Source organism: Brassica napus, chromosome A5, assembly GCF_020379485.1.
Source record: "Brassica napus cultivar Da-Ae chromosome A5, Da-Ae, whole genome shotgun sequence".
Taxonomy (NCBI): Eukaryota; Viridiplantae; Streptophyta; class Magnoliopsida; order Brassicales; family Brassicaceae; genus Brassica; species Brassica napus.
This window is the reverse complement of record NC_063438.1, coordinates 9030541-9156938: the sequence shown is the minus strand read 5'-3', so window position 1 is coordinate 9156938 and position 126398 is coordinate 9030541. Positions and strand designations below refer to the sequence as shown.

Here is a 126398-nt window from a genome sequence, read left to right as displayed (position 1 = left end):
GCTTGGTAGAGACTTCTCCCACTGACGTGCCTTATCCCCCAAAGAGAAAGGGAATATCTTGAGCTTTAAGGCATCTTCGGACACACCATTGGTTTTTGACAGCCCACAGTAGCTGTCGAACCTGTCCAAGTGATCAAATGGATCCTCTAGAGCCAAGCCATGATACTTGTTGTTCTCTATCACGTTGAGGAGTCCTGACTTGATCTCAAAGTTGTTGGCTGCCACAGCGGGTGCTCGGATTCCCAATCGATGACCATGAATGTTGGGACGGTCGTAAGTGCCAATGGGTCGAGCTGCTCGCTGTTGGTTAGGTGGACCATTGTTGTTAGCGCCATTGACGCCTGCATCTTCTTGATGAATGTCTCCCATGTCAGTGTTCAGTCTCTGCAATTGAGCCTGATGTTCTTCTTCTCTTCTCTTTCTAGCACACTCTCTCTCTAAAGCTCTGATGTCTGCTGCTCTTGGAACTAGGTTTGATGGACCCCTGCTCCGCAAGTTCATACACCTGTAGATTAAAGGGAGGTGAAGAAGAGTCAGTAACAAAAGAAAATAAAAATGACTTAGTCTCAAGCAATTGACTAAATCTCAATGTTTAAATCTACTCAGAATTTGGCAACGGCGCCAATTTGATGTTAGGAGTTTTCAAGGCTCCTAAGACAAATGCTGTAGTATAAATGATTGTCGAACCAGTTCTGAGAGATATCAAAGCACCGAGAATGCAAGTAATCACTTAATCTAAGTGCAACCAATGATTTAGATGGGTTTTTAAACTATGACTAATTAAAAGAAATAACTAAATGATACTTTCTTAACTATTGGAAAAGAGAACTCATGGATATAGGGATTAGACCTCGGGTGATCAAGTTTCGAACTAAAGATGGCAAACGATCAATCAATCTATTAACCTTAAGCTTGGACACAATCCTAAACAAACTCTATGTCTAGATGAATGTTCATTTACTTAACACAATTCAAACATCAAATGTCTTTGGTTGAATAATATGAAAGCAATCATAACTAGCAAGTCCAATGGCTATCTTAGCACCTCTAACAACAAATGTCTTTGGCAAAGTATGCTAAAAGCTAAGAAGAGTTGTCTCGGGCATTTCCTCGAACACCTTTCGGGGGGAAATGCCTAAAGTTCAACTACTGAGTGACCAACTCAGAAGATGCATTATGCTCACTCAACTAGCAAGGAAATATGAATGATCTACACTAAAACATCCTAGTTCTAACCTAATCACCCTCAATCTCCCTAACCCATGAATTCAAAAGGTGATTACTCACTAATCTCCATGATTCCTCTTAAACCCATGTTGGATTTCAGATTAATCATGTAGAGAAACACAGGAAATAGATAAGAACACAGAATTCTCAATAATAAACTGATCAATTGATTCAAAGAGATGACTTTCCAAAGGTTTTTGGTGGTTTTTCTCAGAACAAAGATGATCCCCCTCTTGGTGGCTCCTAGAGTATTAAAACATAGGTTTAGAAAATAAAAACGTGCATAATGAAATGACCAAAAGGCCCTTGAGAAATCACAAGTTCGAGTAGAAATAAAACGCGCAGCGACCTCAGCCCGTCGCTCCGACAAGTCGCTCCAGGCCTCGGGAGCGACCTCGCTGTGTCGCTGCGAGAGGTCGCTCCGGGTTCGTTCTCGCGTCTCCGGGTGATGAAACCGCGAGCGACTTCTCTCTGTCGCTCTCATAACGTCTCTCCCAGCTGGAGCGACCTCGCTGTGTCGCTCCGAGAGGTCGCTCCGGGCTCACTCTCGCGTCTCCGAGTGATGAAACCGCGAGCGACTTCTCCCTGTCGCTCTGGTTAGGTCGCTCCAGTAGGGTGATCAGAGCGACTTGGTGGTGTCGCTCCGGACTGGTCGCTCCCATGCCTTGCTCGCCCAATGACCACTCTAAACACTCCTTTTTGAGCTCCAAATGCCTCCAAGTGTCTCCAAAAACTCCATGTGGTACTCCAATACCTGATAAGGACTCATGTATGCAAAATGCAACCTAAACACGGCTAAATCCTAATCTATATGATCAAAATGCACATGGATGAATGGATAAAACAATGGAAATATGCAAGATATCAATAGTAAAGTTTAAACTTGTAGTTGTTATACAGTTGTTGATGAGATCAAAGATGTAGTTTTTAATAAGTTAATAGATGAACATGTTTAAATTTCAGCCTCTAGTTAGTGTTTGTAAACTATAAAGTACATTCATTTGGCACATGTGCATCTTATTTTGATCCATCTTAGGGGGTGGTGACGCCTCCAAATCTCAGGTGATCTATCTCAAATTCGCTTGTTGATGTGATTTAATGGTTTAATTCGTTTTACTCCTTCATCATCTTCATGTGTAGGTGGGAATGTTTGTTGCATTAGCCATCTTTTTGCGTTGTAAACCTGAGGCGTTGACTAGTGTATTACCGACTTTGAGAGAGGATCCTAAGTATCAAGGTCACGACAAGCTTCCCCTTACTGTTTGGATGATTGCTCAGGTACGTGGTGGACTAGGACCAAGATTGTCCAATTCTGTATGTGTATTTGTGAAAAGGTTATTTGAACTGTTAAGAATGTTTTGGACAGGCCGCCAAAGGTGATCTATGTCTTGGCTTGTATTCATGGGCACATAAACTTTTATGAACTTTATAAATGTTTTATAAACCTTTATAAATTATTTACATACCTTTATAAATCTTATAAATTATTTTACAAACCTTATAAATTTTCTTATAATTTATAAGCCGTTCTAAATGGTTATAGACTCTTATAAATGATTTAAAGACCTTCTAACTGATTTCTTTTTTAAACATTTTATAAACGGTTTATAGACTTTTTAAACTTCTTTATAAGACTTTATAAATGGTTTATATACTCTTACAAATAATTTATAAACATTTATAAATGATTTACAAATTTTATAAATGAATTACAAACTTTATAAACTGTTTTTTATAAACTTTACAAAAGATTTATAAACTCTTATTGATTATTTACATATTCTTGTAAACCCTTATAAATTATTTTACAAACTCTTATAAATTGTTTTATAAACCTTTCTAAATGGTTATAGATTCTTATGAATGATTTAGGGACTTTAGGGCTTTTATAGAAGCATGAAGAAACAAATTGTTTACATTGTGGAGCTTAAAAAAGCTTATGAGGATAAGCATTATGTGCATTTGGTCATGGGGTTTTCCACAGGTGGAGAGTTGTTCAATAGGATATTGCTACATGAAGTTACTCGGAGAGAGCAGCTGTTTTTTTGTTGAGAAACATTGTTCAGATTGTGCTTACTTGTCATGACATGGGGCTATTCACAGGGACAGGGATTTGAAGCCTGAGAACTTTCTGTTGCTGAACGAAGATGAGAACTCTCCTCTCAGAACCATTGACTTTGGTCTCTCCGATTTCTACAAGCCAGGAGATGTGTTCAAGGATATAGTGGGTGATCGATGCTTATTACATAGCACTAGAGGCTTTGAAAAGGAATTCAGAAGCTGTTATTTGAAGTATTGGTGTCATATTGTATATCATCTTATGTGGTGCCTCACCCTTCTGGACTGGTAAAAATATTAATTTCGTTATATCTAGAGATTATTTTTAATATAAAAATGTATTCATGTGTTGATTACCTGATAATCATATGATGATCATAGAATAGGAGAATGGAATATTCAACGCCATATTAAAGGACTTGTTAGATTTTTTAAGTGATCATGTTGTAATCAATCCTTCATGGTGCAATAATTGGTTACATCATATATCATGTATTTATATTTAAGCTTTTATAAATATTTATAACTGATTTTCATACTCTTAAATTGATCTATGAAACTTTATAAAATGATTTTTAACTCTCTATGATTTATAAACTCTTATAAATTCGTTGTAAAAATTGTTATAAACTCTTACTATTACGTATATAAATAAAAGTATTATTTATTTTTAACCAATTTATAAAGACTTATAAATAATTATAAACTCTTATTGATGGGTACATTTTTATAAGAGTTTATGAATGATACACAATACCTTTTAAAATTTTTACAAAGGAAATTCTAGTTTATATACATTTATAACATTTTATAAATTGATTTATAAGAGTTTATAAACTGATTTATTATTTTATAAACAGATTTAGGGTTTATAAGGTAATTTTCGGGGGTTTAAGTTGAATTATTATTATTTATAAACTAATTTTAGTTTTAAAAGTGTTATAAACTGATTCATAAACCATTTAAAAACCCTTAAAAACCCCTCATAAATTGGTGTATAAGCTTTATAAATTGTTTTTATAAAATTTATGATTTTTTTATAAACCCTTATAAATTATTTATAAATGGTGTATAGAATTTATAAATTGTTTTTATAAACTTTATGAATGTTTTATAAACCCTTATAAATTATTTATATATCCTTAAAACCCCTTATAAAATATGCTACAAACCCTTATAAATTCTTTTATTAGACTTTCTAAATGGTTATAAACTTTTTAAATGATTTAGAGTTCTTCTAACTGATTTATTTTACCTTTATAACCCTTTATAAATTGTCTAAGTGAAGATATTATTTTATGTTTTATAAACATTTTTATATATGTGTGTGTGTTATTCAAATACTACTTTATAAAAGCTTATAAATTGTCTAAGTGAAGATATTCTTTTATGTTTTATAAACATTTATATATATATATATATATATATATATATATATATATATATATATGTTATTCAAATACTACTTTATAAAAGCTTATAAATTTTTTTAATGTATTAGCACAATATCATAAAACCCAGATTTATAAGAATATTAGAGCATCTTTGTATAAACCCTTATAAATTGTCTAAGTGAAGATATTCTTTTATGTTTTATAAACCTTTATATATATGTTATTCAAATACTACTTTATAAAAGCTTATAAATTATTTTAGTGTATTAGCACAATATCATAAAACCCAGATTTATAAAAATCTGAGAGCATCTTTCTCAATAATTCATGTTTTATTGTAGTTCTCCTAGGAACTAACACCATCACCACTCTCTTTTTCCCTTGCTTCTTGAATCTAAAAACACACTGTATTAACAAATCAAATTAGTTTCATAACAGACGAACAATATAAAATCACACAATAAAAAGTGATCTATTGATTATACTCTAAATCAAATCAACTGTCTAGAGAATCAAACCTTGACAGACCAAGCTAGAACATATACTAATCAAATCAAAAGCATCATAGATCAACATAAATCAGAAAAATGTATAAACTTTCATTCAAAATCATGAATCTGGCAGACAAAACTAGCTCAAACTTATCCAACATGCAAAAATTAACTAGAAAATCAAAGAAAATATACACATTTGATTGGATTAACGAACACATCAATTAAATATCCAAACTTTAAGGAATCTATATATGATTAGATAATACTAAACAAATAAGAAGTGTCGTCTAAATGTGTGTTTGTGTGATTGAAAGACTGAAACTCATCATCAATTCAAACGTGTGTATGATTGAAAATCTGATAGTTTAACATGATAGTCATGAAAAAGTGGCTCTGGATATTCTCTATCACATGCTTGATCACATAGCAATCCATTAAGAAACCAGAAACAACACACTAAAGCTTGATGAAGATGACGACAGCGGAACTCGATGAATACGACAGCGGCAAGGCTCGATGAAGCCGACGGCGGCAAAGCTTGATGAAGATGACGACGGAAAGGTTTGATGAAGACGACGACGGAGAGGTTCGATGAAGACGACGACGAAACTTGATGAAATCTCGACGGCGAAGTTTGATGGAGACGATGGATCTCGGCGAGCGAGAAAGAAGAAGATATGTTGAGGATAAGGTAAGGGTTAGTCTAGTCTTTTACACATTAATGAATGTGGTATTTATGAAAATATCCTTTGATTGGTGGTAAAATTGAATAATGGTACCAAACAAAGTGTAAAAGTAAAATTTCCCCCTTCTTTTTCTCATATGATCATTAACCAAACTTACAAAATAGAAATTTCTCTTTCCAGCATTTTTTTTTTTTTCTGATTATCATTAGTAACTAGTGTAACAGAGTCGTATGCAAAATATGTAGATATTCCAACTATTCTGAGACTGAGTTGCATATATGTAAGCACGGTTCACTCTTTGAAAATACAAAAACATTCCAGTCCTCTTTCTCTATAACCTATGAGATTTTTTTAATGTTTTGAATATTCTTCGTAATACTTTTGGGTTTTACAATAATGTATTATTATCCTTAGTGAACAAGTTCATAGCGACTTGGTTCACAAGCTATTAGTTTTAGTAGTAAGTCTACATTTTCTAGAAGCTTCTTTGACACGGCAATATTTTTACCCTTATAGCAACTAAGGCTTAAACTAAATTAACTACGTTCTTGAATGGTAACTGCAGTATCAACGAAAGCTGAAGGTATTTGTATACTTCATTGGGTTGTACTTGTCACAAATCAACAAGAAATATATCAGAAATATATTTAGTAAAAAAAGAAACATTTTTTTTAATAAAAAAACCAAGAAACATTAATTTTGGTATTTGTTTAGAATTCTTTATAATATTATTTAACAAATTAATTTTTTATCGCGCTCACATTCATTTTTATAATGTCTAAATAGGTTGATATTATTAATTAATTAAAATTAATATGTAATTGTCATATCAATTTTTCTATTTTAGTTTTAATTAATAACTTATATTGTATTTTCTAAAACTATTTGCAAAGTTTTTATAAAACATGTTTCCGCTGATTTTTTAAAAGTAAGTAAATTAATTTTAATGTAATCATTTATATTCGTGTATGAACACGGAAAAGTCATTTAGCAAATAGTTATTTGGTAAAACTAGTTTTCTTATAATTTAAGAAATCATCTAAAAAAGAATCTTGATTAGTAAATGTAACAATTATTTTAAAGAAAAAGAAACTACACTACATGAGTTCATAAAAAAATCCAAACACTACATAAAATAAAACCACAAACAATCTAACACCAATAATCTATAGTCGACATAATCATAATCATGATGTGTGCTAGGATCGGTACAAACTATAAACACTAAGAGCAGGGGACTCATTAGGTCCAATTAAAACCTTAATGGGCCTTTAGATCCAACAAAAACCCAAAACAAAATGAAGGCAAAAGGAAAACCCTAGGTTTATATAAAGAAGTTTTCTTCACCTATTTCGTTCACGACGCCGAAACCGCAAGTGCTTAACTGCAATGGTGATCTACAATTCTCTCTTTCTCTCTCTAGTTGTGTATTTGTATGTTGGTATCAACAGCTTATTTGATTTTTTTTGAGGATTGCAGACGAAGGGAACGGGAAGTTTCGGAAAGAGAAGGAACAAGAGTCACACACTCTGTGTGAGATGTGGCCGTCGCAGTTTCCACATCCAGAAGAGCCGTTGCTCCGCCTGTGCCTACCCCGCCGCTCGCAAGAGGACGTGTATGCATCTCTCTCTCTCTCTCTCAGCTTTCGTTTTATCGTGTTTGATTGAGAAATGGATCTTTCTTTGTTTTAGAATCGTATTGGTAATCTGTTTAGTATAACCACGTGAATCTTTTTTTTTGATAAAGTTTGTATTTTTCTAATTAGTGTTAATCCAATTAAGTTTGGTTAGGCATATAAATTATTTGTGCCAATTAGAGATTCCAGTACAAAACAACCGCGTTAGTCTCATTTTTGAATTTGAAATTATGTAATGATTAGTTTGTTGGTTCTGATTGTTGTGTGTTCAATGTTGTCAGATAACTGGAGTGTGAAGGCAATCCGTAGAAAGACTACAGGAACTGGAAGGATGAGGTATCTTCGCAATGTGCCTCGCAGGTTCAAGACCGGTTTCAGAGAAGGTACAACCTCCTTTCTTCACTAACTTTTTATCATTCACCATTTTGAATCTGTAAGTTAATATGTTCGTAATCCAACTATTGCACATTTTTCTTACTGTAGGTACCGAAGCCAAGCCAAGGAACAAGGCAGCTGCTTCATCAGCTTAAACCCGTGTATTGAGTGAGTGTTCGCAGGAAGAGTTTAAACTTAGTTTTTGGGCTTCTGAGTTTGTTCGCAAGATTACTTTTTCTTTATTGAGCATCTGATTACTACTTTCCTTTGCTATCTTTGTTTCTCCCTTTTTTATATAAAATTTTGGACTTTGATTAGATTCATGTTGCATCTGCAAGTCTTTGATTCCATTATGTATTTTGTGTTAAACTATTCGTTACGTTTCTCTCTAACTTTATCTACTGTGGTTATCGTATACCCCCATGCTGTTAGTTTGGTTGTATCCTTGTGTGAAAAAATCAGTAAGGAGTTTCGTTTTAAAACTGAAGTACTTGTTATTTATTTAGGTGGTCAGTAATATGGGTTCTCCAATTTTATTTTGTCTTTTGCAACACTTAATCTGATTTATTTAAATTGTCATTTTGCTTTTATAGTTAATGTGTTGTCTGGAAAATAAAATGCGAGTGCATAGTAAAGTGAGCTTTACAAAACTCATACGATGGTATTGGAACCGTTAAACTGATAAGAACTGTAGATAATTATTTTTCAGTGAAAAAAGTTACACCATGTTAATACAATACTATTATAACTCGTAAACAAAAACGTGATTTGTATCTTTGATTTTTTTTTAAACGTGATTGTTTTTAGACCTTGTTCTAAAACGCGATTTGAAGCAATTCCTCAGCGATTATGCACTCCACGCCAATAAACCGTGGCGAATCAGTCTGATTCGGATAAAAAAATCGGGAAACAATTAAAGTAACTACAATGCCGCAGTAGTCGAATTCTCGGTGATTCTTTTTGATTGTTTGCGATGGCTTCAAAAACATAAGTTTTTTTTTGAACTGGTGAAAAACGTAAGGTTGTCACCTTATTCTATAGGTAGACGTAGGTTTTAGGTTTATGGCAAAAGTCTATATATCCGAAATTTAGAGAAATATTCTATTCAAAACCATATAAGGAAGACTTTACTCTTATGTAATAGAGCTGATGCAACTAATTAAGGGAGGTTCGGATTGTTGAATATTTAGTGCCTTGTAATTAATTAAAAAGAAGTTAATTTTAAAAGTTACTATTCCTCCGTTTCGATTTAATTGTTGTTATGGAAAAAAAATTTCATCTTAAAATAACTATTCTATTTTATAGAATCAGCACAGTATGTTATTTTATCTTCCTCTTTTCTCTGCATTCCTCTTCTCTCTTTTGTTCTTTTGCATCATCCTATGTTTTCCATTCTCCTCATTCGTTCTCCTCTTCTTCCCCTTCCCTCTCTGTCCTCTTACCTTCTGCTCTCTTGTCCTCTCATGCTCATCATTCTCCTTCTTTTTTCCTTCATTTTCCTTTTTATACGCAAGTCTTTCTCCTCTCTTCTTTTTCCTTTTCTGGTCTTTTGCCTTCTTCTTCTCCTTTTTCTTTTTCTTCTATAAATTGATTGATCGATCTACAATTTCATAAAAATAAATCTACAAAAATTTAGAACTAATGAATACATATTAAAACATAATTCAAAGTATTTCATATACTATACTTTATTTTTGAGTTAAACATAAAAGGATTCATGTTAATAGTAATAGTTGAATACTACTAATATAAATTGACTAGTTTAGAATTTTGTGAAACCAAGATTACAAGATTCTAGATCTAATGCAAAAATAAATTTTCGCATATTTTTTTCCTCCTAAACCAATACATATTCATCTGTAATATCTCGCAAATATTATGATATAATGATTCTATTATAAAATCAGAATAGTACGTTACTTTCTCTTCCTCCTTCTTCACTTCTTTTTTTATTTTTCATTTCTCCTTTGTTTTCCATCCTCCTTCTCTGCTCTCTAGAGGCGGCCTTGGACAGAAGCGGGAGAAGCGGATGCTTCTGGCCACCAAATTGATATTAACTTTAGCGGCCACAATTTTGCATATATTATTCAGTAGCTCTAGTGGTAAACAATGAGGTTTTAGATAGGGGAAGTTGAGGGTTCAATATACCTCAATGATATCAATAAAAATAGGCCACTTTTTATATATGCTTCCCGCCCAATATATATACGGACCGGTTCTGCTGCTCTCCTCTCTCGCCCTTCCTCTTCTTCTTCTTTTTCTTCTTTTTCTTGCTTTTCCTCTTTCTCCTCTGCCCTCTTGCCTCCTCTCTTTTTTTTTTTATTGATCGATTTACAAATTCATGAAGATAAATCCACAAAAATTTAGATCTAATGGAAACACAATCTTCATATTTTTGTAATAATCAATGTGTATTTATTAATACTATAATTTAAAAATTATCAATATTATTCTATTTTATGGATATATAATAGAATTTATCCTCCTCTTTTATTTCTATGAATTGATTGGTTGTATTTTTATTTGATATACTATTTTATTTTGTAGCTTTTTATGTAGAATATTTATGTTACATTTTCTTAGAAGTGCCAATTTTATCACAAGATGTTAATTTCACGCCCACTCGCGAATAAGGTTAAAGATGCCATTTTTTAAATACCTGTCACATCCCACCGTGTGATCCTTACATGGCTATTTCTTTAATTTATTGTCTTAGTATGTACGTTTTACAAATTAACCCACAATTATTTCATGGCTATTCATGCCAATTTTCCTAAAAATAATCGGAGCCACTATACGGATTAGAATGTTTTCTTTTCATATGATTATACGTTTCTAAATATCCCCTATATATTAATAGAAAAACATCAAAAAAGTTATAACCTGTAGTTTGTACTAATTAAAAAAGTGTCCTGCTGAGTTGTCACGTAATTGGAATGCTAATTTTGCTTACGTGGCGGTTTGATAATCAATTGAGAATTTATTAGGCAAAAATTAAATCGTTAGGAAATGTTATATTATAAAGTATGTCCATTATAGACCATTCATTTATCAAACTGACATTATTATATATTCTTTCCTTCAATAAAATCTACGGAATTTCCTAATGTGATTAAAATATATATGACAAATAATGATTTTAAATAATAAAGATTTGTTAACAATTTGTATACTTTTTATCATTTTTGTTTAATTATTTATTATTAAAATAAATTACAAAATTATATTAATCATATAATAAAAATTTTGATTTTTTTTTGTATATGTTCTATTTTGAATTTTTCAAAACGAGTATAAATTACTAAAACTGTCAAAAGACTCACATAAAATTTTGTGATCAAGGTTTAATTTTTTTTCTATAATAAGATACAATAATTATAAAATCATATGAATAAATAATTTTATCTTAATAGGTGTTTATGTTAATATATATATATACATATATATATATATATCATATTGTTTAAATTAAACTATACATCATATGAAATACATACTTATATTTTGATATATGCGTTGAACATATATTGAAAAGTTAATATTTTAATTTTGAAATCTTCTTTGTTTTTTTTTTTAAATGATTATAAAGTATTGAAACCATTAAACATTCCACATTAAAAAAATCGTTGGTGTAAAATTTTGTTACACAATTATGCAAATAATCATAAGATTATATGAGTAGAAACCTCATTTAATAAATATCCATATTAAAAGTATACTATATATCTATGTTAATATCATTTAAATTTAATTATATATCATATACGATAGATAAAATTGATTGTTTTGATTTATTTACCCTAAAATGATTGCGAATAAACAAGAGCGATCGTTTGATTTATATGTGCACACCAATTTATTACATAATAGTAACTGATTTCTTAGTTATTTAATTTATAACTAGAGCTTGACCCGTGCAACCGCACAAATTTTTATGTAACGATGTATATCATATATTTTGTTATTGTTACTGTTTCGTGCTATGTATATATTTATTAAATGTGTGTTGGGGCGGTTATGTAACTATACAAAAAGATTGGATGTATATATATATATATATATATTAATATACTATGTTGGATCAAAATTATATTGACATTTCTGTCATATTTAATTGTATAATTGAAATGTATTATTAGTATATTATGCGTTTGGGTCAAACTGAAAATGAGCTACAACTATTCTAAAAACCCAATTGGACGGGATATAAATTGATCCGCCTATTTTAACTAAATCATGAGAATAAAGTTAATATTATATTCAAAATATGAAGTTGATATTGCTGGAATATTCCTTTTTTATTAAAAACAAATTGATGATAATATTCTGAAAAGTTTATAATAAGGAAGGTTAAAACATAAGTGAATCACGTCTAATATATATGAAAAATATTTTATTGGTAAGTTATAGTCATAAACATTAATTTTGCTTATATATGGTAATGTATACGTATTATAAGACTAAAAATGTGGAAGCTAACTTTTAAATTTGTTTTTATAGTTTAGGTTGTTTCAATCGTTTGTTAATATTTGTTTCAATAGTTTGTTAATATAGGTATATTTTAAAACTGATTTAATTACATTTAACTCAAATTTATTTAAGGAAACCACATTAAGCTAACTGAAAAAGACAAGCATTAAAATAGAGAATTCAATTTAATTCACAATGGCATGAAAATGTAATTAAATTTAAAAACTAAGGAGGTATTTTTAATGGGTACTTCTCTTTTAATAATATAGATTATTATTTTATTATTTCATAATATGCAGAAAAAACATAAAATAAGTAATAAATATGAAATATTTATTCTGCACAAGGCGTGGATCTTAACTTAAGTATGTATATCTTTAATTATTTTAAATCTTAAACATTTTCTAAATCCCATGCCAAAAACATAACGAAATGACAATAAACTCAAAAATAAATATTTATATTGGGCAATAACCAAAATTAAATAAGCAACACAAAAATGAAAAAAATATTGAAGACATATAGGATTGACACGTGAACGTAAACTTCTCATAACCATAGTTAAATTTTAAATTGCAAAATAATGATATAAAACCGAGCTGACATAGTTTCATTGTAACCAAATAGTAAACCTGAAATTCTTCGGCCTAAACGTTCGGTTCTTATGCGATAAGTGATTTTTTGACATAAAATATATATGTTTTAAATAAAATCAGCTCATCAGTAAAAAAAATATGTAATTAACAAAAATGTTTTTAAAAAATTGTTTAAAAACTAAAAATATTAATTCATTCAAGAATATAAATTTTATTTTTCAATACGATATTTTTTAAATAATTTTAATAAAAATTCACGCAGCGCAAGGCGATCGTTATACCCTAGTTAATAAATTTTAGTATTGACGAGTGATCGAAGTTGGGACATATATGGAAATGAATTAAAATAGTGTCGTTTCCTTCCTTGCTGTTATAATATGCGAAAGCGAAAATACCTTTTCCTCTTTCTCTCTGTTATATTAGAGAGAAACAAGAGGGAGACGCTTTCTTCGCCGGTAACAAAAAAAAATAATATCATAAAAGCTCATCATCATCATCCATTCCGTCTTTAATGTCTTCTCGCAGGAGAGTTCTTCTTAAGGTTATCATCCTCGGCGATAGCGGGTAACTTTCTCTTTTCGTCGATTTCGTTTTCTTCGTTATTAGAGAAACGATTTGATGTGATTTTGACTTTTTTGCATTGATAAAAGAGATTCTGAAGGCTTTGATTTTTGTTGTTGTTGTTCAGGGTTGGGAAGACATCGTTGATGAATCAGTACGTTTCTAAAACGAAACAAACACACAGATCTATAACTTTTGATATATAAATCCTGTTTTTAATATGAAATTCGATTTTGGTTGGTTACTAGGTTTGTGAATCGCAAGTTTAGTAATCAGTACAAAGCTACGATTGGAGCTGATTTCTTGACTAAAGAGGTTCAAATTGATGACCGCATCTTCACTTTACAGGTATAAATCTATTGCTCTTTTTATTTTTTCTTTTAAATATGAATCGTCAACATTTATTGCTTATTATTATTATTATATAGTTTTAAATTTACGATTCTCCTTAAATGTGATTTCTTCAAGTTTTCTTTTATAAAGTAGAAACAAGTTCAATTCTTCGTAACAATTTGATTCACCTACTACTGTGTGTTTCTTATGAAAATACAGTATCGATTTGTGTTGATTATAAATTTCAAATCTTGTAACAATTTGTTAATACAGTAACGATTTGAATGAAGTTCAAATCTTTGTAACAATTTTTTCATGTGTTTTTTTTGTAAAAATAGAAATGTTTCATGTATTTAAATCTAAATATTGAATCCATATAGATTTGGGATACTGCGGGGCAAGAAAGGTTCCAAAGCTTGGGAGTTGCGTTCTACAGAGGAGCTGACTGTTGTGTTCTTGTGTACGATGTCAATGTTATGAAATCTTTCGAGAATCTTAATAACTGGAGGGAAGAGTTCTTGATTCAGGTTACATAATATCCTTCTACAGTTTGTTTGCTTCCAAAATGTTTTCATCGTCTTCATTCATGGTGTCCATTGTATAGGCTGCTCCATCAGATCCTGACAACTTCCCGTTTGTCGTCTTGGGGAACAAGACCGATGTTGATGGTGGCAAAAGCCGAGTGGTTAGTGCGTTTCTTTCTCCTTTTGTTCTAGAAAGTTTTGTCATGTGCTTAAAGTAATCCCCTTATTGTTAGGTTTCTGAGAAGAAAGCAAAAGCTTGGTGTGCATCTAAAGGAAACATTCCTTACTTTGAGACATCTGCCAAAGAAGGATTCAACGTAGACGCCGCTTTTGAGTGCATCACCAAAAATGCCTTCAAGAATGAACCTGAAGAAGAACCGTAAGTATATATATAACTGTTGTTTGTCAAGATTTGCGTTACTTCATGTTGATTCTAACTCTCAGTCTCCTTATTTTCCTCTAGGTACCTACCCGACACCATTGATGTTGCTGGAGGTCAGCAACACAGATCAACAGGGTGTGAGTGCTAATCAAGCAGACAGTTTCTTTCAGTTCATTTGAATTATTACATATTCTAACGAATTATTGTTAGACCATTTTCTTTTGGGTTCCATACAATATTTTCAATCATGTAGTGTCACAATATTATCATATGTGAATGTTTCTTATTGTCTACATTTCCTCAAACTTGACTACAATTCCTTTTTTTAACAGAGACATCCTTCGGTTTTAACTTTTTGGTACTCAATTTTAGTTGATAGCTAACTGCAAAACAAAACGGGTACGATAAAGAATTGTTAGCATTACATAGAAAGCTTACCAATTCTACCTTCAAAATTATCTAACCATGACCAACGGAAGCAGATTGCTACATGCATAATTGATCATTTTCCTATATCTACATGCTATGGAGTATGCATAGCATGTGACAAATGACCCTTGACTTGATTGTCCAAGGAAACTCAGTCACATTCCCTTTCACGAATGTTATTCATCGCTCCTCCAATAGCCACCATGGTTCCTACCAGCTTTGTCTTGCTGTGACGCCTTTTAATATTCAGTGTTTTTCAAGAAAGGACTAGAAACCGAGTTACTAAAATTCATTAATACAGTAGTGTATACGTTGGCAGTCAATATACAATACTAAAAGACAAATATAAGCCATGGAAAAGGTAAGATGTCCACGTAGGATAAGGAAAATCAACCAATGCGAATGAAAGAATCGAACCCGGGTTAGTATGACATAAATATAAGACAGTTATCACTAAGCCATTGAAACTTTCTTAGACACATATACAAGAATCACTAAGTATGTAATCACAAACTCTTATGTACAATTACAAAAATATGAATTCAACTTTCAAGACTCCGATATTTTGTTTTGTTAAAAAAATAAGTAAGTGACTAAGCTAATATATTCTTTGAAAGTTTGAGAACATTGACTAATAAGAAAAAGCATAGATTTTATACAATTTTGACAAAACAACTCAAAACATAGTTCGCTAATGTCTTAATAAGATATTATTTAAGGGTGCAATAATTAAATATATCAATCAATAAATTTTGTAATTTATAGACAAAACAATAACACAACAAATTTTGAAACATTTGTTTAAGCTATCGATTTCTTTTAATGAGAATCCAACTAAACAAGATAAAAAAACAATTATATTTACAAATATTTATTTACCATTTTATTTAATTTTGATTAATTTCAAATTGAAATAATGTATCTTTTTGAAGTTACAAAAAATAATGTTCTTTCTTTATTACACTAGCATTATATATAGATTCTATATACACAAATTAATATAATATAACAACATAAGCTTGCTTTTCCGTTTCATATGAAAACTATTTAAGTTATCCACCAAAGCAAATTAATTAAATCAATCAAATTGTTAGAATACAACAAATTAATATATAATTTTATTTTAAATTAAATTATTTAAAAAGTGTATTTTCATTAAAAACAAAATAACAAATAAGTAAAACTGATTTGATGGTAATTTTTATGACATATATATATATCAATTATGTGAAAGAAAAAAGAAGCTTAATATGGAAAAAAAATCATAAATACAAAAAACTCTAAAAATTAACAAAAAAAACTAATAAAATTAAACTATGATACCACTTGAAAGCTTCTTGGACAATATTAATAAAATATTTAAGCGATAATTAGACAAATTTGATTTTTTTTTGCCAGCCAAAAGTTTATTATTAATTAGCATCAGTTATTTCAAGATGTTTAAGAAATGATGGACAAAAAAATAGGATGGACATAAATGATATATGAACTATGAATAGTACTTTGTAAAGCTGACTTAGATAACAAATCTGCACATCCATTTTCAGTCCTTTTTGATGCCTAAATTCAATTTCTTCAGAGCAATTATTCCGCAAAGAGATCGTACGAGATATTTTTTTGATATTCATATTTGTTTCTTGACTGTTAAGAAGATTGATAACTGTAAAAATGTCTCCTTTCAATATGATATGTCTATAACCGAGTCCCCAAGTTTGTTTAAAAAGTAAATAATTTTATTTTATTTTATATTATATAATAAATATATCTTATTTACTGATAACAAAAATATAGTTATTCATCTATCAAAAATATCTATGCAAATATGTGAATCAAGTCAATAATCAAATATCATAATGATTTCTACAAAGAAAATTTAAAAAATATATTAATGTTATGTAGTCTTATTTTATATTCTTTAAATAATGTAATACAATATTATACATTATTTTTTTAGAATTGAGAAATACATATATCAGTTAGACAAATTAAGCGATAATTAGATAAATTTGATTTTTTTTGCAAGCCAAAAGTTTATTATTAATTAGCATCAGTTATTTCAAGATGTTTAAAAAAGGATGGACAAAAAATAGGATGATCATAAATAATATATGAACTATGAATAGTACTTTGTAAAGCTGACTTAAATAACACATCTGCACATCCATTTCCAGTCTGTTTTGATGCATAAATTCAATTTCTTCAGAGCAGTTATTCCACAAAGAGATCGTTTGAGATATTGTTTTGATATTCAGATTTGTCTCTTGATTGTTAAGAAGATTGATAACTGTAAAAATGTATCCTTCGAATATGAAATGTCTATAACCGAATCCCCAACATGAGACAAGTTTGCTTAAAAAGTAAATAATTTCATTTTTCTTATATTATATAATAAAGATATATTATTTACTGATAATAAAAATATAGTTATTCATCTATCACAAATATCTATGCAAATATGTGAATCAAGTATAACAATCAAACAACATAACGATTTTCACAAAGAAATTTTTTAAAATATATTTATGTTATGTAGTCTTATTTTATATTCTTTAAATAATATAATACAATATTATACATTATTTTTTTAGAATTGGGAAATACATATAATATCTTATCCGCGCGTAGTGCGGCTAAAAAATCTAGTAGTATTGATAAAAGAGAGAGAGAGAGAGAGTTACTTTTCAAGCAGCCAACAGTATGGCCAGATCCCAGATTTAACCGGCTATTAATATTTTACATTAATTTTAATAAAATAATTAAAAATTTAAAAGTTATGCAACATATCCTTTATATACTAAATATATGTCATTTGACCAATCCTATTATAACACATGGAAATTTTTTTGCAAAATTCAAAAATCAAAATTATACCACGTTTCTTTGATTGTAAATATCTGTCAATTATTCAAATTCCTATTTTTCTCGCAATTATTATCAAACCTTGAGCTCAAGATCGAAACTTAGATACAGAGTGATGAAACTGAGGGAGATTGAAGAAGATGAATCATGAAATATTTGTTATTCAGCTCAAAGAACTCAAATGTACATAACATTCTTTATATATCAACATAATTCATGTGCTCTTCCCAAAGCGTCACAAGCTCAGTATAATAAGTTGAGACATCCATCGAACCTGCTCAATCTTACTCAATCTCTGCTCTATATCAAAGACTCGAGGTGCATCATCTTTTTTAAATCTAGCTAAGAGATTGTTCTATATACCTTCAGCAGTATTGATAAAGAGAAAGCTCTGACCTATCTTTTTAGAAACAGAGTTCATCAACCAAGTGGCCACCATACCATTGCAACGGGACCAAGCACCATAATCACGATGCGTAGAAGAAGGTTTAGAAACCATACCATCAATAAAGCCGAGTTTGTTGCGAACATTTAATGCCATATGAATCGATCGTCGCCAAGATTAAAAATCCGAAGCATTGCTCAATCGGTCCGTGATAAGAATGAGTCCAGCAAGATCATTATTGTGAAGATAGAACAAATTATCATACTGGTCAATCGATAATTGGTTAAGTTTCCTTTTGGTTAATCGGTTAGATATGTAAAGAACGTTATGTACAGTTGAGTTCTTTGAGCTGAATTACAAACTTTTCATGATTCATCTTCTTCAATCTCTCTCGATTTCATCATTCTACATCTAATCTTCGATCTTGAGCTCAATGTTTAATATGGTATCAGAGAACACACACGAATCTTCCGCTTCGATATGAGCTTTCCGGTATCTCTATTCTCGCAATTCTTGAATCTCTTTGGTATCGCTATTCTTGAATCTCTTGTGTATCTCGATTAGGGATTTCATTTTCCAGCTCGTCTTCTGTTACTCGATTCTTCTTTTCTTGCAGTTTGGATTCTGAGGCTTGTTTTCTAAAGATCGATTAGCTCGTTGAACTTTTGTTTTCTTCGAATCTTGGCTATGGCATCTTCTGTTCCTTCTTGGCAATCACACGTTTCAACAATGAATTATAATTTCCCAATCATGTTTCAACAGTTTGTCTATATTTTCGGTGTCTTACTCTTTGTCGATTTTATTTTGTCTTTGAGTGTTGCAAAGCGACAAAAGTTTCTGATTATTTAATTCAAAATCATTTTCTCTGTTCCTAAAAAGGTATTCTATGATTCTTTCTTCATAATTTAAATTAATGATATTATGAGAATATATTTATGTTTTGTAGCTTAACTTTTGCAGAAAGGCGAAACGAGAACTCAATTGTCACAAATTTGGTATTACTATCAGAAACCAGAAGTTATTGTCAACGTGAAAAGATTTTCTCTAGATAGGGAGTGGATGGCAATGTGTGGTGGGATCAAATTTTGGGTGTTTCTTCACACATTTCTAAAGGGACATTCATCTAGTTTTCAATTGGAGACACTTAAGTTCCTAATCTTCAAAGGCGCTTCTACTCCTTAAAAAATGGAGCCCTAAGCCAATGTTCTATTATTTATCCTTCTATGAAGATCTGTGAAAAAAACTTGAATAGCTTATCAAAAATCTTTTTGTTGGCTCTTAATAGTTTTGTTTGAATCTAGGTCTGTAAATAGACCTAAGATGGGGAAATTTCATTTATATGTGATTTATGTGTTTGCCCTTGTGTCCTCAATAAGATTGTAATATACATGATCTTCATACATTTTTCTTTACTGAATTGAAAACAGAATCATGACCACCAACAATATAGTCATTAATAAACATAATTAGCATAATTTGTGGACAACGACCCATCAACTACTCTTCATATATATAAACTATACGAAGCCTACTAAATATAGATATACGAAAGGCTCAGGCTAACAAGATTATACTATATATCCATTTCGTTAATTGATTGAGAGATTAAAAATAATAAGTACAAATAAGGGTATGTGACATGTCCTCCTTGATGATATAAGATTTATTTTAAACTATGTTTGAAAATTTTGGTTTTCTAATATCTTGCACCCCATATTCCACCAAACTTATAAGTTATAAATAGTAAACATTCCAAGAATAAGTAATTTATTTTCCCTAAAGAATCTGACCATGTTCACTTGTTTACGGTTATGGACAACGGATAATTATAGTTACTAAAATAAATCAGATTTTAAGAAAAGAAATCAAAACCATTAACAGAAGTCAAACAATTGTGTTCTGTAATTGCTAAGTTTAAAAATCAAACGCCGTTTTTGGTTAATTAAGTTTGTTGTTTTTCTTCAAAATCTCCTAAAACTCCTCTTTATTACAGGATTAAGAAACATAGAGATTAAAAAGAAACTTCAATACACAGGAATCTTCTATTTTTTATTATTAATTTGATTAGAATTGTAAAAGCAATGGAGCAAGAACAAGAGAGTTACAAATCAAGATTGTTTCATTTCAAGAACATGAGTGAACATTCAGCTTCAAGACATGTTAAAAGCTGGAGCTCAGATTGCGCCATGAAAATAGATGGTTCAGACAGTTTTGATGATGATGATAATGACCTGATGTTCAGAAGTCAACCCGGAAATTTTGGCAGCGTTGAACGGCCACCTTTGCCTTCAAGCGGTGATGCAACGCCCAACCGCAGTGACAAGATTGGTACTCCGAGGATGGTTTCTTCTGAATCCATGGAAGCACAATTACAAGCAGGTACAAAAATCTAATGGATTGATTCATATATTCTAGGTTTCTTGGCTCTCAAGTTAGGACGAAACTCTAGGGTTGCAAGTTAGGGCAGATAAATCTAAACTTCTGCTTATGTTATTACAGCCATGGAGCAAATGAAAGAAAGATTTTCAAAACTGCTTCTTGGAGAAGATATGTCTGGAGGAGGAAAAGGCGTTTCTTCGGCTTTGGCTTTATCTAATGCCATTACCAATCTAGCAGCATCTGCCTTTGGAGAACAGAGGCGTTTGGAGCCAATGCCGGCTGATAGAAAAGCGCGCTGGAGAAGAGAACTTGGATGGCTTATCTCTGTGGCTGATCATATAGTTGAATTCGCTCCAACGCAACAAACAAACAAAGATGGATCTTCAATGGAAGTCATGACAACAAGACAGAGAACAGATCTACTCTGCAACGTTCCTGCACTTAAGAAACTCGATGCAATGCTCCTTGTAAGAACTAAGAACAAAAATTACTATATTAATCTCTCATTTTATTATAATTCTCCTAAAATTTTGACTTTTTTTTTTGTTTATTTGCAGGATTGTCTTGACAAATTCAAGGACCAAAATGAGTTTTATTATGTCAAAAAAGATTCTCCTGATTCTTCAGAGACAAGAAATGATGAGAAATGGTGGTTACCAGCGGTTAAAGTCCCACCTAATGGCCTCTCCGAGATGTCAAGAAGGTTTCTTCAGAGCCAAAAGGAATGTGTTAATCAAGTCCTTAAAGCTGCAATGGCAATAAACGCTCAAGTTCTCTCTGAAATGGAGATTCCTGAAAGCTACCTGGAATCACTTCCTAAGGTTATTTAGTCAAGACAGAAACATTCATCAAGAATCTGTTTTAATGTATCTATTCCTTACCGATGTTTTTTTCTTTCTTTTATTGAGAACAGAACGGGAGAGCTAGCTTGGGAGATGTGATATACAAAATGATAACAGTAGAGATGTTTGATGCAGATCAGTTCCTGATTGAAATGGATTTATCATCCGAGCACAAGATTCTTGATCTAAAGAACAAAATCGAAGCATCTATTGTGATATGGAAGAGAAAGATGGTGCAGAAGGACACAAAATCTCCTTGGGGCTCAGGAGTGAGTACTGAGAAAAGAGAACAGTTTGAAGAAAGAGCTGAAACAATCTTGCTTCTTTTGAAACAAGGGTTTCCTGGAATCTCACAATCCTCGCTTGACATCAGCAAGATTCAATGCAACAGAGTAAAAAGACTATAATTCAAGAAATTAAGCTGATTCCTTGGCTGCGAGGATTATACACTTCTTATTCTTGAGTTTTTGGCTGTGTGCAGGATGTAGGACTTGCTATATTGGAGGGCTACTCGAGAGTGCTTGAGAGTTTGGCTCACACGGTGATGTCGAAAATAGAAGACGTGCTTTATGCTGATCAGCTTACTCAAGAACCAACAAATGCACCTTCTAAGAATAGATATCTTGTGAAAGAGACAATGAAGGAGGAAAGACTTAGTTTTTCTGAGGACACGGCTACAGGGACATCACTATCTGATGTTATGCAATGGGGTAACAAGAACAATGAAGTGAAGAAAGAAAGCTATTATGGAGATCGAGAGAAACCATTGCTGTCCAAAGTCACAGGTCTTATGACAACCAACAAGAAGAGTTCTTATCTTGAAACTATTGGAGTTATGAGAAGTCCAACGGCTAGATACTCCTGAAAGAATCGGTTTCTTTTTTTCTTCTTGTAAAATTAGGTTTGCTTGTTGCATTTTCTATAATTCAAATGGAAAAGCACCATTGTGTTGTAGCAGACTTTTATATGCAATTTAATTTATTCATCATATTTGGTTCTCATATCATGAAAGCAACTAACACAACACAAATATACATAAATCATTAAAAAGGGTTTTCAGAATTGAGAAAGCCAATATAAAGCTTGCAACGAGGACCTAGCTTAGGCTGAAGCACTTACATAAGTAAGCAAAGAGCCTCCTCCAAGAATAAAAAACTTGAGAAACAGCAAACATCACAAAAAACTTGCTCTGCAAGCAAACGGAACACAATCGTATTCAAACGTCTTGGAGCTTGGAGAAGGATATGGATTTATATACTTTGAGATTTAAAAAAAAAAAACTAAAGTGGGTTATAAGGAGAAGGAGCATCAGATCCATACAGATCCCATTGTCCTGTTTGTTGAATCTGGATTCGGTAGGTACTATGAGTATACAGGAACTTGATGTTGGGTTATTTGAAAAAAGTTCTATTGATCAGTCAGACGATGAGTTACAAAAAGATTTTGATTAAGGAACCTTAGTTCTACAGAAGGCAAAAATGGCGCCCTTGGATTTGGGGTGCCTATCAAATAGGTCCTCTTTCACAAATTCTCTTATTACCCATCGATCAGCTGCTGGAGAATCATTCACTTACACCTGGTTCAAATATTACTTTCATCTCTGAGCTCCACTTAGTCAATCATCATATCTCTCCTCCTAACTGCTTCAACTTTTGTTTCTCATTAAGAATATGTTTTATTATTGGTGTATTTCACTTTCTGATGTAAACACTTTCAAAATAGCAAATGCACAAAAAAATATCTAGACGCATGCATGCAAATGATCCATTTCAAACAATAGAATCATGGATTTTAATCTACTAATTTTCCAAATTTTTTTTTTTTACTTTGGTTATCTGACTTAGTCAAAACCGGGAAGGCGGGAATTAGTATGAACTATATATAGTCCGAAATCTACTGGTTGGAAACAATGTGAATACAATGTTGAAAATTCTTACCCTAGAATCTTGATCATTTAAAAATTTATTCAAAGGCTACAAAAAACAATATGTCCTAAAAAAATCTGTAATCTAAAATATAAGATTTGATCCATGTTTACAAAAGCTGTTTTCTTATGAAGTGACATGGATTCAATAATTATGCTCCAATAATCTAAAATAAGCTTTTGCTTTTGTCTTTATAATCTTTGTATAAGCTTGCACGTTTTAGCACCTCTCTACCTTTCTTCCTTTATAAGTCCCTCACATATCCTCTCCTTAGCTCATAAGTAATCAAACCTCAAAAAAACAATATTTCATATCTCTGTTTCTCTCTCTAAGAAAACTCTAAACGTATAATGGATCAAAACGAACCAATAAGCAAGGAGCTATGGAACATCGTACGTTTCCTCTTGTACATGATCCGCAAAGGCGTCTCAAAACACAAACTCATTGCCGACTTCAACGCCACTCTCAAACGCGGCAAGAATCTCATGTTCCACCACCGTCGCCGCGTCCCCGCCGCCTCCACCTCCTCCGACGCTGTTTCATCCGCAGCCGCAGCTGCACCACGACAAGAATACGAGTTTAGCTGTAGCAACACTCCAAACTACACTTTCCCTTTTACAAATATTTCTTTCATGAAGAAAAAGAGTCACAATAGTCTCTTTGCGTGTGGTCAAACGCCTCAGACGCTCGATGATGACGCGGCTGCTGCTAGAGCAGTTCTTGAGCTTCTTCATGGTGACAAAGGAAACGTTACGCCGGCGTATTTGACGGCGGCTTTGTCTCCTTACTTTCCAGGGTTTGGTCGGACTCCTTTGGTTAGGCCATTAAGAGTAACGGACTCACCGTTTCCGTTAACACCGGAAAATGGTGACGTGAATAAAGCACACGTGGACCAAGCCGCTGATGATTTTATAAAGAAGTTTTATAAGAACTTGAATCAGCAGAAAAAGATGATTGAGTTCAGCTAAAAATCAATCTGATCAGTGTGTTCCTTCATATTTTCTCTTCTTGCTTAAATATTTCTTTTACTCTTTTCTCCGTTTTGCTGATTCAATGCCAAAGATGTAATGATATTTTGGGGGGATTTTTATTTTCGAGTATCTTGAAAAATTGGATATTATGAATAAAAAATAAATCATGGGTTTTACTAGTTTGAATCTCTAACTCTAACTGATATGTGGAAAAGTTGTATAGTGGCTAATAAAATTGATTCCAGGGAAATTAATCAATCTTGGAATCCACAAGCTTCCACAACGACAACATAATGTGTGTTGCAATTAAACTAGTTATTCCTTTCTAGTGAATGCTCTGTCTTTCCTCTAAGCTAAGAATACTTCGACAACAGATCTCTTTAGCTTTTCATTTTTAACCCAAAAGTAGTAGTAAGCCTAAACAAGTTAACACTGTAAAATACATATTGTAAGCAAAACTTGTTATTAACTGTGACGAGTAAAATAGTTTTACTTACTATATTATTTATAAAGACTAGTATTTCATAAAACAGATGAATCCAATTTTTTTTTTTGAAAAATAATGCAGTGACATACTATAATGTTTATAGTTTGTTTTGGTCAAGTGACAATCATCATTATCATCTGGAAAAATAGAACTATTATTATTATTATTATATAAAATTCACTTTTGTATCTGTTTTCTTGTCTCAAATAAAGACATATGGGCAATATTCTCCGTATCATCGTTTGATTAGTATCAACCAGTTCGTACGGTTTGAATCTTATCAGCGATTCAATTGTATGCATGCCATGATCCCAAAATAGACCCAAGATGTTCATAGTTTGCATTTATTGTTTTATTACATCTCGAAGTTGCAACTTCATTCCTTGTTACTCACCCAAGAGTTAAAGTCATTTTATGAAACTTAAAGTGGACATTGCAAGTTGTTTGGCTCATTCCCTAAAGCAAAAGAGAGAAAACTACTTTCTTTTCCAACACTTTTCTTTAATTTTATTTTACCTATTTAAGTTTTCTTTATAATATATTCACAAATCACAAGTTTGAATTCATAGTCATAGCAATCAGCCAATTAGGTATCAAAACAACAACTCCACCACTATCCCGAGAAAGCTTATATATGACAGAGGCAATAAAAAACTTCTTTCGTAAGTCACTGTTTTCATCTTTTTAGATTCTACAAATCAAGAATGAAGATTGCCGTTCTAAACTATTCTTTCCTTAGTTGGGTTATCAAAGTGATTAAGACAATTATGCATATGTGTGATACAAATACATACATACGTCAGCATATACATATGACATATCTATATACTAAAATCATACTGCGTATAGTCAGACGAAGATATGTTTCCATATTCTCAAGCTTTAATGACTGTAAAATCAGATCGGTCATAATATATATATATACAACTTTCAATTTTTATATATATGTGTCTTGTTTTTATTTCTGATTAACCATGTCCGGCAGGACAAGACCCAACCGACCAATTTTCTGGAAGCTACTAGAACCGGCCCTTGTTAGAAGCCAATGAAGCATAAGGCTTCCGGCCGAGTCAATTGCTCCAAAACTCCTTGGTGAAAAAAAAAGTTCTCCAATACTCTTCCCTTTTTTCCTTTTAATTTAATGTTTATTTAAATCACAAAAGTTATTAAAAAGCCTACAAACCCGACGAAATCTGGTTATTTACAAATTTACTAGGCATACTATCCAAACCCAAACTATACCCACTCGTTAAACTCGGATCCAGACATAAAAGTCTAGATATCAACTAAGTATTTTTAAGTTTTACTCATTTTTTCTATTTCTTCACTGAAACAAATCAATCTTATTTTTTTCATTTTTTTATCACATGGGAAAGGATAATCTTCAAACAAAAGACGAATCAAACTTTTCTCTAGAAAAAATTAAGGAAATAACAAATCACGAATTATCCATCGAAACAGAAGAAAAAACGAACCAAGAATGGTATAACTTAGTAAAACTTGATATAACTATAAAACTTTGTACAATTTAGTAAAACTTTAAATAGTTTAGATTGTAGAACTCAGTAATACTTTGTGAATTTTGTGATGATGACTTAATTTGATAGTTACAGTTTTCAATGAAGTGCTGCTTTCAAAGAACAAAAATGAAACTATCTGACTTTTAATGGTGGGGACATGGAACAAAGTGAGCAGGATAGTGGTTTAGGTAGTGGAGATATGAAAAAAGTGTGGATAAGGGTGTAGGAAAGAAAGACAGTATAACTAATAAGGAAAAAATTATCATGGAGATGAGCAAAGCGAGAAAGAAGCAATGAAGAACAAATCAACCATTGGCAACTAATACAAATGGCAAAGAAAAAAAATCAGTCATTGTCAACCAATACAAGTTTTTGTAACTTGGTAACTCGGTTAAAATTTGATTAGTTATACATCCAAATTTATAACTACTAGAAATAAGAAAACATAGAACTATCACTATTTTCCTCGCACTATAGGGTTTCTCAATCTTCATAGTTGCCTTGAGAAGTAGAACTTCTTCTTCTAACACACTAACTTTGTTGTTTGTGTTTGTGTTTATGTTACTTGGTTTGTTATTTATGTTCGTAGAAAAGGGTGTAATTTATATATAGGATAACTTTTGTTAAGTATCTCATTTTTGTTTGTCAAACTTCATAAAATTCAGTATTACTTTTTTTTCATGTTTGTGTAATTAGGTAAAAATTTGCCAAAGTTTTTGATTCATATGTCAAACTTTGTATAATTTAGTATATTTTGTATTTCTGTTTGTATAATTCGGTAAACTTCCTCAATTATTTTTTTGTTTTTCATTTCTCAAATTTTGAATACTTAAAAAAGCTTGTCACTTAATTAATTTGATAGAAGTTATGATTAAATGTACAACCGAAATCTCAGAAAGACCATGACAGTAGGAATAGGACAATATACAACTATCAATACTTTTCTTCCATTATTAGGTCTTTCAATCCGCATGGTCATTTGAGAAACCACACGAAAACATCAACAGTATTGGCGATAAGGAATTGAATCAGATTTGGAGAACTTCTCGATGATATCCTCACCGCTGCATCATCACTTAATAGGTAGCCTCAGAGTTTTGACTCTTGATTGACCAGTGTTCTGGAGAAAAAAAACTTTAAAATTTGCCCATTAGGTGAAGAAAGATGTAAAAGGGGCAAGGGATGAGAGAAAATGGGTTGAGAGAATTGAGAAGATAGTACAAATGAGAAAACCCTAAAAATTAAGGCAATTATAGTTACCAACTTCGTTTTTGGGGTCTGGAAAAGTATAAAATTTTGGGAGGGAAAATTCTAAAATTTGGGCGGAAAATTTTTTTACAGCATTTTTGGGCTCAAAGTTTACCAAATTTTTAGTTTTACAAAAACTCCAAAGTTTTACTTTTCTATTTTTGGCATTTTTTTGGTTAAACTGTACTCAAAAGACTTATATTATAGTTATACCACTTATGTTTAGTTTCTTACAACTATGTTCCATCAAATCATGTTGTAATATAATTAATTTTGTGGCATATATAAGTTTTGTAATTTCATAAGGTCAATACTAAGAAAAAAGGCATAAAAGAACAAGATATTTCCGCTATTATAAATAGTACAAAGCCATGTGATGAAATTTTTGACTATAATTATTTTGGATTTAAATAAAAAAAATACTAACAAATAATAAGCATAATACTTGTAAACAATCAAACAAGTTTAGAATTTTGTATCTTCAATGTTTTGTATTTTATCAGTTTTACTTAGTTTTTCTATTGTCTTGAAGAATAGATGCAATTAATTACGGTGTGCATTTCCCTATGGTTCAGGAATTTAATTTTTTTCAAGAGCAAGTATGCACTTTTAAGTCTTTTATTTATGCTTTATCGAAATAAATCAGAATTCTTAATATTCAGAACTCACATATACCCACAGTTCAAAATAATAATTTCAAAACAGTTATGGTGTGATGCTCAATCAACTAAATCTTTCACATACTCTCCACGTTATCCAAACCAATATCTACATTGTCTCTGTCTCGAATAACAACATCTTCCACTGACTCAGTCACCTTAAGATGTCGTTATGCTTCTTCAATTGCCTCTAGGTTTTATGATCAATGAAATATAACTCAAATTCAGCCTCTTTATACATGGACTTATGGTCATCTATCTGCATATCCTATCCACTAGCATACATGCTACATTCGTTTGGAATCCATTCATAACCACCTCCGGCTTTATAATAGTATCTTTCATAATCAAAGTGTATGTTTTTGAAAGAAGTCATCGTCTCCTGTAAAAATCAAAATGAGTAACAATCAAGTTAGATGAAGTTGCACGGTTTAACTATAAAATTTTATAAAATGTATACAATTTTACCAATATAGTTATACCAAGTTATACAATATAGTTTGACTAAGTTATACAATGTTTTCTAGTTCTTTAAATCAAAGTACTAATATGTTAATATTTTTTATGATTATACTAGTACTTTTGATTATCCAAATAGATCGAGACCTATTGTTTCCAATGTTCAATCAGTTAATTGTGAACACGAATTTGAAGTTAACGTTTATAATTCTTCACGAATGAATTAATGGAGAAGATGAATACTAAATTGAATGGAGCTTCCATAAATCTGAGTTGTAAATCTACCAGTTGAGAGAGAGAGAAAGGAAGAAGACAAAGTAGGAGAGATAATGATTTTGATTGGTTTAGCTCAAAAAGGTAATTTGGATATTGACCATGTTTTTGAAGATGATGAAATAAATGAAGAGCATGTGAGAATTAGTAAAAGTATGATAGACATTTGGTCTCATTAAGAGCATCTGAGCATTTCACCTCTTCCGACCTTCATATTATTAAGTACTAGGATCGGCCCGCCCTACGGGCGGGATATGGATTATAAAATAATTTAAACAGATAAAGTATATGTATAATAAACATTGGTTGTTTTTATGTTTCATATTTTTACATTTGTTAGAGAGAGGCATGTATTTGAGTTTGATATATTTTTCAAGATTTTTTTTTATTTGATAAGTATTTGGTAAATACACGAAATTCGAAATTACGCAATTCTGAACATATAATAACTGCCTCACGTCTCGAAAAAAAAAAAAAGAAAAGCAAATAATAATATAATTTGCTATCTTTTTTTTTGTAACATTATAATTTGCTATCTATAAACAATATAATCCACAAACATCTGAACTCTTAGAAAGTAGTACATTTCTTGCACAGATGTTTCTTTTTGTGGAGATCGCAGCTTCTTGGGGGTTTGAACATGTCCATGTTGGTTAGATACATGCCATCCAGAGTAATTCTGTAATCACTGAATACTTTTTTGATCTTTCTCCGGTAGCTGTTGAATGTAGTTAACGTTTGTTCCCATTTTAGGGTGTCTAAAATCTTTTTCCCCTGATTCAAGTTTCCATTGCACAGCAGTAATAAACCATAAAGGTACGTACCCTTATCATGTTTTCCTTAGCTGACTGTCGTAGATAATCTAGTGCTTTGCTTGGGTTGTTATGGAAGAAATATTGATTTATACCTTCAATATAGAGTGCTTCACTGTTTGTACGAGATTCAGCTGATTAGAAAGATGAACTTCAAGATGGGGTGACTAAAGACGTTTTTATTAGAATCAGACAAGAGATTACAAGATTTGTCGGGAAAATAAGGAGACAAGATTAGAGGTCTAAACAACAAGATCAGAGTGATCAATGGGAAACCCTAAATCTAGCCGCTTAGTGTGTAGGTCGTCCAAAAGTCCCCTTGTCGTTGTATTCTTCTCCCCTCTTATAGTGCTCTTGCCGGTGATGCCCTAATCGCCTTGTCTTTTGGGCCTCGTCGCCAAAGACCGAGTATGCAGGCCTTGGCACTGTTCCCTCCAAGCCGAGTATCATCGATCGGCTTAACTGATCGGCTAAAAGTACTCTGGAGCCGAGTCAACACCTCCAGCCGCTGAGCCGACTAAACTAGCTAAGTTTATTGGGCTAGGGCCTGTTATTTGGCGGGCCTTGTGGAGGGATGTAATCCATCTCCTACAATAACTCCCCCCCCAGTTCACTTGTGAGCGGTGCAGCGGTCTCAGTGAATTTGTGGGTCAGGTTCGTTCGGATAACAGGTCCTAACATGTTTAGTCGGGTGCCGTTTGATCGACGTTTCTAGTCGCTTAGAGTAGCGCTTCTTCATGATCTGTTTTACTCGTCGTGGTTTTTTGTCATGGAGATACGTTTTACTCGGCCAGAGAGTTGTCTCGGTGTAAGAATTCAAGTTGATCTCACCGGTTTGCGTTAGAAAACCGGTTTGTACCGAAACCGGGGATTGATTTTGGTCGAGCGCCTTGATTAGAGACCGGTTCGAGCGAGAAACTGAACCGTCACGAGTAAGCCTTTGGGTATTTAGGCGGCCTTTGAGGCCCATTTAGGCTTCTGTAGACCTAATGATTACGCTTCGGAGGGCGTGCCCTAGTTTTTGCTATAAATAGGTTCTTCCCCCTTGCTTCCGTCATTCTTCTCTGCAAGCTCAGGTATTCCACTTTCTCTCCCTTCTCTCTAGATTTACTTTCTCTCTCTAGATACGTCTCTAGGACAGTGCGGTTTATTTTAATTTCCGATCTAGTCGTCCCCGAGTCGATAGTCATGGCTTCAAAGAGTCGATTGTCTCGCGAAGAAAAAGGGAAAGATATCGCCGATTCTTCAAGTCCGGCCAAAGACGTAGATGGTGGCGCTTTAGACGAGTTCGAGCTGATTCATCGGGACGCTCTCAGAGATACAGAGAATATGAGTCTCTCTCAACGTCTCTTAGTCGCTGACGCCCACCGACAGTTTCACGAAGAGGAAGAGCGGCAAGTTGAAGACGAGGAAGACGTCGAAAGCGGAGGACGTCTTGAAGACGACATCGGTAGTGGTTCTGAAGCGCCCAGAGCGGTCGTGAGGCCCCGTAGGCGAGCTCGTCGAGGAGTTGGTTCTGACCGATCGGAACATCCCCTTGCGGTTCGGAGTATTCCCTATGACCGGATCGACTGCCGTCCTGTCATTTACCATCCGGGCGGGATCTTCGAAGAGCTCCCCCGTCTTCCTTCGGAGGTGCTGCGTGACCCGCGGGTTCAATCGTGGGAGAACATGTTTAGCTCCTGCTCCTCCGACAAGACTGTGCAGGATTTGTTGAGGCAATGTGGCGGCGCCGGCGTTACCTACCTGATTCCTTATACCGAACAGCGTCCTTGGCCGCCTCCAATGGGATACCAATGCGTGTACGAGTCATACTTCAAAGACCAGACCAAGCTCTGGTTCCCAATCCCTCGGTTGATCACATCGTACGCGTTCCGTAGAGATATTGCGATCTCACAGTTGTTGAATGGATCGCTACGCATAGCCGTGATGTTGATGGTCATGGCGGCGGAGATGGATATCTCGATGACCGTGAGAGTATTTGAAGAACTAACCTCGACGAAGGCGGAGCCGAATGGAATTTTCTCGGTGAAGATGCGTGCGAGCTACAACGTCCTGACTGGTCACCCAAACAAGACGCCGGACTGGCAGCGCGCATACTTCTACGTTAAATCTGATGAACATGCTTTTGAGGAGCCGCCTGGGGACGACTACCGCGTTTTATGGAATAAAGAACTTGGTAGAGATCTCGTAGTTTATCTGTTCTTTACTCGACAAAACTAACTGTCTCTGTTGCTTCCTTTTTGTGCAGTTCGTCATCCGAATACGATTGCCTACCCAGAGAAGTTTTTTGAGAGTGCCCAAGCAATCGCAGCTCACAGTCACCTTCATTGGCCGGACCTTAGTCGCGAGTGGATCCGTCGTCAACAAGCTAGAATCGCTAGAGGTAGACTTTGTTGTTTCTTTTCTTGAAATTCTTCTGACTTGTCGAGGCTGAACTCTGCGATTCTCTAACTTTAAGCTTTTATCCTTTGCAGTTGATTGGGAGTCGAGACTTCCGTGTGTAGTCGGTCCCCCCAAGTCTCGTCTTTCTATGTTTACTCGCAAGCAGCAGAAACTTCTTAACAAAGCAAGGGAGATGGAAGGAGTCCCGGATCTGAGTGCCTTGTTGAAGGGAAGACTACAGCTATTGTCAAAAAAATCGGCTCCGGTTAACCCTTCTGGGGCGACTGGCTCTGGAGATGCCGAAACCTCTGGAGATCGTGGAGGTTCAAAAGAGGGAGCTTCCAATTCGCACGATGAGGGCGTTAGTGTCGAACCTCCAGCTCCGAGTCCAAAAAAGAAGAAAAAGGATAAGAAGACGACAGAGAAGCCGTCGGATGAGATTTCTCCGCTTTTGTCTGCTTCTCTCGCCACGTCATCTGAGGGTCAAAGGATAAAGAAGAAGAAAAAGAGAACCCGCGACGAGGCGACTTCCCGGGACGAGGAGACCGCTGAGGGTGACGCGATACTCGCAGAGCGTCCTAAAAAGAAGACGAAGAAAAAGACTGCTGGAACTGAGCCTGGTTCTTCGGTCGCCGTGCCAACCCAAATTGATGCCGTTAGGGAGGATGAGACGACCCCTGACGTGCCTTTAGAGAAGAAGAGGAAGGCCTTGACACAAAGGAGCGATTCTGAGTCGGAGCCTGCTGGTGGCGAGAAATCTGTCCCCGGTTCTTCTACGAGTAGGGGTCCTCGTTTAGAAGGATCTCTCCCAAAAAAGGGGAGGGTCGAATATCCCGACCGTGTGGAGTTTCTCTACGACGAGAAGACCCCCCTGATCCTTAACCCGTTGCGATGTGCGGAGTTGACGCGTCAAATTCGCGGTGGGACGAGAGAGTTACCGCAATTGGAGGATCTCTTCTTTAGGAATGAGTACATCGATGCCGCCGCCTTGAGAGCTCGGGTAACCTTGCTCCTCCTTTGCAGTGTGTTTTGTATTTCCTTGTGAAACTGTTGAGCTTAGCCGTTTTGACTGATTAATTTCTTTACCGCTTTGCAGAGTGATGGAAGTATGAACTTCCTTGTCGAGAGGTATGATACTGCCTTGAAGTAGACGATGGCCCAATTAGGAGCTGCAGACAAGCTGGCTGCGACTAGGCTGAAGGTCATCGAAAAGGTGAGAGCTGAACTCAAGCAGAGTAATGAGAAGGCAGCGAAGGAGAAAGAAGTTCTTCGGGTTAAGTTCGAAGAACTTGAGAACAAACTGAAGGCTGACAGAGCGGCAAAGAAAGAATTGGTACGCGAGAAGGTTCACCTGGAAGGAATCGCTGCGGGCCTTGAAAGGGAGAAGGCTGAACTACTCGCTGAGAGAGACGCCGCAGTCGACAAGTTAGTCAGGGAGAGGCAACGTCTGAAGGACTCCCGGGGTCTAGAAGTCACCCGAGAAAGAGAAAGGGTTGAAGATGCTATGATCGAGAAGGCGAGTCGCTCTTTTACTCGCGTGCGAGATCACTTTGCTCGTTTAGACGCCCTTGGGAAGGCGAAAAACCTGTACGGGCAAGCTTCTGGGACAAAGAAATGTCTTGAGATGATAAAGGAGAGCGGAGTGGAAATCCCGCAAGACATGATCGACATGTTCGCAGAGCAGGAAAAGCTTTATGAAGCCGAAGTCACCAAGCTGCGAGTAAGTCCGCTGGCTGACAGGGACTTCTCCCTTTCCCCGCTTGTTCTCCCCTCTCGTTTTGTGGAAGAGAGGTTTAGGAGGACGTTCGACCCCTACGGATCGAATGTGGACCTGATCAGGCCGGAGACAGCCTCCCAGCTGATCACCTCGCGCGAAGTGACCGAGGAGCCGCCTGAGGAGCCATTGGGTGACGTCACATCGCCCCCGACAGAACAGGCCGTGGTTCCCGAGGAGAGCGCCCATAAGGAATCACCCGAGAAGAAGGACCTAGAGGAGATTCCCGAGAAAAGTTCTCCAACCACCGATGAAGGGATTGAGAAAACGGGTGTTGAAGATCCTGTTGTCGTCTCGGATTCTTCGTCGGGGGATCAAGGCGAGGAGGGTGATGGTGATGCTGGAGAGATATCGCAACCACGCCCAAGTGAGGAAGGGAAGACCGACGATGTCGTCGAGGGAGACGCTGCGAGCTCTCCTCCTGGTGTGGAACCTCTTGCCTCGACTCGACCGGAGGAGAGTGTGACTCCCATTGCTGAGAACCCGGCCGCACCCTTTGTTGCTCAACCACTGAACGGGGATGATGAAGATCAAGCGATCTGATCTCTTTAGAATTTGTATTTTATATATTTCTGTGTTTGTGGTCTTGGTAGACCCTTTTGTTGTACCTTTAGACATGTGTCTTTATTTTATTTTAGTCGGCGAGTTGCTGTGCTAAGCATACTCTTTATGTTTTCTTTGTGTTTTCTATCTGTACTTGCAGTTTTTTTTTTTTTTATCTAAGTGATGTTTCAGCTAGCTTTATAGTTTCGCGATATACTCGGCTAGAAACTTTAGATTCCTGAACCTTAGCTTTTGCAAGTAGATAAAGAAACAAAGAAAAACGCTAGGAAGGTTCGTTCAGGTCTCCTTGTAATTTCAATTTGAGATCTCGATCAAGCGAGTGTTCAAATCTCGAAAACAAGGGACTGATTCCAAGAGTGGAAGGTTCTTTGGTCCGTTTTCCTAGTGACGATCGAGTAGCCGGGTAGCTAATCCGTTACGCGTTAGTCGGGAAAAGGAAAAGATTCACTCTGTTTGGCCGGTCAATGCTCTTTGGCATAGGTGATTCGCGACCGTTTGGTCCTTAAGCTAAGTGTCTGAACCGTTAGGTATAAAAAATCATTGTTTACTCGACTGAGGTCTAAACAAGGTTTTAACTTTGGTTTTGTATAGCTGGACCCGTTAAGGCTGCCTACGTACCTCGGTTGAGGATCAAACCATTCGTAGTTCGTGTTTTCCCGAGTAAAAGTGGCCGTTGTTAGCGCATTTACTCGGTTGAGTAGAAGTGACCTCAGGGGTGCATCTACTCGAGGTTTTTTTTTTTTTTTTGGCGCCAGAGTACCCCTACGGGTAGAAGCGTCGTAAGTGCATTGAGTTCCATGATCGTGGGACTTCTTCGCTGCGCGACGTTTGGAGTCGGTATACGCCAGGCTTGATGACTTTGATGATTTTGTAAGGTCCCTCCCATCTTGCGCCGAGTTTACCGGCGTTGAGTTCCTTGGTGTTCTCAAACACTTTGCGCATGACGAGGTCACCGAGTTCCAGAGGTCGTGCGCGGAACTTTTTGTTATAGTAACTCTCTATCTGATGTTGGTAGTTCTGGATGCGCAGCAGGGCTTGATCTCTTCGTTCTTCTATCTCATCGAGGGCATCAAGTAGCATTTCCTTATTCAGCTCGACGTATTGAGGCATTTTGGAACGTCGGAGGCTTGACACGTTAACTTCAGCAGGAGCCATGGCTTCGACGCCGTAGGCGAGAGAGAAAGTGTCGATTTAGTCGATCCTCGTGGAGTCGTGCGATGGCTCCATAGGACTCCATCAAGTTCATCAGCCCAGTGACTCTTTTTCAGGTCCAGACGCTTTTTAATGCCATCGATGATAAGTTTGTTGGAGGATTCGGCTTGGCCATTACCTTGCGGGTAACGAGGAGTGGAGGGGCTTAGTCGAATGTTCCACTTGCCACAGAATTCCTTAAAGTTGCCTGACATGAACTGCGACCCGTTGTCAGTTACGATCTCATAGGGCAGACCGTGGCGGCAAATAATGTTTTTCCAGAAGAAACCGCGGACTTCTTTGTCTGTGACTTGAGCGTATGCTTCGGCTTCGATCCATTTGGTGAAGTAGTCGGTGAGGACGAGGATGAAGCGTCTTTGGCGGGAAGAGGGAAGTGGTTCTATGATGTCCATCGCCCATCGCATGAATGGGTAGGGAGCGGTGGTTGTTCGCAACATTTCGGTTGGACAATGGATGCTGGGTGCGTGCCGTTGGCACTTGTCGCAGCTTCTCGCGTAAGACTCGCAATCCGCGTTCATTGTTGGCCAGAAGAACCCCAAGCTCCTTACTTTTATTGCTAACGCACGTCCGCCCGAATGATTTCCGCCAGCGCCTTCGTGCGTTTCTGCTATAACCCTTGCTGTCTCGTCGCGATCGATGCATTTTAAGAGCACCTTACTCGCAGTCCATCTATGCAGTTCATTGTCGAGAACGACGTAATGGGCGCTACGGGTTTTTAGCCGGCGAGCTGCCCATTTTTCTGCTGGGAGTTCCCCCTTCGAGAGGTAGTCGATGAATTCAGTTCTCCAATCTGAGCCAAACCCATCGTCGTCTGGAGTAGCGGGTTCAACGACTTGGGCAACGAGGGTTTGATCGGTTAGGACATCGATGCTTGGTTTCTCGATACGATGTATCGGGATGGTTCGTTTCACTTGATCACGAAGCTTGCTGCCAAGGGCGGCGAGGGCGTCGGCGCAGACGTTCTCGCCTCTCGGAACTTTGATGAGTTCGAAGAATTCGAACTCTGCTGCCAGGCTTTGCACTATTTTGAGATAGGCGTCCATTCGATCGTTGCGGGCGTCGTAGTCGCCGCTGAACTGACTGGCGACTAACTGGGAGTCGCAATAAGCGCTTAGTCGTTTAGCTTTTACGGCTTTTGCTAAGCGGAGTCCTGCGATCAGAGATTCGTATTCTGCTTCGTTGTTTGACGCGGGAAAGCCAAAGCTGAAAGACTGTCTGATTAGCTCACCGGTTGGGGACTGTAATTGGACTCCGGCACCTGCTCCCTTGTTGGTCGACGATCCATCGACGTGCAGTGTCCAGTTTGAGCTTGGGAGTGTGAGATCTTGCTCCAATTCTGGGGCCAGTTCGACCAAGAAGTCGGCAAGAACCTGGGATTTCGCTGCCGTGCGGTTCTTGTAGGTGATATCGAGCTCGCCGAGTTCAATGGCCCACTTTGTTAGTCTGCCGGATCTGTTGGTGTTCTGGAGTATCGTTCGGAGAGGCTGATCAGTCAGTACTTCCACGGAATGCGACTGGAAATACGGTCGTAGTTTTCTTGCTGCTTCAACGACTGCTAAAGCTATCTTTTCTAGAGTTGGGTATCGCGTCTCTGGTCCGGTCATGCGTCGGCTCGTATAGAAGATGGGCTTTTGCTCGCCGCGGTCTTCTTTTATCAGAACGCTGCTGACTGCAGCCTGTGATACTGCGACGTAGAGAGATAGAACATCGCCGACGTCCGGCTTAGCGAGTACTGGAGGTGTAGTCAGGTACTGCTTGAGTTGAGTGAATGCTTCCTCGCACTTTTCATCCCAAATGAACTTTTTGTTTCCTCGCAGGAGATCGTAGAATGGCAGGCACTTGTCGGTGGATCTGGAGATGAATCGATTTAGAGCGGCTATCCTGCCCGTGAGCCGCTGCACTTCTCTACTGTTCTTCGGACTCGGGAGGTTCAGAACCGTGGATATTTGCTTTGGGTTCGCCTCGATTCCTCGCTGCGTGACAATGTAACCGAGGAACTCGCCAGAAGAAACCCCGAACGTGCACTTTGCTGGGTTTAGCTTCATGCCGTACTTGTTGAGAGTTTCGAAACATTCTTGTAGATGGTGGAGGTGATCAGTGGCATGGAGCGACTTAACCAGCATGTCGTCGATGTACACTTCCATGGTGATACCCAGCTTATCTGCGAACATCTTGTTCACAAGCCTTTGGTAGGTTGCTCCGGCATTCTTCAAACCAAAGGGCATGACCTTATAGCAATAGGTTCCCCTATCTGTGATGAAGGCCGTCTTCTCGCGATCATCCGGGTGCATCATTATCTGGTTGTATCCGGAAAAAGGCGTCCATGAAGGTTAGCATCTCGTTTCCAGCCGTGGACTCGACTAAACGGTCGATGTTGGGAAGAGGGTAGCTATCCTTTGGGCAGGCTTTATTCAGGTCGGTGAAGTCGACGCAGACGCGCCACTTGCCATTTTTCTTTTTGACGACTACTGGATTTGCCAACCATTCAGGGTAGCGGACCTCAGCAATCGAGCCTGCACCGAGTAGCCTGTCGACTTCTTCGTTTACGGCCTTAGACCTATCAGGGCCGAGCTTACGTCTCTTATGTCGGATAGGTTTGAACGTTGGGTCAACGTTTAGTTCGTGAGTTGTTATAGTCGGGTCGATGCCTTTCATGTCTGCCATAGACCAAGCGAACGTGGACACGTTCTTTCTGAGGAAATCCAGAACTGACTGCTGCATTTCGTCAGAGAGGTATGCGCCAACCCTCACGGTGCGACTCTGGTCGGCGTCATCAATAGGTAACTCGAGAACCTCATTTTCCTGAGAGTAGACTTTTGAGGTTGGAGGGGACACTGAGTTAACGGGTAGTGACGTCCGTTGGAGTTTGACTGTGGCGACTAGGAGATCCCTAGCGGCCCTTTGGTCCCCGCGCAATGTTTTTATCTTCCCGTCCGTGCCAGGGAACTTGACGCACTGATGGTAGGTGGAAGGGACAGCTTGCATTGAGTGTAACCAAGGGGTACCGAGTATAGCGTGATACGGAGCTTTTGTGCTAACGACGGCAAATTTGACCGTTCGAGTAACGCCGCAGGCACGCACCGGGAGGCGGATCGTTCCCCAGATAGTTTCGGAAGACCCATTGAATCCGGTTAGCGTTCTGGAGGACGCTTTTATGTCGTCGAGGTCGACTCCCATCTTCTGCACAGTTCCTCGGAAGATGAGGTCGACGGAACTTCCGGTGTCAATAAGGATCTTGGTGACATCATACTCTCCAATTCCAAGGACGACGAGGAGGGGATAATTATGGGGCGTGTGAACACCTTCAGCGTCATCTGGTGAGAAGGTTATCGGAGGATGACTTGTCGGTTTAGTCGGCCACTTCTGGGACGTCGCGACTTGTCGACGATAATCTTTCACGGAACGGACTGAGTCGCCGCTAGGGGGGGAGCCTCCCATGATGACGTTCAACGACTGTCCCGTTTGTACTCGCTTAGAGTCCAGTAAGGCGCGGAGGTCTTTGGATATGCTGGTATCAGGAGGTGGAAGTTGAGGCTGACCTTTAACTCGCTCCAACTGTCGTCGTAAGTCTGTTGGTTTTGAACGGTTGAGCTTCACGCGAAGATCGCATGCTCCGGCATTGAGTTTATCTCGGAGGTCGCTAATTGGCCTTTCGTTGTTGTTACCGTCGCTTGTCGAGATGCGCCGAGACTTCCGTGCATCCAGCATCGTCCGGAGATCTCTGTGCTTTGGATCGCCTTCATTTTCCGATTCGAACTTCCGTTTAAGGATGTCTCTCAGATCTCCGGGTACAGGCGAATCGTCGTTATCTTCGTCGGCCGACAAGGATTGCTGAGAGAGTATAACCTCGATGCGTCTGCGATTAGCCGGGTGCTCTTCGTCGGCTGAGGAGTCTCCCTCGCCGTTGTCCTTCGGGGTTTCTTCCTCGTCGTCTCGTTGCGGAGCGTCGTTTTGTCGACCTTTGCCGGTGGCTTTGCGCTGGGCTCTTCTTTCCTTATTCTTGCTCCAGCTCTTACCGTTCTTTGGTTTAGCTTTCAAGGGCTCGAACTTAAACTCGCCGCTTGCAAGGAACGAGAGATAATGTGCGTAGAGAGATTTGCATTCCGAGGTATCGTGTCCTTTGACGTCGTGATACTTGCAATGCTTGGTGAGATCGACGGTCCGGGAAGGCCCTGCTGCTGATCCGACTCCCGCCGTAGGTTGGGTGGTGCAAACAGTATCGACTTGTTTGTCGGGCGACTCGAGTTCTCTTGCCCACTTGTTCCACCCCTCCCCGCGAACTACGAGAGTAGAGATCGGTACGTTGCTCTCGTTAACGACATACATGTAACCGTCTTTGCGACCGTCTTTGTCGTTTGGAGCGTGCTGGCGCGGTTCTTGTCGCGTATTTGCATTCTTAGCCGCTGGAGCCTTGGGCGCGCTCATCTTGCTGAGAATTGCGTTGGTGTCTTCTTCCATTCGGATGAAGTTATCGGAGCGCGCGATAGCGTCTTGGAGCGACTTGGTTGGGTTCTGGTACAGGTCTTCTCGGAACTTTGAGTGGACCCACAAGGTATTGCGCAAGGCGTCGATAGCGATCCTGTCTGGGATCTCAATCTTTGACACTACGGCTTTGTATTTCTCCATGTACTCGCGCAGGCTCTGGTCCTTCTTCTGATTGAGGTTCCATAAGCTGGATGCGGTGGCGCTGCGCTTTGTGAACATGATGTATGTCTTGAGAAAAGCTGCTGATAGGTCGCGGAAACATCCGATTGAGTTCTCCTCCAACTGGGAGAACCAAGTCAGGGCTTGCTCGTGAAGAGTCTCAACGAAAAGCTGGCAGTAACCTGCATCCCTTTCGTCGTCAGGGAGTCGAGCTCGTGCCATCGCGATGTTAAAAGCTGTCATATGTTCCACCGGGTCTCCGCCGGGCTTATACTCAGGTAGGCGCAGCTTCTCTATCTTTCCGAGTTGCACGCTAGTTAGCGCGCGAGTAAAAGGAGTCCGCGAGGTTGCGGCGAGTACACTCTCGATTTGCGGAGCTGTGCTGGTTACTTGGTGTATCTTCTCGCCCATCTGTTGAAGGCTGAGTTTGAGGTCGGCGAGCTCGCGTATTGTTGTGAGATCTGAACCTGCTGGGAGAGCATCCGCGAGAAGGGCTTCGTTAGGCTCCGAGTCGTCAGAGATATGGTCGACTCCGGTTGCCGTAGGGTTTGTGTTGAAGAGGCGGCGGCGGATCTGCTGGGGGCGGCTCGTTTGTCCATCAGGAGCTGTGAGCGCCGTGACCAACGCAGCGAGTTGGTCGTTGGTTGTCTTTTGGACTTCGTCTTGGCGAGCGAGTCGAGCCATGACGGAGCTCATGCAATCTGAGGTGATGGGTGGCGCGGCCGCAGGCGTAGGTGTCGGTTCCTCACCTGGAGCGCCGAAGGCGGCATCGTCTTGAGCCATGTAGATCTAGAACGTTGCTTTAGTCAGCCCCACGGTGGGCGTCAATTGTTTGTACGAGATTCAGCTGATTAGAAAGATGAACTTCAAGATGGGGTGACTAAAGACGTTTTTATTAGAATCAGACAAGAGATTACAAGATTTGTCGGGAAAATAAGGAGACAAGATTAGAGGTCTAAACAACAAGATCAGAGTGATCAATGGGAAACCCTAAATCTAGCCGCTTAGTGTGTAGGTCGTCCAAAAGTCCCCTTGTCGTTGTATTCTTCTCCCCTCTTATAGTGCTCTTGCCGGTGATGCCCTAATCGCCTTGTCTTTTGGGCCTCGTCGCCAAAGGCCGAGTATGCAGGCCTTGGCACTGTTCCCTCCAAGCCGAGTATCATCGATCGGCTTAACTGATCGGCTAAAAGTACTCTGGAGCCGAGTCAACACCTCCAGCCGCTGAGCCGACTAAACTAGCTAAGTTTATTGGGCTAGGGCCTGTTATTTGGCGGGCCTTGTGGAGGGATGTAATCCATCTCCTACATTCAGGGTTATGGTGTTCCAAGCACAGCTCCATTAAGTCTTTGTGTTCAATCGCCATCCTCAGTGGTTCGGATGCAAAGTATTATATTCTAGGTTAAAGGTTTTTGAAATAGGATGCTAGTGATATACTGATATGCCAGATGTGTCTTCATCTGAGCTGTTCTCGCTTTGGTTTACCTCTGTCTCAGAGTCCATAGCATTGGTGACGTCGTTTGAATCCTGATGAGATGAGGCGGCTGGGAGATCGGGAGAGAGATTCATTTCTTTGTGTTTCTTTTGTTTTTTTTGTTTTTTTTTGTGGTTGATTGTGTGATATACGTGTGCAGTAGGTATTAGGTGTAACTTTATACCGCAATGAGTTTTTGAGTTGCATCATTGCAATCAGCATTAATTGCGTAGCTTCTGTTTGCATATTTATCGGTTGAATGCTTGATATTAGGGATAGTTGATATTGCTCTTTGATATGATTTTTTTGGAATACATATATAAGATTCTGAAACTATATTGTATAAATTAATTGTATATATATATATATATAATTTTCTATCAGAAGTAGCGGGGTTTTTTTACCACCTAGCAATATTATGGATGTAGTAATTAGTTACTTTGTGTTCTGTATTAATATTATTACTATTATTTTTATTTGTTATGTTACGTACCAGTTATGGGGGGGAAATTTGAAACTGATCCACAGGAGTTGATGAATAAATAGTTAAATACATAGGCATCGTAATTTATTAATATGTTAAATTTTATTTTAATTTTAATTTAAAATGGAAATAAGGATCATAATTGTTTTACAACAATTTTATCTATGTACTTTATTCTTCATTTTATAAATTATAAAATTTTCTAATTTTTATAAAATTTTAAAAATATAATTATTTACTTTCTTTTGATGTTATTTTTGTTTAAATACACCAGTAAGTCACATAGGTTTTTAAAATTTAGAATTAGAGTTAGTAGAGCAAAGATACTTTCTCTTAGTTAATTTTTTTTTTCATGTATTAAGTTGTTTTCCATATTTTCTTTTAAACTAATAATTTATGTGATATTAAAAAACAACTTATTCATTTTAACTAAATCTATTTTATTGTTGAATAAAATTTCATTTAAAACATATATATTTTTATTGTTGTATCAATAAGGTAGTATGGTTAATTCCACCGATATATTAAAGTATTTGAAGCACGTAGAATATGTGATTTGGGCTATGTGTATGTAAACGTTTAGTAGACTTTGGGTTTGTGTCTTTATGATGGTTTCATCAAACCGGGAGTTGGTTTACTTTATTAGCCGACAGAGTCGTTGGTCTACGAAATGTAAATTGCAAAACAGAGGAAAGCGTCTATAAACAGAGTAAAATTTGTAAACCATGTTTTAAATGTAAATTGCAAAACAGAGGAAAGCGTCTATAAACAGAGTAAAATTTGTAAACCATGTTTTCAGTAAGTGTAAGAAACGTCAATAACTCAATGGCTGTATGTCTTGAGACTATTTTCACACCAAGTATTTCACCTATGACGTCCACATAAAGTATGAGATATATATCACTTTCTTACAAATATAAACAGACCATACTCTTTACACACAGAAGTCCAACAATATAAGAGGTACGTGTCAACTGGGAGCAATGTACCTGGAAATTGAGTGTTTGTTTTGGCTAAACCAATCATCTCAGACTGGTTACGAAACCGAAATGCTTCCTCGGGCAAGGGGGATACATGATCAGTTATCTCCTCAAAAGTGGTGTTCTCGTTGAACCTGATCAACAGAGAAGACTCCGTGAGCCGGAAGCTCTGTGCACATCTAGAGACATCAAAACCGGACACGAAAAACATTGTTCCGACAATGAGTCTCTCCCGGTATTGTGGGAGACGGCTTGAACTGATCGTCACTTGCATCATGGTTGCCTGAAACATAGTTAGGAATCTAACAGTGTGAATCAACGGTGTAAATTTTAACAGATTATCAGTACCGACTCTACATAACAGGAAACCAAAATCTTTACCAAACAACCGGATCAATACTAAACCGAAATCTATTTATATATTAACAATCACGTTACAGTCCGCACAGAGTAATAGATCAGACCAGCAAGATTTTATTTTTCTAGCAACAAAAAAAACTAAGGAAATTTTTAAAAGTAGGACACGGTCAGGTTCACCGAACAATATCAACCACATAGACAGCCTAGTGTCCACAGAGGAATAATAACGGCACTGTTAGTATTAACCCAGAACGATTGATACAAAGAAGAGAACAGGAAAAATCACTCACCTTAACATCCACCATGAGCAAATCCATCCACTTAATCTCCCCACCACACTTAACATTCCTAGCCTCCCAGAATCGAAGCAGTCTGGCCTCTACAACGGATGAGCACTGCCCAGATTTCAGATCGGAAAAAGCACGCGAGTTAGCCATTAACAGAGATGAGCACATAGATATGAATATGACTGAGATGTGTAGAAGAGAGATGTGGATATCGCGATTAGCATAAGAGAGAATTTATACACGATTTCGCCGACGCAATCGAAAGGTCTCGTAGTGGGCTTGTGAATTAAGAGGATTTAAGACGGAAAATCACAACATATAGCGTTACAGAAATCCGAATCGTCCCTTTCAACCCGCAAGCAAAGAACACAAAGATGCGCTCCAACCCGGATTAGGGTTCCTACCAAATTCGTTGGTCTCTGGGCCTTAAATTCAAAATGTATTACAAAGCCCAAACGGAGGCCCGGAGAAAAACGAATTACAAAAGTATGCGTTTCATTAAAGCGTGACACGTGTCAGACACTCGTGAATCGAATTTGTGTGCTGGACGCTGACGTGGATAGGTTGGGAGGGAAGCAAAGCCTTCTTTATATATAAATATACTATTGGCCACAAAATTCTACCAAAGTGATTTTAGTCCAGTGGTCAAATGTATATATCTTCTATTAGAGGTGAAATGTTCAAACCTAACCAGCCACTTTATTATTTTTGGTTTGTAGCCTAAAAAAAACAAGGACCAGGTCTGAAGGCCTACCCACCGATGACATGCAAGTCCGGTTGCTCTATGTGGAAGTTAGAGATCTGCGCTACCTACCCAAACTAGCAATTTTGTTTTATAGAGAATTGATTTTTAACCTGGACCAACATGACAACTTCTTGTCCATTAAAAACAACCAGAACACCACAATGTGACTAATATGTTGTTATGTAAAATCGATTTGCGTAACATAGCTATAAAATTAACTTCCAAGAAGTGATGATATATATGGAGTAAGTATATACCAGTGTAAGATCTGTCATAAGTTATATTGACCAAAATTAACATAAAATTGTGAAGCTATAAGATTAAACGAGTATATAAACAAATAAAAGAATTACTATCCAATGATTTAAGATAGAGCTGCATATCACATAGAGGACCAAGATGAAGCTTAATTAAATTATTTGGATCACATCAAATAAAGAAAAAGAAAAGATACTGGAGCAGCTTTTGTGCTGGTTGATTGATCATGTGTGAGAGATTCAGAGACACATTTCCAAATAATCTGCGAGATTCTCATTGGACAAGGATATCTTCTTTATATTATTGTGTGTGTTTATCATCTTCAGTTGTGTTACTCTTTTTAGATATTGATTAATGATTGTTATGTGAGACTTAGAGAATCTCCTATACATTAACAAAGAAACATTACAACATTTGAGGTAGCCATGTGTCATCACCACAATGTTTCTCAGAATCTCTAGAGAAATATGTTGGTCAATCTAAATATGTAATAAATTTTTTATTAAACTAACCATAAACTAATTATTAATGTTCTTCATTCTTTCCATCAATAAAAATTACGGAATTGCCTAATATGGTTAAAATATATATGAAAATTAATGATTTTGAATAATAAAGATTTGATAAAAATTATTGTATTGCCAATCATTTTTCAGTTTTAACTTATTAAAATAAAATAAACAACCACATTAACCATATAATAAAATTTAGTTTTTTCCGTATATGTGATATAGTCATTTTTAAAAATTACTATAAATTACAAAAAAATTAATGTGAAACTTTTAACAGTTTTCGTAATTTATAGTCATTATATAAATACATATATATATATATATATATAATTTTAGATTTTTCCGTATATGTGATATTTTGAATTTTTTAAAATGACGATAAATTACGAAAAACTGTTAAAAGTTTCACATTAAATTTTTGTGGACATATATATATATATATATATATATATATATATATATATATATATATACATATATAATTTTAGATTTTTCCGTATATGTGATATTTTGAATATTTTAAAATGACTATAAATTACGAAAACTGTTAAAATTTCGCATTAAAATTTTTGTGAACCATGGTTTAAATTTTTTTATGACAAGGTACAAATGATTACAAAATCATATAAATGTGAAGACTCATTTAATAAATATTACGATTAAATATATATATGTATATGTTAATTTCATTGTTTGAACAATTTTTTTGATAAAAGCTTTGAACAAATATTGACAACTTAATAGTTAGATTTTAAATTTTACATTGATTTTTTTTTAAAAAAAATTATAAATTGCAAAAACTATTAAACATCACACAATGAAAAAAATTGTTATCAGTAATTCAAAATTTTGTTATAAGAAGATACAAATGATCAAAAAAATATGAGTAGAAAAACTATTTAATAAATATCAATATTAAAAATATATTATATATCTATGTAAATATCATTTAATTTTAAATATAGACCATATAAAATTAAAAAAATGTCTGTTTGGATTAATAAAATTTATTTATGTGATTGCATGAATTTGACAATATACGTAATAGCCACTGATTTTTTTAATATCTAATATATGTTTATTATTTCATAATGTGTAAAAAATATATAATACGTAAAAATAATTTATATATAATGTTTATCCCACACAATGTGTGGGTCTTAATCTAGTGTGTTATATAATATCTCCATAATATGAGTAGGAAAAAAGTTTTGCTCCAATATCTTGCAAGATCAAACACCAAAACCAGAAAATGAGCATTAGAAAACTAAACCATGGGCTGTCTCAGCCCACTATATTCACCTACCCAACATGTTGAACCCACTTATATAGTAGTCATGAAGTTAAGCAATCCACATATTCATACCAACAATTAATATTAAAAAGTTTGTTTGATCTTAGTCCTTAGATGCCTTAAAATTCTATATGTTTTTCATGTAGTTGTCAAATTTCATCATAAAGACAATCTAAGATGTTAGATTCTTTATGTACGGATTAATAGTTTCAGATTTATTAAAGAATGCATCATATTTGACGTGCGGCTCCGACTGGTGTCATGTAGTATTAGAGTTGAATTATAGTATGATTTGTAGTTCGATGTAACTTGCAGTAAAAAGTATGTGGTAAAACTGTAAGTTTATGTGGTAAATTTTGCAGTAAAAATAAAAGTTATCATTTTATTAAAACTTATGACTGGTAACATTTTTGATGTATAAGTTGCAATATGAGTTCTGAATAAAAGAATTGAATATATAAACTGATAAATGTAATTTTTATTAATCTCTTTTAAAATAAATAAAAAGGAAAAAAAATATTTAAAAAAAGCATAAAAAGTTTGAAAAAAAATTCAGTATATATTATTTTCTAAGTATTATATGGAAGATTTGGAAAAATTATTAGAATAATGTTGACTATCATGAAAGATATATTCACTAAAAATAAATATTACTTTATTCTAATTAAAAATAAATATTAAAATAGGATTTTAATCATCAATATTAATTCTTGCCCCACTCGATTCCCCCTCCCCCTCCCCCTCCCCATCACCAACGCCCATCACCAATATTCCTAAATCTACGTTGTATATTTTGTTAAAGATTTGTTCACCATTATCATTTTTTTAAACAAAAAAAAAATCAATCAAATTTATAACTCAACTTCTAAAAATGGATTTTGGTTGATGTAGGTTTATGTTTTGAGTTAGCTAATTTATAAATGGCCTAAGTCAAAATTATAACTTAAGTACAACACATCTTAAATCAAACCTAAAATCAAAAAGCTAAATTTAGAGCATGATTAGTAACATTTTTGAGTTACAAGGCTAATTCAAACTGAATCAATGATAACTCATGTCACCAATCAAACATGTTATTTAAAAATAAATATTGCGTTTTTCATGTTTTAGAAAATGTACACGTCATTTTAATAACAAAAGGCTAATTATCAAGAAAGCTCGTTTAAAATTTTGATAGTATTATAGATGGAAGAGTTTTGTTATTAACACATTTTTATATGATAGAATATTTTTTCCTTAAGAATTTAATTGAAGTGTTTGAAATTGATCAATAAATCATTCGTAACTCTTAAGTTAGATATAACTATATGGTTTAAAATAGATGGGCCGATAAAAAACAGATGAAGAAGAAGTTATATATATAGATTAAAAATGTGATATATATATAAATTTAGAGTTTATATATATCACATTTTAAGTTAATATCACATTTTTTAAAGTTACAGGCGACGAAGAAGAAAACACACAACACAACACACTTTTACCAAAAAAAAAAAAGAAGAAAACACACCACGATGAAGAATTTCAAAATATACCTGGAGGAGAGAGACTGGTTAAAAGAGCCATGTAGATTTTGACTTTATCTCCTCTTCTTCATCTTTTAATTTTATTTTATTATTGAGCTGGTTAGAGATGAAAACCATGAAAATCCGTAAAATATTTTAATAAATGGGGCACGTTAGCTAAGTTTGGCATCCCTACTCGAGCATGCAAAAGGAATCTCTTCTGAAGGTCCATTAGGTACGAGCATCTTTGTTCATATATAATTCTTCATCATTTTCTTTTTGGGTTAACGAGATCAATATACAAATTATAACAAGAAACTGTGGAAATGTGCATTATTATAATTAATTGGCAAACATGGAGATTTGTTAAATTCGAGTTTATTATGGGTTTCCAATTTAAAACCAATTGTTAATTAGTGGATTGACCCTAACTCTTTATATATTATTTAATATCCCATTGATTTTCCAATGTGGGATACATATCCCTTAATACCACTCCTCGAGATGATGGTTCTTATCGGCCAGAAATCTCGGAAACTTTTTAAGACAGTTATATTCTGTCGAGCAAGTAAATTACGACCTATATACCCGGTCGGGTAGGGTTAATATTAATTAGGTGTTTAACTTATTAGGATCTGGGCTCTGATACCATGTTAAATTCGGGTTTATTATGGGTTTCCAACTCAAAACCAATTGGTAATTAGTGGATTGACCCTAACCATTTATATATTACTTAATGTCCCATTGATTTTCCAATGTGGGATACATATCTCTTAATAAGATTCAACATAGCGTATTAACATTTCTGTCCTCGGCAGCAATCTGATGGACCTAGTAACTCGACTTGGAACCGGCAATGGTTAAGTTATGAATTGTCTTATTGGTCGATAGATGAAAGGTTAAAAAGGACGTGAGAAAATTGGAAAAGAAAATAACTTAGTATATATGTGTTCTCTACTCTCCCACATATGAAACTTGTTACGTAAATAATAATTTTAAAAGGAATCGATCGACGAAACCACCATATCCTCAATTAGCCGTGCTCTCCAAATCGTTCTCAACATTCCAAGCCACCGCTCCTCCTTCTCTGCCACGTCCTTGCTCGCCAATTCCATCGCAGGTTTCTTCTTCCGCCATCAACTGAAATGAAGTTCCAATGGTGATTTCCCAGACTTTTGCAAAACAGGTTCCTCAACTTCTGGTTCTTTACAAAGAGACCCAGGCGTGCAGCATGTGCAGAAATATCCTATTAATTCATCCCCAGACATTTCATTCTTACAATTTAGCCCAAGAAAATATTCTGAATTTACAGTGTTGGTGTCTGAACTTTCGATAACTTCGTTTCTGACCACGGACTTCCTTAATGTGCTTTTTAATCCTTGCTTTTCCCCATAAACTTTGTTTTCAGTATCTGTCTTCAATTAGTATTATCTATCAGAAAAAGATGAACTAACATAAATGTTTGCCTTGTCAATTGTAAGATGAGTGGAAATCTATATCAGGTTACCCGAAATATTAACCGGCTTCACTTGAAAATATATATACATGCGAACTAGTAAGTAAATAATTTTAGATTATGTGTTCTTTTTAGATTTAACCACTTAAATTAGGGAGTACTAAAGTTATATAGTAGCACAACTCAATTTGGCCATGTGTAGTCTCTCGTAGTTTCTTTTGAAAATATTGAAAATAAGACATTGAAGTTAAACAAAGTTGTTACATCAAAAAAACATAATGGTTACTGGATGTTGTATCCGGTATTTTAAAATTATAATCGGTTATATGCAGTTAATTAAATTATTTAAACTAAATTGCAAGTGAAAAAAAATTATAATTTATTCAGATCGATAAAAGGTAATCCGGTGAAATTGATAAAATCCAGCAATGATTTTTTTTTATAGTCGTTATTTTAATATATTGGTAGGTTAATATTACCATATGTACGATAAGCAATACGGTTAAATCTATATAAGATGAGTTTGTGATGTTCATGTAAATTTATGTATTTATTCGTGTGACATGATACATTTTCAAATTTTTAGTATTCAAAATATATGGTGGTTTCGTCGATCAATTTTAAATTATTATTTACGTAACCAACCAAGAACACAAATCGACAATCACCAGAAGGAACACATCAAAAAATTAAAGGGAATTACAAATGAAAAGTGAGCAAGAAAATAATTATAAATAACGAATTTAAAAGAAAATAAATAAGAGAGATTTAGATACGTAAGATCATAGTGTCAGATGTAGGTAGTCCATATACAAATACATATACGGGCATAGTTGGGTTATTAAAAAAAGAAGATATACAGATAAGGGCATAGTTGGGTTATTAAAAAAATTACAGTGCTTTGTCAATCTACTTAATTTTTTTTTCATCATTATATAATGCAAATTCCCTTCTTTTTTCGATTTTTATTACATAATATAGCAAATATCGCAGATTGATAAAGCTGACATGATATATTTCTATCATTAGATTCAAATCGTTTCTCAATGGCACAAAAGTTGGAAGCCAATGGCGGAAATGGAGGCATAGAATGGGACGATGGATTCGATCATGGAGCTTAAATGTTATAGAACTTTCTTTTTAACTAAACTATGATAAAAAAACTTACTGGCTCGGAAAATCAAACCGGTAGAGTAGAATCAACATAAACACAGTTGAAGGAGAACTCCGAGCACCTCGTGCAAGCTTGTCTGCCACTAGATTAGTTGCTCTTGGTATATATTGAATCTTGAAGGAAGGGAAGAACCACTTATTGCGTCGAAACTCCTCCATGTGTGTAACAAAAGCTGGCCATTCGTCTGGTGAGGACATCATCTTCACCAATTGAGAACAGTCTGTTGCAAAAACTATGTCTGAAAAATCAAGGATATTCATGCACTCCATAGCCCATATCAAAGCTTCACATTCGGCATGTAGAGCTGATAAGCTTCTTCGGAGATTCATCGCTCCCATCATCTTATCTTCTGATCGGACTTCTATTCAGAGCCATCCCTGCCCCGAGAATTTTTCATTCTCCTTCCACACACCATCTATAAAACAGACATTTGACTGTCCCGATGCTTGCCAATCAAAGGTTTGTGGACCCGAAACTTGTCTTTCTGGAATTGTAGTCTGAGCTTCCGCCCATACCTCGCTCTCTACTTCTGCATATCTAAGTATTTCCTGAGGATTTCTATCCCTGTTATTGAAAACTTTATTATTTCTATTTTTCCAAATGTACCACATAATCCATGAAAAATTACTAAATCATGCTCTTTTGGCAATCTCTAGAAGAGATAATCTATATAGGTAAATACAGGAGCTGATTTTTTTTTGATAAAGCCCAAGTTTGCAGAGTTGGAGAACATTCAAATAAAGCATGATTAACTGACTCTTCCTCTGTGCCACAAATACACTACATCGGGTATCACAGTTAATCCCCCGTGACCTTAAATGTTTTGCAACCGATATAGTACATGAGAGAACTTGCCAAACAAAATGTCTCAGTTTCGAGGAACATTTAAGTTTCCAGCAAAAAGCCAAAAGTGGTTTGATATTCGGACCATAAGGAAGTAATTCATGTGCCTTATCTGAAAATAATGATTAAACTCTATATCCAAACTTAACCCGTATATTTTCCTGACTCTGTGAAGGACCACCCATAAGAATTCTTCCTATCATTCCGACATATAGCCAGACCTCTAATAATTTTAACATCATTCGGATGTATGTATGCATTGAGCAAATCCATATTCCAAAACTTAGTCAACGGATCGATGAGATGATCCACCTTCAAAGAAAAATTTAAAAATTGGGGTAGCGTTTTTGGTTTAGCTGACCTCGGGTGAGGAGCAGGAATCCAGGGATCATTCCATACGGAGATAGTTTGTCATGTTTTCACTCTTTTGATTAGCCTTTTATTAACTAGAGATCTAACTGAGCAGATACTTCTCCAACCATAGGAAGGTGAATAAGATCTGTGAGGATCCAATGGATCCGAATTCCGAAAATGTTATACAACTATGAAATGAAATTAATGGAATAAAAATAAATGAAATAAAATGATTAAATTGGTTAAAATGGAATATATGCATTCTGTCTATTCCAAATCAGAATTGTATATGGATGTTTTCTTTGCAAATTTTTTGGAATGGTTATGAAATTAATAGAATGAATATTCTATTCTATTCCATAAAAGTTAAATGTAAAATAATAAATATAATTAATGGAATAATCCATTGCAAATTATTCCATTCCAAAAGTTAAGGCTTCGAATGTTACGAACCGTTCCGCCCCGCACCGCAGTTAACAATAACAAAAATCTCTACATATATCATATATCTGTACGTTTTTATAACTGTTAAAACCACACCGCAGTTAAACCGCTTGTCCCGCACTGCTCAAACCGCAATTACCATTCGAAACCTAATAATCCAATTGCAACCCATTTGTTTTGCTCCACAAATATACAACTTTGAGCTAGTATCTCTATACACACAGGAAGTCTAGTTACTCTCTGAAGAATAACGACACAGATTTCTTATGAAGCTTCTTCGTGGAACTAGACTTCCTAAGCGCTTCGGCGTATTTAACCAGCTCTTTCTTCTTCTGTTGATCTGATTTCAAATTACACTCTTCTTCTCCATAGTTGGATGACTTTGCTGCTTCACTCTTACCTCGTAACATCCTGATGTGATCCTTAAACTCTTCCTCCTCGTCTTTGCCACACAGCAACATCTGGAAGTCCATAGAACGAGATGGTCGAAGCCTAGTAAGAGTGGTACGAACACCTGTCCTTGAACTGCTCGGTTCTGATGAACCAGCTCTCTTGTTACGCTCTTGAGTACTATCTTTACCGTGTAAGATCTTCATCAACGTATGCATAAGCTTCTTCTTCCCTGACTTTCTCGTTTTCTTAGCAAACAAAGTGTCAACATAAGAATCATCTAAGAAGATAGAGTCAGTGATCATCGATGATGCTTCCTCCTGAGAAGATGACCATTGATCATCATAATATGTATGATCTTCCTCGTGTGCGTATTCAAGAATCAGTTGCTTAGCTTTCTCTTCTGAGTTAGGACTTAGAGTAGTGCTAAGATCCCTAGCGATAGTTTTACCCGCGGGTGGCTTGTAAGTCCTTAGCTCATATCTTAAGCAAGCATTTATCCATTTGAGATAAACAAGCTGCTCCAGGTCACTGCATCGGTCTCCTTGAAGCTGCTCTATCTCCTTCTTCAACTCTTCGTTTTCACTCCTCAATCTGTTACCATCTTTTCGTAATGTCTCCATCTGAAACAAAAACAAAAAAAAGTAAAGAAAATCAAGATTCAGTTCTTGTTTTTAAAGAAAGTTTGACAAGTACCTCCTCTGGATCCTCCAGCTTAGAACTTGCTATGATTTGAACAGACTCCAGCTTCTCAGCAAGTTCATAATTCTCAAAATGTAATCTCATGTTGCAATCTCTAAGCTCGTTGATCTCTCCTTCCAATTCCGTTAGCCTATGCATCATCTTATCTGCATCATGATCAGGTAAAGTAGCCTTAATCTCATCTTCTTGAAGTTCGCCACTCGTTGTCTAAGTGACAATAGCTGCTCTACGTGTTGTTGGGTTTTAATGTTGAGTTTCTTCTTAAGCACCTCAACATGAGAGTTAGCCATGTCCAGCTCCAAGACTGCTTTAGAATGGTCAGAACATTGAGCTTTGAGTTTCTCGTTTTCGGCTTGCAACGACTTGATCTTGAGATTGAAAACTTTAGTCTCCATTTGGTTTAGTTTCAGTCTACTTCGAAGCTCCATTGCAATATTTTGCTGCTCCTTGAGACTATAGTACTCTAACAACTTATCCTCAAGACACCTCTCTCTCTCACGTAACGCTCTCACCGTGTTTCTTAACCGCTTAATCTCATTCTCATGACCAGCTTCCTCTGTGGTAGGAAACGCTAAAGGAGCAGATAAATCTGACTTCGGGGTTTCACATTCGTCATCATAGACCAACAAATCTAACTTGTTAACTTCATCTTCAAACTCCGGTAAAAGAAACACATCTTTTTCATCAACATCACATTCACTTCTTGGCGAAAAACCAATTGAAGTCTCTTCTTCACTAGTCTTAGGCGTTTCTGAATCTCCTCTCTGCACAAGAGAAACAAAAAAAAAAGCAAAACAAACTTTACAGTAAATGAGTTTCATCACCATTTGTCTAACTCGAAGAAACAATGTTATAATCATTTTTACAATCATTTGTATTCTTAGAAACAAGTAAGATCTGCTGGAATTAATTAAGTTCGGTAGTATATTATTTATTCTGCTGTCCAGAATTAATTACAACGACTCATTTCTCTTTTTATCTCATTATTATGGATGATTTTCTTTTTTACCCATCTTTATCATTTGCCCATCTTTTTTAAACATATAGTTTATCAGTGTATAAATATAGAAATCTTTATATTCTTTATTCTTACTTCCTCTATATTTCCTTATCAGTTTCTAGTACAATCAGAAGCAAATCAATCTACAGACTAAATAAGTCAAACCATAAATAGCAAGTTGTAGCATAAACTGCTCATGAGATTAAGAAACTTTTTACTTACATCAACGGATTTGTTAGAGCTTCCTCTGTATCCGTGATCTGAAAATTTTCAAAACCCCTCCAAGGAATTGGTAAATAGAATAAAGTCACATAATAAAAAAAGCAATAAGACATAAATGCAAACCAGGAGATTGAGGTCGAAGAGTAGGCAAAGTGGGCCCGATTCTTTTCGTTTGCTTTTTAAATCGAGAAAAGAGCAATCCGGCGAATGAAATGGCTAAGGCAGCTCCTAGTTGAAGCACGAACACGTTTACATCTCTTTTATGTCTGGTAATAATCATGATTGAGCCCCAAGTTTTCAAGTTCTGATCAAGAAACCGAAGTTCTTTGATTACATCTACAAGTTCAGATTCTTTAATCAGAAGGCAAAACTTTGATGATCATCAAAACGAACCAAAACTCTGATATTTATTTACTTTCCTTAAACAGACTACATGAAAAAGAAAAAAAATTATCTTATTCAAGTAAATAACACAAATAAGTTAAGGCCATTCAGGAAAGACTCACCAAAAACGCCATAAAATTAGTTAGCACGAAACGCTATATAAAAATTTCTCACCATTTGGGGTTTTGATATATATATTTTAACTTTCTTGAGAAAAAAATATATAAGAAGTTGGATGCAAAGACGATACTGATTCTCTTTACGTTGGTGTATATCTGGTGTATATCGCTGTCAGATGATCAAATGCGTAACATGTGAAGATTGAGAAGAAAGATTTGATTTGATGGCAAAGAATTTCGATGTGGAGAAATATTGAACATAGGATGATTATAATGGATGAGAAGTCGATCACGAGACTGTTTCTTGGAATGGAACGAACATAGCCAGATGCGTTTCAGTAACATATTCTAAACAAATCATTATAAGGCTTCGAATGGTGACCATCCTCCCGTTCCGTCCCTCAGTTAACAGTAACAAAAATCTTTACATATACTATATATCTAAATATTTTTATAACTGTTAAAACCGGACCGCAGTTGAACCGCTTGTCTCGTACCGCTCAAACCGCAGTCACCATTCGGAGCTAATATTTTAATTAATTAGGCTCCGAATGGTAACTGCGGTTTGAGCGGTGCGGGACAAGCGGTTTAACTGCACTATGGTTATAACAGTTATAAAAGCCTTAGTATTCAAGGATTGGCTCTTTAATATGACTCAGTTCTGTTTTTGTAGGCTGGATTGCTGTGACTTATTAAATTTAATGTTTTATAATAAAAAGATCCATGTCACTGAGTCTGATATGCTTCGAAGTCAACAATTTTTTTTAATGAAAACTGGAAAGAGATAGCCAATTATATATAGAAAGAATTTGGTCCAACAAAGATCACGTTGAAGGGTTTGATTTTTGACTCATTTTTGTTTTGGATTTTGGTTTTAGTGGTCTTTTTGGATGGTCGATCTTTAAGGTCTATTATTGAGTCCGGTAGTCTGATGACTGAAGCTGATTGGTTGATTGAGTTTTTGAAGATTTAGTTTTTGCACGCAGATTCTGAAACCCAATCTTGCGTCATAGCGGTTTCCGTGATGATTGTGCATATATGTGTTCTCTTGGCTTCAGTAGATTGGGTGCATTATTTGAGGTATGCGTATCTCCAATCATTTGTTTATTAATGCGAGGACTATAGTTTCTCTTCAGAGATGAAATCGATTGTTAGTTCTAAATCTAGTTATAAGTCTATTGGAGGGAGGAAGAAGATGAATAAAACAAGTTTACGTCTATATATCTCCCGTATTTCTTAATTGCTGTAAATTTTGTAAACATTGTGTCTTTGTTAATTTTTATTTAACAAAAATTAGTGTACAAATTTCACCTAGTAGTATTAAATTTAGAAGCCCATTAAAGAAGATACGACGTTAAATAATTGATAAGCAACTAACAGAACCGGCTTTAATGGTTATTGACTTTAATCTTAAGAACATGTCCAAAAGTCAAACCGGATTGAAAATCTAAAAGTTCAACTTGAGGTATTCAATGTATGAGTTTTTTTAAATATGACTTAAAATTTCAAGTAAAATACAAAAATAACTCATGTTTTTTTTGAAACTTTATTTTTCTTATTCAGCCTAAAAGTTTGAATTATTTACGAAAATGTCATTACATTTTTTTCTCTTTTTTTGAAAATGATTATTTTACCTTATCATCCTCATTTTCACCAAATATTTATAATATTGTCATTGCCATCAATATACTAACTACCATGAACAACCAATTTGTAACTTTTAATGCACCAAATTTTGATTTTTACTCTTCATATCTCATTAATTATGCACAAAAATCACATATCTTTCACTCTCTCTCTTCAAATTCATCCAAAAAACTAAGATTTTGATTCCAAATTTTGTAAGGTTCATAGAGACATTAAACCTCATGATTCGTGGTGATTAACGACTAGGTAGCTTTTGTAGTGAAGTTTTGGGTGTTTGGAGAAGCAAAGCAACTAATCTCACAGGCTCAAAGTATGAAACCATTTTATTTTTCTCAGATTTGTTCGCGAAGACTTTTGGAAGACTAGAGTTTCAGAAGACTTTTCTAGATGTGTTCTCCATCAAGAAGACTTCCCTAGAAGTCTTCTAACTTTTTTTTATTAAGAAAAAAAACCGAAAATCCCAGAAATTTTGTAATTGATCAAAGTTTGTCAGAAATTTGACTTTTTATAGAAGACTTCTCGGAAAAAAAATTTATAAAAATCTTCTGAAAGTTTTTCCGAAGTCTTTTCATTGTTGCGTGGGTTACTTTTGCAATTGAAAAATAATAGTGAAACATTTAATATTAATGAGAAGCCTTCTCAAATTTTATTCCGGGTTTTGGTCAAACCTTTGGTTACAAGAGAAGACTTCGGTAGAAGTCTTCCGACAGAATAGTTCTACAAAAGTCTTCTCTGAAAAAGTCAAATATAGTCAATTGCAAAAGTATTTTAGGTAGAATTTTTGCGACATTGAGAAGACTTTCATAAAACTTCTATAGATGTCTTTTTCGAGAAGACTTCCCCATAAATCTTCAATAAAAAGTCAAATTTTTTGACACCCTTTAGTCAATTGCAAAACTAACATGTTTATCCGAGAAGACTTCTCGAGAAGTCTTCTCTGGAATTTTCGAGAATTTTTCAAATTCAAAATTAAGCCAATATTTAAAAAGGAAGACTTCTCAAGATGTCTTGTGTATAGTAGAAGTCTTCCTTCCTAGATATCATTTCTCAACATAGATAAGCTTATGGCTGGGTTTTGGATTGCCATATCTTGGTATTAGTTTCAGACGTATTTTTACAAGCCAAAACAATGGCGGCATAATTAGCCAGTTACAGCTGAGGAAAACATCGAAAAATGATATGTCTGTACTTAATAGTCCCTACATAACTTAATAGCCCCTACATAATTATTGATTTTTAAAATACGAAAGTCGCGAATTAAATTACTCTTTCTTGCTGAGATTAAATTACTCACGGCATCCGAATTTTATCTCACGCATAATAATGGTCTCGATTTTTAATGCCAGCTCTCTTTTTCAAACGCAATTGTTAAAATTCCTGCCAAAAATACGAAACGTCGTGAAGTCAATTCCGGCTGAGTTATTATAATAAACGGCTGGTTTATTGAATGAAATACATTACGTCTGGGTTATGGAATAACTTCCCGCCCAAAATAAGAAACGTCGCGGTATGAAAACCGTTTTACTGCCGATAAATAAGGCACTTCTCGGACAATTACATGTTCAACTCTCTATTTTTTTACACAATTGCTCTCTCTCTCTCTAAATCAACTTCACCCCTCTGAGAGTAAATGAAATATTTCTCTCTTTTCGAATTGTCTGATGAAATTCAGGCATTGGTGGTTGAACGTGTGGCCCGTAACTCCTTCCAAGATCTCTATGGCCTCAAAGCATCGTCCAAGTCGATGAAGGTGTTAGCAGAGCGGCATAGGGTATACCATTTTACGATGTGTTATCCGTTCCCTGGGGACTCAATATGCCTTCTGAGTTGTTGAAAACTTACTACGCTGAGAGAAATTCAAGCACACTTTATATAAAGGGTGTACAGATTTTCTTCTCATTCAGCCTTAAAGAAGAAGGGCTTTCTCTAATGAAGCGTGCAGCAGATGCAGCAAATGAGTGTATTGTGTATATACACGCAATTACTCGAGCAACCTTTTGGTGTGATGGGCAGTATTTTGCTGGTATTCCAAGAGAATCAGTTGACAGGATCGAGAAACTAGGCGATCTGTTAAATGGGGATGGGGTTTGTGGATTCTGACGAGTTCCGCCAACATAGGGCCATGTTCATTTCAGCTTATCTTCTGTTGTTTTATAGTTGCCAATGTGCAAATCTTGTGGAGCGACAATGTCGCTGCTTGTGGCACATTGATGTGGCTAAGGATGACAACATGTGTGACCACTGTTTCTGGATCAAAGAGATGGGCATGTTCTTACGTGATTTTGAACCGATAAGCTTGTTTAGGGACACAAAGAAGTGGTGAAGATGTAATGTATCAGAATCTTATCTTTTCGTAAGTTCTTTGCTATGTCATTATGTATGTCGAACAACAAATTAATGTAATGAAGGCTGAGTTATTGTTTCTTTTGGCTGATTTATAGTTTAATTATGGCTGAGTTATTGTTTAATGACGGCTGAGTTAGATCTGACTTAATAAACGTTACGGTCTGAGTTAAACCAACCTAAACGTTAAGACTGAGATTATTAAAATGATACGGCTGAGTTATTGTTACGAAGTACATTAAGTGCTTCTTTCGTGATTTTGAACCGATAAGCCAGTTTAGCGACACAAGGAATTGGTGAAGATGTAATGTGAATCTTTTGGTTTAATTACGGCTGAGTTTTCGTCACTTATGGCTGGGTTATGTTTAATTATGGCTGAATTATCATTAGTATGACGGCTGAGTTATTTAATACGTTAAGTCTGAGTTACATAAAACATAGGCTGACTTATGATTACAAAACATGACTAAACAAAGAAGTAGTAGTAGCAAAGTAACGCTATTCCAACCCCACAAACAATCACATTCCTCAAACACCGACCTTGACTCATACATTCTTCTCCTTTTTTCTCAGATTCCGTCTTTATTCCTTCAATCTCTTTCTCCAACCGAGCAACGTTAAGTCTAAATTCCGAGATGTCTTTGTTCATGCCACTTATCAGTGACTTAATATCCCCAACCTCTTCCACCAAACATTCATCCGCCCATTTGAATAAATGTCTCTGTTTTCACCAATATAATCAGATCTAAGTATAACGTTACAGAACATGCAAAATACGAACCAAAATGAACCTTATTATATCCTTTTGTGCAGCAATATCCACTCTTCCTAGATTTGTGGCGCTCCAGATGTAAAAAATTTAGAGGGTTCACCACACCAACATTGTTTCCGCGTTCCTATTTCCGCGTTCAAACGTCGTCTGTAAGAATTTTCTTCTGAAACGCAGGATGAGGAAGACATTTTTATTCTCAAAAAAATTTCATAAACATTAGTGCGACTTTAGGGTGAGTAAGAAGACAACATCATAAAACGGCAACGTTTATTTTTTTCCTTTTTAAGTATTAAGTATATAAAATTTCAATGTCTCGATATTGTAAATCACTCGACACATGTGTGACAATTGTATATTTCAAACTCATAATAATTAGTCTCGATATTCTCATATCGTTGGTGGAGTTATTCCTCACGCGCCATAATTAATCGACAACTCAGTCCAATTAAGCAAGTGGAAACTTCCCATTAATAATGAAATGGGTGAGTGATAATCTACGCTCTGGTATAAACCTTCACAGAAACATTCAAGACTGAGTTAGCGTAATATTGTGGCTGATTTATATTAACATTCACAGCTGAGTTACCTTATACGTTTTGGCTGAGTTAACTTAAAGTTGTGGCTGAGTTATATTAACATTCACAGCTGAGTTACCTTATACGTTTTGGCTGAGTTAACATAAAGTTGTGGCTGAGTTATATTAACATTCACTGTTGAGTTATGTAAACGTTGTGGCTGAGTTATGTTAACAGATATGGCTGAATTATATTTACATTGTGGCTGAGTTATAATACATAATATAAAAGAAATATGAATTCGACATGTCGAATTACATTCAGAAACATAAATTATCATGTTCAAAATACAGACAAGGCATCACTTCGGAAACAAAAATTGTAAGAACCAAACTCTTCAAACATGTGGACGAGATCACGCCAAACTCTAGTTAGCATCCACGGAGGCTTGTCGCCTCCGTTTGCCCAAGTGCTCTTCAAATGGCGCATCTGACAACGAAATAGCGTTCTGGCCACAAGATTAAAATGTGTCCAAACTGTCGAATTATGCTTTCGATCCCACGTGTTTTTGCGCTACAACAAAAAAATTACATAACTGTTGGTAAGAACACACGTGTTCTCAATGTAGACAGAGTGTACAAACTGTTGATATATCTAATATGGACACATATCCCGTCCTTACAGCGAGTTGAAGAAACCAGCGTTCCTTAAAATGATCGGGAATGACGCGGTATCTCGGCCAATCATGAACCCATCCTTCTGCAAGAATCGACGGGATGACGAGGGAGAGATCACTAAAAAATTTGAACCAGGTAGTGCTGGTTGTGTCAAGCAAGTCACCCGGACCAGGGTATAGAAGAGGGAGGGTTTCACGATTTGCAGAGCTTAGTATTGCATTGACTTTGTTCTCTAACTTCGTTGAATAACCATGAACAATCGGCATAACTTTTGATAGGGATAGAGAGATATTGTTTAGGTTTTTTTCTAGAGAGAGAAAGGCGTAAGCAAAGGTGTAAGAGAGGGGACAATATATAGAGAAGTATAGAACGTCAAACGTCGTGAGTTAAAATTTTCCAAGATTCAGTTATCTTTTTCCCGCCAAACGTCAAGATTAAGTTATACTTCACGGCTGAGTTGCTTTAACATTTACGGCTGACTTAATAATTGGGGTTTAGGGTTTAAAGTTGCTTATTTAGGGTTTAGGTTTGTTTTTTTGGGGATTTAGGTTTCGGATTTGGATTTATGGTGTAAGAAATATAATAAATAACACAAATTCATAATAAATAACACAATAATAGTTTACGAGTTTTGAATTATGCTCACACCTTATATCTAAATGTAAGGTTTTAAGTAATCATAAGACAACATATACCTGAAGATCATAGATGGATTCTAAATTCGAATATTCAATAAAGAAGACACATTCAGTTGATTATATATTCACTTCAAATTGATAATTGGAGTTTCAATATAACATTTTAAAGTATAAACATTTCATTTTTTTTTAAATTCTAGGGTATATTTGAGGTATGGCTGAGTTATAATAGCATAATGGCTGATTTATACTAATCGATACGACTAAGTTATATAAACATTTTTCGATTTTAGGGTATGGTGGATATATGGCTGATTTATTTAAATGGATACGTCTGAGTTACATATAACATTTCGGCTGAGTTATATGAACATTTTCGATTTTAAGGTATGTTTGGGGTATGCCTGAGTTACACATATACGACATGGCTGAGTTATAAAAACTATAAGACTGAGATATATTAGCTAAAGTCAAATACTTAATAAAATTAAACAACTTAAGTCAAGTACAAAATAACAAACACAGATTCAATTGGACAGCAAATTTTTCATCCCAATATTTCCTCCTTCATCGAGGATCTCTGCTGCCATCTTCATTCGTAAACCTTGAATATTGTTATCGTTTATCCCATCAAAAGTTACACCAAGCGCTAGACACTCCACAAACTTTAATGAATACACCCCACAATCGCTAATCTGGGTGTTTTATGGAGTGTATTTTTTGCTCCTCCTTCCGAATGTGAACTTCTTCTTACTAGGGGCTCGGAGATTGACAGGAATAAATTCACTCAACATCGCGGGAAGCATAAGCGTTAGCGGTTTAAATGAATCTAGTATTCTCTGCTCACTTTCGGGTGTTACATGTCCAAAGATTGGATTGTAGCAATCAATCTTCTCCTTCTTCAGATTCACGTGAAACGCCACCCAGTGATTTCTGCCGGTTTGAAGACATCCGTACAAGTGATCTACATCTTCATACCACTTCAATTTTGTTGGAAAATTCAAGGTGAAGCTTACCGTTTATTAGATCTTCATAACCACTGCCTTAAGACCCAAACGTCAAGGAAGGCAATCCGCTTGGACAAGAATGGGCTGAGATTTCACATGGACCTTTTAATGAGGACGTTAATATACGCAGCGACATGCTAAACAAAGAATATTAACAAGTCAGCCGTAATCAAATATATAAGTTAGCGGCAATATAATAAAAGAATATATAACTCAGCCGTAATAAAGACTTACATTATCAAACACCCATCTATATTCCTTTTCCGGCCACGGTATTTCATGCATGAGTATACTGTAGAAGTCACTCTCATGATCAGCTGAGAGGAGTAGTGGTTTATCTGCTGGTTTTGGTGGTTTGGGTGAAATTACCTTAATGTGTTGCATAAGTTTTTCGAATAGCGCCGGATCAACAGGTTCTAGAGGGTTATATATTGCTGATGAAGGCTTAACCTTCTTCCTCATGCATGTCGTTCCATTGTCTCCAATATACGGAAAAACTGGTGGTGAAGAAACTGCCGTCAATGCAACCCCTTTTGGAGAAAATTGAACACTTTTCTCCCGATATTCGCTTACTACCGTAGATCTAACAACTTCCTGATTCTCGACATCAGACTCCGGCGCCAATTCGTTCTCTTCCGCAAGAACTTCGTCGTTCACCACAGCAAAGTCACTGTCCTCTCCAGATTTTTTCAACCATGCATCTAATTACATTGACACGCGGTGGAGTCACATTTTTGTTCTTTAACTCAGCCTCTTTTTGCTTCTTTATCCAGCCTGTTTTTTCTTCTTTAACTCGGTCTCTTTTATCTTAGCCTTGGCTTCTTGATTCTCTAACTCAGTCTGTTTTTGCTTCTTTAACTCAACCTCTTTTCTCTTACCATCAGCCTTCTCCTTCCTCTTCAACGCAGCCTCTTCATACACTGTTTTTTTCTTATCAGCGGCATCCTCATCCTTTACAGTACGCCTGCCCCTGCAGCCACGTCCATAGGCTGGAACCATAGCATCCTTATCATCCGTAGTAGCCTTTGAAGGAGAAACATATACGAAATCAAGATCAGTAGCTTTAGCGACACTACCAAAATCTTCACCCAAAGTCCTTTTCATCCATGTATCCTTATCAAGCTCCTTGGCCAAATTCTTTTTCGGTCCCCTAACCTTACCAGGAGTCTCGCCTAACGCTGGACTATTGACAGACTTCTGCTGCATATTCTGCTGCGGTGATGCCAACGATAAAAAATTTCTTTGCCGGCGTTTGAGAGGTTATCATTGATTTCGGGAATTTTCCCTAGAACTTTCAGACGCTCCTCCACTAAAGCTTTCACCATGTCATCAATGGTCTTCTAGTCCATCAATAGTCTGTTCTTATAGATGACTTACAAACTCTTATGATAATTTAAAATATACAATAAGCCAAGATAAATAATTTGATAAATGTTTTTATAGATGATTTATAAAGCATATAATATGAACTTTAGAAGATGTTAATAGTTATTATGATAATTTATATAAAATATAATGCTTTTAAATAAGAATATAAAATCATTATATTGATTTATATCAAAATAAATTGTCCTTTATTAATTTATGTATTTTTAAAAATATACAAAATTTATCTATATAAAATAATATCGACCAATCAATTTATAACAATTTTTTAGGATTTCATATATGATCGACACATAAGAAAAAGTCTCTTAAGTCACTTCTCAATTAATATATAGTAGGAGAGTAGAATAAGATTTTAAAATAAATTTTATAAATTAATTTATAAGCTCTCATAGATGACATACAAACTCTTATAATAATTTAAAATATACAATAAGCCAAGATAAATAATTTGATAAATGTTTTTATAAATGATTTATAAAGCATGTAATATGAACTTTAGAAGATGTTAATAGTTATTATGATAATTTACACAAAATATAATGCTTTTAAATAAGAATATAAAATCACTATAATAATTTATATAAACAGTTTGTCATTTATTATTTTATGTAGTTTATAAATATAAGAAATGATCAATTTATTTCTCTTTCTATAATTTTAACAATTATTTAACATAAATCATTATTTGTAATACTATGTAAATTATTTGGCAAGTAATATTAATTGGTTATAGACTTACCTTTTTTTTAGATCTAAATAAAATAAATAAAAATTAAAAATCATCAACCAATCAAATTATAACAATTTTGTAAGAGTTTACCTATGATCGATACGTAAGCAAAAATCATTAAAGTGACTTCTCAATTAATATATAGTAGGATTTCTTTTGCTTCAGTTCTTTTGATCATTGTTTTCGTATGGACAAGGTATTTGACACTACAAGAAAACAGCGGTATTCTGACGGACGTTCCGACGGAAAATGAAATCCTCGGAAAATCCCGAGGAAATTTCGAGGAAATTCCGAGGAAACACAAAATTTGGTTTCCTCGGAATTTCCTCGGAATATACCGACGGAATTTCGAGGAAATATCATTCCGTCGGAATATTCTTATGGAATTCCGAGGAAAATTGTATTCCTCGGAAAAAAACCGATGAATTCCGAGGAAATATTATAGACGTTAGAGAGCCGTTGGAGAGCTGTTGGGGGATTTTAAAAATTCCGAGGAAATTCCGACGAACTAGCCGTTGGCATCGGAAATCCGTCGGAATTTCCTCGGTCTGTCGGAAGGATTTCAACTATAAATACAAGCACCCCTCTTCCTCTTCATTCACTCCATATCTTCATCCTCCCTCTCACTCTCTTTTCACACGAATTTGATTCATAAAAAACATGTCTTCTTCAAATTATTTTCGTTCTTGGATCGATCGACCTCATTTGGATCCGAACACGAGATTGCTTACGGAAGAATACCAACGAGGTATAACCGAATTCATGGGGTTAGTTCACCGACAACCGGAAGCAAAAACAGGTATGTTAAGATGTCCTTGCTCTAATTGTAAAAATAAAAAGGTTATTAAAGAGTGGGATGTTTGGACTCATCTATATTTGAGTGGGTTTACACGAAGTTACAAAATTTGGTATCATCATGGGGAAACTGATTATGAACATGGTAGTACTAGCGAACCTCAGCCAGCGGTTAGATTAGAAGAACCAATTAGAACAGATGTAGATTATGGTGTAGGTACTGAGCATATGGTAAATGATCATTTTAGAGGGGAAGATTTACCCAATGCCGAAGCTATGGGATTTTATGATATGTTGGATGCTGGAAAGCAACCATTGTACGAAGGTTGCAGAGATGGTCATTCAGCTTTATCATCTGCTACAAGATTGATGGGCACTAAGACGGATTATAATTTGGCGGAAGACTGTGTGGATGCGATTGCTGATTATGTAAAAGGTATTCTACCCGAAGATAATGTAGCTCCTGGCTCATACTACGAGGTTCAGAAACTCGTAGCTGGTCTTGGTTTCTCGTATCAGGTAATAGATGTATGCAGAGACAACTGCATGATTTATTGGAGGGCGGATGAACAGCGGGTTTCATGCAAATTTTGTGGGAAGCCTCGTTATAAAGATACGAGTGGAAGAGTTCCAGTGCCATATAAAAGGATGTGGTATTTGCCTTTGACGGAAAGGTTGCAGAGGTTGTATATGTCTGAACGCACAGCGCAACCAATGAGATGGCATGCGGAGCACTCAACAGATGGTGAGATCAGACATCCTTCAGATGCAAAAGCGTGGAAGCATTTCCAATCAAAGTATCCCGACTTTGCGTATGAGAGAAGAAATGTCTACCTTGGATTATGTACTGATGGTTTCAGCCCGTTTGGCAAGAGTGGAAGACAGTATTCTCTATGGCCAGTCATTCTTACACCATACAACCTACCCCCAAACTTGTGCTTGCGACGAGAGTTTTTGTTTCTCTCGATTCTCGTTCCCGGACCAGAGCATCCTAAGAGATCACTTGATGTGTTTCTTCAGCCACTAATATATGAGTTGCAACAACTATGGGCTCAAGGTTCTGAAACATACAATGTGTCGTATAAAGAAAACTTTCAAATGCGGGCAGTACTAATGTGGACAATAAGTGATTTTCCAGCATATGGTATGTTATCTGGATGGACAACGCATGGAAGGCTATCATGTCCATATTGTCAAGATAACACTGATGCTTTCCAACTAAAACACGGAAGGAAAACGTGTTGGTTTGACTGTCATAGGAGATTTCTACCACTAGATCATCCATATCGTAGAAGTAGGAATTTGTTTACGAAGAACAAGAGGGTGTTTGACAGTCCACCTCCGGAAATTTGTGGGAAAGATTTGAAGACACAACTTAGAGATTTTGGTGCAGAAAGGACGCCAGACGTCGGTGGACATGAGCGTTTTCCGGTAGATGGTGTTGGAGACCTACATAACTGGCACAAAAAAAATATTTTCTGGGATCTGCCATACTGGGAGGATCATCTACTAAGGCATAATTTAGATGTCATGCATATTGAGAAGAACTTTTTTGACAATCTCATGAACACGATCCTTAATGTTCAAGGTAAAACAAAGGATAATTTGAAGTCAAGACTGGATATAGTCGATATATGTGCTCGTTCAGAACTTCATGTTGATGAGAATGGTAGGGCTCCTTTTCCCATATACCGACTTGATGCAGCGGGAAAGGATGCGTTCTTTGATTGGATTTCAAACGATGTGGAATTTCCAGACGGTTACGCATCTAATTTGCGTAACTGTATCGACAGAAAAGGAAGGAAAGTTTACTGGCTTGAAAAGCCACGATTGCCATGTAATGATGCAGCGCCTCCTTCTGTTTGCCTTCAAGGAACTATTACCACGAAATGTTCATGAAACAATTGCAGGGATAAGTGGTTTTGTGGTTATAAAAATCGAATTTGTAATTATATATATATATATATATATATATATATTCAAAACGTTTTTTGTATATAAAATCTATTTTTTGCATTTTAAAATCATTTATATATTTATTAATGATTTTTAAAATCTATAAAACTTTTTTTGTGATTAAAAATCATATATATAATATTTAAAATCATTTTTTGTGTGGTAATAAAACGTTTTATGTATTTTATATATAAAATATAAATTTCTACATTTATTAAACATTTTTAATATTATTAAAACTATTTTTTGTAATTATTAAACATTTTAAATATTTTTAAAACTATTTTTTGTAATTATTAAACTGTTTTTGGGATTTATTAAAACTATTTTTTAATTTTTAAACTATTTTATATTTATTAAAACTTTTTTTGTTAATTATTAAACTATTTATATTTTTGTGATTAAAAACTAATTTTTTAACTATTTTTTATTTAAACTGTTTTTTTTATTAAAATTATTAGAACTAATTTTTAAATATGTTTTTTTTAATTTACAGGTCTAATGATGATCAGATCCGGCCTCGCCAGCGTCGTAGCCGGGGTGGTATGGGGAGCCAGTCTCGGGGTTCGTCCAGCCATGTTCAGAATTCCGTTTCGCTCCACAGCTCCTACCATACATCTCCCTCTCCATTACCCGCTCCTGCTGCTCCCGCTCCCGCTGCTGCACCCGCTCCTGCTCCTCCGGGTCCTCCGGGAGTGATGAGTGTTGCGGAGTTGGTTCGACAGCCCGGTCGTGACCATCTTCCCTATCTCACTGAGTATCCACATGGACATGGTCAAACATGGTAATTAAACTTTTATTTTTTAAACTATTTTTTATTTAAACTGTTTTTTTTATTAATAATTTGTTTTTTTTATTAGGTTCAACCGATCCGGGAACGGGATCAGCGCATGGATCAACCGTATGATGTACTCGGCCCTCGACAAGGGACATCCGACTTTCACTGACTTCCCTCCCGAGAAGCAGCATCTGTGGTTTCGTCAGTTTGCGGTAAGTATTCAAATTTTTAGTTATATTTTTTATTTATTAAAACTATTTTTTGTAATTATTAAACTATTTTCTATATTTATTAAACATTTTAAATATTATTAAAACTATTTTTTTAATTATTAAACTATTTTTTATTTATTAAAACTTTTTTTTTGTAATTATTAAACTATTTTCTATATTTATTAAACTATTTTTTATTTATTAAAACTTTTTTTTGTAATTATTAAACTATTTATATTTTTGTGCTTAAAAACTATTTTTAAACTATTTCAGCAAGAATTCAACTGGAATTCCGATGATACGCACTCTATCTATCACCATTTTGTCCATAAAGTTATGGACAACTATGGAAAGCAGATGTACGAGTGGAAGAAGAAGTGAGAAGTAAACAAGGTAGTTTTTAATTTATTAACAATTTTTAATTTATTAAACTATTTTTTAAATTATTAAACTTTTTTTTTTAAATTAAAAGGTCCCAAAGTCGATGAACGACACGGTCTGGAAGGAGTTGTGTGCGCATTGGGATAAGGAAGAGACGAAAGAAACTTCTTCCACCAACTCCAACAACCGCAGGAGCGACCGTAAAGGGAAGGGCATCTACAAGCATAACTTGGGTGCTCAATCTATTGCCACTCTGGCGGATCGCATGGTAAGTTCAACCGCTTTTTCTTCAATTATTTAAGTTTCGGAATTTATTTTTTATGAATTTTTTCAAATTTCTAATGTTTGTTTAATTTATTTTTTTTCAAGGCGGAAGAAAATGAGGGCGACCCGGTTGATGATTTCGCCCTAATGAAAAGGGCGTATACCAACAAGAAGACCGGCCAGATTGATGATGGTCTTGTGAGGGACGTGGTCGACCTGGTCCAAACTCAGGTGTATGACGAAGTGTCTCAGCTTCAAACCGATGATGACGATTCGACGGCTTCGACCAACTTGTCCCGGGTTCGAATCAACGAAATCGTTGAATCGGTAAGTTTTTTTTTAAAAGTTCAATTTAATTATTTTTTGATTTTTATTTTATCATCAATTTATATTATCTAAATTTGGTTATTTATATTTCAGTCGGTTCCAAAGAAAAAGGGACGTTTGGTCGGTTTGGGTCGTCGCTCCCGGTCGGCTGCTCCTTCTTCTGCACCACCGGCATATGTTGATCCAGAAGTTCTTACGGCTCAGCTGAAGGACAAGGATAATCGGATATCTGCGTTGGAGACCCAGATGGCAGCTTAACAGGCGGGCTATGAGACCCAGAAGAGGCTGAACGAGCAGATGATGGAGATGATGAAGAGGATGTACCCGAACGAGGTGTTCCCGAACATTCCAGACCAGTAGTTTTTTTTTTTTTTTACCAAAAACTCGGAATGTTTTATTTAACTTTGAATATTATCTACTATGTTTTAATGTTTTATGTTTTATTCAATTTTAATTTTAATTTTAAATTTTTGAATTTAAATTTTAAAAATTTTAATTTTTTTTAAAAAAATAAATTTTTTAAAAAAATAAATTTTTTAAAAAAATTAATTTTTTCAAAATTCCGAGGGAAAGCAGTTCCTCGGAAATTTCTGAGGAACTTATTTCCCTCGGAATTTTCCGAGGGACTGAAACTCCTCGGAATTTTCCGAGGGAAGAAAGTTCCTCGGAATTTTCTGAGGGACAGAAGTTCCTCGGAATTTCCCGATAAACATTCCGAGGAATATTTCGTCGAAACTTCCGAGGATTGAACCATCGGAATTCCATCGAAATATTCCGAGGAAGGCGTCCCTCGGTATATTCCGAGGAACCTTCCGACGAACTTTGTGTCCTCGGAGTTTCCTCGGAATTCCGTCGGAAATTTCCGACGGAATTCCGAGGAAATATGAATTTCCGAGGAGATATTTCCGAGGACTTTTTTCGTCGGTATGTCCTCGGAATAGCGTTATTCCGACGACATACCGACGATTTTTTCCCTCAGTATGCCGATGTTTTCTTGTAGTGTTGAGTACTGTGACTACTTTATTATTTTCCAATTTTTTTATAAAAACTGATGAGTTGATAGCAGTATCATGTTTTAACATTGTTACGACCTATGAGTTATTACAATTTTGCTTTCTATTGTGTTCACCAATCATAATGATAGTCGATTATTCATAGAATATCAGCAAATTTTAAGGATGTTTTATTGCTAGTTGGTCACTGAATCACGTTTTCTTTTGTACTTTTGTTTGTCGAGCCTAAGAGAAGAAGCCACCATCAAGAATAAACAAAAACAAACCCTGTGGAATTAAGAAAAGTCAACCATCGGGAGCAGGAAACAGAGCTAGGAAGAAGAAACAAGAAGCATACATGTACTCAATAAACGGTTACTCAATAAACGGTTCTATGTTTTTTTTTTTGATAAGTAAAAGGTTCTATGTTCAAGTATGTGAAAAAAGTTAGTACTGAATTTGGGAGTTCACGCTGCTCAAGGAGAAGAAGAAAAAGACGATTACAAAGAAAACGGAGATAAAGATGTCGATGATAATGGTCATAATAGTGAACTTGAGAATTCAGATGATGTAAAGAGGATCATCAAGATGAAACTGAAAATCAAGATGATTATGAGAATCAAGATGAAGAGAAGGAACAACAAAAGAAAGATATGTCTGATCCAGGAAACTGGAACATGTTGATATATGATAAGACTATCAAGTCAGTATCAGTTCCCGAAAGACAATATTGGTAGGCATTTTTCGCATGCATTCTACACGAGAGATATGGTTAATGGAGAAAAAAAAGATAAGCAGTGGTTGATATATTCAAAAGCTTTGGATAAAGCTTTTTTTTCTGCTGCAAGTTGTTCAGACATGAAAGCAGTGGTGGAAACTTGGTAACCGCATGATTTAATAATTGGAGAAACTTTGCAAAAAGTCTGAAAGAACACGGAATTTCTCATGATCTTGTATATGCATGACACACTGGAAGGAGTTGGAGTTGAGATTACAAAAAAAAAATCAAACAATTGATAAGCATGTTCAGAAGAATTAAATAGGGAGAAAAGCCATTGGAGAGAAGTATTGTTAAGAATATTTGCAATGGTGAAAACTCTAGCTCAAAGGAATCTGGCATTTCGTGGAGAATATGAAAAACTTGGTGAAGCAAACAATGAAATTTTTTTGGGTCTTATTTAGATGATTGCGGAGTTTGATGCATTGATGAGAGAGCATGTTAGGTGAATTGAGAAAAAAAGGAATATATGTGCATTATCTTGGTCACAAGATTCAGAATGAGATGATTGAAATGCTTGCTAAGGAGATCAAAGTTATGATCATAAAGAAGATCCATGATTCAAAGTATTTCTCCATAATTCTTGATTGTACTCCAGATATTAGTCACAAAGAGCAAATGACTTTGGTTATCAGATGTGTGGATGTTTCTAGTTTCTACGATGTCAACGAAGGTTGAGAAATTCTTTTTGAGATTTTTGATTGTCAAAGATAAATCAGGAGAAGGGTTTTTTACTTTCCTCCAAGATGCATTGGTTGAGCTAGAGTTAGACACTGGTGATGTGAGAAGGTAAGGATATGACAATGGATCTAATATAAGGGAAAGAATAAAGGATTTCAGAAAAGGTTGTTGGATATTAATCCAAGGGCATTCTTCACCCCATGTAGTTGTTATAGTCTCAATCTTGTGTTATGTGATATAGCATCTTCTTCCCCAAAAGCTGTGTCCTTTTTTGGAATCGTTCAACGAATATATATATATATATATATATATTTCTTATTTGCTTCCTCGACAAACAGATGGGACATACTGACAAATATGGTTAAAGGATTAACCCTTAAATCTTTGTCTCAGACACGTTGGGAAATTCATGTTGAAAGTGTCAAGCAATACGGTTTCAGGCCTTAGAAATCATAGAAGTGTTACTTTGTTTGGCTGAAAGTACTTACAATCCAGCAACACGAAGCAGCACTGAATCTCTTGCTTTAAGTGAAACACATGGGATTGGAGGTTTTGAGTTTTTGTTTGGTATGGTTGTTTGATATGACCTTATTTTTGTTCTCAACACTGTAAGCAAGAGCTTGCAATCAGAAAATATTGATATTAATGCTGCAATTCAGCAACTGAAAGGTCTTGTGTCATATTTTCAAAAATATCGGGAGACTGGGTTTGAGGAAGCAAAAGCTAAGGCTAGAAAAATTGCAGCAGATATGGAAGCTGAATTTCCTATGAAACAAAAGCGTATTATTAAGAGAAAAAGCACTATGATGAAGACATAGAGATAGTTGATGACAATGTGCTACTATCACTAGAAGAGGGTTCCAGGATTGAGTACTACAACACACTCATGGACCAAGCTCTAGTTTCTCTTCAGTCAAGATTTGAACAATTCCAAAGGTATGAACAAACTTTTGGATTTTTGTTTGATTTTAAAAAAACTAACAGCCGCAAGTGAGGAGACTTTGAGTGCATATCATGTTTGAATCTATAAGCTTTTTTGAAGAATGGTATGCATTCAGACATTGTTGGTGAAGATTTGTTTATGGAACTGAAGATTCTCCGAGAAACAATACCATTGGAAGTTCGAAAGCCTATAGAGGTTCTTGATTTTTTGAAGAAAATGGAGGATTGCTATCAGAACATATAAGTTGCTTATCGTATATTATTGACTATTCTGGTATCGGTTACAACAGCTGAAAGAAGTTTATCGAAGTTGAAACTGATAAAAAATTATTTGCAGTCTGCATGTCACAAGAGAGATTAAATGGATTAGCTATGTTATCAATTGAGACGGATATGATTGAAAGACTTGACTACACGAGTTTAATGGATGATTTTGCAGGAAAGAATACAAGAAGATCAATATTTCAGCAATAAGTATTTTTAATTCTGTTACTTTCGTTTTTCTTTATAAACATTTTGCGAATTTCGATTGTTTTATGGAAGTTTGATTTTTAGTTACTCTTGCTATATGATTTTGAATTACATATGTAAGCGCATAGTTTTTTGAACTGGCTTAGGGTGTTATAGAGTTTGGACCGGCACTGCCAGCACATCTAAATAATTTAAGAGCCCTAACTGTAATGCATTATTTTTACAGTATTTAGCCATGTTCGGAATCGCGCTAGGCGTGAGTCGGGCGGTTGGTCTAGGCCTAGCGAGTTATAAGAAAATCGGAGATTAATCAGGGATTACTTTTGAGTATTTTTTCGATTTTTTTGATAGTTTGTGTATAATAAAGAATGATTTACAAAGAAAGTAAGGAAAGTTGACGTGGTGTAGTGGTTTTGTTGCTTCTTTAACATTCAGGAGATCCGGAGTTTGATATCCCTGGTGCGTTTTATTTTTATTTTTGTTTTTAACTCATTAATGGCATAATCGTAAACATCTCTTCATCTTCTTTGTTGTATCTTCCCTAAATTGCAGCCGTTTTCTCATCTTCTCCAACACAAATCAACTTTTTTAAACGATTTCCTATGATTTAACGACACTTCTTTGTTCCTAGCACTGTATTATGATGGATTCGTGAAGAAATTATCATTTTTGAACTTGAAAATGGCATAATATGAGGTGTATTTTTTTAGGCGAGTTTTTGGCCGAACAGAGCTGAATCGCGGCGGAGCTCCGATGCCGAGCGCTGCACCGCCGTGTAATCGGCCACTCCGGCCATGTTTTAGAACCTGTGTATTTAGAGTTAACTTAGAGCTGGGTTAAAAAAATTAAGGGTTTTGATAGGGTTTGGACCCTACTAGATTAAAAAAATTGATTGTTCGGCAAACAACAGTGATTGGTACAATATTAAAACTTCAAAAATGAATTTTCTTTACAAAACGGTGAATCGTAAAAATAAAATTTCGTCGAAATAAAAAAAAAGTTTTTCTGCCAAATCGAATTTTTCTACCAAAAGGAGTTTTTTCCACCGAATCTGAAAAGTGAGTTTTTCTGTTAAAACCAAAAACCAAGTTTTCTCGCCAAAATCATAAAATTGATTTTTTCCACTAAAACCATATAATCAAGTTTTTTTCCCCAAAACTGTAAAATTGATTCTCCCCGCCAAATCCGTAAAATTGGATTTTTTTGCCAAAACGAGTTTTCTCGTCAAAATTGTAAAAATAAGTTTTCCGCCAAAATGAGTTTCCCCGCCAAAAATGTAAAAATAAGATTATTCGCCATAGCCGCAAAAATTATATTATCTTATATATTAAGATAAATCAAAGAAAATTGGTTTTTGATTAAAATATTTCTTGTTTTCAATCTAAATTTTTGTGATAAAGGCAAAACAACTTATTTTGTGATTTTGGTAAAAATAATCAATTTTAATGGGAAAACTCTATATTGTGGTTTTCGCAAGAAAACTCATTTTTTTTGTTTTGGCGGAAAATATCGTTTTTACAGTTTTGGTAGAAAAACTCAATTTGCGGATTTGACGGAAAAAATCATTTGTGAAATTTTGGCTGAAAAACTCAATTTTAGAGTTTTGACATAAATTTTTTTTATGGTTTTGCGGAAAATTCAATTTTTTTTTGGCGAGAAGTCTGGTTTTCCGGTTTTGGTGGGAAATCTCGTTTTGACGTGAAATCTCGTTTTTGCGGTTTTGCGGGGAAAACTTGTTTTGATGATTAAATGTATTCGCATTTCAAAAAATAAATGGTTTAAAATGGTTGAAAAGGATTCTTATATATTAACATAAATAAAAAAAATTGGTTTTCAACCATTTAAACCCTTTATTTTTTGAAATGTGAATACATTTAATATAATCTCTTATAAAATAATCCAACTTAAGTTAAATTTAATATAAAATCCTTTTCAACCGTTTCAACCATTTTGAAATGTGAATACATTTAATATAATCTATTATAAAATAATCCAACTTAACCATGCATGAAAAAAAAATCCAAGTAACCATGCATGAAACGAAAAAAATCCAATAATCCAACTTAATAATGCTCTCCACGTGGTGTAACAATTTAGGGCCGAGCATAAATTACATAAGGTTGGGCTGGGCTAAGAACACCCGTAATGGGAGTCGTTAAGGAAGAATCTTTAGAAAAAAAATAATTAAATAATCCATAGATCTTACCAAAAGTTATAGATTTAATCCTTAAAATTTCTAAATAATGATTCTTTCTTAATAAATCCTTACACTATTTGCGGGTCTCCACAACACGTGGCGACACGTGATTAGTTGATATATTTTTTCTTATCCAAAAAGAAAAGAAAATAATACTTAAAAAATTAAAATATACCTTTTTTTAAAAAAATTCTTTGGATAGGTGCTCTAACATCCCTACATGTGTCTGTCAGAGGACATCACGTCCATGTGTACCTCATGCGAATTGGATCTAGACTGTGCATGACACGTGAACTGAAAACAATAGAAACAATACCCAGCCTTTTCAAGTTACGGAAAATCAAAGACGGTCATCATTTTCTAGCTCTCTTCTGTGCCATTTTGCATACGTGCTGGATAAGCGTCCATCTTATTCCAAATTTCGTATTAGCTGTCAAGGACATGTGAACTGGTTGTGGTCCAACAATTAACAAGTATGATCCTTGATTCCTTGTCATTTTTCTGTTGCTTTGTTTGGTGACACAAATCCATAGTTACTTGGATTTTTTCATCTCATGCATGGCTGCTTGGATTTTTTCGTTTCATGCACGGTTACTTGGATTATTATTAAGTTGTTACACCACGTGGAGAGCATTTTCTTTTTTGAAAATAATGATATGTATTTGCCGCGGTTCGAGTTATCCCATACATATAACAAACTGGGCATTTCACTAACGTTTATATATATAGGGAGTAGCACTGCCCCATGTCAAATACTATCATTCTCACTCACAGCTGCCTTCCAACATTATAAGGTCTCTTTCTATCTCTCTCTCGTACACACATTAATTTTAGCTTTCTTGATTTTTCTGTATATCCCGATTAAAACGAGGTCGGGTTTGGATATAAGAGCATGATTAACCCGGTTTTTAGGGTGGAGTTCTTAACTCATGATTTGATATTTTTTGTACTTTTTTTTAATACTTTTCAGCTAAGAGCTGGCTTTTATATCTCTTATTTAAGAGACGATTCTTAGTTTTTCTTAGTTAAAAGCTAAGAATCCCATCCTAAGAACCTGGGTTAATCATGGTCTAAGACTATCCACGAAAATACAGAAATCTTTGAAAATACACATTTAAAAGATAAAGAAAGAAGAACCCTATCCTAAGAACCTGGATTAATCATGGTCTAAGACTATGCACGAAAATACAGAGATCTTTGAAAATACACATTTAAAAGACAAAGAAAGGAGTACTAAATTGAAATTCTTTTTTTTTAAAGACTAGCAACAAACAAAAAAGAGTATTTAAAAAGGAATTCCAAGAATTTATGAACAAATCATTTTGTGGCTATGTTGGTGTCAAACTATTGTCCCAAAAAAAATATTATATTTTTTAATTTTTTTAACAAATATTTGTGGTCTATATTTTTTGTTCCTTTATTTCATCTTTTTCTCCTCGGTATATTATAATTTTTTTTTCTTTTTCTGATGCCTATCAATTTTTAGAAATCGTACGTCTTCATCCATATATATATATTGTAGTTTTTCATCAGTTTCTTAAAGAAACAAACATATGGTTTTGGTTTCACACGATAATGAATTGTCATCGAACGGATGAAAAGTTGAATTTTAACCATCGAAAGTAAATATAATATGTGTACTATTTATTGATCTGAGTTAGTTTGATCCTGAGAAGTTAAGACTACGTAGTTGCATTGGCGGAGCTACGTTAGTGGAGAGGGGGGCAGCTGCCCCCAGCAAGTTTAAATATTTATGAATTTTGTTAAATAATTAGCCAAATATTCATTGGATCAGTTGGTGCTGCCCCCATAAAAATTTCATCTCTGCCCCCAACACTTCTTGGTTCGAGTGTCGCCTCTCACCATTTCAGTTTTGTTTTCATTAAAATATCATTTTTATTAGTTATAACAAACTACTTATTTCCAATTTCCTTCCTATATTAGTGCTTCACGTATCTATAACAGAGAATTTAAGACATTTTTTGTTTCCATATTTTTTATTTACAGAGATTGTTCAATAATATTTTATATACTTTTCAGTTGGTTAATTATTTTTAGAGTATAATTAGTTTTTTAATAATTTCTCTATTTGTGTGTTTACCTTATTTTGGTTGGTCTTAACAAAAAAATATACTTTATATAGAAAATAGTAAAGTTATATGTTAAATCATATAAATAATAAACATATTTCATGTTAAAGATGCTAACAATATAAAATTTGTAATAACAATTTAATATTTATATATATATATAATTATTTAAATATTATTATAATAAATATTTTAATTAAATTATTTTCCCAGTAAAAAAAAAATTCTAGTTCCGCCACTGTTTAGTTGTGTTTTTTTTACTATATCTTCCAGTGTATAAACTTCTTTTTGGATATATATAATCTTTAATACAATTCTCGTCAACAGATATCTGACGGATCTTTAAGGCCAAAATGTCTTGGGATGACGGAACGCACGCGAAGGTGAACAGAGTCCAGCTTACGTTTGATGACGTCATCAGATCTATCGAGGTTGAATACGAGGGCACCAACGTTCAGCCCCAGCGTCGTGGCACCGTTGGCACCAACTCTGACGAAGTTAGTAAACAGTGTTAATATTTTTGTATTATGATTATTCTGAACTCTGAGAAGTATAAAAGATTATTAAACATTATTTTTTATATCTATGAAAGATTATTAGAGCATGTTTATTGCAGTAGTTAAGTTTAACTAGGTTGCTTAGGATATTTTATAATTAAAAGAAAAGAAAAAAGGAAAAGAAGAGAAGGGGTGTTAGAGCATGTTTATCGGCGTCGCTTAGGAGGGTTGTTTAGCTAAATTGGCAATTAAAATAAAAGGAAAATAGACAATTAAACAAAGGACGTCGCCTAATTTGGGTCTCGAAGGCACGTTGCTTAGCGGGTACGTGGCACAATCAGGTTGGCTGGAGGAGCAGTGTCGTCTTTCGTCTTTTTTCTTTTTCTTCTCTCGGTGGCGAAACAGGGAGTCCTCGACACCTCGACGACTCCTCGACGCCATGAAGCCGCTCTGCATCTCGAGATTGGAGACCATGGTTGGTTGTTTCTCCCCTCTCCGATGCTCCAATCATCAATCCCCAACGTCTCAGCTCTCCTCCACTGCACAGTCCCTGAATCATCGGCGTCGTCAGCTCTCCTCCACCTCAGTTTCGACATCGTCAGTTCATCTCTGTCGTGCTGCTCATCGTTGGAATCAAGTTCGCCGTCGCATTCGAAAGACTCGTGAAACATCAATGGCTACTTTTGGCTATTTTGCACATCCAGTCCTCATAGTTTGGTTCTTTTCTTTTTGACCCCATCACAATTTTAATATTTAAAAATTCACTAAGCACCCACTAAGGGATTGCACCAATAAACATGCTCTTACTTAATTAAGCACTAGAAGAGTCGTTGCTTCTGTTGCTTTTCTTTTTTTGTTTTTATCTTTCTCTCTTTCTGTTTCTGTTCTTTCTAGCCCACTTATTTTTTTTTCGCTGTAACCCACTTAAGAGATTCTTAAAAGATTTTAGCAATAAACATGCTTTAAACACTATTTTTCTGTTAATTACAGTTTTGTTTTTTGGCAGTTTACACTGAGCTCAGACGAGTTCATAACGCGTGTGTCTGGTTACTACCGAACGACTTTCTCCGGAGACGTTATAACGGCGTTATTGTTTAGGACGAACAAGAAGACCTATGGGCCTTATGGAAACCTAACACGAAACTTCTTTTCTGCTGACGCACCGAGAAACAACCAAATCGCTGGATTTCTAGGAAATAGTGGAAGTGCACTCAACTCCATCAACGTTCATTTTGCTCCCATTCCTCCCCCTGGTAGCATTAAACCAAAACCTGCTGGCCCCGGAACAGGCGACGCTGGAAGCGGTCAACCTGTTAGCCCAGGACCCGGCGATGCGGGAGGTGGTCCAAAACCTGGTGGTCCTGGAACCGGTGAAAACGGAGCCGGCACTAAACCTAGTGGTCCCGGAACCGGTGAAAACGGAGCCGGCACTAAACCTGGTGACCTTGGAACCGGGGCAGATGGAGAAGGTACTAAACCTGGTGGCTCTGGAACCGGCGAAGACGGAGCCGGTACTAAACCTGGTGGTCCTGGAACCGGTGAAAACGGAGCCGGCACTAAACCTAGTGGTCCCGGAACCGGTGAAAACGGAGCCGGCACTAAACCTGGTGACCTTGGAACCGGGGCAGATGGAGAAGGTACTAAACCTGGTGGCTCTGGAACCGACGAAGACGGAGCCGGTACTAAACCTGGTGGCCTTGAGACAGGAGAAGACGGAGCTGGTACTAAACCTGTTGGCTCTGGAACTGGCAACGATGGAGGCGGTCCTAGACCTGTTATCCCTGGAAAGATGGGACCCCTTGGTGGTGACAAGGGAAATGAATTCGACGATGTTGGTTTTGATGGTGTGAAGAAAATAACTGTGGGAGCAGATGAATTCAGTATAACTTATATCAAGATCGAATACAGTAAGGACGGAAAAGTTGAAATACGTGAGCACGGGACAAGCCGCGGGCAACTAAAAGAGGTATAAAACATTTTGGTTCTTGTTTATAGGATAATTAATATTTAATGGTTTTGCTAATAAATTGTTTGATTTTTGTGGAAAATACAATATAGTTTTCGGTGGATTATCCAAATGATAATATCGTGGCCGTTGGTGGAAGCTACAATCATATTTTCACATATGATACAACGCTTATCACATCGCTATACTTCACAACCTCCAGGGGTTTTACCTCTCCATTATTCGGTGAGAAGACGGGAACAGATTTCGAGTTCCAAGGTGAAAATAGAGGAAAACTTCTCGGGTTCCATGGACGTGCTGGTTTTGCTATTGATGCCATCGGAGCTTACTTCCACACTGGTTCACAAGGTGGCCAGGGAGGTGGTCCTAGACCTGTTGTCCCCGGAAAGATGGGACCCTTAGGTGGTGCCAAGGGAAATGAATTTGATGATGTTGGTTTTGATGGTGTGAAGAAAGTAACTGTGGGAGCAGATGAATTCAGTGTAACTTATCTCAAGATCGAATACATAAAGGACGGAAAAGTTGAGATACGTGAACACGGGACAAATCGCGGGCAACTAAAAGAGGTATAAAACATTGTGATTATTTTTTTTACGATAATATTCATTGGGTTTGCTAATAAATTGTTTGATTTTTATGGAAAATAAAATACAGTTCTCGGTGGATTATCCAAATGATAACATCGTGGCCGTTGGTGGAAGCTACAATCATATTTTCACATATGATACAACGCTTATCACATCGCTATACTTCACAACCTCCAGGGGTTTTACCTCTCCATTATTCGGTGAGAAGAAGGGAACAGATTTCGAGTTCCAAGGTGAAAATAGAGGAAAGCTTCTCGGGTTCCATGGACGTGCTGGCTATGCTATTGATGCCATCGGAGCTTACTTCCACACCGGTTCACAAGGCGGTGAGGGAGGTGGTCCTAAACCTGTAGTACCCGTAAAGATGGGACCCCTAGGTGGTGACAGGGGAAACGAATTCAACGATGTTGGTTTCGATGGTGTGAAGAAAGTAGCTGTGGCAGCTGATGAATTCAGTGTAACCTACATCAAGATCGACTACGTAAAGGATGGAAAAGTTGAAATCCGTGAGCACGGGACAAGTCGAGGGCAAGTAAAAGAGGTATTAATTAAATATTTTGGTGACTTCTGTTAAATATTGAATATTTTTTGCTACATATTTATTTGTTTCTAATGAAAAACTTACATACAGTTTTCGGTGGATCATCCAAATGATAACTTCACGGCCGTTGGTGGAAGCTACGATCATATTTTCACATATGATACAACACTTATCACATCATTATACCTCACAACCTCAAGAGGATTTACCTCTCCTTTATTCGGTGAGATGAAGGGAACAGAATTCGAGTTCAAAGGTGAAAATGGAGGAAAGCTTATTGGATTCCATGGACGTGCTGGTCATGCTATTGATGCTATTGGGGCCTACTTCGACACTGGTTCTAAACCGGGGGGCGACTCAAACAGTGGAAAAGGAACTGACAGCGGTTCTAGTACTAAAGACAGTGGAAAAGGAACTGACAGCGGTTCTAGTACTAAAGACAGTGGAAAAGGATCTGACAGCGGTTCTAGTACTCAAGACAGTGGAAAAGGATCTGACAGCGGTTCTAGTACTCAAAGACTGGAGGCACAAGGAGGCAAGGGAGGCAATCAATGGGATGACGGAGGCGATTACGACGGTGTGACAAAGATACATGTTGCAGTTGGTCGATGGATTGAGGAAATCAGCTTCGAGTATGTCAAGAACGGACAGACAAAGAAAGGACCCGCACGTGGTGTGAGGGGAAGGAGATCTACCATTGGAACGGTATTATGTTTCTATTCTTTTCTAAGAATATTTTCTATCAAAACACATTATCTAGAGCTTACTGAAAATTTTCATATTGGGTTTCTCATGATCATGCAGTTTGAGATAAGTCATCCCAACGAGTATCTTATTTCCGTGAAGGGTTGGTCAGATTCATCCAACAAAATTGCGGGAATTCAATTCAAAACCAACACAAAGACTTCAAAGTATTATGGATTTGAAAAAATTCCTGGAGACGAAAGTACAGACATTTTACTTGAAGTGAAAGACAAGAAGATCGTCGGTTTTCATGGCTTCGCGGACTCTCACGTCAATGCTCTTGGAGCTTATATTGCTCCAGCAGCCAACTGAAAACTTTGTTGGGGTTTGTTTCTTGCTTTCCGTGTGAATAAAGTTACCTCAGAGTCATACTTGTGGATTTGTCACTTCGAGGTGGCATGGGCTATGCTTTTTGTTTGTGTCTCAGTGTAATTTTTGTGTGTTCAGTGTGATGTTTGTGTAGTCACTTGTAGGGTTCTTTCTTGATTTTCTTATGAATAAAGGATGTGTCTGTTTATTTTCATTTGGATTATTTTTTTTCGTTTTTTTTTTGTAAAAAAATAAATGATCTTTTCCCTTCTTTTTTTATTGAAAATTTTCAAAACATACCAGAGCCAGGTTTTTTTTTTCGTTGAATCATGTGAAGACTAGATAAAGGGTTTGCCTTTTAAACCAGAACTAGATGGACCGCCCGCACGCATGTGCGGACATTAACATTAATATTAAATTGATAATTACTTATTTACAACTATATAATACTTATGTTACATGTACATAGTTAATATGAAAGATTCGATGTTCAATTAAAATATTTATACTATGATCATATGAACAAAGAATACATTAGAACGTTTAGAAAACGATCACATTTAACACTAATCTTAAAACATCAGAAAAATATAATTGAGAAAAAATAAATATTTCACGCATAACCCCAATAAAAAAATCAGCCATGAAATATAAAAGAGAGATTTTGAATTACTTGAGATTTATTATCATTGGAATCATTGTAACAACAGAGATGATTTACGGTTTCCTTCTCTAAGCCTTAAGTCAGAAAAGAGGTAATTCTAACAAAGATATTTAAAGATGTAAACAATCCCCAAAAGATAACAAATTATATAATTGATAGGACAACGTCAATGAGTTTCAAAGTTTTTAAACAGCTTTGAGATTACCTTTGGCTCTCAGACGTACCGAAGAGGATCACGCACAATAAATAAATTGCACTTGATTAGCATACACATCTTATATTATATTCTTGATAAGTGATTTAACTTTATAAAAAAAAGAATTACCTTTTTCGAAAGGGATGATCAGTTCCTGGATAAACAGAGTCGTCTCTTTTTGTTAGTTGAATCACTAATGATGCAAAAATATAGATAGATATACAACATGGAGAGGAAGAGAACAAAAAAAAACGGAGAAGAAGAATCTCTCATAAAATTACCAATAATGGTGTTCCCGTCTATGAGTTACTTATTGATTATCATACACCTGCGCAAGATCACAAAAGTATAATTTAAATTAGAACGATCAAAAACATATGAAAACTTAAAAGATAGATGCGTGAAACTAATGGGGTGGCGTGATATTTATATAGCAAATTAGTTTAAGTTTCTAAATGACCTAGTTTTCAAGAGAAGCTATGAGATAAAATATCCTCTAATAAATTTTGATTCAGCTATAAGATAGAATATCTTAAAAAATTTATTAGAAGATATTCTCGTTATAATATATACATAATTTTGGTAACTTAAATCTTGCTATATATATATTTAAATATTAAATGCATGATATTATGAAAGAATATATATCGCCAGTTGATTGCAACTGGTTTTTGATAAAACAAATCCCACTATAATGATTTAAATAATAGTTAATAAGGAAAGAATAAGGAATTTTGACGTTAAAACCCTTCAACTAAGTTTGTTTTGGATAAAAAACCCCAAACTAAGTATTTAACGGAAAAACCACATAAACTAACTTTATTTAATGATTTAAACTCTAACAGGTCATAATTACTATTACTACCAGTAAATATTTAGTTTAGAGGTTTCTACACTAAGTAAACATAGTTGAAGAATTTTACCATTAAAAATGAAAAAATGAAAAATATTGTAATAGGTGGATAAATTTTCAAAATACATTTTATAAATTAATGTATAAGCTTCTATAAATGATTTAGAACCTCTTATAATAATTTAAAACTTCTGATTTTTATAAATGTATTTATAATTTTATAAATGATTTATAAAGCATGCATTGAATTATTAGACATTAATAGTTATTATGATACTTTATATACAAATATAATTCTTTCTGTACGAATATAAAATCATTATATCAATTCAAATAAACACTTTTGTTTATTATTTTATGTAATTTATAAATATACTAGTATATTACCCCGTGCTCTGCACGGATCAATTTTTGTTTGCATAAATTCTCTCTTTTCTCCTAAATTTCAATGTTTTTTTTATGAAACAGATTTTATTCGATTAAAATTGTTTCACTCATAAGCTGGATAACACACGCATCTAAAATTAGAAATTGCTGCGACCAAACAAAGAAATTGGAAGCATCAAAACAACTATTGTGATCTTTTAAAAAGAGGATATACATATTTGGAAGCATTTTTCATAAAAAGTTGAGATAAATAGGAACACATAGAAATATTATATTTGATCCACTAAAGTTTTGTCTGTATTTCTCTACAAAAAAAATAATTTAAAATATAATGTACGTAGATTTGAAATGATGAAAATAAAACAACAGAATTAAAAATATATGTAAGATATTCAGTTTATATTTAAAAGACTTACCAATAGTTTTGTAAAATCGTTGAATATTCTGATATATTGTGATAATAGTCTATTTGCATCAACTAAGTTGTTGATACTCTTTCTCTTGGTAGGGTGTTAGGTTTTTGTTGTCTCTCCACATCTTATGAAAGATGCATCACATCATTTTTCGGGTATAGTGTTAGGTATTTCTGCAAACTTGCAACAGTTACAAAAACAAAGCAAAGTTTTGAAGAGTAACATAAAAGAGAAACAATAAGAGAAGAACTAATGATACCACTTGTTTTTAGATTATGTACGTTCTGCTCTTACACTCTGTTTGTTGTAAAGAGCGCTCCTTTGTTTTTTTCTTTGTAGTTTGAGATTTTTGTTTTGCTTGATTATCTGTTGGCCTAAATCGTTTTCTTGTTAATGCCAAGTTTGTCTTCAGTCTTCTTCTTTCTCGTTTCTGTTTTTGTTCGTTCCAGAAATGTACCTTACAGAAAAATCTTTATATATTTCATTTTGTAAGTATATTTCAGATTTTTCATATTTGGAAAAAGAGATAACCTGAGGCTGAGTTCTTCTAAGGGAAACCTTGCATGTGAGAGAGCGAGGCTTAATATACAGACACTACATATAAAAGAGTGAGATCATGAGAGACTGAGTAAGAAAAAAAATATGTTTGCGTGGAAGATAAAACGTTGAATATAAACACAATATTTGTGAATTTGAGTAGTCGAGAAAGTGTGTTTTTTCTTTCTTTTTGCGTGTGGATCAATAAGATGGCAAATATAAATGATGGATGAATAACTGGAATCTGGAGATTGATAATTGGTGATCGTGGAGTTGTTGGAGAGAAATGGATGAGCAAGTACTTTTTACAGTAAATTTAGGAAACAAACACATAATTTAGTTGTGGAGATCGTGCTTGCCATTTATTTTTTTCAATAATGATTTTATTGTTTTACATATATTTTTAATTTTTAAAATATAAATCCATGTGTCAAAATCTGATTGGTAAAGTGACTTGTGCTTTAGTATATAAGGGATAAATTTTCAAAATACATTTTATAAATTAATGTATAAGCTTCTATAAATGACTTAGAACCTCTTATAATAATTTAAAACTTCTGATTTTTATAAATGTATTTATAATTTTATAAATGATTTATAAAGCATGCATTGAATTATTAGACATTAATAGTTATTATGATACTTTATATACAAATATAATTCTTTCTGTACGAATATAAAATCATTATATCAATTCAAATATACACTTTTGTTTATTATTTTATGTAATTTATAAATATACTAGTATATTACCCCGTGCTCTGCACGGATCAATTTTTGTTTGCATAAATTCTCTCTTTTCTCCTAAATTTCAATGTTTTTATTATGAAACAGATTTTATTCGATTAAAATTGTTTCACTCATAAGTTGGATAACACACGCATCTAAAATTAGAAATTGCTGCGACCAAACAAAGAAATTGGAAGCATCAAAACAACTATTGTGATCTTTTAAAAAGAGGATATACATATTTGGAAGCATTTTTCATAAAAAGTTGAGATAAATAGGAACACACAGAAATATTATATTTGATCCACTAAAGTTTTGTTTGTATTTCTCTACAAAAAAAATAATTTAAAATATAATGTACGTAGATTTGAAATGATGAAAATAAAACAACAGAATTAAAAATATATGTAAGATATTCAGTTTATATTTAAAAGACTTACCAATAGTTTTGTAAAATCGTTGAATATTCTGATATATTGTGATAATAGTCCATTACCATTACACATTCTCACATCCAAACCCATCTTCGATTCCTCCGAACTGTCTAATATCGAGGTGCCATTGCATGCCTTATCAGGAACTGTCTCCGTTTCCAACTTTCCTGCTAATCATGTTTCATAATTCATCTCAGACCTATGTTTTCACTTAAAAATCATATGTTCTTAATAACATTACTTTAAATATATATATAAATTATATCATCTTGCTCTTAGTACACATTTTTCTTGAGCAAGGTCTTGATCAATATTGCTAACCGTGGTCGCAAACGTATTTTTGGTTGGGATACATCTGGCTATAACAATCAATATCAGGTTGTACCTACATAATTAATCAAGAAAGAAATTAACTTTGTGAAGGAGGGAAACTAAAAGTGGCAAGATACACCTTTTGTTGAGCCGAACATGCATACCTTGCTTCCTTAGAAACGGTTCCATCTCATGTGTGAACCGCTCTAGAAGACCTCCCTTCAGTTCAACCTGATCAGTCAATAGTACCAAAACAGTATTGATCAGTAATGAAGATTAACGCAATCACGCTTGTATGTTTATCAAGCTGGCAATAATTTTATTCACAAACCATTTATACTGCCACTCCTTCTAAAGTCAGAATCTTCATAAGCGTCAAATAAGCTGTAATGATAACCAGAAGAAGCATTTAGAAACAGTTATAACAGTGATACATGAAAGGCAGGAGAGAGATGGATACAGTTTAAGCCTTTCACTGCTGTCTTCACAAAGCAAGATGAGAAAAAGAGGTCTTAGAGAGAGAGATGATACCTTTCAACCTCTTCCTTTGGCATAAGCAGTTCATCATCACCATGAAGCAGCTGAAATAAAATTCCAAACATATGTAAAAACGCAACTGGCGAGAAAAGACCACGTAATATAAAACAACCATTGTAAGAAGCAGAGTAAACAACCTTGGAGGCTTTAAAGATGGCATGATGGACTTCATCAGAAGTAGAACTGCAGAGAGCAAACTACATCACTTTATTTTAGGCGAGGAAGACTGAATGTGACATATATTAATCTCACTTACAATCAAGCAACACCCAGCTATTCATAATTACAAAAAAAAAAAAAACAAAGAAACTCACCTTCCATGGTGTCTAAACTGTTGTATGAACTCCTTGAATTTGATAGTTTTCATGTTTTTAAAAGAGAAAACATGGACAGAGTTATATTCTTTGACAGTCTCTCTGATGCCATTAACAATAGTCGTCTTGTGTCCCCTCTGCAATAACAACAACAACATTCATCAAGTAATTCGATAGTAAAAGCAAAGGTTTAGGCTTTATTCCAGATGATTCCTTTAAAAATAGCACACAGCTTCCCAGCTCAGTAACAAAGATGTTATAGTTTCAAGAAACAGAAGTATGAAAGAGAGGAGGAAGAAAGATTTCAGACCTGATTTGTCTTGCTTTCACTTAGGTATGTCTTCTAGAGTTTCAGACTGATGAAGTGAAAGTGAGAGAAACCAAAGTAGAGGGCTTTCCTATGAAATCGGAAAGTATAAACTCTACAAAAAACTCGAAGCTGATAATGTGTTTTCTCCTCGCCGGCTTTCTTTACATCAGTGAGCCTACATAATCTCAGGAGACGAACGTCAACGCCGGCGGCCTTCAAATCACCGAGTAGCAGACTGGAGTTTGACATTCTAGTTACTGAGAGAATCAAAACCAAAGTGATTAAAAGGAATGATCTGATATTTTTTCAGAAAGAAAACACAGATATTTATAGTACCAGCTTCACACAATTGAACTAATGTTGCTAATGTTGACAATGCATGAATCGAGTCGAGTACCGTAACGGCGCCGGAATTCCTTCCCGGGTTGAAGAACTCGAATCGACAAAACAGTGACAACGGATTCTATCTGATCTTGTATTGAATCAATCGTAGCCCATGAAACACTCGATCTTCATTGATGGTTGGGAGAACTATAGTTGTTAGTCGGCGATTCAATCCGTGTAATGGCGAAAAACAAAAAGTGGAAAAATCTGATGGTTGAGAGGCTGTCGAGCAAGACATACAAAACGCAGGCCCACATCTTATGCACACTTCGATTAATAAAACAGAGCGTTCAATAAAAAGAACACGTGTTAACACAGGAATTTTTGAATTTGTCACCAGTTTCTTCGTCTCAGGCGCTTCAAAAGAAATCGGAGGATTGAAGAATTCTTATAAAATCGAAAATCCAGAAGCAAAAAAAACGAATTGGAGAAGCTGTAAAGGAAACTTGAAGAATCTAATGAATACATTAATAATAAGGGAAGTCTAAGAGTGCTCTGTGATTTTCTCAGTTCTATGTTTTTAAGAAAGAAATAATGGTTGAAGTTAATGGCGAAATCACCCGAAGTGTGTGGAGCAGAAAATGAATTGTAGGAAGACACGTGTTGACACCAGAAGACCTGAATTTCTTAGGTGGAATCTGACGTGGAGGGCCCTGGAGAGAGAGAACTCTACTTTATATATATAGATATATTCATTTCACACAAATAAACACATGGTTCGATATCACCCTCGAAATCAGATTAAGAAGAAAAAGAAAGTTAGAAGCTTTTCAACCTTTTAAGATTTCTCTCTCTCAATATATGTTTGGATATTTCGGGTAACGTTTCGGGTATCGGATATAATCCATCGGGTTCGGTTATCCGGACATACTCATATTAAAAGCCATTCATGTATTTTTATATCACGGTTCAGTTTCGGTTGGAGTATTTTTGTTTTGGGTTCGGATTTGGGTATCAAATAAAATGCTCAGGCTTGCCCATTGATACAATCAAATGTGTTACACTATTTTTATTACATCTATCTTATTAAAATAGAAGTACATATAAAAATAATTTTAAGACTTCTACTATGCTCAGTTCTGTAAGTCTTCTGAAAAACTTCCAGAAAATCTTCTCATATAGTTGATCTTAAAAATAATTTATGAATTTTATAAAAAATATTGTTCTAGGGAAAAAATTGAATTCATGTAATTATAAACATTTTGGAAATGATAGAAATTAAGATATAGTAAAATTGAATTGTTTTCAACATAGGTGAGTGAATGTAGATTGAATCATGATATTCTATGGTTTAGGGTTTGGTAGCATATGTCATAGTATTGTTTGTATTTTAGAGTTAGATTTTGGAATCTTAACTTCTTTTTTTTTAAACTAAATTTGACATATATGTGTTTAGTTTTTTGTATATTAGATACTTTAAAAGTTAATTTTAAGCTTAGTGAAGTGTTAATTTATGTTTAGTTAGTTATTTGATTTTAGGGTTTAGGTTAGTTAAGTCTTCTTATGAATAATTCACTAGAAGACTTTCCTATCTTTTGGGAGAATAGTAAATTTAGGGATTAAAAGATTTTACGAAAGTCTTCTATTAGAAGACTTCCCTAAAAGTCTTCTGAATCGAAAATATTTAACATAATTGAAAACTTTTGTCTCACTTTATAAAGAAAACTAGATATTGACCCGTGCACATGCACACATGTTTTTTAATTTTACGTTTTTCAAAATTTATCAAACATAATTTTTGGTAACTATTTTTAATTCTTACCAATATTTTCTCGATGTTTAACATTGTTTTAAAGTTTATGTGCAGAAATTTTATAAATTGTTTTGAAATGTTAATTTTTAAATTTTATATATATATATATATATATATATATACATATTATCTTGTTGGTTTAGCATTGAAACGATAGAATAACTATTTACACAAATAAATCATTTTTATTTGAATTTACCGTCTGATTTTAAAAGGTTCGGCATTTTTTAAAAAAGCAAAAATTGTTTTTGCAGACATATTTAGGTTGTTTGATGAATCTAATTTGCTTTGAAGCTATATGAATCTAATGTGCTTTGTTAGTCTGACTCTGTAGGTTAAAAAGAAAAATTAACAAAATATTAACCAAGCGTGATTTACACGTTTAAATAAAAATATATAAGTATCTCTTAAATAATTAAAAACCGTTCTTTTTTATTTTAATAGTGTATAATATTTGTAGTTAAGATTAGAGATATTTGATGACAATATAATAGCATATGAATAATGTGGTTTACTTTCTTGGAATTTTTGTATATTTTGCATTTTGATAGAGGTCCAGATAAAATTATAAATCCAAGCAATGAAAATTAATGTATATATGAAAGTAATATTCCATGATTAGTTTAAGGAGTCTCGAGATTTTATTGAATATCTGAATTAATTTATGCTTTAATGCTGATTACTTACTGTTATTAAATGAAAATAAGACCAGTGACATTTAATTATAATTATTGAGTAAAACTTTGGGTCAGATTTTATTTATACTCCTACGATCCTGTTTTAATAGTTTAGACTAGATTTTGACCCGCGCTTTCAAAGCGCGGATTTATTTTTGTTTTTTTTTTCAATTGACAAATATTTAGTAAATGTCACATTTTCATATATTTGTGTTTTATTTTATAAAAGACTTAAAAAATTTATCTTTATTTATCGTATTTCATTTAATGACTATTTATGTTTAAGAAATTAAACTTTATTTTTTTAATGAATTAAGTTGGTATAACTCTGATAAATTAATTTTATCATGGGGTTAATATTTTAATTAAAAAATGATATACTTTTAAAAAAGATTTATATTTTTCAATAAAAAAATTCAATTATTTTTATGAATGCTTAAATTATATTAAGAAAAGAAAAAAATAATAATTAAGAATAGTTGAAAAAAAAAATATTCGAATTTGGACTCAATGGCCCAAAGGAAAAAAAAGTGAGAATTGAATCTGATTTATAATAGGCCCAAATTGCCCAAGAGAGATTTTATGTGGGGTGGATCCAAAAATAATGACCCAATATAGATTTGTTATTAATATTATTTAATTGCCCTTAATGAAACATGCAATGTTAGTGAAGGAAAGGGCAGGCTAAGGTAATTATGACAATAGGATCCTGCTTTAATAGTATAGATTTGCACATTTTCTCTTTTTATCTCAAATGGCTTAAACAAAAATGTAATGTTTCGTACTCTAAAACTCTCCAACTCCTGTCTAATTTCTTTAAACTTGAAAATACCAAACTTTATATCAATTTTTTATTTTTTTTATCTCATGTCTTTTTCACTAATTTATCTTGTTTTTGCAGGTTTTTAGCTGCATGGTTCTCATCTTCCATTCGTTTAAAGGTATATCTATAAATTTAATTAGATATGTATTTTTGTGTGTTCTATAAAGGTAGATTTATCGCATTTTTCACTCATTTCTCTGTTTTGAAGCCACTTGAACGGTTTTGGATTCACATGTTGTTCAGATCTGAGTTAGGCTTTGGAAGTCTTCTAACATATAATGCGCTACAAGACTTCCTAAAGTCTTCTGACGGAGTCTTCTCTCATGTCTCTTCTTTCATAACAAATCTGAGTGTTTTGATAAGTTTTTTATCTGATTTTTTTTCAGTTGGTAACATTTGGTTGCTTAAAACTCTTACAGTTTTTCCAAACTAAAACTCTCCGACCTCTCTCTAATCTCTTAGAACTTGAAAACACCAAATTTTATACCAATTTATCAATTTTTATCTCATGTCTTTCTCACTAATTCATCTTGTTGTGCAGGTTTCTTATTACATAGTTTTCATCTTCTACTCCTTTAAAATTAGATCTAAATTTTTTGGATATGTATTTTTCTGTGTTCTTTAAAAGTAGATCTATTTCATCTTCCACTCATGTTTTTGTTTTGAAGCCACTTGAACGATTTTGGATTTGCATGGTGGTTGATGTACTAATAACAATGGAAATTTAGTACTAATAACAATTGAAATTGTTTGTTCATGTTGGTTGATGTACTAATAACAATGGAAATCTTGTAAATAAAATAGGAATATGAGGATGATTGACTGAAACAACCATTTTCAAAAAAAATTAATAAAATAATAATGGCACGTGAATAATTCAAACTTTTACAGTGAATAGGGAAAACGAAAGTTTCAAAAAAATCATGGGTTAGTTTTGTGTTTAACTTTGAGTTTAAGTCATTTTTGCAAAAAAAAAACCATAAATATATTATCGTACGTATATTTTGATATAAATAATACCTCAATGTTAATTCAATATGATAAATGTCGAAGAGTATAAAATATATAGTACCAGATTTTAAATAGTATATACATATTTTATTTTACATTATCATAATAATTTAATTCAAAAATAAATAAAAATAGATTTGTGCGAATGCACGGGTCATATTCTCAAAATGTGGGTGATACAATTGACGGTTTGCAAAACAAAATAAAATTACTCAATGTAAAATATAAATTATTTTATTTAGAAATATCATATTAAACAATTATTTAATACGTGTAGATTATAAAATATATATTCTCACTTATACAAAATAAACATTTATTTATAAAAAGTAAAAGCAAACACCCGCATACTATTTAAAATATGAAGTTTATATAGAAAGGTTTATATTAAAATCCAAATATTTCCTTTTTAGATTGTATAGGATTTACCAATCTTATTTACAAATATACTAGATTAAGACCCGCGCCTTGCGCGGAATGAATATTATATCTAAATTACTTTTATGTATTATATGTTTTTTACATATTATGAAATAATAAATATATATTGAATTGGTACAAATACATAAATAAATTTTAATTATCCACACAAATAATTTTTTTCTATTTTATATGGTATAAAATTAAGTTTAAATGATATTAACATAGATATATAATACATTTTTAATGTTGACATCTGTTAAAAAAAATTATACTCATATTATTTTTGATCATTTGTATTTCTTTATAAAAAAAATTTAAATCACTAATAATAATAAAAAAATTATGGGATGTTTAATAGTTTTAGTAATTTATAATTTTAAAAACATTCAATGCAAAGTTTAAAATCAAAATTTTAAGTTGCCAATATTTGTTTAAAATGTTTATCAAAAAAAAATCAAAGCAAATTTCGAAATTAAAATACTTATGTATTTTTTATGGTATATAATTTTTTAAAAAAATATTAATATATATATATAATATTTATTAAATGAGACTTCCAACGTAATTTCATAATAATTTATATCTTGTTATAACATAAATTTTAAGCCATGGATCACCAAAATTTCAATGCTAGATTTTTAACAGTTTTAACAGTTTTAGTCATTTATAGTCGTTTTTAAAAATTCAAAATATAACATGTATGAAAAAATCTAAATTTTTTTATATAGTTAATACGGTTGTTTAATTTATTTTAATAAGTTAAAATTTTAAAAAGTGATAAAGAATAGACTAATTTTTATCAAATATTTATTATTCAAAATCATTAATTGCCATATATATATATTTTAGCTACATTAGGTAATTTCGTGATTTTTATTTAAGGAAACAATTAGGAGCATTAATTATTAATTTATGGTTAGTTTAATAAAAAACTTATTACATATATATATGGACCAACATATTTTTCTAAGGATTCTAAGAATGATTATGGTGATGACACGTGACTACAAAAATATGTTGTAATGCTTCTCTTTTAATATATAAAAGATATCTTGTTATTAATCTATCTCCAATAAAATGAAAAAAAATAATTATAACTACAACTAGGTATGAGGTTCGAATCTTACAGACTATGCAATTTCTTAAAGATTATATGATGCAAAGCTTTTTAGAGGCTCTAGAGTACTACAGACAAAACCACTCGTTGTGGTTGTCTAGTGCGCACAGGACATGTCTATCGAAGATGTCGTACACTGTCTGTCGATCCAAGTTTTTCGGGAGAATTTCATCGTGGAATTATTATCTGTGGTATTGATCATCAATTTCGCATATATTGCAACTAATTGATCATCGTATGTAATAGATTAGAAATTATATGATCATGTAGTTGGTAATTACCCATGGTTTAAAAAAATCCACGAATAGCCATTCTTTTTCATGTTTTTTTTTTTAACTTAAAGCTTATTTATCCCTTTCTTATTAATAAAGAAACAATTTGAAATAGTAATCTTGGTTTTGCAAGTTAATTACATACAAACCTGCTGAGATGTCATGCTTACATTCAATCTCAGCCATGCTTTAGAAAGACCCTTTAATTACTCGCAGTGTTTTGAAACCCGACCCGGACCCACGGTTGAACTGGTAAACCCGGTGACCTAGAAAAAATCCGGTTTGGATTTTGTGAAAAACCCAACATTTAGAAACCTGCAAAAACATGAAAAAACCCACTAAAATCCGGAACCCGATCCGGTTGAACCACCGGTTGAACCACCGGTTGAACCACCGGTTGAACCACCGGTTGAACCAATAAATAACTTTTACTTCTTTTCTTTAGTTTTTAATTATGTTTTGTATTCTAAGTTTCCAATTAACAAGTTATTTTATGCGTTAGAAAATATTTAAACTATTATTAAATTATGTTTTGTATTCTAAGTTTCCAATTAACAAGTCATATCCAAACTATTATTTTATGTGTTAGAAAATATTAAATTTTAGTTTCTATATTATTATTTTCATAGCTAATATATTATTATATAATAAAATTAATTCATTTATTAACCTGCGGTTCACCCGCGGTCGACCCATCGACCCGATAGATCGTCCGGTTCAGTGTCCGGATCGGGTTTAAAAACATTGATTACTAGACAATTTACAAAACCATGCCACTTGCAGAAAATGAAAACCCGACCACATAACATGAACTAGATTTTGATCCGCGCTTGAAAGCGCGACTTCTTTTGTTATATTTTTTTTGATATCAATTAGTATTTTGTGATTGTTTTATATTATTATATTATAAATAGAAATTATATAAAAGAATTAATTTTTTAAAATATATATAATTTGTGAATTATTTTATTTGGAATTATGTATAAATCTTATGTAATTCTCTCTTACGCATGGGCATTTTACATGAACCCCGAAAAACCAAACCAAAATTAACTCGAAAATACGTATTCTTTTGGAAATGTGGGCCTCTGTTCGCGTCTGAGACCTACCCGAAACCCGTTTGGGAGCCAAAGTACCGAAAATGTTTGCGTATATTAGATATATTTGTGTATTTTGGATATATTTTTGGTATACATATATTTTTGAGTTTTTGGTTTGAATTTCCGGTTATAGTTTTGAATTTCGAGTAAAAATTCAAATTTTAAAAATATATTTTTGGGTATTCAGATACAATTTTGGGTATTCTTTGGTTCTTTGGGTCAGATTTCAGATAAAATTTTAGGTATTTTGAGTATTTTTTTAGATTTTTGGGTTTTTGTTTAGATTTTTGGATATTTTTCGTGTTTCGAGTATTTTTATGTTTATCGAGTATTATTTGAGTCCTAAATATCTGAATAGATCCATACCCGCTACGTACAAAAAAATAACATATATTTTATAGGTATTTGAATTATGGAGCCGAAACCATCCAGATTCGAAAGAAACTATCCAAACCCAAATAATTTTTTTCTAAATACCTAATTAGATCCAAAAACCCCCGACCTAGCAAAATTCATTGATTTGTTTTATAAAATTTTGGGTGGAAATATTCTTGAGGTTTGATCAATAATGTTTAATAAGACATGGCTCATTTACATTTCAAAAGTTGATCTCGTAAGAAAATTTTGATCTAATAAAGGATGATGGTATAGATGATAATGACCCCTACGTATTGAAACTTCGGTGCCGTTTATATCAAATGTATTTATGTTAAATTGAAGTAAGTTGATTTAAGTAAAATAACCATTTGAAACATTCTGTATATGTACTCATGATCTTATTAAAGTGGGTGAAATTTATTTTAGTGTTAGAGGATATTATATGATTCCTATATAATAGGGGATAGTTAATAATATCCCGTAAACTATATTTGAGAAGTGATTTTTTTAAATTTGTTTAGGTGTCATCTTCATAGACAATTTCACCAGAAAATCATGACATGGTACAATTAGATATATGATATGGCTTATAAAAAAGATGACATGGCTAATCAATACCATTAAAACAGGATCATTCACAAATTATATCCTTAATGAAAATTGCATTTTTCTCAAAAATACCCTTATTTTTACAAAGGATTATTAAAATTCATTAATGGCATTTAAGTCTTTTGGTTTTGGGCCTACATATACACCACAAATTATGGGCCTATATATATATTTAAAAGATATACTAACTTTAAATTTAATATAAGTATAAATATATTATGTACTATAAATAAATTAACAACATGAAAATATTATTTTCTTAAATATACGTATCAATATTCAAAATATATCATTTGAATATTATACAGATTTTCAATACAAACCAAAATCATATATCCTACACCATATATCATATACATATTTGAATATCATTTTTCCATATATAATATTATTTATACATAATATTGATATGACAATTACGAGTGTTCAACAATATTTTTAAAACTATCTTAAAATCAAATTTTAAATCTAAAATAAAAACAAAAACATATAATAGGTTATTAATAACGAAAATAAACTAATATTGTCATATCAATAGATTTTTTATATTATCATTTTTTATTTGGATAATATAATAACATTTCCTCAAATTCTAGAGAATCACTAATTTATGTAATATTAAAAAATATATGATTAATTTAATCATTTTAAAAAAATACTATCATATATTTTGTGTTTTATCGGATCAATGGTATCAGATCGCAGGTTAATAGTGAGTTTTTGAGTTTTTTACCGGGTTATATCCGATTTTTAATTAACTAATTTTTCATTAAATCTGAACCGGATTACATACAATGTATCGGGTCTATAGGTCTAACCATGAATCTAAGTCGGATATGAAAACAAATCTTAAAACTCAAACATTATTATAGAACAACTACCATATTTCGAACAAATACCATATTTTAAAGAGAAAAAAATAAATGATAAAAACCTAAAAACTCAATTGTTATGGATCGAAACAAAAATAATAGTAGTTTGTAAATCAGTTTTCGATCAATAAATGAAATATAAACAAACCCGCGCTTTTTAAGCGCTGGTCAAAATCTAGTTGAAAACTTAAAACCCTAACATTATTTCTAGGAGATATATATATATATATATATATATATATATATATATATGTATATATATATGAGTCTTACACAAAACGTATTACATCGATTTAGAAAAAGCTTCATAACTTTACCTAGCTAAACTTATTATGTCGTCCCGTGATAACATCCAGCCGTCCACATATGTCTTCAATTCAGAAAAATGTATTTCATAATCCTTCTTTCCGTTAGCTTTTTGTATATTTAGTTTGACCATATTTTGTTTTTTATGCAGGATCTGTACACATGGAAGTATGAGTCATCTTCAAGGCATAAGACTGTCACGTATTTGGTGAATGGTGTAAGTGATTTTTTTTTTTGTAACTTGATGGTGTAAGTAATTTTTCTTTGTTATTTTACTGTAATTTACTTTTCTGTACATCTTTTCTTTTTTTGGTCAAACACTTTTTTGTACCTCTAAAATCTAACCTATTTGATAAAATATGTTTCAGGCCTCCAACAAAATTGATGATTTTCGCAAGACTTAAGTAGATGTACTGTATGAATATAACATCATGATGACACTTACAGTTAGAGAAAAACATTCAGTCAAATTTCTTCATGAGCAAGTTAAATCCAAGTTTACGGTTTGAATGGAAAATAATAAGTTAAGTCATGAAAGTGTAAAACTCAAGTCTTCGGATTGATGTGCCAAGAATATTTTTTTGTGAGATCCGAAAACTAAAGCGTGGAAACCAGAATTTGAGATATGAAGAATATTGTCAATTGTATGCTTTTGTTGCTTTCTTTATTCAGTTCTTTTAGCATCTGTTTTAAATATAGAATCTTTAAAAAAATGCACCACGTAACAATTCATTGTTTCTACCATTTTCTTTATTGCAAATTGATACCATGTTTACAAATCATGACGTAAGTAATCTATGAATATATTATTTGCAAGACAATTTGCCTTTCCTACAAGATATGTCCATATTTTTCTCATTAATGATTGACAATGAATGGAATGAAATAATTATTAACAATATATTTTGTTTTCACGTACCAATTATTAAATAGACAACTTAATATATGAATATTAATGAGTTTTCATAATATCAAGTAACATATATTTCGGATTGCATAGACTAAAGATAGATTGTCTTTTCAAAAACATTCGTTATATTGTAGTGATAAATGAAGGAAATCAATATGGAAAATATATGATTCATGTATTCAATGACGTGAATGAATATCAACTATGTTATATATATATGTATGTATATATTATTCACAATATGTTAGTTGACAAAATTTTAACTTTGCAATCATTTTTAACAAAGCTTTATGCCATGTCTGACACACCTAAAAATTTAACCAAAAGAAATTGAAAAAAAAAATCTAAAATTGTGATTTTAAATATATACATATATATTTTTAAATATAATTTAAAATAAAAAAATATTTTTTCTATATTTTATGCTTAATTTAAGCAAATTTATATTAAATATTGGTCAACATAGTAAAATATATAATGTTAATAAATTTTATTTTTAAATATAATTTAAATTTTAATAACATGATACAGGAAAACACCTAGTTTAGTTGTATACAATAGGTTGAACTAAAATATAAATAGGTGCAACAATCTTTTGTAAGTAGATTTGTTAGGACTTCTTCTCTTTTAATAGTATTGATATTTTTATGTTTTATTTAGACGTAATATAAAACGCGGTGTATTGTATAATTTTTATTCACTGCTTCAGTATCTGAGAATGGGTCTCCACCAAAAGTATTCACTGCTGCGGTTTATCTACGTACATGTTGACCGATTATATACCTTTTCCAAAAAAGAATCTTTACACATAGTCTATGATTATGATAACTTGACAAACATTTATTTTCTTGACCTAACTTAAGACTATGAGCAATTGGTAGTAGGTCATTAGCAGCGGGACCATATTAGTTTCTGCCTTTCTGGACGGTGGAAACTGAGAATGATAGCACTGACATTGTGGCCACAGATATAATTATTGTACGAACGTATATCTACACCAATTATTCTCTACGGCTGAGTAACCTTATCGCCAAAATGACAATAAATATCAAACATTTGCCACCCCCAAATTATTGCGATTCACTCTTCTCCTCATCATCTTCCAATCAGGTACACTCTCTCAAACCATTTTATGTCGAAAAAATATCAAACCATTTGCGACGCATTTTCTAGTTTTCGTGATTATTCTGTATATCCAATCAAAGAGATGTAGGGTTTTGATATAAAACAAATCATTTTGTGGCTATGTTTCCTAGATAATTTTTTTACCTTTTTTTTTTCTTTCTATAACAAATAGGGTTTATTTGCCAAATAACCAAAAAGGGTGTTGTGTTTTCAGGAGATACCTGACGGATTTAAATGGCCAAGATGGAACCGCTAGGTGGTAACAAAGGAGAAGGATTCAACGATGTTGGTTATGAAGGTGTGAAGAAAATAACTGTGGGAGCTGAAGACGTAAACATAACTTATATCAAGATCGAATACGTAAAGAACGGAAAAGTCGAGATCCGTGAGCATGGAGCGGCTCATGGGGAACTGAAAGAGGTATAAAATAAATGTGTTGGTGACTTTTGTTAAATACTGATCAGTTTTTTCGTTACTAATTCATTTGTTCTAATGAAAAAATGAAATATAGTTTTCAGTGGATTATCCGAAAGATAGTATCACTGCCGTTGGTGGAACCTACAAGCATATTTACTCTTATGATACAACGCTTATCACATCGCTGTACTTCACAACCTCTAAAGGATTTACCTCGCCGTTATTCGGTGAGATGAAGGGAACAGAATTCGAGTTCAAAGGTGAACATGGAGAAAAGCTTATTGGATTTCATGGACGTAGTAGTAATGCTATTGATGCCATTGGAGCTTACTTTAGTACTGGCGACAACTCAAACAGTGGAAGCGGATCTAACAGTGAATTTAGTACTCAAAAACTTGATGCACAAGGTGGCAAGGGAGGAAATCAATGGGATGACGGAGGCGATCACGACGGAGTGACAAAGATACACGTTGCCGTTGGCCGAGGCATTGAGCAAATCAGGTTTGATTATCTCAAGAACAGACAAACAAATGAAGGACCTGCCCATGGTGTGAAGGGGGGCAGATCTTCCATTAGAACGGTGTGTATTATGTGTTTCTAATTTTTTCTTCTCAAAGAATGTTTCTATCAAAATATGTTATCATGAGATTACTGAAATTTTTCATGTGGGATTTCTCATGATTATGCAGTTTGAGATAAGTCGTCCCAACGAATATCTACTTTCTGTGAAGGGTTGGTCTGATTCAACCAACAAGATTGTGGGCATTAAATTCATAACCAACACAAATACTTCAGAGTGTTATGGATTTGAAAAAACTCCTGGAGAAGAAGGTACAGATATTTCACTTGAAGTAAAAGACAAGAAGATTGTCGGTTTTCATGGATTCGCTGACTCCCAAGTCAATTCTCTTGGTGCTTATTTCGCTCCAGTCGCCAGCTGAAAACTTTGTTGGGTTCATTTCTTGATTTCCCTATGAATAAGGCTACATCAGAGCCATACCTGTGGATATCCGGATGGGCTATGTCTTATGTTTTGTGTTTCAGTGCGATGTTTGTGTTGTCACTTGTGGTTTTTTTTATAAAGGATGTCTATGTTTATTTTCATTTGGATCTGTTTTTATTTGAATCTTGTAACTAAATTTGATTTTCACTTGAAGTCTATTAGCCCTAATTTTTTTTTCACTTGAAGTCTACTACCTTTAATTTTTAAACAGGAACACAACTAAAAGAGCTAAACAAGAACTAAACAAGATACTTTACGTACCAGCGAGAGAAACGACCAGCAGAAGAAACAAAGCAAGCAATGTGTAACCAAAACCGTAAGAATTTTTTACATTTAGAGACATTTTCTCACTTTCTAATTATATTACAAGACACTTCACACTTGAGACACACTTTTTTTCTTGTGAAAATGACTCATATAACCTCTTTCTTTCTTATGTATCACACTAATCTTTCTCCTCTTCTTATTCTACTTTATTGTTTTTCTCATTTCACTTTATGATTTCATTTATCTCAAATTCTAAAATATATTAAACAAAAATAATTGTTACAATAAATTATATATAAAATTATCTATCTTTTAAGATCCATTTTCATATATATATATATTATATATATATTAACAAATTTGAATGTGAATGTGGATGTGGATACCAGAGCGTAAATAATATAATTATAAATTAGTTGTGGACGTAGAACATTTTTAACACGAAGGCTGTTGGTTGATACCTTTAAAAATTTTCTTTTGATGAGAGTTATCTACTATAAAACACATTAACATCATATGCCCACACATTAACATCGTTTGTCCACACATTAACATCGTCTGTCCACATATAATCACTCATCCACACATCACTCATCCATGTATACTCCGTCCATAAATCACGCATCCACGCATCACCCGTCCACAATTGTCGTTTCTATTAAGGGTGGTAAAATTGTCCACTATCTATCACTGGCCCACAATAAAGTGTGTCACATGTATGAAGTGTCTCTAGGTGTAAGAGAAAGTGAAAAAAGTGTCTCTAAGTGTAATCAACTCCCGAAACTGTACATTAAAAGAGAGTAGCGTTCGTTTACATGCAAGTTAGATATTCGTTCAGAGCTGACTAGCTGAGCGATTAAAAAGCTTACATGTAAGTTTAAAAATTAAATCTAATTCTTTACATGCAAGTTAGATCTTCGTTCAAAGCTGACTATCTGAGTGATTTTAGTAAAACTTAAAAAATGAAAAATGAAATCTATAGGTGATTTGGTAATGATATTTTCTAAAAATTTCAAATGATAATATTTGTTTGTCTACACTTTTTTGCTTATGGGTCTCTTTACCAATTCATTTGTTTTTTTATCACACATGTTTTGTAACGATACGCTCATTACTAATAACTACTATCAAGAGGCTTGAAAAAAGAGTAGACGTGCAACCAAGAATCATACTCTAGAGGTCAATCGATGGCGGCGATAGTTTGGAGATCATTCAAAAAAAGCGAGCAGGAAAGTATGATGTTCGTGATGCAGCCAGAAAGCTGCTCTACGGTTAGTTTTCTTTTGCCAAAACATTTAACTGTGTCCATCTTTTGAGACATGACTCTAAAAAGGAGTTTTGGTGATTCTTTTCAGGATAGTACAGAAATAATCAAGAAAACCATAAACGAGAATAAGGCAAAGAAAGTCGAGTTTGCTTTCAAGAAACAAAAGTCTCAAGCGAAAGGTATATTCTGCAGAAAGTGATGTTCGTTTTTCCTATGATTTTGTACTTGTTACAACAGCAAGTTTCTCTTACGTTGACCAAATTGTAAGTCAGCTAGAATCACTGCAACCTTGTATCTTACCAGTGTAACCAACACACGAACAACATTTTCGTCTGAACAAGAAGATTCAAATCATTCACGGCAGCCATAGTACTTCACAAGACTCCTAGAACTTGATGCATAAGAACATTACAAGTGAAAAAACTATTGAGAAGATTGATGATGAATTGATGATGAGCTTAAATCATTATGATAATTCACCAGAGAGAAAATAGATTGTAAACATCTAATATTGTTAGAAGAATACACTGAGAGATAGACATATTTTTTCTTGAAAGCTAGAGACAGAGATTTGTTAACCTAGATTTTTTGAGAAGACAAGAAACTGAAGAATGCATGTAAAGATGGTTAGAACAACCTTATTATTGGTAGTCCTAACATTGGTCCTTAGTGTTTTTAGTATAGGGCCCACTACTTTTTTGCTAGAAACTTTGCTCAAATGTCTCTAATTAAGTAACGGCCCAAGGGTTGTCCAACACTGTTTGCAGACCCCACTGACACGTGGCGACCCGCAATTGGTTCATATTTATTATTATTATTTTTTAATAAGAAAAAAAAAAATTTAAGGACCAAAAAATGTCCCAGCCGATAATCATGCTCTTAGAATAATAAATTTTCTCTGTTTATTAACGTGAGAGAGAGAAAAAAAATAAGAGGAGAAGACGATGAAGAAACTCAGAGAATAAACATGAATTTCAAACACAAGAGCACTATGATCGTCTTCTTCCACTCTTGCTATAATTTCTCTATCCATTTTCTGGAATCTTCTTTTACTATACTCTCGATCGCCATTACTCAGCCTCCTGCTTCACTATGTCTGCAATTGAGAAAAAAATAGGGGTGTTATTTGTGGATGTATTTTAATAGAATTTAAATCTAAACAGAATGATGATTTTAAATTTTATTTTAATATCTGGTGTTATTCAATGAATTATTTAAATTCAGTTTTTTTAAAATCTAGTGTTACTCAATTTTTAAAGTTTGTAAAATTCTTCGTATTTTCAATTGATTTCAAATCATCTCTCATGAAGTCGCATGAATAAATGAGTGAACTCAAAATCCAATGCCTACTGCATAGATTTTAAAATTCTTGAACTTTAAACAATTTAAAATTTTAAAATTTGATGGATTGCAAATCACTGATCGAATAACACCACCCAAGACACTAATTTTCAGAATTTGTTATTGTTATTTATTTTAAAGGTATCTTCAAATAACATCTACAAAGACATTATTTCAAGAGGACTATTTTTAACCGGAAGTGAAAGCCAAGTCTCTTAAAATTTCTACAATAATTATTTTTCCTAAATATTGTTTACACTTGAATAACAATGAATTTGATATATTTTTTATAAATTATTAATTAAATAACAGAAGATTGCAAGTGAGTTTAAGTGATTTTGCACAAATCCCAAATTGAATAACACTTGATTTGAAAAGAAATTTAAAATCACTGACTAAATAACATAGGGTATTAATGAAATCTCAAAATCTCTTAGAGCATGTTTATTGGTAAAACCCACTTAAGGGTCCTTAGTAAATTTTTAACTCTTAAAAGAGAGATAAGAAACATTGTTATGACTGGCGTAGTATTGTATCTGGTAGATCGTTAGCAAAGGACTAATCAAAAGGGTGGGGTCAGGATCATCTATCTCAGTAGGGAATGATCCTTGGCTCTCATCTACTCGCCCGAGACCAGCAAATAAAAATCAACACAACCTTTACCCAGACCTTACAGTGGATTCTCTCATTGATGTAACATCTAGAACATGGAATTCACAGGCTATTCAGACTCTAGTGGACCCGCAAGATGCAAAAATTATTGAAAGTATTCCTTTAAGTCGAATTCAGACAGTAGATCGGGATGGATGGCATTTTACAAAAAGTCGAATATATACAGTTAAATCTAGATATCAAGTAGAGCGGGTGTATCCTGATAGTGGGCGAACATTACCAGAGTATGGTCCTTTGGTTTTGCCCTTGAAGGCGCATTGTTGGAAGATACGATGTCCACCCAAGACAGAATATTTTCTATGGCAACTGGTAACATGATGTATAGCGATGAAGAAAAATTTACGCTCACGAGGAATCCATGAGGACACAACTTGCGCACAGTGTGGAGCACAAGAAGAGTTCATAAATCATGTGTTTTTTGAATGTCCACTAGAAATTCAGGTTTGGGCACTTTCACGAATTCCGTTGAATCCGAACTTTTTTCCCCCACAATTCCTATTTGCAAATATGGACCATTTATTTTGGAGGGTTACCCCGGAAATGGAGGATCATCAATTTGCATGGATCTTATGGTATATATAGAAAGGAAGAAACAATAAAATTTTCAGTAATCTGGATATTGATCCGTGTGAAACAGAAACAGAGTTGATACTCTGGGCTGAGGTACAAATTACAATAACACAGAGAACTGACCAAGCTCGGACTGCAACGGACGTGATAGTACCATCTATCCCAGGTAGATGGTGTTTCACGGATGGATCTTGGAAAGACGGGGAAATATTTTTGGGACAAAGGTGGTATAGTACGCTAGAAGGTTTTGATGGTCTAATGGGAGTAAGAAATACAAGAGCGGGTCAATCACCTCTTCATTCAGAGATAGAAGCTTTTATTTGGGCTATGAAATGTATGAGGAATCTAAGACAGTTAAACGTCACATTTGCAACAGATTATTCTCAATTGGTGAAGATGGTTTCTAAATCTGAAGAGTGGCCAGTCTTTACAAGTTATTTGGAAGATATAAAGTTATTGAAGAGAAGTTTCAACAGTTCATAGCTCATTCATATACCACAGACGCAAAATTAAAGAACGGACAGTCTAGCACGCAATGCAAGAAATCAACCGTCTTTTGTTGTCCATATGGACGCGGAGCTACCAGTTTGGTTTACAGAGTCTATATGAATTTGTTTGTTGCTGACAAAAAAAAAGAAACATTGCTAAGAGACACTTAATTTTAGTGGTTTAATGGTAGTTTCTTAATAAAGGTTCTTAACAAAAAAAATATTAAATTTATTTTTAAACATAAAATTTTAAACAAAGATTAAATTTATTTATTAAATAAAACAAAGTCAAACATAACATCTTAAACATAGATTTTAAAATGAAAACATAAATACAAAGATTACTAAAATAAATGATAATAATTTCAAAAAGGCATTCAAGCTCAGTTGTTGTCTTCATCACGTCCAAATTTACGCCATATATGTTCAACCAAATCACCTTTCAGTTGTTGATGTGCTTGTCTATCACGAATTATTGTTTGAACACCCATCAGATTGGCGATATTTGTAGGGATATATGTCGAATAGGTGAGATCGACATGTGAACTTCCGCTGTCATCTCCTTGTTGGAAATCCGAAACATCATATTGAGTGTATTCATCTTGTTCGTCTTCTACTATCATATTATGGAGTATGATACATGCTCTCATAATCTTCCCAATCTAGACTTTACCCCAAGAAAGTGAGTTTTAATAATGGCAAATCGAGCTTGCAAGACTCTGAAAGCACGCTCCACATCTTTTCGGGAAGCTTCTTGACGTTGAAAAAATAAAACTGCTTTCGGCCCTTGTGGAATCGGAATATATTGGATAAAAGTTGCTCATTTCGGATAAATACCATCAGTGAGATAGTAAGCCAAATTATACTCTCTTCCGTTGACCGAGAAATTCATTTGCAGAGCTTGACCATTTATTATGTCATGAAAAACAGGTGAGCGATCAAAAGCATTGATATCATTTAAGGTACCCGGATGTCCGAAAACGCATGCCATATCCAGAGATCATATGAAGCAACCGCCTCTAAAACGATTGTGGGTTTTCTCGAACAACGAGAATATTGCCCTTTCCAAGCGGTGGGACAATTCTTCCACTTCCAATACATACAATCGATGCTCCTATCATCCCGGGAATTCCACGAAGCTCTCCAATATGAAGTAGACGTTGAAGATCAGCCGGTGTTGGTCTTCTTACGTATTCATCGCCGAACAAATTTATGATTGCTTCCACAAAATTTTCCACACATAACTGAGCAGTGGTTGCACCGAACCTGAGGTATTCGTCGACCGCATCAAGTACAAAACCATATGCCAACACACGGATAGCTGTTGTACACTTTTGAAGTGTAGAGAGACCAAGCCTTCCGATACCGTCCTTCTTTTGACAAAAGAACTGAACTATTGGAGAGGCGATCAACAATATGCATGAACAATGGCTTGTTCATTCTAAATTGTCGTCAGAATAGATTTTCGGGATATGTTGGAGTGTCACTGAAATAATCATTCCATAACCGGAGATGGCCTTTTTCACGATTTCTTTCGATAAAAATTCTTTTTTTCTTTGTCTTCCTTTCATCTTCTTGATCACCATAAACATTGCACAAATTCTCAAAAGTTTGATTGAAAGTTTGATCAAAATATTGATCGAAAGTTTCATCAATATTACCCTCGAAAGTGTTGTGAGAAGATGATGCCATGACAGGTTTGTTTGAGATTCTTGTGTCAGATTATATATTGTTTCACATTTAGAAAGAGAATGTAGAGTTGTGTGAATTGTTGTGGGAAAGAAAATAATAGAGAAAGAGAATGGAGAGTTGTGTGAATTGTTGTGGAGAGACGTATGAATTGTTGCGAGAAAGAGAATAATAGAGAAAGAGAATGGAGAAAAGTGTGAAATGTTGTGAGATAGAGAAAGTACATTAAACACAGAAACAAAGAAACTTAAACAGTTAGACTTATACTTATATAAATTAGCTAGACAGAAAGTCATTGAATAGCTTCTGCTTGAGTGCTTCTTCATAGTCAACAAGAGGTTCTTTTTCGCAATCAGACTGTCAAGAAGATTCATCTTCGACAACCTTTCCTTCATTGTCAAATTTTGTTGTTTAATAGACCACATACTTTCAAACTCATTCAGTGCATTCTCCTCTGCCAATGTCTTCTTACCGCGAGCCTTTGCGGCCTTAACACCCGGCGGACGCTTGTTCTCAGTAGCTTGAGAGCCTGACGAAGCAGCACCGTCATCACACTTCATCTTCTTAGAGATCCCATCGTTTTTAGCAGTAGCAAGGTCGCACCACTTCTGGTCGTCCCGGAGCTCCTTCCAAACGCGTTCCAGTGTGAATTTCTTTTTATGGTTATTGTAGGAAATTTGATGAGCTAGTTTCAGAACGTCATTATCGTTTTGACCGCTACTCTTCTCTCTGCTTGCATCTTCAAAGGCTCAACAAAACTTGCAAACAAGATCATTGATCTTGTACCATCGTTGCTTGCAATGACTAGGCTCTCTCTGCTCGCAGCCAGCTACTGGAGGTCTTGCCGCAAAGTACGCTGCTACTCTTGTCCAGAAAGCGCCTGATTTTTTCTCGTTGTTGACGACTGGATTTTTGCTCGTGTTTAACCACGAGCTGATGAGGAGAATATCATTCGTTGGCGTCCACTTCCGTCGTTCTCTATGCTCCATAGCAGTCTCTCCACCATCTTCGGTTCCTAGCGTGCTTTGAAACAAAGGTTGTGATGAAGATAGTGAGGCACTATCTTCATAGTTACCGAACGAAATGCTTTGTTGACTATGAAGTAGTTCAACATATTTTTAACTCTGGGTAGATGGATAAGAATCCATATCCGAAGTAAGCTCAAGGAAGAGAGAAAAAAAGAAGAAAGTGGGAAGAGAATCACACGGTTTGAACAAGGAAGAGATAAAGAAAAGAAGTGAGGTGAGAAAGTAGGAAGAGAAGAGACACGATTTATGTAAGGAAGGGAAGGATCAATGCATTGATCACAACCACCCATAACCGAGTAGACATATATCTAAAAGCATTCATCACACAACCCCCTTCTACACAGAACACCAAATCAATTTATTACCTAAACCTACCATTATCTCACACAAACCACTTAAACATCTATTTAATACCTAACCTAACACAAAACTACAATTCAATTCTATCCAGACATGAGTAAAAATCAACAACAATCATACCATATTTCACAAACCACCAACCAATATATTTATCATGATTAATCCTATTTAACATAGCAAAGAAAAAGGTTTAATCCAATTCAAAATTCATTTCAAACAACCATTAAAATAAAAAACAATCGCATCATAACTCACAAACCAACAACAAATTTAAGCAATGGTTTATCTAATTCAACAGAGCCAAGAGAAAGTTTAATCCAATTCAAATGATCAAAGAGAAAGGTTTTACCTTTATGAACAAGAAGTGTGGAGTTTTGTCTGACAAAGAGAAAGGTTTATCCTTGATCGCGCCTCTTTCTCAATCACTCGCAAGACACAAAAACAGAAAAAAAATATCAAAACAAATCAGAGGACTGGACTTCTTAAGATTCACGATGAAAGAGCACAATCAAAGACATGCATAATTGAAATATTCAAACATTAAAACATATGAACTCATCTTTACCTTTCGAATCACTGTTTTCCTTCGTTTCCGAGAGCCTCCACGAGAGAGATCTCGCTGTTATCCTTCGTCGAGAAGAGCAACCGATAGAGGGGACGCCGTTTTACTTCGAGAGACGCCGATTCGTTGAGAAGAGCCACCGACCGGGAGAAATATCGCTATTTTCGTTGCCAAGGAGACGAGAGAAGGAAGAGAGAAAGAAGGAAAAGAGAGAAAAAGACGAAACCGTGAGACACCACCTCTCTTCTCTCCAATGCTTTTGTTTTGACTGCTTAATTAAGTGAAGGGTCTTACCTTAATGACCGTTTTGTTCTTTTTTTTAAATGATAAAATCAAATGTAAGCTAAGATAAACGTGCTCTTAAAATTCTTATTCTGATATAGTCGGCTCCGTGAACTAATTCATCTGATGGGCCAACCCCATATAAACATTTGGGCCTATGATAAGCAATACGTAAGCAGCAAAACTCTCTCACCTTCTCAATTCATCTCTTCCGTTCCCTTCCGATTTAGGGTTTCCACAGTCGCCATGTATCGCACGGCAGCTTCACGAGCCAGGGCTCTCAAGGTTTGTTACCTAAGCCTTTCATCGTTTCACGATTGATCTCGTTTTGTATGCTTCTGGAACCTTCGCGTAGTGAATAGATTCGTCCTGATTCGGATTATTCTTATTCCGATTGAATTACCCGCGACGATGGGACTGTTATTACTGCTTAGGCTTACGAGTGATCGAGTCTTTGTTTCGCAGTTTCTGAAGTCAAATCTAACTAGAAATGGATTTGCCTCTATCGTTTCAAATGGATCGTATTCTTGTTTTGTGATAGGGATCTCTTAGCCGGAGTTTGAGACCGGCGCGTTATGCAAGTTCAAGTGCCGTTGCGACTAGTTCTTCTTCTTCTTCTCCAGGTTTCTTCAGCTGGTTGACTGGTGGATCATCTTCTTCGCTTAATTCATTGGACATGCCACTACAGGGTGTGTCTCTTCCTCCACCACTTGCTGACCTTGTTGAGCCAAGCAAACTTAAGATCACTACTCTCCCAAATGGTCTCAAAATCGCCTCCGAGATGTCTCCCGTAAGTAAATCTTATGTTTACTTCTCTGAAGATAGAATCTTTTAAAATGCGGTAAATGAACTGAACGAAGTTATTATCTTGGTGTGTTAGAATCCAGCAGCTTCCATTGGTTTGTATGTTGATTGTGGTTCTATCTACGAAGCTCCTTATTTCCATGGAGCAACGCATTTGCTTGAGAGGATGGCTTTCAAGAGCACGAGAAACAGGAGCCATCTACGTCTCGTGAGGGAGATTGAGGCTATTGGAGGCAACACCTCCGCATCTGCGTCTCGGGAGCAGATGAGTTACACTATTGATGCTCTTAAGACCTATGTCCCTGAAATGGTTGAAGTTCTTATTGACAGTGTGAGGAACCCTGCTTTCTTGGATTGGGAAGTCAACGAAGAGGTGATTCTCTTTTTTTCTCCTTTGTGGTTATTTTAGTAACTCTTGTGAAATTATTTATGTGACGTATTGTCTTGTGGTTATTTGGCAGCTACGTAAGATGAAGCTAGAGATAGCGGAACTTGCAAAGAACCCTATGGGCCTTCTCATGGAGGCCGTTCACTCTGCTGGTTATTCCGGTGCATTGGCGAATCCTCTCTACGCACCTGAGTCTGCTTTGGACAGATTGAATGGGGAACTCTTGGAGGAGTTTATGGCTGTAAGACCGCATCAGCTTTTGAGAATCTATGTGATTAATGTCCTTATTTGCTTACTCATTTGATATGGGAATTTCAGGAGAATTTCACTGCTGCACGTATGGTGCTGGCGGCAAGTGGAGTTGAACACGAGGAACTTTTAAAAGTTGTTGAGCCGTTGACTTCAGACCTTCCTAATGTACCGCGCCAGGCGGAACCAAAATCTCAGTATACTGGTGGAGATTTCCGCCAACATACTGGTGGAGAGGTAATCATGACAGATTTGCTTTCATTGAACAAGTGTGTTTGAGATGAAAGTGTATTTATGTCACAATACTACGTGAGCTTATTCTGTTCTGTCATCTTCAGGCTACGCACTTTGCTCTCGCCTTTGAGGTTCCTGGCTGGAATAACGAGAAAGAAGCAGTCATCGCCACTGTTCTCCAGGTTTAACTTGAATATTTAATGTTTGCTTGTGTCAAAAATATTTACTTGTTTTAATCAAATTCTATTGACTGAATATAATTTAATTCGAATTGCTATTAGATGCTTATGGGAGGAGGTGGGTCGTTCTCTGCTGGAGGCCCTGGAAAAGGAATGCACTCATGGCTATGTAAGTCAATTCTTGTGTTTATATCGCTTTCTTGAGCTTTCTGTTTTCACGTTTGTTGAACTAGTTCATTAGTTCTCAACCGATCAGTAATAGTGATAAAAATTCCTATGTCTGTTTTTACAGATCTCCGTATTCTTAACGAATACCAGCAAGTGCAGTCATGCACTGCTTTCAGTAGCATCTTTAACAACACCGGGTTGTTTGGAATCTATGGTTGCTCGGTTAGTTTAAGCAATCCTGATCTATGCTCTTCCTTATAAATCAACTATCCACTTAATCTCATTGATTATAGTTGTAATTTGTGTGGGTATTAATACCTTCAACTTTAAGGAATATCGATTTTGTGGGGGTATTAGGCTATGTCTTGTTTGTGTGACTTGACGACTTCTTTGCTTCATATGTGTTCTAGTACATATTTTGATACGATTTACATCCATGAGTGCAGAGTCCCGAGTTCGCTGCAAAAGCAATTGAATTAGCAGCTAAAGAAATGAAAGATGTTGCCGGAGGAAAAGGTTTGCAGTTTGTTTCTTCTGTTTTCTCCTATTATAATCTTAACAAGTCGAAGCCGTTGTTTACATCTGTTTATTTGTTTGGACAGTTAATCAGAAGCATCTTGATCGCGCCAAGGCAGCCACAAAATCTGCAGTTCTGATGAATTTGGAATCACGGGTATTCTCACTACGATCAAACCGTTTTGCTTGAAAAGCATGTTTGTACGATTCGAACCGATTAGATTTTACTAACGAGTTAATGTATGTCCTATGCAGATGATTGCAGCAGAAGACATTGGCAGGCAGATTCTTACATACGGAGAGAGGTACACGCAAATGTCTTTTAGAAAAGAAAAAAAATTAAAAACAGCGTAGTATTCTTCTTGCGCATACCCGTGTGTTTATAAATGAATAAATATTGCAGGAAACCAGTTGAGCAATTCCTGAAGACAGTTGATGGACTAACCTTGAAGGACATTACAGATTTCACCAGCAAGATTATCTCAAAGCCTTTGACAATGGGTTCCTTCGGAGATGGTAAACAAGTTTTCACTCTTTTCTTACTAGTTTTATATACGTTTTTAATGTCAAAAAAGTCAAGATTTTGTGTTCTTTCTTTTGGCAGTGTTGTCTGTTCCTAGCTACGACACCATAAGCAGCAAGTTTTCTTGAAGCAGCAAACAAGTTGCGAGAAAATCAACATTACTTTGGGACATGTAAAATAAAGAAGGATGTTTGGGAAAAGAAGACTGGACCATTTAAAATTTCTATTTCTTACGAAATGGATTTTGTTTCCATCTACAGTTGAAATGGCTGGCATTTTTCCTGTCCGTCTCTCCAACTTTCAAGAATTATTTGTATTCCAATAATTATTTTTTCACAACTTCATGCAGTTATGCTACTTACTGTATGTCATTTTTCACAATTTGTTTTACTTGGTTGAACATGAAACAGATATCTTTTGGACATGGTAGCTCGTGTGTAATTTGACAAGTAGTAGCCGACGGTAACGACGAAAATTTGTTTATGGAACTGCAGTTATCGACCGTCGAATGATGATCTGCAACTCTATGACTACATTTAATAGGGCACAACTCTAACCCTCATCTCTAAAGGAAGAATCAAATGCTGAAAAGTGAAAACACTTCTCTTCTTGTCTCGATTTTCAAGTTTATTGTTCGTTTTATCAAACTTGTAATATGTCATTTTAAAAATAGGGAGAATTTGTGAAATAACCAAGAAAAAAACCAAAATTAGATTTTTAGAGAGAGGGATGAGAGAGATAGGAAGGGAAAGGAAGAGAGAGAAGAAGATTTTGGTTACTTAGCTAATTTGAGTTTTTTGTTTGGTTATGGGATGCAATTTCCCTTAAAAATATCTAGTGGAAGGATCACACTTAGAAGCGTTTCAGTATTTAATTCAGCTATATACAACATAGATGGATTTGTTTGATAAACTTCAAGACATGATCTGGTAGAGACACTCGTAAGCTACACAGCGTACACTGATGTGGTCGATTAAGGAGAGATTAATAATCTTCACAAATGTTAATAAGTGGACCGTAGCAATTATAGGCCCATTTATCCCAACTTAGGCCCATTTAAATTAAAAACGGTCATCTACATCGACGCTTCCTACTCAAGAGAACTCGTTCCCTTCTCCGCCGCAAACATGAGGCTTCTTCGCCGCCGTTTCTTTATCTTCACCGATGGAATTTCCGGAGCCAACCGGCGAAGATACGCAACCAAGTATGTCGCCAAGGTCACTTCATCATCTCCCTCCGGCCGTTCTCTGTCCGCCGAAGTTTCCCTTCCTAATCCCCTCCCCTCCGACGTACGCGGCTACGCTCTCCCTCGGCGTCACCTCATCTGCCGAGCAACCAATCTCCTTCTCCGCCACGAAACCTCTTCCGATCCTTTCTCCGAGCTTTCCGATTACCTCTCTTCCCTCTCACTCTCCCTAACTCCCGACGAAGCTTCAGAGATTCTCAAATCCCTAAACTGCCCTCGCCTGGCCGTCGATTTCTTCCACTTCGTCCCCTCCGTGTGCCCTAGCTCTCACCGCGACCCGTTCCTCTACAACCGCATCATCTTAATCCTCTCCAAGTCTAATCTCCCCGACAGATTCGATCGCGTCCGTTCGATTCTCGATCAGATGGTGAAGTCTAACGTACGTGGCAACATCTCCACCGTTAATATCTTAATAGGTTTCTTGGGGAACACGGAAGATTTAGAAATGTGCTTAGGGCTGGTGAAGAAATGGGAGTTAAAGATGAACTCTTTCACTTACAAGTGTCTGCTTCAAGCTTACTTAAGGTCTCGTGATTCTTCGAAAGCTTTCCATGTGTACTGCGAGATTAGAAGAGGAGGGCATAAGCTCGACGTCTTCGCTTACAATATGTTGCTTGATGCTTTAGCTAAAGATGATAAGGTACTTACTTCATTATTTCCTTCACACAAACTAAAGGTTGAGTTTCATCTAGGCATAGGCATTCAGCTCCGTTGAATTTTTAGGTTTTTTGGATCTTTCGTTTATAGATAGATATAGGAACTGTTTGGGTTCTATAAAATTCGGTTTGGTTCTGGTAAAAATATTGGAACTGGCTAGTAACATGGAAATGTTCGAGATTGAATTGGTTTCAGCTTGTTGGGTAGTTTCCGATAATTGGAAGGAAAATATCGGTGAAGAAGATGTTTTTAGGTAAAATATTGGGTAATTCAGGATGTTCAAATTTTATTATTGGTTAATTTCATATAATTTGGATAAAGTAATTAGATAATTCGGGTTTTTGAACAATTTTTGGTTTATAAATTATATTTTAGATATAATTATTTTGAACTAAATATAACTAATATTTTTTGGATATGAATTGTATTTTGGGTACCCATTCGATTTTTGGTTCCGTTCTGGTTCGGTTTTGGTTAAGAGAAATAGGAACTATTTGGGTTTTTTTTGTGAGTTTGGTCCGGTTTTGTTTTCGGGTTTGGGATAGATGGAATGTGCTGGCCTAGTTTCGTGTATAGAGAAAGATGAAAATGTACATTCTTTGCTCAGATTGATCAAGCACGCCAAGTTTTCGAAGACATGAAGAGAAAGCATTGTAGAGGAGATGAGTATTCCTACACGATTATGATCAGGACAATGGGAAGGATTGGGAAGTACAATAAAGCTGTTGATCTATTCAATGAGATGATAACTGAAGGGCTTACTCTTAACGTGGTTGGTTACAATACTCTTATGCAAGTTCTCGCAAAAGCAAAGATGGTTGATAAGGCTATTCAGGTTTTCTCCAAGATGGTTGAAACGGGTTGTCGTCCCAACGAGTATACGTACAGTCTGGTTTTGAATCTTTTGGTAGCTGAAGGTCAGCTTGTGAAGTTAGATGGGATTGTGGAGATGTCCAAGAGGTATATGACTCAGGGGATATATTCTTATTTGGTTAGAACCCTGAGTAAACTAGGGCATGTGAGTGAGGCTCACCGGCTGTTCTGTGATATGTGGAGCTTCCCTGTAAAAGGAGAGAGGGATAGTTACATGTCGATGCTTGAGAGTTTGTGCGGTGCGGGTAAAACAGTTGAAGCTATAGAGATGTTGAGCAAGATTCATGAGAAAGGTGTGGTTACGGATACCATGATGTACAACACTGTGTTCTCTGCCCTTGGGAAGCAAAAGCAAGTATCTCATATTCATGATCTCTTTGAGAAAATGAAAAAAGATGGTCCTTGTCCAGACATATTCACATACAACATACTCATCTCGAGTTTCGGTCGTGTAGGAGAAGTTGATGAGGCTATCAAAATCTTCGAGGAGCTTGAGAGTAGTGACTGTAAACCGGACATTGTTTCTTACAACTCTTTGATTAATTGTTTGGGGAAGAACGGTGATGTCGATGAAGCTCACGTGAGGTTCAAGGAGATGCAGGAGAAAGGATTGAACCCTGATGTGGTCACATACAGCACTCTGATGGAATGCTTTGGGAAGTCGGAGAGAGTCGAAATGGCATATAGATTGTTCGAAGAGATGCTTGTTAAAGGGTGTCAGCCCAACATTGTGACGTACAACATTTTGCTTGATTGTCTAGAGAAGAGTGGAAGAACCGCGGAAGCAGTTGATATGTATACAAGGATGAAACAGCAAGGACTCACACCTGATTCCATTACTTACAGTGTTCTTGAACGGTTGCAATCTGGCTCTCATGGAAAGTCGCGGATTCGTAGGAAGAATCCGATAACTGGTTGGGTGGTCAGTCCTTTGTAGTCACGTGAAGTAGTGAAACAAGGTTTTGAGAATGACACTTGGCTGGGGAATGAAAACTCCAGATTTTATTGAGGCTTTTTCAGTGAACTCTGTACAAACACCGTCTTCTCCGTATTGTGATGATCAGGTTAGAGTACCTGAAGCTCCAGATGTTTGAAGGGTTTGCTTATTGCATCACATAGTTCTTTAATGTATTGGTTCCTTATTGTTTGCTCCTTGTTGAATTAGAAGAGCTGGATGATCAGAATAAGATTATGTACCTAGATTGATCAAGAATGTGTTACATAGTCTTATAGAGAGATTATAGTATCCAAAACCTCGACTATAGATTATTTATTATCAAATTTTATTTTATCCATTTGCAGTTTTGCTTTGTTCTTTTTAATTTTCAAGATTGTAGAAGGGTACAAGAAAATAATTAGTTTGTGATTTAATTATTGAAAATTATAACCCTAAATTTGCATCAGGCAACACTGAAAATTCATTGCTAAATTCTTGAAGAGAATTTTTTTTTTTTTTTTTTTTTTACAGAATCATGTAGCTAGAACAAGAATAGCGTTGTTGCTGCAAACTCTCGCCGCCGCTAACGCGATTCTTGGAGGCTATAACCTCATCTAGCGACAACCGGTTCCTCTCAGAAAGCCGATGAGGTGCGCTATGCGAACGTTGCTTCGCCTTAAACGACTGTGTATTCTCCATGTAGCCAGGACCAGGAGTGTTCATTCCATAGCCAGACTGAGCATTTCCACAAACCCTTTTACTAGGACACTGCATTACATAGTAGCGATTATTATTAGTCGTGTGATGGTGAGATGAAGAGGTTAGTCTCGGTGTCGTCGCAAACTTTGATGAAGATGACAATCTTGGCGTGCTTTGCGCAGTCCCAGACTTCCACTTCTCCTTTGGTAAGTTCAACTCCAAATCACTCCCTCGGTAAACAAAACCGTCTTCATATTCAGACATTGGGACAAGATTGTGCGTTTGCCTAGGTGTAGGTCTCCTCTTAAACATGTCATGGACCTCCACAATCTTTTGATGTCTCTCTTCACTCGCCACTTCATCAAACTTATCCTATCAATTATATGAATCAGACAAAACACTTTTAAAGTCTTGGTTTTGGCTTAAAGAACAAGAAGTCAACAGAAGTGGTAAGTTGGTTCTTTACAAAGGAGTGTCGTGGTTGAAACATGTGGCTGTACTCTTTCTTGTGGCGGCGATCGCGTTTAGAACGCACAGCCGTTTGGACTCTAATCAAAGCTTGTATGCTATGCAGCATCGTAGCCGCGCGTTTCCTTACCAAGTATCCTCTCACTAAAGCTTGCAGCTTCACTATACCTTTCAAAGCTCGTAATGCTTTCCTCGCCTTACCATTAAAATAAAATTTCATATAAACAATTATTTCTATTTAAAGATTCGAACGTTAATAAATCTTTGGAAATAAACGTTTTGAAGATGTGGAAATTTACCAAAGAGCCCCTAAAGACCTTTTGGATTTTCATAGCGGCCCAACGTTCCTCCCACGTCATGATATCTCCTGCTCTTCCTTCACCGGTCAGTCTAACCATTTCCGCAGCTGCTTTAGCCCCAGAAACCACTGCTTCTGCGGCTGTAGCTGCTGCGGTTGCAACAGCAATCGCGTTCTTGTTTTGTTCCTTCTCTTTATCGGAACCATCGCCGGAAACGAGTCTCTTCTTTGTGCTAAACAATCCTTTAAACCATCTCACTGCTCCGCCCATCTCGATGTGATAGAACCTAAAACAACTTTATTTCTTGTAACCTGTGATGTGATGATTTAGAAAGATTTTCTAAGAATGAGATAACTTCGCGAACACCCAAAACGAACGTTTTGTATGGAGAGAAGAAAACAAAATTTCATCGTATTGATTTAAAAATATATATACTCTTAAAGCTTTTATTTTAATCTTGTTGGAATTCCAGCATGTCTCTGATGATAGTTATTTCCTCACAAGTATACAAAGCATCCCACTATAGAATATTGACATGAACATAGCTAAAAGAACAGTTCAAAAAAAAAAAAAATAGCTAAAAGAAGATCGTATTACTATGGATAAGATCTTTACATATAAAAAAAATGGTTAGAAGCTGTAAAATAATATTTTTTCTTACTCATGTAAACCTATAATTTGAAATATACTTACATAAATTATAAAGTAAAAATTCAAATTTATAAAAAAAATTAGGAGAATATTTATGCTCATTTTTCACAGCCTGTAGAATTTGAGTAGTGAATAAATAACGGATGGCCTCAAACTACTGTTTTGCAGAAAAGGAAGGTTAAAGAAAAGGATCTGACACAGCCTCGTGAAAATATAAAAGTGAATTACAAGACAAAAGAAAATGATGTCATGGAGAGACAAAACAAATTCTTTGTAATCATTTTCATATTCGAGAAACAAACAAGTTCTTATTTGTCTTCCGTTATGAAAATCATATACGGATCGAGGAACGCATTATGAAATCAAACGCAATGGGGAAATGATATGCAAGCAAAGAATAAAACATAAATATCAACTTTTACTAGCGATTTAATAAGTACAAAGTAGAACTCACCTTCAAAGGATATAGTAGTTTCTTTGCCTCCAACAAAATTGCTCAGACAATAAAAAATTGTTCTGGCCTTTATGTAATGGAGCAACAAGCTAAAGTCATCACATTTATTCTAATTCCAGTAATTAAGTATTTCCTTCTTTAACTCCGATTTTTAAAAAAAAAAATTAAAAGTGCTAGTTAAGATAGTAATATATTTTCCTTCTTTATGGTTAAACACAGTTAATGCCACTGATTGATCGGTTTAAACAGGGTAATGGACCGTTTTGTACTTTTAAAATTATTCAGTAGTCAATCACATTCAGTTTTTTTCACTATAAATTCAATAATTAATTACATAAATTCACAGTATAGAAAAAACAGTCAACATTCAGATAAATATCTATTAAAATTAAAATGTATTGAAATAAATTTATTATTTCCTAATTATCTATGACTGGACCAGTTGCACTAAGAGAAGCCTTTCACCAGCTTGTCTCATTGGGAAATTACAACTGAGCTCAATTTCTAGTAGCGTATGGTCCAATTAGTGATTGTAGGTGATACTAGATGCCTCAGTTTGTAAGTGTGGTTGAAACCTTAGTGGTGTTAATCATGTTCTCCCATGGTGGTTAAATGAAAAGTTGATTATGAGTTAAAAAAGAAAAGAAAAAAAAAGCCTTTCACCTCATTTTCCTCAGAATTTTGACGTCTTCTTGACGATTGGTCATTGGACATATTGTAGAATTTGAAGTATTTCGTTAGAATAAAACTTATTTTTTGCGTACCAAAAAATATAATTTTTTTTCTTCTAAAAAACACGCATGGTGCTAGCACTGAAGTCTTCATTTCTATAGAATTCGGTTTTACTTATTCTTAATATGCAAATGAATGAGTTAAGATGGCTTAATCTTAATCAGAATACACTAATCTTTTGTTCCTAAAACGTTGAGGAAAACATAATAAGCCATCATATCAATGTAGTATACTTGACCAGACATTAGAATGAACATATTTTGGAGCAAAAAGAAAAAGTAGGCAGTGAGTGTCGCCTATTGCTGCTTTGAATAGTTTGGCAAGTCTCTCAACGAAAAAGACTCTTCACTGCATTCAATCTGTCTAGTTTTATACATAGAAATTGCCCTTTATTTTGTATCTCTACACTCCAAGAAATGATAGAAATACAGAAGTAATAGTATTTGAGATCAACATGCATGCATGCAAGTATGCAACAAACCGATCTTAAAATCTTTATTACTCTCATCAAACATTCTCGTTGGCCAAAACAAATATGTTAAGATGAGAAAAGAAACTGGTTAAAGAAATCTCTCCTTACAACTCATTTAAAGAAAAGCTGTTATATATTTAAAAACCTTTCACTGCAGAGTTAATAAAAGCTACAGAGCTTTTGCCTATTGCAGAGAAGAAAGATTGTTTCGTTTCTTCTTTTCAAAAAAGACGCTATGCAGAAGTAGAGAGGTTCAATATTTAATAAAATTGTAGTTTTAAATGTGTTCATTAAGTGTGACTAATCATGATGCAAAGCTTTTAACAGAAGAGACTATAACGACTAAAAGAATCTGTAACATACTCAAGAACCTAAATCATCTTTTTCATTGTCTGAACTTGATTGATAACTCATTTAGTATGAAATTCTCAAAATTCAAAAGATGTACATCAGACTTGAATTATAATTATAAACTTTCCAAAGACTAAAACTCATCAGAGTTGAAAAGGCAAAAGCAAAACATAGTAACATCTCTACTTTAAGCTGTAAAAGTTTTTTTTCTTCAGCTCCTCATCTTCTCTTGCTTACCATTTCCATCTGCAAAATTCAAATATTTTCTTTTATAATCTCACATAAAGAGTCATAAGACAAGAAGAATGTTTTCAATTCGGAATATCAAACTTACATGTTAAGGCTGAAGAGATCTCAGAGGTTTTAATCACACGAAGCCTCTTTACCGAAGATACAAACATACTGAAAATTAAAAGGCAAAAAAAAAAAATCAATTTCTTTGATATCAAAAGTCACAAAGAAACAAACTTTTAAAGATTCTTACTGCCATGGGATATCTCCCGCAAGCATCTTGTCTCCTTCAATGTCCTCATAAGTAAGAGTATATTCTCCATTCCCATCCAATAATCCAGTGTTGGTTTCTCTTCTTCTCCAAATAATCCAGGGATTACATATTTGAAGAAGTTTTATTTAATTTTATGATAAGTCCAAAATACACAAGGAATATGAAAATATAAAATTTATCCTAACAGGAAGTTTGATATTAAATTCTAAACACTTTTACATCTAAAAATAAAACCATTGTGATATTTCTTCTGATAGAAACAAACGAAAACGTAGCGTGAAAAATTGAAACTGTTGATCAAATTTTCTTACAGTTCAGCATCGGCATGATCATAATTATACTCGTTTCTTCATGTGGCGGCGATAGTACTAGTCCCACAGGATTACCTGCCGAGACAATCGACCAAACTCAGCAGTCTCAACAAGACATTGAAACTGGACAGAGGAAAGTCCTAGTGTTCAAAGAAATCGAACAAGAAGAAGAAGGAGGCGGTAAACAATTTTGTTCAATTTGTTTGGAAGAGTACGAGGATGATCATGAGATTATGCGTTTAAACAAATGTGGACATATTTTTCATCATTTTTGCATGGACTCTTGGCTTGCACGTCACCGGAGCTGTCCAAATTGTCTTCGTTCTGTTGATCTGAATTCTTGAGTTTTTTGGTCTTCATATTATAATCATTTTAGTAATTTACTAGGTAATATTATAAGTTTTGTGACTCATTGAATCGTGACAAAAAAAAGTTATGAAGAGTAGATTGTCAATATTTTATACTAATCAAAGTTTTGGTCAAAGGTTTCACAATCGAACTCAAGTTGACTTTGAAGCTATGTTTGTTTTATTAGGACATAAATACTCTTTTATTATTGGTCTACTTTCCACCGGTTCAAGCTTTTTTCCTTGTGCAATACTTTTATGGATATTGAGACTTGAGAGTGGTGATCGAATGCAATACTTTTACATCCGCAACAACTTCAAGCTTAGATAGATTGATGGGATGCCACCACCATTGATGCTTTGCTTTATTATATGCGTTTTTAATGACCGTGTGTGGTGGATGAGAAGTCACAGGCCCCTCGAAGGGATAACATATAACGTTGTTTTGTTTCCTAATCAGAGGATATATCATATGATAAACAAAAGGTACATATTCCAAACAGACCCTAATATTTTGATGGCTTATTCACATGTAAATATAAATATATAGATATCAAACACATCGAAAGCTATTAGATGAAACCAAACTCCACATTTACGGGTCATTAGTGCATCGACATGGGCAGCAAGCACCTGCTGGAGCCGGTGCACAAACACAACACGCACAAGCAGGACAGAAGCGAATTGGTGGCGGTGGTGGTACTCGTTGTGCTCCCAGCAGGAGAAGCATACGCCCTTCAACTGTAAGGAAACAAAAGATTCACCTTACAGAAAACCACGAAGGAATTTTAGTTTTTAAAAATATATGCTTACCATCTAGATGCGCTCGAGCTGCCTGACATGGAAGGATTGGAGACAGGACCAAAGCAAGTACAAGAACAGAGAGGAGGATGACTGAGCTTGATCGCTCGGCTGCCATTGAAAACGTTCTGCTAAAAAATGATTAGAAACTTACGAAAATGATTTCTGATTGCAGTTTGAAACCATTGTAGGTGATGCTTATATAGGCCAAGAACAAATAATTGGAGCAAAGTTGGTCAAGAAGTCTAGCAATAAAATAATATAGAGAGTAAACAAGTATATATGACTATTGACTAAGTAAGCAACCGAAAATTCACACTATCGAGAATGAATGAATGACGGCTCAATGTATATGATGAGGAGACTTTAGATCTCTTGTTAATACGCAAATCTGAAGAAGTTTATAATTTTTTTGATCATTCAATCTGTTTGAGACTGCTGGTAGTGCTCATTCTTTTCTTCCCAGAATTTTTGTCTATGACTATGAAATTGTACTGGTAGGATTTGATTCTTTAAAGTCTACCAGAACATTTTGTAAGTGGCTAGTCGTGGTGGTTTCAATTTAACAAAGTTTTTTAAATGTTCAAATGTCTCCTTGATTATTATTTACTATTTTTTCGCAGATAATGTATTTAAGATATTGATTAATAGTTTTCGTTAAAAGTTGAAATCAAACTCCATAAAACAGTTGACTTTGTTTATTTTTGACGTCGATAAAATTGAAACTAGATTTTGTAAGGATACTGAATCAACATGGCCAATATTACCAAAACGAATTTGATCCAGTTGGTTGTGGTTATGTCCTCCACTCTCTCTCTTTGTTACCTCTTACCCTTTATTATCTCATGACTCTTATCAAAAAGCGAGGTAATAATAATAATTACCTTTTTCTTTTTCAAAAAACAAACATAGCCCATATTATTTATGTTTCAAAGTTAGTATGTCTTTGGAAACTAAGATTAAGCGTTCATGTAAGTGTGGACATGTTTTTCATCGTTTCTGTATATATTCTTGATTTACACATGATCGGAGCGAGATGTCCAAATTGTTGTGGTTCAGTTGATTTGATGTAGATTTTGATCTTTAAATTAATTGACAGATTTTGTTTATCTACTAAATGAATACTTGGGTTGGGCTTGTATTTTGTCATTACAAGTGAAACTTTTTGTCATTACAAATAAATAGTTGTGTTACGAATAGTAAGAGTTATGTTAGTAGTATAGTACTAATGAAGACTTGCGTCTCTTATTCCTTGTGAATCTTTTGAATGAACACTCTAAAGTCACAGCCGTAAACATAGAGAAACTCAATTATCAACCAACAAAAGAAAGAGCTGATATTAAAATTAGAGTGTTATTATTTTATGAGAAAATTACTAGAATGTTACACATTTTATGGTTTATTACTAGAATGTTGTATATCTTTGTTTTATTACTAGAATGTTTTCTCTTTCCTAGTAATTTACAATAAGGGGCTTTTGTTATGTTTTATTTTCTGAAACTAATTTTAAAGATCAAAGCCACATCAGTTATTTAAAATCCACATCACATCAGTTATTTTTTGAAACCAAACCGTCTCTATCACTATCACTATCACTATCATACATACGGTTTTGTAAAAAAAAAAAAGAAAAGAACACGAAGAACTGTGTTGTGTCGAAGAAGGAACCGCAAACCGAAATCGTCTCACCCTTCGAAACCCTCGTCGACATTGTTCTTTACTTCTTCGAACTCTCTCTAACTCTCTGTCGTTGAACTCTCTATAACTCTCTGTCGTTGAACTCTGTCTCGTCGGAGTTTTTAGAAACCGTCGTCTGTACGAAATCGCCTTCACCGCATTCTCATCAACGAGTTCATCTTTTCCGGTAAGATGTCGCGACGTTATATATTGTATTTTGGTTGAGTTTGTGGGTCAGTTATATATTGAGGCTGTGATATGGGTGTGTCGAGGTTTTTGTTGCGACTGAGTTAGGGTTATGTTGACTGTGCTATGGGTTTGTCGAGGATTTTGTTGTGTCTGAGTTAGGGTTATGTTGCGGCTGAGATATGTGATTGTCTAGGCTTTTGTTGTGTCTGAATTAGGGCTTTTTGTTGTGGCTGAGTTATGGTTATGTTATAACTGAGTAATTATTATGTTATGGCTGAGTTATGGTTATGTTATAACTGAGTAATTATTATGTTATGGCTGAGTTATATATATGACCTAATATATTTTAATATTATGATATGGCTGTGTTATTTTTATGTTGTGGCTGATTTATTGTTGTGTTATATGATCAGATGGATGTTAGTCAAGTCGAACCACGTGATTACCCTCCAAGACTTTACCCTTCTAACCTAGAAGGTAAAGATATCAATCATAATTTCCGTGCAGGACATTTCCCCCACATTAAAGAAACAATAGGACTCGATGTGTGGGAAGAACTGGTGAACTCTCCCATTGGAGTAGTTGCTAGGCTACTTTCACGCGAAAGCATTTGGTCTGGTAGGACCGTACACTATCTGCTATGTAGACAGCTGCGAGTGCATAAAAAGGAGATATGGTCTGTTGTGGTTGATGATGTTATCAGGTTTAGCTTGCTCGAGTTTGGTGAGATCACTGGGTTAAACACAGGTCCATTGCCAACAGAAAGTTTTGAACCTGATCAATACAAAGAGTTTTGGGAGGAGTTGAAGGTGCCGCTTGGGATGGGACCCAAGTATGATGAGCTGAAGGCAGCATTAGAGTTCTGTCCTGGTTGGAGTTTTGAAAAGCGTAAGTGGTTGGGGATGTTATTTCTTCAAGCCATGGGACTGTACTGTTTGCATCACAATTCAAGGATACCCTTTCAAAGTGCAATAAGGGTATTCGACGATGAAGCCATGAGGTCGTATCCATGGGGTCGGACTGCATTCGAAGTTCTTGTTGACTCTCTGAAAACACTGTCTCCAGATGGAAAGTCATACACAGTAAGCGGCATGAAGGACGTTTTATTGGTTTGGGCGTATGAGTCCATCGTCTGTTTCGGTGAGAAGTTTGGGAGAGTGGTCAACAATGAAGACGTTCCTCTTTTGCGATGGGGTGGAAGGCGTACACGTTCAAGTTTTGATACTGTCTTGTCTGACGAAATCAAAGATCATGGCGAGGTAATGTTTAACTGCTACTTATACGACTGAGTTAACAGCTACTTAATGGTTGAGTTTATTTTATATTGTTGCCGAATTAGTCTATTTGATGGCTGAGTTTATTTTATATTGTGACCGAATTAATTTATTTGATGGCTTGGTTTTGTGTTATTTGATGGCTGAGTTTATGATAAACTGGTGTTGCAGGTCCGTTTGAGGAGAATGGTTATGAAGGAGTCAATTGAAGAGATGTTTCCTGTATGGT

At 34.8% G+C, this 126398-nt stretch overlaps 13 protein-coding genes, 2 long non-coding RNA genes and 1 pseudogene across 17 annotated transcripts; 9 read left to right on the top strand and 7 right to left on the bottom strand.

The window, feature by feature from the left end:
• The first annotated feature begins 7111 nt into the window (after window positions 1-7111).
• On the top strand, window positions 7112-8187 carry LOC106451615 (60S ribosomal protein L37-2). Its single transcript, XM_013893566.3, has 4 exons — window positions 7112-7251; window positions 7339-7474; window positions 7777-7878; window positions 7979-8187. Exons 1-4 carry the CDS (start codon window positions 7249-7251, stop codon window positions 8023-8025), a joined length of 288 nt encoding a protein of 95 aa, XP_013749020.1. The 5' UTR covers window positions 7112-7248; the 3' UTR covers window positions 8026-8187.
• A 5059-nt stretch (window positions 8188-13246) lies between these two features.
• Window positions 13247-15031, top strand: LOC106451616 (ras-related protein RABG3d). Its single transcript, XM_013893567.3, has 7 exons — window positions 13247-13500; window positions 13625-13651; window positions 13746-13845; window positions 14211-14357; window positions 14435-14515; window positions 14588-14733; window positions 14818-15031. The coding sequence occupies exons 1-7, from the start codon at window positions 13448-13450 to the stop codon at window positions 14882-14884; spliced, it is 621 nt and encodes a 206-aa protein (XP_013749021.1). The 5' UTR covers window positions 13247-13447; the 3' UTR covers window positions 14885-15031.
• Window positions 15032-20311: 5280 nt separating this feature from the next.
• On the top strand, window positions 20312-22671 carry LOC106454984 (rop guanine nucleotide exchange factor 11-like). Of its 2 annotated transcripts, XM_013897049.3 has the most exons (5): window positions 20434-20788; window positions 20909-21255; window positions 21346-21609; window positions 21702-22022; window positions 22112-22665. In XM_013897049.3, the coding sequence occupies exons 1-5, from the start codon at window positions 20491-20493 to the stop codon at window positions 22493-22495; spliced, it is 1614 nt and encodes a 537-aa protein (XP_013752503.1). In that variant the 5' UTR covers window positions 20434-20490; the 3' UTR covers window positions 22496-22665. The 2 variants fall into 2 exon arrangements, with proteins under 2 accessions (XP_048636920.1, XP_013752503.1); XM_048780963.1 differs by having other exon boundaries at window positions 20312-20788; window positions 20909-21609; window positions 22112-22671.
• Window positions 22672-23772: 1101 nt separating this feature from the next.
• LOC106454985 lies at window positions 23773-24705 on the top strand. The gene has a single exon (XM_013897050.3). The coding sequence runs from the start codon at window positions 23906-23908 to the stop codon at window positions 24521-24523; it is 618 nt and encodes a 205-aa protein (XP_013752504.2). The 5' UTR covers window positions 23773-23905; the 3' UTR covers window positions 24524-24705.
• A 13350-nt stretch (window positions 24706-38055) lies between these two features.
• On the bottom strand, window positions 38056-44542 carry LOC125609490. Its single transcript, XM_048780962.1, has 3 exons — window positions 44386-44542; window positions 44149-44253; window positions 38056-43781 (listed from the first exon to the last, which is right to left on the bottom strand). The coding sequence occupies exon 3, from the start codon at window positions 41344-41346 to the stop codon at window positions 38197-38199; it is 3150 nt and encodes a 1049-aa protein (XP_048636919.1). The 5' UTR covers window positions 41347-43781; window positions 44149-44253; window positions 44386-44542; the 3' UTR covers window positions 38056-38196.
• Window positions 43383-44295, bottom strand: LOC125608549. The gene is made up of 3 exons (XM_048778974.1): window positions 44149-44295; window positions 43486-43781; window positions 43383-43386 (listed from the first exon to the last, which is right to left on the bottom strand). The coding sequence occupies exons 1-3, from the start codon at window positions 44293-44295 to the stop codon at window positions 43383-43385; spliced, it is 447 nt and encodes a 148-aa protein (XP_048634931.1).
• A 7669-nt stretch (window positions 44543-52211) lies between the features above and the next one.
• Window positions 52212-55535, bottom strand: LOC106454986 (annotated as a pseudogene).
• A 21219-nt stretch (window positions 55536-76754) lies between these two features.
• On the top strand, window positions 76755-82987 carry LOC106451617 (jacalin-related lectin 34-like). The gene is made up of 7 exons (XM_048780956.1): window positions 76755-76833; window positions 78457-78626; window positions 79633-80592; window positions 80685-81158; window positions 81247-81720; window positions 81811-82425; window positions 82525-82987. The coding sequence occupies exons 2-7, from the start codon at window positions 78483-78485 to the stop codon at window positions 82774-82776; spliced, it is 2919 nt and encodes a 972-aa protein (XP_048636913.1). The 5' UTR covers window positions 76755-76833; window positions 78457-78482; the 3' UTR covers window positions 82777-82987.
• A 1773-nt stretch (window positions 82988-84760) lies between these two features.
• Window positions 84761-91413, bottom strand: LOC106451621. The gene is made up of 8 exons (XR_007339746.1): window positions 88796-91413; window positions 88460-88716; window positions 88150-88286; window positions 87973-88018; window positions 87830-87879; window positions 87630-87682; window positions 87463-87529; window positions 84761-87371 (listed from the first exon to the last, which is right to left on the bottom strand). It is a non-coding gene; the product is annotated as an uncharacterized LOC106451621 (long non-coding RNA).
• An 8631-nt stretch (window positions 91414-100044) lies between these two features.
• On the top strand, window positions 100045-101818 carry LOC106356571 (jacalin-related lectin 4-like). 2 transcript variants are annotated; one of them, XM_048780959.1, is made up of 4 exons: window positions 100045-100204; window positions 100434-100639; window positions 100731-101216; window positions 101326-101818. In XM_048780959.1, the coding sequence occupies exons 2-4, from the start codon at window positions 100454-100456 to the stop codon at window positions 101575-101577; spliced, it is 924 nt and encodes a 307-aa protein (XP_048636916.1). In that variant the 5' UTR covers window positions 100045-100204; window positions 100434-100453; the 3' UTR covers window positions 101578-101818. The 2 variants fall into 2 exon arrangements, with proteins under 2 accessions (XP_048636916.1, XP_048636917.1); XM_048780960.1 differs by lacking the exon at window positions 100045-100204 and adding an exon at window positions 100226-100303.
• Window positions 101819-104013: 2195 nt separating this feature from the next.
• Window positions 104014-110113, bottom strand: LOC125609489. Its single transcript, XR_007339747.1, has 2 exons — window positions 109671-110113; window positions 104014-104269 (listed from the first exon to the last, which is right to left on the bottom strand). It is a non-coding gene; the product is annotated as an uncharacterized LOC125609489 (long non-coding RNA).
• A 145-nt stretch (window positions 110114-110258) lies between these two features.
• Window positions 110259-113650, top strand: LOC106451624 (probable mitochondrial-processing peptidase subunit alpha-1, mitochondrial). The gene is made up of 13 exons (XM_048780958.1): window positions 110259-110450; window positions 110707-110955; window positions 111046-111342; window positions 111431-111598; window positions 111676-111843; window positions 111945-112022; window positions 112122-112188; window positions 112312-112409; window positions 112634-112703; window positions 112790-112860; window positions 112959-113008; window positions 113107-113219; window positions 113308-113650. Exons 1-13 carry the CDS (start codon window positions 110292-110294, stop codon window positions 113352-113354), a joined length of 1635 nt encoding a protein of 544 aa, XP_048636915.1. The 5' UTR covers window positions 110259-110291; the 3' UTR covers window positions 113355-113650.
• A 453-nt stretch (window positions 113651-114103) lies between these two features.
• Window positions 114104-117297, top strand: LOC125609487 (pentatricopeptide repeat-containing protein At1g51965, mitochondrial-like). The gene is made up of 2 exons (XM_048780957.1): window positions 114104-115112; window positions 115737-117297. The coding sequence occupies exons 1-2, from the start codon at window positions 114354-114356 to the stop codon at window positions 116937-116939; spliced, it is 1962 nt and encodes a 653-aa protein (XP_048636914.1). The 5' UTR covers window positions 114104-114353; the 3' UTR covers window positions 116940-117297.
• Window positions 117298-117418: 121 nt separating this feature from the next.
• LOC125609488 (protein IQ-DOMAIN 27-like) lies at window positions 117419-118969 on the bottom strand. Its single transcript, XM_048780961.1, has 3 exons — window positions 118406-118969; window positions 118105-118302; window positions 117419-118010 (listed from the first exon to the last, which is right to left on the bottom strand). The coding sequence occupies exons 1-3, from the start codon at window positions 118673-118675 to the stop codon at window positions 117465-117467; spliced, it is 1014 nt and encodes a 337-aa protein (XP_048636918.1). The 5' UTR covers window positions 118676-118969; the 3' UTR covers window positions 117419-117464.
• A 2884-nt stretch (window positions 118970-121853) lies between these two features.
• LOC106453746 (E3 ubiquitin-protein ligase ATL31) lies at window positions 121854-122429 on the top strand (the record flags this gene model as incomplete). The annotated part of the gene is made up of 1 exon (XM_013895960.3): window positions 121854-122429. A coding segment is annotated over one exon (372 nt), but the record flags the coding sequence as incomplete, so codon positions are not given.
• A 204-nt stretch (window positions 122430-122633) lies between these two features.
• On the bottom strand, window positions 122634-123858 carry LOC106454989. The gene is made up of 2 exons (XM_013897054.3): window positions 123042-123858; window positions 122634-122969 (listed from the first exon to the last, which is right to left on the bottom strand). Exons 1-2 carry the CDS (start codon window positions 123145-123147, stop codon window positions 122824-122826), a joined length of 252 nt encoding a protein of 83 aa, XP_013752508.1. The 5' UTR covers window positions 123148-123858; the 3' UTR covers window positions 122634-122823.
• Window positions 123859-126398: the final 2540 nt, after the last annotated feature.

Bases quoted from the DNA above. Each gene is read 5' to 3' on its own strand.
- LOC106454989 (XM_013897054.3), bottom strand. From the start codon at position 123,147: ATGGCAGCCGAGCGATCAAGCTCAGTCATCCTCCTCTCTGTTCTTGTA. The intron at 122,970-123,041 runs GTAAGCATATAT...GTTTCCTTACAG, and splicing joins AGCTCGAGCGCATCTAGATG to TTGAAGGGCGTATGCTTCTC.
- LOC106451616 (XM_013893567.3), top strand. From the start codon at position 13,448: ATGTCTTCTCGCAGGAGAGTTCTTCTTAAGGTTATCATCCTCGGCGAT. The intron at 13,652-13,745 runs GTACGTTTCTAA...GTTGGTTACTAG, and splicing joins AAGACATCGTTGATGAATCA to GTTTGTGAATCGCAAGTTTA. The intron at 14,516-14,587 runs GTTAGTGCGTTT...CCTTATTGTTAG, and splicing joins ATGGTGGCAAAAGCCGAGTG to GTTTCTGAGAAGAAAGCAAA.
- LOC125608549 (XM_048778974.1), bottom strand. From the start codon at position 44,295: ATGGCTAACTCGCGTGCTTTTTCCGATCTGAAATCTGGGCAGTGCTCA. The intron at 43,782-44,148 runs GTGAGTGATTTT...ACTATGTTTCAG, and splicing joins TGCTCATGGTGGATGTTAAG to GCAACCATGATGCAAGTGAC.
- LOC106356571 (XM_048780959.1), top strand. From the start codon at position 100,454: ATGGCCAAGATGGAACCGCTAGGTGGTAACAAAGGAGAAGGATTCAAC. The intron at 100,640-100,730 runs GTATAAAATAAA...AATGAAATATAG, and splicing joins CTCATGGGGAACTGAAAGAG to TTTTCAGTGGATTATCCGAA. The intron at 101,217-101,325 runs GTGTGTATTATG...ATGATTATGCAG, and splicing joins GCAGATCTTCCATTAGAACG to TTTGAGATAAGTCGTCCCAA.
- LOC106451617 (XM_048780956.1), top strand. From the start codon at position 78,483: ATGTCTTGGGATGACGGAACGCACGCGAAGGTGAACAGAGTCCAGCTT. The intron at 78,627-79,632 runs GTTAGTAAACAG...GTTTTTTGGCAG, and splicing joins TTGGCACCAACTCTGACGAA to TTTACACTGAGCTCAGACGA. The intron at 81,721-81,810 runs GTATTAATTAAA...ACTTACATACAG, and splicing joins GTCGAGGGCAAGTAAAAGAG to TTTTCGGTGGATCATCCAAA.
- LOC106451624 (XM_048780958.1), top strand. From the start codon at position 110,292: ATGGGCCAACCCCATATAAACATTTGGGCCTATGATAAGCAATACGTA. The intron at 111,343-111,430 runs GTGATTCTCTTT...GTTATTTGGCAG, and splicing joins ATTGGGAAGTCAACGAAGAG to CTACGTAAGATGAAGCTAGA. The intron at 111,599-111,675 runs GTAAGACCGCAT...TGGGAATTTCAG, and splicing joins TCTTGGAGGAGTTTATGGCT to GAGAATTTCACTGCTGCACG.
- LOC106454985 (XM_013897050.3), top strand. From the start codon at position 23,906: ATGGATCAAAACGAACCAATAAGCAAGGAGCTATGGAACATCGTACGT.
- LOC106454984 (XM_048780963.1), top strand. From the start codon at position 20,491: ATGGAGCAAGAACAAGAGAGTTACAAATCAAGATTGTTTCATTTCAAG. The intron at 21,610-21,701 runs GTTATTTAGTCA...TATTGAGAACAG, and splicing joins ACCTGGAATCACTTCCTAAG to AACGGGAGAGCTAGCTTGGG. The intron at 22,023-22,111 runs GTAAAAAGACTA...GGCTGTGTGCAG, and splicing joins GCAAGATTCAATGCAACAGA to GATGTAGGACTTGCTATATT.
- LOC106451615 (XM_013893566.3), top strand. The intron at 7,475-7,776 runs GTATGCATCTCT...CAATGTTGTCAG, and splicing joins CGCCGCTCGCAAGAGGACGT to ATAACTGGAGTGTGAAGGCA. The intron at 7,879-7,978 runs GTACAACCTCCT...TTCTTACTGTAG, and splicing joins CAAGACCGGTTTCAGAGAAG to GTACCGAAGCCAAGCCAAGG.
- LOC125609490 (XM_048780962.1), bottom strand. From the start codon at position 41,346: ATGGCTCAAGACGATGCCGCCTTCGGCGCTCCAGGTGAGGAACCGACA.
- LOC125609487 (XM_048780957.1), top strand. From the start codon at position 114,354: ATGAGGCTTCTTCGCCGCCGTTTCTTTATCTTCACCGATGGAATTTCC. The intron at 115,113-115,736 runs GTACTTACTTCA...TTCTTTGCTCAG, and splicing joins CTTTAGCTAAAGATGATAAG to ATTGATCAAGCACGCCAAGT.
- LOC125609488 (XM_048780961.1), bottom strand. From the start codon at position 118,675: ATGGGCGGAGCAGTGAGATGGTTTAAAGGATTGTTTAGCACAAAGAAG. The intron at 118,303-118,405 runs GTAAATTTCCAC...TTTAATGGTAAG, and splicing joins AGGTCTTTAGGGGCTCTTTG to GCGAGGAAAGCATTACGAGC. The intron at 118,011-118,104 runs GTAAAGAACCAA...TATAATTGATAG, and splicing joins TTCAACCACGACACTCCTTT to GATAAGTTTGATGAAGTGGC.